This window comes from Mesocricetus auratus, unplaced genomic scaffold, assembly GCF_017639785.1.
Source record: "Mesocricetus auratus isolate SY011 unplaced genomic scaffold, BCM_Maur_2.0 Super-Scaffold_100028, whole genome shotgun sequence".
NCBI lineage: Eukaryota > Metazoa > Chordata > Mammalia > Rodentia > Cricetidae > Mesocricetus > Mesocricetus auratus.
The window spans coordinates 21,287,126-21,431,304 of NW_024429209.1; the positions used below are offsets into that span (position 1 = coordinate 21,287,126).

General features: G+C 43.4%; 1 long non-coding RNA gene across 1 annotated transcript; it reads left to right on the forward strand.

Annotated features, from left to right (window-relative positions):
* The first annotated feature begins 12,928 nt into the window (after positions 1-12,928).
* LOC110341727 lies at positions 12,929-111,997 on the forward strand. The gene is made up of 2 exons (XR_002383708.2): positions 12,929-13,690; positions 111,617-111,997. It is a non-coding gene; the product is annotated as an uncharacterized LOC110341727 (long non-coding RNA).
* Positions 111,998-144,179: the final 32,182 nt, after the last annotated feature.

A 144,179-nucleotide genomic window follows, 5' to 3' on the forward strand; every position in this document is an offset into this window, starting at 1 on the left:
AAGGAATACGTGTGAAGTCATTTTGAAAGTCCTTTCCCCCGTTAAAATCTCATGGGGAACTTTCATAAGGTCCATGTGTCCCAGTCAGTGCCACCATCTTTCCTAGATGGTTCATAGCATTCTGTTAGGCATAGGACTGTCCAGGTCACCTGTGTCCTCAGGTCAGGAACCCGGTGCCCTTGGGAGGATTTTCCCCTCTGGTGTGAACCTTCCCCTCTGGTGTGAACATTCCCCTCTGGTGTGACTCTTCCCCTCTGGTGTGACTCTTCCTCTCTGGTGTGAACCTTCCTCTCTGGTGTGAACCTCCCCCTCTTGTGTGAACATTCCCCTCTGGTGGGAACCTTCCCCTCTGGTGTGACTCTTCCCCTATGGTGTGACTCTTCCCCTCTGGTGTGAACCTTCCTCTCTGGTGTGAACCTTCCTCTCTGGTGTAAACATTCCCCTCTGGTGTGACTCTTCCCCTCTGGTGTGACTCTTCCCCTCTGGTGTGAACATTCCCCTCTGGTGTGAACCTTCCCCTCTGGTGTGAACCTTCCCCTCTGGTGTGAACCTTCCCCTCTGGTGTGAACCTTCCCCTCTGGTGTGAACCTTCCCCTCTGGTGTGACTCTTCCCCTCTGGTGGGAACCTTCCCCTCTGGTGTGAACCCTCCCCTCTGGTGGGAACCCTCCCCTCTGGTGTGACTCTTCCTCTCTGGTGTGACTCTTCCTCTCTGGTGTGAACATTCCCCTCTGGTGTGAACATTCCCCTCTGGTGTGAATCTTCCCTTCCCTTCTGTTCCATAACTGAACTCCAGTCTCTCTCAGGTCTGCAGGTCCTTTGCAGGGGATTGGGAGTGGATGGGTGGAGTCTGTGTGAGTCTCCAGACCCTCAATAGCCCCTCCCCCCACAAGACAGAGCTCTGCATGCCATGCTCAGAGTTAATCACATCTTCATGTCTCACGTTCTTCCACATTTCTTGCCACCCAGAGGGTTCCAGGGAAGGAAGATAGGGATAGTCAGAGCCTGGGCATAGGCAGCAAAGGTAATGCCTGTATCACTGCAGTGCTTGGAGCCTGTGAACAGCTCTCCCTGACTCTGTGCCTTGCTCTGGCCACCACCTGCTATGCACATGCCGTGTGCTCAGGCTGGATCTGCTCAGAAGAATACCGCCACCTAGACAAGCTGTGCTCCCCGGGGCGCTCCACAGTCCTGCTCAATAGTCCCTGACAACCTGCTGCATGGTAAGCTGAGTGGGCCACCCCAGTCCTTCCTTGTGCCACCCAAACTGATGCCACCAATGAACCTCAGACCTTTTACCCAGGAACCTCACTTGCTTCATGGGCCTATTATTATCTTTGCTTAATTGTGTTTTGTCTACAGAAAGGGTCTTGTAAATGGAGTTCTTAATTGGTCTATGTAATAAAAACCCAGAGTCAGATATAGAGGAAAATGCTGAGAGATCAGAGAGAAGGAGCAAGCCATGGCCACACCTTACCTCCTTAGTGACTCAGCAGACAAGAGAGCAAGTTCCTGTTTCTCCCTGCTTATATCCTGTTTCTGCCCAGCTACCTCACTTTCTGTCTGTCTGTACAGACCTCCAGACCTCTATGGTTAGCTAGTCACAAGCTCCATTCTCTGACCTTTAGACAGACTTTATTTGTATGAGTAAGATATTACCACATATCCCCCTTTTTTTTGTCTAAAATTAAAAAGAACAGTTATAACTAATATAAGAAAAACTATGTGCAATAAGTACAATAACTATACAATATATACACGGCAATAAGTACATTAACAATGTCTAGTGTCTAGTCTGTTAGTATAATTCTATTCTTTCTCGAAGAGTCCAAAGTCTTGTACCTAATTTACTTTCTATTCTAATTTGCATTATCAAATTATCTTTTGATGTCTCTCAAACTTATTGCAGTTAACGCTTCTTTGGTGAGTTTCTTTACTGAGTCTGGTAAACAAGGAGAACTATATCTATACTATCTAGCCTTCAACTCCCTCAGGGACCTGATAAGGGAATAATATTGACTGAGTAAACAGGAAGTGAGAGCAAATGACTTCAAAAATATGAGAGAAATGACAGAAACAGCTGGCTGCTGGGACTGCCACCCAAGGTTGCTCTGCAATGTTGGGCATCCATCTTCAGCCTATAGGCCTAGCATGTCTGACAGACATTTCTGTGAACTAGGGTAATCTGAAGGACTGGACCGCCTTGTCTTGGCAAGGTTTGCAGTCACTCTCTTTTGTGTCCTGTTTGTCCAATTTGGGCAGCATTCTGTCGGCAGTTGAGGCAAGGGCACTTTCTTGCCCAGTGGCTTACCTTTGTCACAGAGAAAGTAAACTCCACGTGGAGTTTTTTCTGATGCCCATCATCTCTTCTGACGTAGATTGGTGCTGTCAGGAGCAGACACGTCTCATAGTCATAAAAAAGAACCTATGTTATTAAAACATGTTAAATGCCATATTCTGTAGATCTCTGGAGTTTTTGAAGATGACCTGTCTTTCTAAAATATCAGTTTGACCTTGTAAACACACCTAAAGTGATTACAAGTTCGATTGTAACAGTTGACTAAGTTACTAAACTACATTCCCTTATTGTCCTATATTGTTGATAATAATAACTTTGAGGGACAAGAAATTTGTATTACATTGTTAATTGAGCTGTATAGGTACAATACCTTTAACAATATGAGGAATGTATGTACAGTATGCTTTAGCAAAATTAATCTCAAATTCGCATCAATATACAACATTTGTATACAATATACAGAAATCAATCCAATGTAAACTATTTACAGCTGGTAGTTGCTTCTCAAGAGTGGATTCAATAATCTGCCTTATCATATCTATATCCTCCCTTTATTCTTTTCAGAGTAAAATTCAATAATCACTCATTTTATCCTATCATATTTGGATTCTTCTTTTTTTTTTCAAAACAGAAACCTTGAATCTAATCCCCTTTGTTCAACTTTCTTCTTGATTGTAAGCAACAACATTTTGCAACCAATCCCCCTAAACAATGGAAATTATCCATAACCCAATGAGTGACCAAAAAGCACTAACCCCACCTCTTGTGAATGTGGGTGTCATGTTCTTAATGTTACTTCATGCTGTCTGGGGGTGACAACATCTTTAGGGGAACCTAAAAAGAAAATCTGGGTTAATTGTCAAGCTGTATCATTTGTTGTCCAGTCTCTGTGTAATAGGAAACGGCAGGGCTTGTCTCAAGTCCTGGCTAGAGTCGTCTGTGAGGCTGGATCATCTCAGCTGGTCACCTCGAAATTGTTATGAGCCGTTTGTAGTCCAAAGTTACTCTTTAGTTGGTGTTGTTCGGCATAACGGTGTTGTGCTAGTCCCGGTGAAATTGTTGTGGGGCCCCATGCTCCTTTTGAAGAGTTCAAAGGTCACTGTTAGACATGATCATGGTTCTCAATAGAAAACTGATAGAGACTCAAACCAGAAATCATGTACATGAAGGTAGACAAAAACCTTTTCCTAGAATTGGTTAGTGCTCTATACGACCATTAAACATCATGGCAAAAATTATGAGATTAGTAGCCATACAATAGTCCTAAATATTTGTTCATCTTCTGTTCCATAGCAGGGTCTCAAGATGCCCAGGCTTGACCCTGAATTCTTAGCCATCCTTCTGCCTCAGCCACCGGTGCTAGGATTACAGTTGCATGACTTTTAAATTTGCATGTGGGATAGTATGGTCAGCTTGGCAGGATCTAAAATCATCCAGGAACCAGGCTCCTGAGCGTGCCTGTGGGGGGCTGTCGCGATTGTGTTTATAGATGTGGGGAAGCCTGCCCACTGCGGGTGGGACGATCCCCTGGCTGGGATCCTGGATGTGTAAGTGTAGTAAGGGAGCTGGGAACCAGAGTGCGTTCGCTCTCCCGTCCTTGACCACGGAGGCATGTGACTGCTGCTTCCAGCTCCTCCTGCCACGGCCCCCACCCGCACCCCCTGGGAAGATGGAGTACACCTTCTAAAGTCCTTCCTCCCCGAGTCGCTTTTGTGAGAGTGTTTCATCTAAGACATCCTATGATCCATTTGAGGAGAAGCTTGTCTATCTGCCCAACGTCTCGTGGCACACAGTAGGTCTCTACACTCCTCACTTGATGCCTGCGGAGGCTCCCGGGTGGTGAGGCAAGGTCAGACAAGGCAGGCAAGGTCAGAGGAATTCATACAGGAAAGGAGCTCCAAGAATGCCCTCTGGTGGCCAAAAGGAAAATTGCACAGGATTTCAACTTCACCCAAAGCTGTCATAGGGAGAGCTGAGACAGGTCCCCAGGACTGTGGGATGGAGGCAGAGAAGAGCCTCCATTGCCGAAGGAGCCTCACGAGGCAGACCCTGTGTCTGTACGCTCTCACACATCACTCATCGTCTGAGCCTGACGCTCAATTTCTAGCATTTGTTTTAGGCTGAAGGTAATTAATTTATTCCTGGATATGGCAAGAAAAGACAAGTTTCTTAGGTATTTGTTTGGAGGCAAGGTCTCACCATGCAACCCTAATCCTCCCGATCAGCCTCTGGGATCACAGGGCTGAGCCACCATGCTTACCGGTTAACGCTCTGAGTACCAGGTGACCCGAGACCTGCTCATCACAGTGACGAGACGCAGTTTTCCTCGGAAAAGGCGACAGACAAGAGGCCAGGCATGTGCCCACCTGAGCTCCATCAGGACACAGAGTTCCTCTCTCCCATGGCACTATATCTTAGGGTTTCTGTTGCTGCGGAGAGACCCCGTGACCACAGCAACTCTCATAAGGAAAACATTTAATTGGGGGGCTCGCTTAGGTTCCGTCCACTATCAGTCATGGCGGGGAGCACGGCTGTGTGCAGGCAGACGTGGTGCTGGAGTAGTAGCTGAGCGTCCTACATCCTGCAGGCAACAGGAAGTCAACTGAGACACTGGGTGGTATCCTGAGCATAGGAAACCTCAAAGCCCTCCCCAAAAATGACGCACTTCCTCCAACAAGGCCATGCCCGCTCCAACAAAGCCCCACCTCCCAACAGTGCCGCTCCCTATGAGATTGTGGGGGCATCAATTACATTCAGACCACCACACACCACTTCCCCCCTTTTAGCCAAGTGTGGCGTTTGGTGTGGCCATCTGCGTCCACAGCAAAGCCTCTTAGGGAAAGACAGAAACCACCCACGAGAAGGAGGCGGCTTGCTTACCTCCCCTGCAGGATCCCTGGGGTGCCAGGCTCAGGCTGGCGAACCCCCACGTCTCTTCCCCAGGATGACATAATGTTGCTGCCCCATTGCACAGAGGTGGGCATGAGGTTCAGAAACTCTGCCCCCCACACCCACCCCTTCATGCATCAGAGGGGCCTCACCGTGGTCTCAACTTACCTTACCGGACTCTGGGCTACCCACTCCTCATAGCCTCATCAGAGTTGCCAGGCACCAAAGGCAAGATCTTACCCCTCTGTGAGCCCCCATGAGTCCCAGTCAATTGACTCTGTGAGCCATGGTCTTGAGGTGTCCCTGACCCCTCTGGTTCCTCTGATCCTTCCTCCCATCCTTTGCAGGACTCCCTGAGCTCTGCCTAACGTGTGGTTGTGAGATTCTGTGGGGCTCTGCATCTCCTCCCATCAGGTTCTGGATGAAGCCCCTCTGGTCCCTATGATGAGGATTCTTCTAGGCTCTGGTCCCAGGACGCTCTGCAGGCAGGGCAAACTGTGGGTCGAAGGTTTCGTGGCTGGCTCGGTGTCCCAGTCCGTCCACTTGAGGCCTTACAAGCTTACAGAAGATGACTGGTTCAGGCTGTGAGTCCGCGGTTACGAGGAGGTCTGTCTCTGTGGGAGTCCGCGGTTACGAGGAGGTCTCTGTGGGAGTCCGCGGTTACGAGGAGGTCTCTGTGGAGGAGTCGGGTGTAACTCTGACAGTCTGCCTTTATACGTTCGTTACTCAGCCTTTTCCCTTTGCAGCTCTTAACATTCGTTCTTTATTTTATATTCAGGGTTTTGATTTTTATGTGGCTAGGGGACTTTTCTGATCCAATCTATTTGGTGTTCTGTAAGCTTCTTGCACCTCTATAGGCATGTTCTTTAGGTTAGGAAGCTTTTCTTCTATGATTTTGTTAAATGTATTTTCCGAGTTTTTTGAGCTGGGATTCTTCTTCTTCTATTCCTATTATTCTTAGGTTTAGTCTTTTTCACAGTGTCCTAGATTTCCTGGATGTTTTATGTTAGATTTTTTTTTAATCTAACATTTTCGTTAACCAATGAATATCTTTCTTCTATCGTGTCTTCAACGGCTGTGGCCCGTAATTGTTCCTTTGGCTGGTACGGCCTGCATCTGGGTGTAAGCCCATCATCGTTGGGGCCAGGGACCATCACAGGGCTGGCGGTGAAGTGGGGGTAGGGCAGGTAAACAGTGGAATGGGTCTTTGGGAATCAAATCTATTTGCTGATGTGGCCTGCCCAATTCAATTTTTTTTTAAACCTGCCTTTAAGTCTGTATGCATGCAATGCCCTTGGAGGCCACAAGAGGGCATCAGGTTACCCGGAACTGGATTTACTGCTAGGAATAGAACCCGGGTCCATCTGGAAGAGCAGCCAGTGCTTTTAACCACTGAGCCGTCTCCTCAGCGCCTCATCCCTCATTTTAAAGATACTTCTTGAGACAGCGAGGAGATTCAGCAGGTGGAAGCCACGCAAACCTGGCAACCTGAGTTCTAACCCACATGTAAGTGTGGCAAGAGACTCTGACTGCCAAGACGGTCACACGTGAGCCGTGGCACGCCCTTTTCCGCCTGACGTCATGCACACACAATAATAACAAACGGCACTGGAAAGGCATTTCTAGAGCTGGTTATTGCGAGCACTTGTAATCCCAGCACTTGAGGTATGGAGACAGGGGGATTGGAAGTGCAGGGTCATCCCTGGCCACTTTGTGGGTTCAAGGTCTCGGCCTGGGATTCCTGAGTTTGGCTTAAAAAGCAGGTTGCCCGTATCCGTTTAGGAGCTCATCTGGACTCTAGCTCCCCCTGCAGTCTTTCTGCAGTACTACATGCTTTCTGATGCTTGTTCTTGTTAGTCCTAGATACCCCACAAAGACCGCTTTTGCAACATGCATTGTTTTGAATCTGCACCCCTTCGAGGATACTCTTGGAGCATCCTATTTCATCTTGCTCGTGTCTCACCTATGTAGCAGGCTTTCTTGGACTGCCAGCCTCCAAATCACGACACAGAGACTTATTATTAATTATGAATGCTTGGCCTTAGTTTAGGCTTGATTCATAGCTAGCCTTTTTTTTTTTAAAAACTTAAACCAACACATTTCTGTTCATCTACGTGCTGCCCCAAGGCTCGTTCATCTCATCTACATAGTATCCATCCTGCTTTCCTTTGTGCCTGTCTGTCTGGCCTCTTCCTGGCTGGGCCCTCAGCTGTCTGGCCAGTTCCCCTTTTTTTCTCTGCCCACCAGCTCCACCTGTCCCTCCTCTGCCTAACTACTGGCCATTCAGATTTTTATTAGACCAGCCAGGTGCCTTAGGCAGGCAAGGTGAGACAGCAACACATCTTTACATAGTTAAACAAATGCAGCACAGGCAAAAGCAGCACGCCTTTACATGGTCAAGCAATTGTTCTGCAGCACAAGAAAATACCACACATTTTTTTTCACACAGCTAAACAAATAGTGCATTCCACCACACACCTCTTTCTACATTCAAAACCCTCAGGCCAGCTTTCTGCTCTACGTCCCCAGTGGCTTAATGTCTCATTGGAAGCAGCTCTTTATGTTCTCCAGTGCCTGGTCTTTGACCTCTGAGGGGTCCAGGACTCTCTTGGCCCCACCTAGCGGAGCTGTCACTTCTCCTGGGAGCACACCCTCCCGCCACCACGTGCCCTTTGCCCAATCCTCCCACAGAGACACCGGCTCTTCCCCCACCCCACAGCCTCCCTTTGCAAATTTCACTGCTGGATTTGCTGGATTTGGTCATGGCTTCAGATGATTTTTGTTTTAATCTGTTCACATTTCACCTTCTAAAAGCTCCTCATTTGCCTACTATTCAGCTTCTGTTCTGGTTGAAAAGGATATATATATATATATATGTATATATATATATATATGTGTGTGTGTGTGTGTGTGTATGTGTGTATTGTATATATATTATGTATATATATAATATATATATATTTTCTTCCTGATTGTAGGTTCCTTAGTCAGTGCTCTATTGCTGTGAAGAGACATGATGCCCATGGAAATTCTTTTAAAAAAGGATTTATTTATTTATTTATCATGTATTCAGTGTTCTGCCTGCATGTATGTTATAGGACTTCCTGCCTGGTTCTGCAGCTGCCTTCCCCCAAATGATGCTATATTAGTTATAAACTGTTGGCCAATGACTAGGGCTTCTTACTGGCTGGCTCAATCTTAAGTATTAACCCATCTCTATTAATCTAAGTATTTACATATGGTCTTATCTTACCAGAGAAAGGTCCGGACCTGTTACTCCTCTGGTGTCCTACATGGTGACTGACTCTGCCTATGTTTCCCAGAATTCTCCTCATCTCTGAGCCCAGCCTATCTTTCTGCCACATTGGCCAAACAGTTTTTTATCCATCAACCAATAAGAAAAACATATATATACAGAAGGACATCCCCATCACCTCTTTTCTGTCTAAATAAAAAGAAAGGTTTTAACTTTAACATAGTGAAAATATATATAGCAAAACAGTTATCAAATAAGAACTATAGTTAACAATATTTAGTCCATTAATATTTGGCAAGACTTAAAGAAGACATTCTATCTATCCTATCTTTGTGAGTCTAAAGTTTTATATGTAGCTTATCTTTTATCACAACTAAGGAAAACTATAACCATGACTATCTGTCTTCAACTCCATTAAAGACCGCAGAAGGATAATATGTAAACTCTAGAGTTGACAGAGACTTCTCGCTACCTGGACAGTCACTCAAAGTTCCTCTGTAATGTTGGAGCATCCATCTTCAGCCCATAGGCCATAGTGTGTCTGGCAGACTTCTCAGTGAAGCAGGAAATTTGAAACTGTCGGCCTACATTGGCAGTTTGTCAGTCATTTTTCTCTGTGTCCCACAGAATGTCTGGCAGACTCTTCCATGAAGCAGGAACCCTGCAGGACTGTCCATCAAGTTCAGCAGTCACTTTCCTGTGGGTCCTGTATGTTCAGTTTATACATCATACAGTAAACAGTCCAGGCAAGACCAGTTTCTTGCCCAAATGGCTAGTCTTGCCATGTTGAAGGCAAACTCCACAACGAGTTTCTTCGATGCCCAGCTTCCTCTCTTGAAGCAATTGGTGTTTCCAGGAGCAGTTGTGTCTCACTGTCATGAAAAACCCTAATAAACCATTTTAAATGTGTTTGAAAGGTTTGAAGAATATCTATCCATTTCAAATATCTCTTTATATCTAGAAAACCTAACTAACCTAACTGTAAGTTTTGACTATTATAGGTGACTATCATCTTATTTAATTATATATTTTTAAAAGAGCTGTATAAACACAATGCCTAAAAGAGGAGAAATAAAAATTTAACCAAACCGACCTTAAATTTGTATCAATAAACCAAAATATCTTTTAGCAGTTGTTCCTTCCTTAGCAGTTGAACAATTCAAAGACAAAACAATAGCGTACAGTATCCAGACTCTGTGCATTTTCCATCTTTTTTTTCCTTTGGTTTTTCGAGACAGGGTTTCTCTGTATTGTTTTGGAGCTTGTCCTGGAACTCGCTCTGTAGACCAGGCTGGCCTCGAACTCACAGAGATCCGCCTGCCTCTGCCTCCCGCGTGCTGGGATTAAAGGCGTGAGCCACCACCGCCCTGCCACTCTACTTCTTTTTTAACCACTTATTTTTTTCCCCTCTCCCAAGCATATGTATATTTTCAAACACACTGTAAACCCTTTAGAGGTTTTTTCTTCATCTGAATCTATCTTTACTGTAAATCTTTATCTTTTTTTGGCCATGAGTCTTATATCTGCTATATAGCATTGCTGAAATTAGAAGGTGTTTTAGCCGCTGGCTTCCCAACATGGCAGCTGTAAGTTTACCACCAGCACCGGGAGCTGTGTTCACAGCCTCGGCTCTTAAACCTTTATGAGTAGAAGCTAAATCTGCCATGCAGTGTGCTGGCAATTTCTGGCGCCAGCTTCTCCTCATTTTGAGCCCTGTTGTTTTTGCCACTTATGTTGAGTCAGGAAACTTCCTTTAAAGGAGCAGTGTGGGAACACCAGACCTTGAGCACAGACCCACTTCCCCTTCTGCCTGGGAGTAGGCAGCTGTAAGACAATGTTTACTAAAAACAATACAATGCCTGGGGGCATTAAGTTCCTGGAAAAGGCCTGCCCGCAGAAAGCACCCTGAGCTCGACCTTGTCCAGAGACTAACCGCCTCTTCTGCCACGCCCAGATCAGTTTCTGGAGTCAGAGCAGAACCAGCGAGGGGTAGAGGAGAGAGCAGAAGCTTCTCTGGTGGGAGCTTTTCTTAGGAAGTTTTCTTGAACCTTTTTGGGGCCTGCTTAAAGTTTTCTTTACATCGTTGAACGAGTCTCTGTGTTGTCAATCCCCGACACCCTCCGCACGTTCTCGGACACAGGCCGCGCAGCAGACGCGACAGAGCAGCATGAGTCTCTGCTTGTTTCTAGCAAAACAGAGCCCACGTGAGAAAACGCAGCTACCAAGAAGCCTTGCTTGCCTCTGTTCTTTTGTTTTTATAATCCCTTTCTTAAGCTTTTGTCAAGTTCTGCGTGGAAATTCTCACCCTGTGTGTCGGTGCCATTTTGTTACGTGATTTCCCGCCTGGTTCCGCACATGTGTGCCCTGAACAACAGAAGAGGGTGCCAGATCTCATTACGGATGGCTGGGAGCCACCACGGGGCTGCTGGGAACTGAACTCAGGACCTCTGAAAGAACAGCCAGTGTTCTCAACCTCTGAGCCATGTCTCCAGCCCCGACCATGGAAATTCTTATAAAGGAAAGAAGCATTTATTTGGGCTTTCTTGCAGTTTCAGAGGTTTAGTCCATTAGCCTTATTGCAGAAAGTGTAGATGAAGGCGGACAGCCGTGGTGCTGGAGAAGGAGCTGAGAGTTCCACATCTGGGTCCGCAGACAGCAGGAAGAGAAAGCTGCTAAGCCTGGCTTGAAATTCCAAAGTCCACTCCCCCTCCCAAGCGACACAACTAGGCCAGATCTACTCCAGCAAGGCCCCACCTCCTAATCCCTCCCAAGTAGTGCCATTCCCCGATGACCACACATTTAAATATTTGAGCTTGTGAGGGCGCTTCATACTCAAACCTCACCGCACTGCACACCATAGCCCCCATAGACTTGTAACGCATCATAATGTAAAAATATACTCAGCCCATCTTCAGAAATCCCCGTCGTTTGTAGCAATCACAACACTGTTTAAAAGTCCAAAGTCTTTTCTGAGACTTAAAGACAGTCTCTTAACTGTAATCCCATGAAAAATCAAAAACCAGACCACAAACTTCTTACATACAATGGCACAGGATATACATCGCCATTCAAAAAGGCAGGAAGGGGAGCATAGTGAGGAAACACTGGACCAAAGCAAGAAGGAAAACCTGCTGGATAAACTTCAGCCCTGCATCTCCCTGATGCCAAAGTGATCTTCAGATCTCCAAATCCCTTCAGCTTTGTTGACTGCATGTTTCTCTCTCTTGGGCTGGTTCCACACACAGTCTGCAGGTTTCCTTGGCAGGTACCCCACAACTCTGGCTTCTCCAACATCTTGGGGGTCTCCAAGGCGATCTGGGCTTCATATTCACAGCTTCATGCAATGGCCTCTCTGGGCCTCCTGGAGGGACACCTATGTCACATGACTGGCCTGGGAGGTTTTTCCCTAGCCATGGAGGGAGATTGCATAACCCATTTCCTGCATCCTTGACTCTAAAGACAGAACCACATGGCCAGAGCTGCCAAGTTCTGAGCTCGCTAGGTCTGGGCCCTGACTCCTCATTCGATTATATCTTCATCAGCTTTCTGTTCTCAATGGTTTCCTCCACTGTTTAAGCTTTCTTTAATTCCTTTAACTTGTTAGAAGCTTAGCTGGGTGGGGCCTTGCCCTGAGGTCATCACTCCCTTTATTCCATTTAGGAGCAATGGTTTAAACGGTTTTTTCATGTCCTTGAGTGCTGGATTTAGCCGCATTACTCTCTACATTTTGCATTTTCCCTTTCATTATAGATCTGCATCAACAGCTTTATCAAAGCTGTTAATTTAAAACTCTTTAATCTGGCCTCAAGCAGACTTTTCAGACAAACAGCAGCTGCATTCTTTGCCAAAATATCACAAGAATGGTCTCTAGGCCACTTACTGATATTCTTTCCACCTGAAACTTCTTGATTCTGACCCCTGCAGTTCAAATCATCCTCACCACTGTCTTCCATGCTCCTTTTAGGATTGCCCATTAAATCTCACTTAAAGTGTCCAGTCGCTTTTCTAATCCAAAGTCCCAGTGTGTTCCGTTGTACTGGCTGGTTTTGTGTGTCAACTTGACACAAGCTAGAGCCATCAGAGCAGAAGGACAGCCGTCTGAGATGCAGCTGTAAGGCATTTTCTTAGTTAGTGATCAGTGCGGGAGGATTCAGCCTCTGGGCTGGTGGTCCTGAGTTCTGTAAGAAAGCAGGCTGAGCAAGCCATGGGAAGCAAGTCAGTGAGCAGCGCCCTCCATGGCCTCTGCATCAGCTCCTGCCTCCAGGTTCCTGCCCTGTTTGAGTTCCTGTCCTGACTTCTTCCAATGATGAACAGTGTAAGCCAAATTAATCCTTTCATCTCCAGCTTGGTTTTTGCTTATGGTATTTAGGCACAGCAGTAGAATCCCTAACTAAGACAAGTTGGTACCAGCGGAGTGGAGTATTGCTGTAACAGATCTGACCGAGTTTTTGGGAGGATTGTGGAAGTACTTGGAACTTTGGGCTAGAAGAGACATTGAATGTTAAGAGCTCCATGGGATGTTCTGTGGGAGCTTGGAAGATACGAACCTTGAGAGAAGGGCATGGAGACCTGGCTTGTGAAGTTTCAGAGGGAAGTTAAAGACTTTATCAGGGCCGTTTGTTCTTTTTGAATTAAGATCCCATGGTTCTGGTTAGCTGGGGCTGAAGAATCAGCCGTGATTAACAAGGTACCAGAACTACTAAAGTGAAACTTTGCTTTGCTGGGATACTTGATGCTGGTTGGCTGGAGCTAAGAAATTAGTGTTGATTAAGATGAGACCAGCCATCACTGAAGTGAAATCTTCTGGGAAGCATTTTCTGAGAGCACAGAGAAGCTACATTCCAGAGACAGCTGCACGTTGTACCTCGTGCGGGCAGCTGGACCTGGTAATGTGTGAGAGTCACCCAGGCGGTGCTGGTTTTGAAGGCGTGAAGGGGTCATGGGGAGCAGCTGAGGCTTGGCACTATGAGAGACTCTTGGTGAAGGTGCAGGCTTAGTGGCAGTTGAAGGTCCAGGATTGAAGGGGTCACACAGAAAAGTAGAGGTGTGGCATCACGAAGAGAGATGGGCTTGGTGAAAGCGCAGCCCAGTTGCAGCAGAAGACCGGAAGTGTTTTGGAGATGCCAGTGCCCTGGGATGACCACCAAGAGCAGCAGCAGTGGAGAGGAGCCAAGAGGACAAGCTGTGTGTGCTGCAGAGGGCAGAGATAGAGGAGTAACGCAAGCCTGTTGGAGGTGTTCTGAAGATCGTGAGTAGATCCATCCCAGTCATTGGATGGTTGGATTTAATTTAGCTTTGATTTGATTGTGACTATACTCTGAATTTTCCCCCATAGGTGGAACTTTCTATCCCACCCGCACCTCTCAAGTAAACACATAGAGACTTATATTAACTACAAATGCTCAGCCTGTAGCTCAGGCTTATTAAAACTAGCTTTTACAATTTAAATTAACTCACTTCTAGTAATCTATGTTTGCCACATGGCTCATACCTGTTTTCTAGCATGTCTGGTTCCCTCTGTGTCTCCTGGCAACTCCTCTGACTCCACCCTCTTTCCTACTATCTTTTGTTTGGTTGTCCCACCTATATTTCCTGCCTGGTTACCAGCCAATCAGCATTTTATTAAACCAATCTGCGTGGCAAGTCTTCACAGTGTATAAGGGGGCTATTCCACAGCTCCCCTCTTGAAGCAAGAAAGTGGCTTACTGGAGCCCATAATTGAGAAACTTTGAGTTTTAAAAGACTTTGGATTTTAAAGGAGATTTGCTAGTTTGAAGGAACTGAAATTTTAATGTGTTTGTATTTGTAAAGAGTGTAGTAGTGTTTTAAAGTTAATTATGTTTTCAGTGTGAGATCTTGGGGATGAATAAGAAAGGGAGGGTTATGGCTTAATAGTGATGTACTTGTGTGTCAAGTTGACAAAAGGTTGGCTGATTTTTGAGTGTTAACTTGACGCAAGCTAGAGTCACCAGAGAGGAAGGATCTACATTTGAAGAGATGCTTCCTTAAGATCTGGCCATAAAGCATTTTCTCCTTTAGTGATCAATGGGGAAGGCCCAGCTCATGGTGGGTGGTGCCATCCCTAGGCTAGTGATCCTGGGTTCTGGAATTGACATAGGCTGAGAAAACCACGGGGAGCAGGCCAGTGAGCAGCACCCCTCCATGGCCTCTGCATCAGCTCCTGCCTCCAGGTTCCAGCCCTGCTTGGGTTCCTGTTCCGACTTCTTCCAGTGATTGACTATGATGTAGAAATGTAAGCCAAATAAATCCTGTCCTCTCCAACTTTGCTTTTTGGTTATGGTGTTTAGGCATAGCAGTAAAAAACCCTATCTTAGTTAGGGTTTGCTGTTGATTTGAAGAGACACCATGACCATGGCAACTCTTAAAAGGAAGACATTTAATTGGGGTGGCTTGCTTACAGTTTCAGAGGGTCAGTCAACTATCATCATGACAGGGAGCATGGCAGCATGCAGGCAGATGTGGTGTTGGAGAATCTGAGACAGCTACATCTTGCATGCAACAGGATGTGAACTGACAGTCACCCCGAGGAAGCTTGAGCAAAAGAAACCTCAAAGTCCTCACTGGGACACGCTTCCTCCAACAAGGCCATGACTCCTAATGGCCATTTTCTTTCAAACTACCACATCCCAGTCCTTGGCTACCAAAGGCTTATAGCCATATCATAATGCAAAAACATATCCAATCGAACTCCAAATATCCCCATAGTCTATAACAGTCTCAAATTCATGTTTTTAAAGCCCTAAGTCTCTTCTAAGATACATGGAAACCTCTTAACTGTAATGCCCCTGTAAAGATCAAAATAAAAAAGCAGTCCACATACTTCCAACATAATAGCACAGGATATGCCTAACCATTCCAAAATGCAAGAAAGGGAGCCAAGAGAGAAAATACTGGACAAAAGGAAGACTGAAAACCAACTGTGCAGACTCTAAACTCTGCATCTCCGTGTCTGATGTTGAAACGCTCTTCAGATCTCCAACTCTGCTCAGCTTTGTTGACTGTAACACACTTCTTTCTCTTGGGCTGGCTCCACTCCCTGTTAGCAGCGTTCCGTGGCAGGAATCCCACAGCTCTGGCATCTCTAACATCTTAGATTCTCCAAGGCAATCCAGGCTCCATCTTCACAGCTTCACACGATGGCCTCTACTAGTAACCACAAAACAGAATCTATACTAGGCTGTTTTGAGATTTCTTCCGCCAATGAAATTAATCCAAAATTCTTCACTTTAGCCTCAGGCAGACTCTTCAGACAGTTCAAAAAAGTGGCTCTTTTCTTCATCAAAATATCAAAAGAAATATCTCTAGATAATATACTAAAACTCTTCTCCTCTGAAACCTCTTGAGTAAGCCCCCAACAGTTCAAATAACTTTTAGCACCATTGTCTTTAATGTCCTATTGGTTTGGGCCATTAAACACTGTTTAAAGCATTCTACTGCTTTCATGACCTAAAATACCAAAATTCAAATTCCTCCAAGCTGACACATGGTCAGGCCTAGCACAGGACTACCCTACTCCTGATATCAACTTCTGTCTTAGGGTTTTTATTGCTGTGAAAAGACACCATGACCACAGCAACTATTACAAAAAACCATTTAATTGGGGTGGCTTACTTACAGTTTCAGAGGTTCAGTCCAATATCATCATGGTGGGGAGCATGGTGGAATGCCGGCAGTTATGATGTTGGAGTAGCTGAGAGTCCTACATCTTGCAGGCAGCAGGATGTGAACTGATAGTCACCCTGAGGGAAACTTGAGCAAAGGAGACCTCAAAATACACACAAGGATACACTTTCTCCAACAAATCCACACCTTCTAACTGTGCCACTGCCTTTGAGGGACATTTTCTTTCGCCTTTGAGGGACATTTTCTTTCAAACCATCACAAACCCTAACTAAGACAGCCATTTGCCTCCAAACAAAAACACAGGCCTATCACGGTAATACCCCAGTCCCTGGTACAAACTTGTGTCTTAGTCAATGTCTACTGGTGAGAAGAGACACCATGACCTTGGAAACTCTTATAAAGGAAAGCATTTAATTGGGGCTTTCTTACAGTTTCTAATCCATTAGCCTCATGGTGGGAAGCATGAGGTGTGCAGGCAGACATGGTTCTGGAGAAGGAACTGAGAGTTCTACATCCAGATCTGCAGGCAGCAGGAAGAGAGAGAGTCACTTGGGCTTTTGGAACTCCAAAGCCTACCCCTAGTGACACACTTCCTCCAACAAGGCTAGCCCTACTCCAACAAGGCCATACCTTCTAATCCCTCTCAAGTAGTACCATTCTCTACTGATCATGTATTTAAATATATGAACCTATCAGGGTCACTCTTTTTCAAACCACTACAGTAGGCAAGATAACTTAGTGATCCCCACTCGATATTTCCAGAGCCTCCTGGTAATTCACCAGTTTCATCCATCTCCAAACACATTGCTTTGAATAAATGAAGCTGAGTCTGCATTGTATGGTTGCATCATGACTTGTAGACAGCTGTTGGCACAGGTTGTTATTGCAGGGGGTGCTGCACATAGTGTCCCCTATTCCTTAGCTTTCAGAGGCCCCCCCTGGGTACAATAGTGTATGGTGGTGTTATCAGGAGACAGACATCAAGGTCAGAGCAATGCCTTGGCACTTAAGTTCATTCCCGTGTTCCCCAGAGGGATTTCCTGGCTGACTGTGTTGGAGAACCTTCTGTCCCATGGGCTACGAGCTAGTAAAGCCTATTGGCTGGAATCCCTGACTATGATAGAACAGACCACATGGCCACAGGAGAGCAGGTGAAGCCCCACATGCCTGGGCTTGTGGGAAGTTGACAAAACCAGTCTTGGAGCTCCTAGAAGGCAAGGATTCTCTCTGCATCATGTGGTTCCTAATTATCCAGGCTCTGAGCTACTTCCTCCTGAACTAAGCTGGTGCCTGTGGTCTCTGATGAGTTCTAAGACCTGTGATGGTTCCCTGCCATGAGCCTGCAGCTTGTACCATGTAGAGATGATCGGTTAGGAGGGTCTCATTTGCACTGGCCCCATCTCTCCCAATAGCATAGAATTCTGGAAGGGCCCCTCTTACCCACAGCCAGAAGGAGGACCTGCCCTGCACAGGTGGATCTGAGTCTTGCTGCTCAATGAGTAGAGCTCCATTCAGAGGACACCTTCATGTAGCCAGAGACTGGCACACCCTGGATGTGTGACTCGTGTCACACGTGGATGGATGCATTAGTGTAGGGTATAGCTTTCCCTTTCCTCGCCAGTTGCCTGGGATCTGCCGCGTTGCAGTCCCCAAATAACACACAAGACACTGTGTTAATTATGAAGCTGTTGGCCGTTTGCTTGTTTCTTACTGGCTATCTCTGACTTAAGAATTTACCCCATAATTGTTGATCTAAGTATTTCTCTTACCGGAGAAAGGGGTCCGGACCTCTTACCACTATGCCAGCTACATCGTGGCTGATTCTGCCTCTCTTTCCCAGCATCCTCCTTGACTCCTAGTCCCCCCTATCTCGCTTCCCTATTGGCCAACAGTGCTTTATTGACATATACACAGGACTTCCCCATCACATTAGCATCTTTACATGATGCGTTCTCTCTGTGAGTGACCCTCACACGTAGACAGAAACTGGTCAGCAGCCCAAACAGCAGGGACAGAGTGTGGTAGGACCATTTTCAGAGTTCCTTGTATGTGTGGACCCCAATGTCAGAGAGGCTCTTGGACCTAGACAGTGGGAGAGTGCTCACAGTGCATTCTTTTTTTTTTTTTTTTTTGGTTTTTACGAGACAGGGTTTCTCTGTATTGTTTCGGAGGCTATCGGTCCAGCCCGGCCTCGAACTCACAGAGATCCACCTGCCTCTGCCTCCCGAGTGCTGGGATTAAAGGCGTGCAGCACCACCGCCCGGCCTGCTCACAGTGCATTCTGAAGGTGCGCAGATCCATTGGTCGCTGCTAGCGTATGCATCATTCTTGAAGAAGTACAGGGACCTTCTGGGAGAGTGAACAATGTGACCTGCTGGGATGAGGATCAACTCTTAGAGCGCAATGCTGAGGGTAGAGCTGGTAATGTCCTGTCGTCCCACAGCTCATGCTTTGTGTACCTGAGTCTCTGAGCACCAGTGGTCAGCCTCGCGCTGACCCTTGTCTCAGCCCAGCGCTTGGCCTATAACATGGCTCCTGAAATGGTCTCCGAGCTGCTGAATACTTCCCGAAGTCGTTTTGTGTGCTGTGTTAGTTTACATTTGTGCCTTCCTTTTCTGTCTCATACCTCCTGCTGAGAGGTGACTTTTCAGTTCCTCCCCGCTGACCCCTACCTCGGTGTTGACAGTTGCTCTCATGTGATGTCATATAAACCCCAAGGTCTTATCTGTGGCATCAGCCTCTAGGTGGAAGCCCAGAACCCAGAGTCTGTCCTCTGAAAGACCACAGGTCACACAGGGAGTCCCTTGCAGTCCAAGGCTGACTGCAGCCAAGTGAGTGGCATGCCCCCCCATATGATGCCAGCATCTTAAGACAAGACAGAATAACCAGGGATGTGTCCCCACTGTGCTCTAAGTGTTCTGCCAACAAGATCAAGTGGGCATAATATGTCCTATCCGCCGGAAATAATTTGTGCTTTTGCAGTTCAATAGAAAGAGGAAAATTCTGAGTATGTGGCTACTGCTCACCAAAGTCTGAGGTTCTTTCTCTCGCCGAAGCCGCCTGGAGGGTTCCAGATGCTCAGTCTCAACACAACCCCCAGAGTTGCTTATGGGCACATCATGCTTTACCCACACTGGACACACACTGAATCCTGCAGTCTATGGATTATCTAAAACACTTCATTTAGTAAAGAATGGACGATATGTTTTTTTTTTACCTAGTACATTCACACCGACAGAAACGCCGCGGTAAAAACTATTGTGACATTTCTTCCTAGTTCCTCACCGAGTTGCCGGCTTTTTACACATTGTCAGCGAAGGAGCTTCCCTGTGGGTTTGTGCAGGCGGGGCCTGAACTTGCAGACTCTACGGCAGTGAGAGGAAAAGTGAGAAAGCCCAATGGTGAGAGGGCGGCGGTGACACAGGCGTAGAAATGAGTGTCCACAGTCTCCCACATCAAGGGAGCCAGTTCTCAGTATGCCTGGATCTGCCGTCTTCCCCCAAAGGTTTCCACTCTGCATTGGATTAGGGAGCCCCATCACACGTATGTACATACAAACATACATGCGTGTATGCATACATTTCAAAACAGGGGAAATTATGGTGACCGTGTTAGCTACATTTCTAGAAGAATTCAGAGTCTGTTCCAGATGACATGCAAAATAGCATCACTAGAAATCCGGTGTGAAAAAGTCTTATTTCTCTACAAATATAGCTGGTAAATTATCCAAATCCTCCTCCTGTCGTCTGTGCGATTTTCCGCTGGCTGCCACCCAGTCTTAGCCCCCATCTTCACAAATGTGTCAGTATGTGCGAAAGGCTCAGCTACTCGCTGAGAAGGCGAGCAAGGAATGTCACAATATTTTTAACAGTGCATGTCTGTTGGTATGAATGTTTTAGATGAAATAAAAAAAACAAGTATTTTTGCTTGTAAGCCTAACCTTTAACAGCTGAGCCGTCTCTCCAGCCCTACTATAGACAGAAGATAAATGAACTGAGAAAGAAATCAGAGAAACATCACCCTTTACAATTGCCACAAACAATTAGGAGGGCCCTAAGAGAGACATACGAGGTCCCCCAGAGAAGGGGAAAAGGGACAAGAGCTACTGAGCAAATAGGGAGCACGGGGGAGGGGAGGTAGGAAAAAGAGAAGGGGAGAAGAGGAGGGGGAGGAGAACAGGAGGGATCAAAGACTGATTCAGGGGAAGAATGGAGGAGAGCAGGAAAAGAGACACCTTAAGAGAGGGAGTCACAATAGGTCTAAGGAGAAATCTGGCACTAGGGAAATGTCCAAAGATCCACAAGGATGACCCTAACTAAGAATCTAAGCAATAGTGCAGAGGCTATCTTAAATGCCCTTCCCTGATAATGAGATTGATGACTACCTTATATGCCATCCTAGAGCCTTCATTCAGTAGCAGATGGAAGCAGAAGCAGAGACCCACAGCTAAGCACTGAGCTGAACTCTGGAATCCTGTTGCAGAGAGGGAGTGATGAGCAAAGGGGTCAAGACCAGGCTGGAGAGACCCACAGAGGTCGGTGACATGAACAAGGGGGAGCTCATGGATCCCAAACTGATAGCTGGGGAACCAGCACAGGACTGTTCCAGACTCCTGAACGAGGATGTCAGTTTGGAGACCTTGGCAGTCTATGGGGTCTCTGGTAGTGGATCAGTATTTATCTCTAGTACACAGAATGGACTTTGGGAGCCCATTCCACATGGAGGGATACTCTCTCAGCCTAGATACACTGGGGAGGGCCTAGGCCCTGCTCCAAATGATATGACAGACTTTGAAGATCCCCATGGAAGGCCCCACTTTCCCTGGGGAGCAGAAAGGTGATGGGATAGGGAGTCAGTGGGGGGCAGAGGAGGAGGGGAGGGAGAGGGAATTGGGATTGACATGTAAAAGAAGCTTGTTTCTAATTTAAATTAAAAAAGAAAAAAAACCAAGTAAACCCAGTTTTCACAAAAGTCCACAAACTCTGGGATTCAGTGTGCTCCTGCTTGGCAGGACTGTGTCACTTACCTTTGAGTTACCGAGAGAGGCAACCTAAGTGGGTTCAGGGTTTTCAGTTCATCACAGCCAGGGAAGGCAGAGGAACTGTGTGCTGGGCACTGCCACACCTGCAACGGACCAGGAAGGAGAAAGGAATGCAGGGCCCAGGAGCAGATGTAAACTTTCGTAGCTCCACCCCATGGTGATGTACATCCACAATTAGGCTCCACCCCCAAAGGCTACAGACACACACACGCGCGCACACACACACACACACACACACACACACACGTGCACACACACCCCTTGTATCCACTCAGAAGCACTGGCAGTTAGCGACCAAGTATGACAGCAAGAGCCCACGGGAGGCAAATTCAGATGGAAAATGTAAGAAGGCTGGTAGGGTTCACTTTGAACTTGAAACTTTTCATTTCTCTCATTTGGGTGACAAAACATATGATGAGAATATGAAGGGAAGTTTCATCTTGGTTCCAGTTCAAGGGTTACAGTCCGCTGTGAGTGTCAGCAGCTGAAGTTTGAGTCTCTGCGGCCACCGTGGTTGCTTTGTAGTCTTTGGTAATGAATGTGACACGGGTCCCATAGATTTTTTTCCTCCTGTAAGAAGTGTGGCTGACCAGATCCCTTCTTGGACTGGGTCTGGCATGAAGGTATATTTGGTGGTGGCACAGTATCTGACTAGTGGTCTGTGGAAGCGACAGGCAGTTGGGACCTGTTGCGTGGACATGCTATAGAAAGGATAACGTGTGGAGGTCGTGACCTCCATGCCTAGGATGCTTGCGCCCAGGATTTGCATTTTGCTGAGCTCAGTGAGCTACATGGAACAGCCGGGAGACAGGCGTGGAGGTCGGTCACCTTCAAGTTGCCTGAACACTGGATATCAAGGAAGAGATGCACCTGGTGAGTGAGTGGCTCCTGTGGATAATAGAGCAGGTGCCACGGAGAGGGGCCCGGGGTGTGGAGTGAGTGTGATGTGTGCAGGGATAATTGTTTAGGTGAGGGAGATGTTCATCTGTGTATCTGTTTCTCTTATTGGCTGATGAATAAAACACTGGCCAATAGCCAGTAGAGGCAGGAAAATAGGCGGGGCTAGGAGGTGAGGACAATTCTGGGAAAGACAGGCAAAGAGAGACTGCAACAAGTTGCCATGTAGGCCACAAAGGAGTTAACAGGTCTAGGCATTCTCCAGTAAGTCAAGACCATGTGGAAATACATAGATTGATAGAAATGGGTTAATAATTTAGACAGAGCTAGCCAATAATATAAGAAGCCCTATCCATCAGCCAGTAGTTTTATAATTAATATAGCACCTTTGTGTGTTCATTTGGGCCTGAAGCAGCAGGACCTGGTGGGACAGAGAAAATGTCTGCTACATTTAAGGGCAGGGTTAAAGTGACGGTCTGCTTCTCTTTAGACTTTGAATACTTTTGTCCACTCTGTTCTTTTTTTATTTATCTTTTTAAAATTTTTAAATTAGGAACAAGCTTGCTTCACATGTCAATCTCAGCTCCCTCTCCCTCCCCTCCTCCCCCACCCCCATCAACTTCCCCAACCCCCCCACCCGATTCCCACTCCTCTCCCCATGGAGGGTGAGGCCCTCCTTGGTGAATCTCCAGAGTATCATTTCATCCAGGGCAGGGCCTAGGCCTTTCTCTATGTGTCCAGGCTGAGAGAGTATCACTTGATGTGGAATGGGTTCCCAAATTCATTCACATGCCAGGGATAAATACTGATCTAATACTCAAGGCCCCACAGATTGCCGAGGCCTCCTCACTGGCACCCAAATTTAGGGGGGTCTGGATCAGTCCCATGCTGACCGGTCAGCCATCAGTCTGGGGTCCAAGAGCTCCCCCTTGTTCCAGGTCATTGTCCACTCTATTCTTTCTCATGGGGTCTCTGAGAAAAGGACACAAATAACTCTCTAGGACAATTTTTTTGTTTTGTTTTTGGCTGTGGCTCAGTTCAAGGCTTTTTATTTGCCTTTGATTTTTCTGTTGTTTGACAGTGACATTCCAGGTGCTGCTGCCGTCCTGCCCGGTGTTCTCCAGAGTTTCTGTGATTCACTGTCTTGGCATCAGCTCAGGGAAGACATTCTCAGTGGTTATCGCAACAGAGCCTTCTTCTGCCTTTCAGCTTCTCCTCCTGGAATTCTCTTCATGAGTCAATCATATTTTTCAGCATTGTTCCATAGTTCTAGAATATTCCGTGTGATTTCTCCCTCAGTCTCAGTAAAATACTTAGTGTGGATAATTTCAAGGTGCTGCAACTTGCCTGGCTTAGGGATTGATCTAATTGGAGTCACAGGAATGAAGAAATGACAGACATAAAGAAAAGCTGGGTTGAGTGGGCCACACACTCTGATGAGACTCATTGGCTGCCTGGGGACCACCAAGTGAGAGGCAGGGTTATTTCAAACAGCTGACAAGGAGGGCATGGATTAGCAAACCTCTGCACAGGAGCAGTCTCAGGTTGCAGTCATGGGAAGGAGGAAGCTGTGGTTGACAGTTCCTGTATACACTGGATTAAACCAAATGTCAATCATTCATCAGCATTCACACTTGGACCAGAGGAAGATTTCCCCACGCCTCTGAGACTCACCCTGGTGCTTTGCCATTCCCTTGGGTCTGAGGCACTGGAGTCCCTGATGTGGCTGTGCTGATATTAATCATGCTTATGAATAAGATGTTATCTTTCCTTTCCTCTATTTCTTTTTCAGCTAAAATTATATCAATTGAGATAATACCAGTGGTTCAATGTTTAAATCGACATTATCTGCAGAATGAGACCCATTGGTTGGTTTAGAAAGAGACACATTGGATGGTATAGAGACTCACTGGATGGTGCAGACAGAAATTCACTGATGGTAGAGACAGAGACAGCATTGGCTGGTGCAGACAGGGACCCATTTGGTTTGTTTGTTTTGTTTTTCGAGACAGGGTTTCTCTGTGGCTTTGGAGGCTGTCCTGGAACTGGCTCTGTAGACCAGGCTGGCCTCAGACTCACAGCGATCCGCCTGCCTCTGCCTCCAGAGTGCTGGGATTAAAGGCGTGTGCCACCGACGCCTGACTAACAGGGACCCATTTGGATGATGCAGACAGACACATTGGTTGGTGCAGGAAGAGACATAATGGGTGGTGCAGACAGAGATCTATTCAATGTTACAGACAGAGACCCATTGGATGGTGCAGACTCTGACACATTGGATGGTGCTGCAAGACACCCAATGGATGGTGCAGAGAGAGACTGACAGGATGGTGGAGAACGTGACCCCTGGGGTGCTGCAGAAAGAGACGCATTGTTTGGTTCAGAAAGACACCCACTGAATGGTGCACAGAGAAACTCACTGGATGGGGCAGACAGAGACCCACTCGATTGTGAGATCAAGACACATTCGATGTTGCCTGTAGACACTAACTGGATGGGGCAGAAAGGGTCCCACTTGATGGTGCAGAAAGAAACACATTGAATGCTGAAGAAAAGATCAGATTGGATGGTGCAGAAAGAGTCCCACTGGATGGTGCCAATAGAAATCCATTGGATGGTATAGACAGAGACTCATTGGGTGGTTCAGGCAGAGGATTGGTGGACTGTGAAGAGACATACTGGGTGTTGCTAACAGGGACCCACTGGATTTTGCAGACAGAGCCACAGTATACATGCAGATAGAGACCCATTGGATTTTACATACAGAGACCAACCCGAAGGTGCAGAAAGAGCAGAAAGAGACACACTGGATGGTATAGACTGAGACTCACTGAATCTTGCAGATAAAGATCCACTGGATGGTGCAGAAAGAGATACAGTTGATTATACATAAACAGACCCATTGTTGATACAGACACAGATGCACAGTCAGATACCACTTGATGGTGCATAATGAGACACACTGATGGTGCAGAAAAGTCTACACACTGATGGTGTAGAAAGAGACTCTTTGGATGATGCAGATAGATACTGACTTGATGAAAGAGACTCATTGGATGGTACAAAGGGACGTATTGTATGGAACAGCACATGACATAAAGGATGGTGCAGACACAGACACATTGGGTAATGCAGAAAGAGACACATTGGATGGTACATATGGTGACACACAGGATGGTGCCACAGAAATTCACTAGATGATGCAGACAGACCTTCTGGATTATGCTGAATGGTTACCTAATAGATGGTTTAGAAATAGACCCATTGGCTAGAACTTCTAGTACTATATTGACTAGATGTGGAGAGAATGGACAGCCTTGTCTTGTTCCTGATTTTAGTGTATTTGCTTTGAGTTTCTCTGCATTTAATTTGGTTGACTTGCTGTAAATTGCTTTTATTAAGTTTAGGTGTGTTCCCAATTCTCTCCAAGACCTTTATCATGAAGGGGTGTTGATTTTGTCAAAGGCTTCTTCAGCATCTTATGAGATGACACTGTGGGTTTTTTCCTTCAGTTTGTTTATATGGTGGATTACAGTGACAGATTTACATATGTTTAACCAACCTTGCATCTCTTGGATGCATGCACTAGCCTAAAGCTGATTCCCTATGGTGGGATGCCATGCTCAGCCTTAATGTAGGGGTGGGAGCTTGGTTTTGCTACAACTTAATGGACCAGGCTTGTTGACTCCCCATGGGAGCCCTTACCTTGTGGGAGAATTAGATGGAAGACAGGCTGGTAGGGAGGCCTGGGAGGGAGGGGGAAGAAGGAGTAGGAGGGAGAACTGTAGTTGAATTTAAAAATGAAATAAATAAAACTTAAAAAAGAGACTCATTGGATGGTGCAGACAGAGACCCACTGGATGGCGCAGAGTGAGTCCCAAAGTCTGATGCTGGCAGATACCAATTTGATCATGAGTAAAGAGATGATGGGGGGTATCCTTCTCTGTATATGTTTCTCTTATTGGTTGATGAATAAAACACTGATTGGCCAGTAGCCAGGCAGGAAGTGCAGGTGGAGATACCAGACAAGGAGAATTCTGGGGAGAGGGAGACAGAGAGAAGTCGCCAGAGATGCCATGTACAAGGAAAATAGGATTCACAGCATTCTCTGATAAGACCATGTAGAAATACATAGATTAATAGTTATAGGTTAATAATTGAGAGAGAGCTAGCCAGTAAGAAGCCCGAGCCATTGACCAAACAGTTTATAATATAAGTCTCTGTGTGTTTTTTGGGGTTAATCGGCTGTGGGACCAGGTGGGACAGAACCTCCATATACAAAGAGACTCATTGGATGGTACAGAAGGAAACACATCAGATTGTTCATAAAGAGACCCACTGGATGGGGAGAAATAGACACACATGATGAGGCATAAAGAGACCCAGCTGTGGTAGACAGAGACTCACTAGCTAGAGAGAGAGAGAGAGAGAGAGAGAGAGAGAGAGAGAGAGAGAGAGAGAGAGAGAGAGAGAGAGAGACTCATTAGTTAATGCAGAGAGACTCAGTTGATGATGTAGACAGAGACCCATTGCATGGTGCAGTCTGTGACATACTGGAAGGTGCAGGAAGAAACCCAATGAATGTATCAGGCAGAGACTGACTAGATGATGCAGAAAGAGTCCATTTCACCAGGCTCAGGAGAGTGTTCCTTGGCAGAGACACCTGCCAAACCTATCTTTTCATGGACCTGGCTGAAGGTCATCAAAGAAAACTCTATCGTCAGTACTTTAGACAGCACTCATATCCTCCAGGATGTCTCTGCCCCAGAGGTTTCTCAGCACTGTAGAAACAATAGGGTGAATGGGCCAGTTTTTACTGACTCCCTATGGGAGCCCATACCATGTGGGAGGAGTAAATGGGGGATGGCCTGGGGGTAACGGAGAGGGGGCAGGAGGAAAGTTGGGAAGGAGAACTGTGGTTGGAATGTAAAGTGAAAATAAAAAATAAACTTCAAAAAGAGAGAAAGAGACCCATTAGATAGTTCAGAAGCAAACACATTGGATGGTTCCTAAAGAGACCCACTGGATGAGGCAAAAAGAGACATGCATGATGATGTGTAAAGAGACACAGTAATGGTGCAGACAGAGACACACTGGGTGGTGCAAGCAGAAACGGTTTGGCTGGTGCCAATAGAATCAGTGGATGACACACTGGGTAGTGCAGAGAAAGAATCATTGGAAGATACAGACAGAGTCACACTGGATGGTGCAGAAAGAGATCCACTAGATGGTGCAGGCAGAATTTATTGGGTGGTGCAGACAGACACACACTGGAAGGTGCAGAAATCAACCAATTGGATAGAGCAGACAGAGGAACATTGGAAGGTACAGAAAGCGACCTCCTGAGTGATGCAGATAGAAATTCACTATACAGTACAGAGAGAGATGCCTTGGATGGTGCAGAAAGAGATATATTGGATGGTGAACACAGAGTTCCATTGGATGGCGCAAACAGAGACCAACTAGATGGGGCAGACAGAGACACATTTGATGCTGCAGGTGGAGAACCATTGGATGGTCCAGAAAGTGACCCACTGGACGGTGCAGAATGATACACATTGGATGAAGAAGGAGACACATTGGATGGTGTAGAAGGAGACACATTAGATGGTATATAAAGAGACCCACTGCTTGGTCCAGACAAAGATCTATTGGGTGATTCCAACAGAAACCCATTGCATGGAGCTGTCCGAGGCTCATTGGATGCTGAAGACAGTGGACCACTGGATGTTGCAGATAGAGACACACTGTATTATGCTATCAGAGACATATTAGATGGTGCAAATGGAGACCCACTAGATTTTGTAGTCAGAGACACTTTGAATGGTGTTATCAATGACCCACTGGATAGAGCAGAAAGGGACACATTGGATGGTGAAGAAAGAGACACATTGGATGGTGAAGAAAGAGACATATTGGATGGTATATAAGGAGACCCACTGGAAAGTCCACACAAAGACCCACTGAATGGTGCTGACAGAAACCCATTGGATAGACTTGATAGAAACTCATTGTCTGATTCATGCAGAGACACAATGGATAGTTCAGAAAGCGATCCACTTGATGGTATAGACAGATATTCTTTGGATGGTGTAGACAGAGGCACATAGGATGATGCAGTAAGAAACCCACTCATTGGTTTAGATGGAAATTCACTGGATGCTGCAGGCAGGGACCCACTGGATGGTGTAGACAGGGAACCTCTTTATGGTGCAGACAGAGACCCACTAGGTTCTGCGGAAAGAGACACATAAGACAATGTAGAAAGAAATCCTCTAGATGTTGCAGGGTCTGATTGTGTAGGGGAGAAGACAATTTAGGAGACTTTTAAAAATTCATCTATTTAATTTAGAAACAATCTTATTTTACATATCGATCCCAGTTTTCTCTCCCTCCCATCCTCCCATGGTCCCCAGTGACCCCCATCCCTCTTCCATCCACTCCCCAGGGAGGGTGAGTCCTTCCTTGGGGGATCATCAAAGTCTGTCACATCCTTGGGGGGAAGGCATAGGCCCTCCCCTGTGTATCTGGGCCGAGAGAGTGTCCCTCCATGGGGGAATGGGCTCCCAAAGTCCATTTGTGCACTAGGGATAAATACTGGTTCCACTGTCAGAGGTCCCTATAGACTGCCCAGGCCTCCTAACTGGCATCCCCATTCAGAGGACTTGGTTTGATTCAATGCTGGTTCCCCAGCTTTACAACTGGGGTTCACGTGTTCTCACTTGATCAGGTCAGTTGTCTCTGTGGGTTTCTCCAGCATGGTCTTGACCCCTTTGATCATCACTCCTCTCTGCAACTGGATTCCAGGAGTATGGCTCAGTGCTTAGCTGTGGGGGTCTGCTTCTGTTTCCATCTGCTACAGGATGAAGGCTCTAGGATGGGGCATAAGGTACTCATCAATCTCATTATCGGGGAAGGGCATTTAAGGTAGCCTCTCCACTATTGCTTAGATTCTTAGTTGGAGTCAACCTTGTGGATCCCTGGACATTTCCCTAATGCCAGATTTCTCTTTAACCCTATCGTGGCTCCCTCTCTTAAGGTATCTCTTTTCTTGCTCTCCTCTATTCTTCTCCTGGATCAGTCTTACTGATCCTTCATGTTCTTCTCCCCCCTCCTCTTCTCCCTTTCTCTTTTCCCTACCTCTCCCGTCCCCTGTATGCCCAATTTTCTCAGTAGCTCTTGCCCCTTTCCCCTTCTCTGGAGGATCATGTACGTCTCTCTTAAGGTCCTCCTTGTTTCCTAGCTTTTCAGGAGGTGTGAATTGTAGGCTGGTAGTTCTTTGCTCTATGTCTAATACCCATATATGAGTGATTACATACCATGCTTGTCTTTCTATGACTGGGTTACCTTACTCAGAATGATTTCTTCTAGTTCCATCCACTTGCCTGTGATTTTCAAGATTTCATTGTTTTTCTCCCCACTGAGTAATACTCCATTGTGTAAATATACCAAATTTTCTCTATCCACTCTTCAGTTGAGGGGCATCTAGGTTGCTTCCAGGTTCTGGTTGTTATAAATAATGCTGCTATGAACATGGTTGAACAGATGTCCTTGTTGTATGAATGGGCATCCTTTGGGTATATGCCCAAGAGTGGAATTGCTGGATCTTGAGGTAGCCTGATTCCTATTTTCCTGAGAAACTGCCATACTGATTTCCAAAGTGGCTTCACAAGTGTTCACTCCCACCAGCAGCGGAGGAGTGTTCCTCTCTCCAGCATAAATTGTCATTGGTGTATTTGATTTTTGCCATTCTACCAGGTGTAAGATGTTATCTCAGAATTGGTTGTCCACTCTCTCTCTATCTCTTCGATATTGTATTTGAAGTTCTAGCTAGTGCAATATGACAATAAGAGGAAATCAAGGGGATACAAATTGGAAAGGAAGAATTCAAACTTTTTTTGTCTAAAAATTTAAAAAATGGTCATAACTATTATAAGAAAAACTATATGAAATAAGTACAGTAAGTATATAAATATATACAGGAAAACTACAGTAATAATGTCTAGTCCATTAGCATTTGACAAATTCAGAGTAAATACTCCAATATCTATTCTTTCTTTGGACTCCCAAAGTCTTGTACCTAATTTATTTTCTAATTTGCATTATTAAATTATCTTTTAATGTCTTTCAAACCTATCATAGTTAGCACATCTTTAGTAAGTTTCTTTACTGTCTCTGGGAAACAAGGAAAACTATATCTATGCTATCTAGTCTTCAACTCCCAAAGAGACCCAAGAAAGAAATAATATTGACTAAGCCAGAAATTTGAGCAAATGACTTACAAAAAATGTGAGAAGTAACAGTTTATAATGAATATAAGTCTCTGTGTTATTTGGGACTAAAGTGGCTGTGGGACCAGGTGGGGCAAAAACCCTGACCACAGCTCCAGTTATTGGTGTTTCCATTACAATTTGAGGGATGATCCACTTAGTTCTTTTTATAAGTTGAATTCTCTTGCTTTTGGAATAATTGTTATTGATCTCTCCCAATAATTACTACAAGATTTTTGCCAGGGTCCACTTTCTACCCACAATTTGTGAGTTTCGTCCTTAGTAAAAGGTGCTACAATTTCTGCTGGATCAATTCCTGCTAACTGACAAGTCTCAATTTTTCTTTTAGAATCAGCTCACAGATCTTTTCCACATAAGTTTTTAATTTCTTATTTGGTTTATGTGCTAAAAAGATCCATTCTAAGATAATATCTTCCTTCTGCATTAAAATTCCTGTAGCGGAATACTTAGAAGGCAGTACATTCTAGAGTGTACTCAAGCTTCAGGCCCACATGATCCACGTGTGAAATCTGTAATTTTTCTTCCACCAATGCCAATCCTTCCTCAGCTTCAGTTGTTAGTTCCCTGTGTCTATTTAAGTCCTGTCACCACCTAAAGTTTTATTTAAGTGAATTGGTTGAACAGATTTTAGTTCAGTAGTGTGCAGTAGATGGGAAATGTCTCCTAGCAATCTCAGAAAGTCATTAAGAGTCTGCAATCAATCTCTCCTAATTTGTACCTTTTGGGTTCTAATTTTTTGTAAACCTATTTTATAGCCTAAATACTTAATAGAATCTCCCCTTTGTATTTTTCAGAAGCAATTTTTAATCCCCAGCAAGGCAAATTTTTCTTTACTTTTTCAAATATTCTTTCTAAATTATCTACGTTTGATTCAGAAAATAAAATGCCATCCATGTAATGACAAATTATAGATTGAGGAAATTGTTTGCGTATTGTTTCCAATGACTGCCATACAAAATATTGGCACAGGGTGGGGCTATTTACCATTTCCTGTGGGAGAACAGTCCCCTGATATCTTTTAGCAAGTTGAGAATTTTTTTTCGTTTTTTAAAAATTTTAAATAGCTTGTTTTACATGTCAATCCCAATTCCCTCTCCCTCCCCTCCTCCCGCACCCCCCATCCCCCCATCCTCCCACCCTATTGCCAATTTCTTCCGCATAGGGGATATCTAGAGTCTATCATTTCATTCAGGGTAGGGACCAGGCACTTCCCTAAGAGTCCAGGCAGAGAGAGCAACCCTCTTTGTGTTATGGACACACAATGTCTGTTAGTATTCAAGGGATAAACACTGATCCACTGCTCAGGACCCCATAGGTAAAACAAGTTTGTTCCAATTTAAATTTGGAACAAACTTGTTTTACATGTCAATCCCAGTTCCCTCTCCCTCCTCTCCTCCACTGCCCCCCCACAAGCCCTCTATCCCATCGCCTTTCTGCTCCCCAGGGAGGGTGAGGCCATCCATGGGGTATCTTCAAAGCCTGTCATATCATTTGGAGCAGGGCCTCCCCTGTGTGTCTAGGCTGGGAGAGCATCACCATATGTGGAATGAGCTCCCAAATTCCATTCATATACTAGAGATGAATACTGATCCACTGCCAGAGGCTCCATAGACTGCCCAGGCCTCCCAATTGACACTCATGTTCAGGGAGTCTGGGTTGGTCAATGCTGGTTTCCCCAGCTATGAGTCTGGAGTCCATGAGGTTCCCCTTGTTCAGGTCTGTCGGTCTCTCCAGCCTGGTCTTGACCCATTTGCTCATCACTTCTCCCTTTCTGCAACTGGACTCTAGGAGTTCAGGTTAACGCCCAGCTGTGGGTATCTACTTCTGCTTCCATCAGCTACTGGATGAAGGCTCTAAGATGGCTTTTAAGGTAGTCATCAATCTCATTATAGGGGAAGGGCATTTAAGGTAGCCTCGTCACTATTGCTTAGATTGTTAGTAGGGGTCATCTTTGTAGATCTCTGGACATTGCCCTGGTGCCAGATTTCTCTCTAAACCTATAATGGCTCCCTCTATAATGGTATCTCTTTTCTTGCTCTCCTCCATTCTTCCCCCCAATTCAATCTTCCTGCTCCCTAATGTCCCCCTCCTCTTCTCCCCTTCTCTTTCTCCTAACTCCCTCTCCCATCCCCCCATGTTCACAATCTGCTCAGGAGATCTTGTCCCTTTCCACCTCTCTGGGGGACCATGTTTTTCTCTCTTGGGTCCTCCCTGTTTCCCAGCCTCTCTGGCCTTGTGAATTACAGGCTGGTACTCCTATGCTCTATGTATAAAATCCATATGTGAGTGAGTACATACCATGTTTGTCTTTTTGTGACTGGGTTACCTCACTCAGGATGGTTTCTAGTTCCATCCATTTGCCTTCAGATTTCAAGATTCCATTGTTTTTTTTTACGCTAAGTAGTACTCCATTGTGTAAATGTACCACATTTTCTTTATCCATTCTTTGATTGAGGGACATCTAGTTTGCCTCCAGGTTCTGATTGTTACAAATAATGTTGCTATGAACATGGTTGAACAGAGATGTCCTTGGTGTATGAACGTGCATCTTTTGAGTATATGCCTAAGAGTGGAATTGCTGGATCTTGTGGTAGACTGATTCTCGTTTTCCTGAGGAACCACTATACTGATTTCCAAAGTGGCTGTACAAGTTTGTACCCCCACCAGCAGAGGAGGAGTGTTTTCTCTTTCTCTACATCCTCTCCAGCATAAGCTGTCATTGGTGTTTTTAATTTTAGTCATTCTAACAGGAGTGAGATGATATCTCAGAGTTGTTTTGATTTGTATTTCCCTGATGTCTAAGGATGCTGAACACTTTTTCTTAAGTGTCTTTCAGCCATTTCAGATTCCTCTGTTGATAATTCTCTATTTAGTTCTTTACCCCACTTATAAATTGGATTATTTGTGTTTTGGTGACTAGTTCCTTGAGTTCTTTGTGTACTTTGGAAATCAGGTCTCTGGCAGATGTGGGTGGGTTGGTGAATATCTTTTCCCATTTTGTGGGCTGCCCTTTTGTCTTGTTGACTGTGTTCTTTGCCTTACAGAAGTGTCTCAGTTTCAGAAGGTCCAATTTATTAATGGTTGATTTCAGTGTCTGTGCTTTTAAGGAAGCAATCTCCAGTACCAATTTGTTCAAGGGTACCTCTAACTTTCTCTTCAGTGTGGAAGGATTTAGGTTGAGTTCTTTGATCCACTTGGACTTAAGTTTTGTGCATGGCGATAGATATGGATCTATCTGCAATCTTCTAAATACCAGCATCCAGGTATGTCAGCATCATTTGTTGAAGATGCTTTATTTTTTCCATTGTATAATATTAACTTTGTCAAAAATCAGGTGTTTGTAGGTGAGTGTGTTAATATCAGGAATTTCATTGTCCTATTTTTGTGCTAGTACCAACCTGTTTTCAGAACTACAGCTCTATAATAGAGCTTGAAGTCAGGGATGGTGATGCCTCCAGAAGTTTGTTTAATGTACAGGGATATTTTAGTGATCCTGGGTCTTTTGTTTTTCCATATAAAGTTGAGTGTTGTTCTTTCAAGGCCTGTGAAGAATTCTGCTGGTATTTTGATGGGGATTGCTTTGAATCTATAGATTGCTTTTGGCAAGATTGACATTTTACTATGTTGGTCCTACCTATCCAAGAGCATGGGAGATTTTTCCATTTTCTGGTATCTTCTTTAATTTCTTTCTTAAAAGACTCAAAGTTCCTGCTTTACAGGTCTCTCACTTGTTTGGTTAGCATTACTCCAAGAAAAAGGGTGATGTTTCTCTCATTTCTTTCTCATCCCCTGTATTGTCTCTATATAGCAGGGCTACAGATATTTTTGAGTTAATCTTGTATCCCACCACTTTGCTGAAGATGTTTATCAGCTGTAGGAGTTCCCTGGTAGAATTTTTAGGGGTCACTTATATAAACTATCATACCGTCTTCAAATAGTGAAAGTTTGACTTCTTCCTTTCCAGTTTGTGTCTCCTTGATCTCCTTTTGTTGTCTTATCACTTTAGCAAAACTTCAAGTACCATGTTGAATAGATATGGAGAGAGTGGAAAGCCTTGTCTTGTTCCTGATTTTAGAGGAATCTCCTTAAGTTTCTTTCCATTTAGTTTGATGTTGGCTGTTGGCTTGCTGTATACTGCTTTTATTATGTTCAGGTATGTTCCTCTTATCCCTGATCTCTCCAAGACCTTTATCCTGAAGTGGTATTATACTTTGTCAAAAGCATTTTCAGCATCTAGTGAGATGATCATGTGGTTTTTCTTTTGTAGTTTGTTTATATGGAGGGTTACATTGATTGATTTTCGTATGTTGAACCATTCCTGCATCCTTGGAATGAAGGCTTCTTGATCATGGTGGATGATTTCTCTTCTTATGTGTTCTTGGATTTGATTGGCCAGTATTTTTATATATGTTTTTATTTAAATTAGAAACGTAAATGTTTAACATGTCAGTCCCATCTCCCTCTCCCACCCCTCCTCCTTTGTCCCTCTATCAGTCCCTCAGACCCCCACCCAATCCCCACATCATTTCCCAGGGAGGGTGAGGCCCTCCTTGGGGGGGGGGAATCTCTAAAGTCTGTCATTTCATCCAGGGCAGGACCTAGGTCCTTCCTCATGTGTCCAGGCCGAGAGAGCATCCCTCTATTTGGAATGGGCTCCCAAAGCTCATTCATAAACCATGGTAAACACTGATCTACTACCCAAGGCCCCGGTGATTTCTGTGGCCTCCTCCCTGGCACTACATTCATGGAGTCTGAATCAGTCCCCTGTTGGACTCTCAGCCATCAGTCTGGGATTCAAGAGCTCCCCCTTATCCGGTCACCTGTCTTCGTGGGTTTCATCATCATGGTCTTGACCCCTTTGCTCATCACTCCTCCATCTCTGTCACTGGGTTCCAGGAGTTCAGTTCAGTGTTTAGCTGTGGGTATCTGTCTCTGCTTCCATCAGTCCCTGGATGAAGGTTCTAGGATGGCATATAGGGTAGTCATCAACCTATCATCAAGGAGGGGCTATTAGTGTAATCTCTCCACTATTGTTTAGTTTGCCAGTTGGTGTTATTCTTGTAGATCTCTGGCGATCTCACTAGTGTCAGCTCTCTCCTCAAGCCTATAAGGACTCCATCTATTGTGGTATCTCTCATCATTCCCTCCTCTATTCTTACCTCGACTCAACCTTCCTGCTCCCCCATGCCTTCTTATCCCCTCCCTTTTTCTTGGTTCCCTCTCCCCTCCCCCGATGTTCCCAATCTGCTCAGGAGATCTTGCCTCATTCCACTTCTCTGGGGTATCATGCATCTCTCTTGGGAACCTCCTTGTTTCCCAGACTCACTGGCACTGGGATTGTAGGCTGACACTCCCCTGATCCATATCTAAAATCCATATATGAGTGAGTACATACCATGTTTGTCTTTTTGTGTCTGGGTTACCTCACTCAGGATGGTTTCCTGTAGTGCCATCCATTTGCCTGCAAATTTCAAGATCCCATTGTTTTTCTCCACTGAGTAGTACTCCATTGTGTAAATGTACCACATTTTTTCTATCCACTCTTCAGTTGTGGGGCATCTAGGTTGCTTCCAGGATCTAGCTATTACATATAAGGCTGCTATGAACATAGTAGAACAGATATACTTGTTGTGTGAATGGGCATCTTTTGGGTATATGCCTAAGAGTGGAATTACTGGGTCTTGTGGTAGACTCAGACCCATTTTCCCGAGGAATCTCCATACTGATTTCCATAGTGGCTGTACGAGTTGGCACGCCCACCAGCAGTGGAGGAGTGTTCCTCTTTCTCCACATCCTCTCCAGCACAAACTGTCATTGGTGTTTTGATTTTTGCCATTCTGAAATGAGTAAGATGATATCTCAGAGTTGTTTTGATTTGCATTTCCCTAATGGCTAGTGACGTTGAGCACTTTCTCAAGTGTCTCTCAGCCATTTTATACTCCTCAATTGAGAATTCTCTATTTAGTTCAGACCCCCACTTTTTAATTGGATCCTTTGGTGTTTTGGAAACTTGCTTCTTGAGTTCTTTGTAAATTTTGGAGATCAGTCCTCTGTCAGATGTGGGGTTAGTGAATATCTTTTCCAAATCTGTGGGGTGGATTGGCCAATATTTTATTGAGTATTTTTGCATCAATGTTCATAAGGGATATTGGTCTGTAGTTCTCTTTCTTATTTGTGTCTTTGTTTGGCCTCATAAAGAGTTTGGCAATGAGCCTTCTGCTTCTATTGTGTGGAACAATTTGAGGAGTATTGCATGGAATACTTTGAGAAGAATTGGTATAAGCTGGCCTTTGAAATTCTGGTAGAACTCTGCACGGAGGCCATCTGGCCCTGGGCTTTTTATGGTTGGGATACTTTTGATGACTACTTCTATTTCATTTGTGGTTATAGGTCTATTTAAATTGCTTGTCTGTTCTGATTTAATTTTGGTAAGTGATATCTATCCAGAAAATTGTCCATTTCCTTTAAATTTTTGAATTTTGTGGAGTACAGGTTTTCAAAGTGTGACCTGATGATTCTCTGGATTTCCTCTATGTCTGTTGTTATGACCCCCTTTTCACTTCTTATTTTGTTAACTTTCATGTTCTCTCTCTGCCTTTTGGTTAGTTTTGATAAAGGTTTGTATATCATGTTGATTTTCTTAATGAATCAACTCTTTGTTACACTGATTCCTTGTATTGTTTTCTTTGTTTCTACTTTATTGATTTCAGCCCTTAATTTGATTGTTTCCCAGCATCTACTCCTCCAGGGTGAGTTTGCTTCTTTTTATTCTAGAGCTTTCAGTTGTATTGTTAATTCCCTAGTGTGACTATTATCCAGTTTCTTCATGTGGGCACTTAGTGCTATGAACTTTCCTCTTAACACTGCTTTCAAAATGTCCCATAAGTTTGGGTATGCTGTGTCTTCATTCTCATTGAATTTTAGGAAGTCTTTAATTTCTTTATTTCTTCCTTGACCCAGGAATGGCGCAATTGTGCATTGTTCAATTTCCATGAATTTGGTGGCCTAATAAGATACAGGGGGTATTCCAATTTTTTTTGTATCTGTTGAGGTTTGCTATGTTGCCATGTGATTGATTTTAAAGAAGGTTCCAAAAAAAATAAAAACAAAAAACAAACAAACAAAAAAAGAAGGTTCCATGTGGCACTGAGAAGAAGGTATATTCTTTTGTGTTTGGATGGAATGTTCTATAGATGTCTGTTAAACCCAATTGGGTCATAATTTCTGTTAGTTCCTTTGTTATGTTTCTGTCTGGTGGTTCTGTCTAGTGGTGAGAGTGGGGTGTTGAAGTCTCCTACTATAATTGTGTGAGGTTTTATGTGTGATTTGAGCTTTAGTAATTTTTTTTATGAACGTGGGTGCCTTTGTATTTGGGGCATAGATGTTCAGAATTGAGACTTCATCCTGATCGATTTTTCCTGTGATGAATATGAAATGACCTTCTTCATCTCTTTTGACTGATTTTAGTTTGAAGTCTAATTTGTTAGATATTAGGACAGATACACCAGCTTGTTTCTTGGGATCATTTGATTGGAAAATCTTTTCCCAACCCTTTACTCAGAGGTAATGTCTGTCTTTGAAGTTGAGGTGTGTTTCTTTTATGCAACAGCAGGATGAATTCTGTTTTCATATCCATTCTGTTAGCCTGTGTTTTTTTTAAATAGGTGAGTTAAGACCATAACTATTGAAGGAAATTAAGGACCATTGAGTGTTAATTCTTGTTTGTTTTGGATTTGTTGTTCTTGGTGGTATTGTGTGTGGATTTACCCTGCATTTTCTTTTGGCTTTTGGTAAGGTGGGATTATCTATTGCTTATGATTTTGTGATGTAGTTAACTTCTCCTAGTGTATCTTCAATGCCCAAGATTATCTCTTCCATCTCTCTTATTCTGTTGGTTATGCTTGCATCTGTAGTTCCTGATTATTTACCCAGCTTTTCTAATCTCAGCATTCCCTTAGACTGTGTTTTTTTATTATCTCTATTTCACCTTTCAAACTTTGCACTGTTTGAATTGTTTCTTGCAATTTTTGGTTTTTCTTTTCCTTCTCTTGAATTTTTTGTTTGTTTTTTCTTCCATTACTTTAAAGGATTTTTTTTTCATTTCCTCTATTAGAGTCTCTATAATCTTCATGAAGTTATTTTTAAGGTTGTTCTCTTTACCTTCATCTGTGTTGAAATGTTCAGTTCTTGCTGGTGTGCAGTCCCTAGACTCTGGTGGTGTCATATTTGTTTTTCTGTTGTTGAATGTGTTCTTATATTGTCATCTTCCCATCCCTTCTTCCAGTCAGCGCATGTTGGGTCTCTTCCTCTCCTGATGGGTAAGGGCTCAAGGTTCTCTTCCAGTGGATTCAAGCAGATCCAATATTCAGATGGGTGCAGGTGGGTCTGAGACAGTCCCTCTCCGGGTGAGAGGAGGTCAGACTAGCACAGCTATGTCAGCAGTCTCTGTATGGCTTGATCCATCTGAGGCAAGTCAACCTCTCCCCTGAGTTGTGTTGAGACTGTCCCCTGAGTGGGGGTGAGACCATCCCAGGGATGTCAACAGAGTCTGTCTTGCTTGCTCTGCTGGGGCAAGTTGGCCTGCCTGCAGTCCCCAGGCCATGAGATCCCAAAGAGTAGAAGCAGAAGTCGGGCCTGAGACAGGGGCCCAAGCTCACCTTTCCCCTGAGTGCAAAAATTATTGTAAGTAGGCACTGGAAAGGAAAACTATTCCCTCTTTTTTTCTTGTAAATATTTATTAAAGGAACAGTCTTTTAAAAGTCAATAACTATAATATGCCATTCTTTAAGTAATAAAGAAGGCAAGGCCATTTCAGGTTGTAGAGAGCCCATTGATTGAATTACTTCATTAATGGCTCTCGTGTCTGTAAGCATTCCCTATTTTCCAGATTTATTTTTAATAACAAATACAGGAGTCTTCCAAGGGCTTGTAGATTCTTCTATATGTCCAGCATTTACCTGTTCCTGAATTGGATATTCTAGATTCTTTAGATACTCTGAAATCATAGGCCATTGCCCCACCCAGACAGGTTTGTCAGTTAACCATTTAAGCATAGGGCTTTTGTTCCCTCTATGAGGCAGCCACTTGCTTTATTCTGTTTTTGTACAGCCTGGAAAGTCAGTGTCTGTTTTATATAGTGGCTTATAACAATTTTTTTCCATAAACATGAGCCAGTTTATGGCTTATTTTTGATCCTGGAGAATAGTTAATCTGGGTATTCCATTTCTGCAACTGATCACAGCTCCATAGATTTACCACTATGTCAGCCACATATGGCCTCAGCCTTCCTCTTTGTCCTTCTGGCCCTATATATTCACCACATCTCGTTCTTTGTTTTACCTGAGATAGGGTTCCAATCCTTACGAATTCATCATCAACCATCTGAAGAGGCCTGCTTAGATGCCAAGATCCTAGAGTGATAATGCTGACATCTTCACCTATGTCCACTAATCTTTCTAGTACTTTATAGAAGTACAAATAAATAATGCTTGGATTCTGTGCCCTTAAAGATCAGATCAACCCCAATGAATAAATTTATCCTGCATACAGCCAATGTTTGGAAGAAGTCTGCCAAAACATACAGTTTCTGTTTTCTCCATGAATTTTTTATTTATCCTCCAAAGCTATTCTATCATACAGAGCAGTATGATTTTTTTTTTACAATAGATTGTGGATTTCCTAATTGTTCTGGGGAGGATTGTCCTCTACAGTGATTGGCAATGACTGGGCCAATTTCAGTTTCCTGATGGTAAAGGGTTATCTCTTTTGTCTCTTGTTGATTGATGTTCATTGGTCCAGTGTTGTCATTTGTCACATCTTCTACACAATCCAGAAGGTTCGTGCCTTCTTTTTCAGTTATTTCCAGATGAAGCATTATTTCTAGGAATGCCTTGTCTATAGTTTCTTCTTAGATGGCCTCTACTACCATAATTAAGACATTTGGCATTTTGATGTCTCCTCATACCTTTGAAGACTGCTCCTCCTAGCCAAGCCTCAGTGTTACAGTCAAAAGACCCAAAACTGGCTGTGTGCAGGATCCATTCATTCGTTGGTGCTGATCTGATCATTAAGGGCCCAAGCACCTTTTTGCATGCTAAACTAGAATTTTCAAACATGAGTTCTCATCTAAGATCTGCTACCCCTATTTGTACAACTTTAGTCAATCTTTGCAAAACGTCACTGAAGGGTTATTTCCGGTCTTGCATAACCTTAGCATATGTCTCAATTCTTTTCCCTGGTTCTCAAATCTTATCCCAAGAATTCAAGGCTGCTGTATGACACAGAAACAGGATATATTTATTGTATGTAGTGTGAGTATCAGCATCAGCACAACAGCCCTTACCAAGAATTTGATCTTGGGAAGACTTGTAACCTTCTGCCTTGATGTTCAAGGGCCTTGGCCTCTTTCTTCCTATATGATGTCTACTGCAGCTGTGAACCAAGTTCTAGAAGTGCTGAGACTAACTGAAGCCAGTGACTTGGAGTTACTCTATTTCTTGTAGCCCATGCGTTTCCTAACTGCTTCACATATGGTAAATGCATGACATAAGAAACTACTGCTTCCTTGATGTCTTTTAAATCTTTCATGTGTATTATCTTCCATTTGGATTCTTATATCCTTCTGGATGTTCAATATTTGCTAGCTTTTGAGGAATAGTAACAGAATAGACCATAGCATGTAATAGCGATATAGCCTTTGGTAAGTCCTCTCTGACTCTGAAAGGTACTGGTGATGTAAACCTTTTATATTCTCTTTAGTTTGAACCTTAATTCCTGGTGTATCAGTTTGAAGAAGATCTTCTATGGCCTGTAATCAATGCATCATTGTTTTTTGAAGCATTTGAGCTTCTTGAAATGTGATAACTTCCAACAATTTCATTCCATCAGTCAGTTTCTTGTTCTCATCATTTTCATCTGATTATTTGTATGGCATGCAGATTGCCTTCCAAAAACAATGTCCTATCTGTAAGCTTGCCATTACTCTTAGATATGGGAAGCATTTTTTTTCTGTTAAGTGTTCATCACCATGCTCCATTTGGGGAATTCTGTTTATCAAATTATGATTGTCATTTTCAAGTGTATGAATCCTTTTTACTAAGATCTCAATACCTGTTTGCAAAGTCTGTATCATTTTTGTAAGTTCCTCATGCTTAGCTCTATTATCAAACCATTTCTTTTAAGGGGATGATATGGATTACCAAGCTAATAGCAATCATGGCTAAGAGTGTATATATCCCAGGTTGGTATGGTAATGTACTTCTTTTAATATTAAAAGCAAAAAGATTTTTTAATTTCTGGATGGTAATATTATCTGCCGTTGTTGTAGCAGTAGTTAACAAAATGTTTTTAAAAAATCATCAATAATTTGTTAATAGTTTACAATGAAAAAATATCAGCAATTTACCTCAAATTAAATCCTCGGAAGGTCGTTCGTGCCTCTTAGGGTCTTAACTTTAAGTTGCAATGACAATGTTTGGCTAGTGGGCCTAGTAGGTGTACCACCAAAGCAAGTCCAAGGACACTGACGTGCCTGTCTGACTTATCCCAGTGTTTCTCAACCTCTGAATTCTAAGCAAATGCTTAAACAAAACCAAACCTAACAGATCTTTGTTAAAGAGAAAGGGACAAAAGGAGCAACCTGTGTGCACTTATTGCCAATTGCTGATTAGGATGTGGTGGGCTGAAACTATGCATGGTGGGCTTGAACTATGTGCAGCAGGCTGGAGCCATGTGCTGGTTGGGTGTGCTGTCTCTGGTAAGTGTCAGGTCTGGGAATGTGTCACACAGTCTAAATAAAAGCTGGGTCAAAGCCCTTAAGTCAAAGAAGGTTTTAGAGATAGTGTAAGCCACTGGGACCAGGTAGAGGGGAGGAGCGGTGAGTCAGGCATGGACCACTTGATTGAGTGTGTCCTCAGCATCTGGTGGCTTTCTCGGGGCTGCCCTGGGGGGGCACACGGGGTGATTTGACCCTGTTCTGCTGTTAGTATTATGGCCATGTGGGTACCAAAATGTAACCGGGGTTCTTAATTGGTCTAAGTAATAAAAACCCAGAATCAGATATAGAGGAAAATATTATGAGAAATCAGAGAGAGGAAGGAGCAAGTCACAGACATACCTTATACCTCCTTAACACATCAGGAGACAAGAGAGCAAGCTCCTGTTTCTGCCTGCTCATATCCTGTCTCCACACAGTCATCTCACTTCCTGTTTCTGCCCAGACATTTCACTTCCTCTCTGTCTGTACAGACCTCCAGACCTCCGTGGTTGGCTAGTGGCAAGCTCCATTCTCTGACCTTTAGACAGGCTTTATTTGTACAAGCGAGATACCAGCACAGTGAAGGGGGCCTGGGGAATGTTGGGGTGAAGGGATGAGCATGGAGGGATTGAGGGGAGGGCAAGTAAGGAACGAGAGTGATGAGTTTTCAATGAAAGAAGTTTGTAGAGATGGAACCCAAGACATTGGGAGAGATTGGAGTCCTAGGGTCAATCCCAAAGTTGATTTGTTAGATTCATAGATGAGCAGAGAGGTCACAGCAATAGCAGCAGACATAGAGGCCAACTATGAACAGTATTGTCTAGGGTCTTAGAAAGTTAGGTGACAGTATAGCCATGGTCGGTTCTGGAAAGCATCCTAAGACACTGAGGGCATAACCTTATCTTCCAGGAGGATAAAGATGGAAATGTCTGGGAGGGAGGCAGAGAGCTGGGGCTGAAAGGAGGGTGTTATTCTCTTTTTAAAGAATTGTTTACTAATGGGGAGAGGCTTCCGGGGGTCCCAGATACTGCTTGGTAGAGTGGATATACTAAGAGTGAGTGTGTAGGCATGCATGAGTGGAGGAAACTGGCTATTCCCCAAAAGGAAGGCAGTTCAGATTTTGTTGAGGGCAGAGATAGCAGCAGAGATGGACAAGGCATTCTGAAGTAGGGCATGAGGAAGAATCATGACTTGGGGCAGGGGGAGAGTTGGGCTTTAGAAGGTGAGAGCTGGTAACTTCTGGAACTGACTGGCTATCAGAGAGGGCAGGATTGCAAAGGAGGTCATCTACATACTGAAGCAGGCAGGAGAAGGGAAAAGGCAGGGCTAGGTCTGAAATGAATGTTTAGTCAAAAGAAGGTGGGTGGGTTCCATCTCTGAATCACTGGGGGGCAGGACTGTCTGTCCAGGCCAGTTGTAGAGACTGTTGAGTATCAGAATTCATCATTATGAAGGCAAGAAAGGTCTTGGGAATGAACATCCAGGAGTACTGAAAAGAAAGTGTTTTTAAGATTTAGGAGTAAAAAGCGTGTGGTGCTGTTAGGGACAATGGGGAAGATATCCTAAGGGTTAGAGACTTAACCCAGTCTAAATGAGCAACAGTTAGTGGGGTGAAGGTTCTGGACTAGGTGGGAGGTTCTGTTAGTGGTTTTTTGTTTGTTTGTTTGGTTTTTGTCTGTTAGTAAGGGAGTGTTATAGGGTGAGGAGGTGGGGCATAGGACTTATGGGCTTGAACCCTAGGCAGAGGCTGGCTAAGGACCAGGAGTATTGGGGTTTTCAGATGTAGGCAGGCAGGTTATTTGAGTTTAGTAGAGAGGGGTTCGTGCTGTGCAGCAACAGAAGGAGAGGTGGTGTCCCGTGCAAGGGGGTGGACTAAAGAAGCGTGTGGAAGATAAGAGGGGGTGGGGGGACTTGGGAGAGTGAAGGAGTCTACAATGGGAGCCAGGGGAAGGAAGAGGAGGGGCACTGGGAGCTATTGTCAAGGAAAAACTAAAATTCATTTCAGCTCTGGAGAAGACATCCTTTCCTCGTAAGGGAACAGGACATGAGGAAATAAGGAGAAAAATCCTTGAAAGGAGCAAGCTAAGGGAGGAATCTGGAGGGGTCTGGAGGACTGGTTGTATATTCTGACTATGGGCGAGGGTGAGTGGAAGCCCTATAGAGAGAAGGAAAGAAATCTGAAATAATTTTTATATCTCTTAAATTGCTTTTTTATTCATTTTTAAAAAGATTTATTTATTTACCATATATATAGTGTTCTGCTTGCATGTATTCCTGCAGGCCAGAATAGGGTACCATATCTCATTACAGATGATTGTGAGCCACCATGTGGATGCTGGGAATCGAACTCAGGACCTCTGGAAGAGCAGCGAGTGCTCTTAACCTCTGAGCCATCTCTCCAGACCCCCTTAAATTGCTTTTAAAGCCCATAAATGATTTATTTACACCTTCACGACTTAAACTTTCACATCTTCAGACCCTAACACATTTTTTTGAACTGTTGTAACTTGTATCATTTATTTCCCTTGACCTACATAGTTTGTCTGTTCTCATGACCTTTAGAAACTTTAAATCTTTGTGGTGAAAAGTCTGTCAGCACAGCAAAATGTGCATATGAAATGCGCTGATCAGACAGCTGGGTGTTTGCTGTTGTTAAACCCACAGTTGGTTATTGATGTCTTAGAGACCTGTGAAGGATTCATTAGAGTAGGAAGTATAATGTAAATAGTTCCTGCATCAATTAAGATGACAGAGACTGCCTGGCTACCTGGGCATTTGGGGCAGAGGCCCCAGGACAGTACCAGTATTCGGCTACCAGGTTTGGATGACCCAGCTGACTCTCCTGTGGAGTAGAAACATGGGGGAGGGCAGCCTACCTTGTCTAGGAAGAGCAGGATAGTCAGCTTCCTAGTGTCCTGCTTGTCACCACTCTGGGTGGGGTCTCGGCAGCAGTTGAGGTAAAGGGCAGTTTTCCACCCAGTGCCTGACCTTGCCACATTTAAAGCAAACTTCTCTGCCCATCCATCATCTTTGGAGAATATTAATGGTGCTTTTCTGTATCACAAAAAGCTTTTTTTAACTAAATTTTTATTGAAATTAAAAACAATCTTATTTTACATACCAAACCCGTTCCCTCTCCCTCCCATCCTCCCATGCCTCCCAACTCAATGTGATTCCTCTAAAATTAGGAACAAGACAGGGTTGTCCACTCTCTCCATATCTCTTCAATATTGTACTTAAAGTTCTAGCTGGAACAGTAAGACTACAAAAGGAGATCAAGGGGATACACATTGGAAAGGAAGAATTCAAACTTTCACTATGTGCAGATGATATAATAGTTTACAGAAGTTACCCGAAAAAATTCTAACAGGGAACTCCTACAGCTGGTAAATACCTTCAGCAAAGTGGCAGGATACAAGACTAACTCAAAACAAATCAGTAGCCCTCGTATATATAGATGATAAATGGACTGAGAAAGAAATCAGAGAAACATCACCCTTCATAATAGCCACAAACAACATAAATTATCTAACCAAACAAGTAAAAGACCTGTATGACAAGAACTTTGTGTCTTTAAAGAAAGAAATTAAAGAGGATATCAGAAAATGGAAAGATATCCAAGAGCATGGGAGAGGTAAGATCAACATAATAAAAATGACAATCTTGCCAAAAGCAATCTATAGATTCAATGCAATCCCCATAAAAATCCCACCAGAATTCTTCACAGACCTTGAAAGAACAATACTCAACTTTATATGAAAAAACAAAAAAAAATCCAGGATAGCCAAAACAACCCTGTGCAATAAAGGAACTTCCAGAGGCGTCACCACCCCTGACTTCAAGCTCTACTACAGAGCTATAGTAATGAAATCAGCTTGATATTGGCACAAAAACAGACAGGCAGACCAATGGAATCGAGTTAAAGACCCTGATATTAATCCACACATCTATGAACACCTGATTTTTGACAAAACGCTCCTTTGATTAAACGTTTTAAATGCCATACTAAGTAAATCTCTGAAGAATTTGAGAACCATTGTCTATTAAGTGTGACTAGACTAGACAAGCTTGACTAATAGTTACTTGTTTCAAAGGCTTAAGTTTGAAAACACACACACACACACACACACACGTGTGTGTGTGTGTGTGTGTGTGTGTGGCTAAAACTGAAGCTTACTTATGTAATCATGACTATAACTATAGTTATGAACATATTAAAGAATGTGATTATTTATGAGGTAGCTGAAATTAACCTGTGTGTTTTAATTACCTTTGGCAGTTTATGCTGTGGCAATGTCAGGACAAGAAAAGATTAACGTGGGAAAGACAAGGGCCTTGGTGGAGGGAGGTGTTGTCACAAGGTCATAGATTGGGCTGTAGCTAATTTGGTTACCAACAGTGAAGAATTTGACTTTAGGAAGGCTTGGGGGAGAAGCGCTGGACTGAAATGAGGGGGCTCTTGGAGTGCGGAGTGAGGGAGGGGCTACTGGACCAGGTAGCTGGAGCAAGGAAGGGGCAGAGGAGGCGGGGGAGGAGGTTTGTGGGTAGCCCTATGTGGGGGACCTGAGGATGATGGAGAACTTCCGGGGGAGAAGGGAGTGACTGGTTGCTAGGGAGTGCTGGGAGGCAGATGTGCATGAGTACAGACGAGGTCAGACTGGCTGGAAGGAAGGGGCAGGGACTCATCACAGCACTGAAGCTTGGGCATGCGGGGCATGACCTGCCAAGCCGTGAGCTTGGGGCAGGATCTGCAGCACCATGGGCTTGATTGAGTGGAGGAACTCAAGGAGCGGGGGTGAGAGCCAAGGACATAGAAGCTGTACTGTCTGGCCTTGGTGAAATCCAGGTGGACGGAAGAATGGGGATGGTGGTCGATTTAGGAGATTTTTGAGACGGCAGCTGTTAGAGAAGAGGGGGCTGGCTGCACGGGCAGTGCAGCAGCTGGTGAGCACAGACAGCCTGGCAGTCAGTGTCCCTACAGTGCACGGGGGTTTAAACAGGACATTAAATGGCTCAAAAGCTTACTATGGAGTTTGCAAAAGCTCAGAGAGTGTAGGAGTCACACAGAGGACTTGGAGCAGACGAGAGAGCAAGCAGAGATAAAAGGAGTCTCCATTGTCCTGTGCACTCACAAAAGGAGTAAAGATCCCGAACAATGTTAGGATCCTGAGAGCTGCAGGGAGGCAGGGGTGTCATTTACAACTGGTTATGTGGAGGATATGGAGGCCAAGCCTGTGTAACATAGCGGATGAGCTCAGGAGATGTCTGAGTGTTGTAGCTGTCATTCCAAAGGTGAGTCAGTCAGAATGGAAGAGGTGGAAACTGTCACTCTTGGTGCTAGTGAGCCAAAGGTATATACCTGGCATCCCTGTGTATGTCGAGAGGCTAAGAAACAGTCTCTGGGAGGGAGGGGGTTGTCACCCGGGCTCTGTTACCAAGAGAGGGACCCCAGTGCATCCTAGGAGAAATCCAGGACCTGGTAGCAGGAATTTTTTTTCTGAGGAGGGGAAGGGCGCTGGATTCCTGAAGTGGGACCACCACGGCTGAAAAGGGGAAGCCCCCTATGGAATCCGACTGGACAGAATGTGTGTGATGGGACAGAATGCACGTAAATAGCAGACAGTCTGTGGGAGTCCACCATGACCAGTGAAGGTCGTGGTGGGGCGCTGCAGGGTCTTAACCCAAGCATGGAAGGCTGATCTGGGTCGGAGGAAAGGTAAGTGCTCTACTCGCCCATTTCCCAGACTCCCAGGATCCCAGAAACAATTAGATGCAGCAGGGAGTCTAATCAAGCAGGAACTCCTTTATTGTCCCACAGCAAGCATCTTTGAAAGGAAAAAAAAATGCGGAGCGGGGTGGGGTGTGGGGGGGAGACAGCCAGTCCATGGTTTTAAAGGTCAGCTTATCATGCGCTTAGGTGCCCTAGGCTTTAGCTAGTGAACACAAGCTGTTCATGCAGTGGGCTCATCTGGTTCGACCTGGGCAGCCAATCGTCTTTTTAGCAAACAGCTCAGGACTCGCCCATCTGACTTCCCCTCGGCGCCATCTTTGAGTGGCTCGTGTGCCCTACAGGGTGCAGTCTCTCCAGGCTCACGGGGCAGAGCACGGACACTGGACACTCGGTGGCTGTCACTGGATAATCTGGGGACTTTTTAGGACAGCAGGATCGGGGAGAGCTACCAAACAGCCACTGCTGGATGAGGGACTCGGGCTCCAGGAGGGACTGGATTGTGTGAAAAAGGGTTGGCCTCTGCACCAATGAAGGAGACCCAGCCTGCCACAGTGGGGGCTTCCTCTCAGACCCCAGGTTAGGCACAAACGACATCCGAACACCTAATTTCACAGAGAGAGCCTTTATTAAGTGGGGGGGAAAAGTTTAAGTACCCGCTTTATGACTCAGGCAGGAAACAGCAGTCAATGACCTTGTAGGTATCATTTTAAGAGGAAAAGCGGGGAGGTCTGTGTTAGAATAGGCTGGGATGCCGTGGTAAAGGAGATAGGGGACAAAGGAAAGGGAGACAGACATGGCAGATAGGAAAAATGGTGGTTTATAATGGTAAAGGGGAAAACTCCATGTTAGGATGCAGTGTTTAATTTTAATTGGGCATGTTAGGCGAACCAAAGGGGACTTTCGATTGCTGGATTGTGGGAGTCAGCTTCAGGAGGAGGAGGTGGCCAAATAAGGCAATAGACCTGGGTGGTTAGCTTCAGGAATGTAACCTAATATTTTTTTAGCGAGGCAGAGGGGATGGAGAGAAGGAAATGGCCTGCCAGGGCCACAAGCTCGAGTGCACTGGTGTCCCTTCAGAGGTGTTTCTAGCCCAGTTGCAAATATTGTCCCCTTTGAAGTTCTCGAGTGGGTCCACAGTCTACACCAGTCTCAGCAATGCCGGCTTCCAAGCTCTTCCCAGGATGCTAAGCTCTATCTACAGAATTCAATCACTCTTCTGGTCCGAAGTTACCGAGTCCTCCATAACCCTTCAAAAACAACACAGGCACGTTCTTCAGAGCAATACCCCACTTGCGCCCACTTCCAGGCTCTTTGATGTGGTCAAAAGTCAGAAGGGGCTTGTGAAAGAAAGCATTGATCTGAACTTACTGTTCCCGAGGTGGTGGTGGAGGCACCGTAGCAGGTGGCTGGGCAGAAAGATGAGGGAACCAAGTAAACAATCGAGACTCTGGGTGGTGGGATGGGACAGTTTTTATTCAAACCACCATAGTTTTTTATGGTTATCCCCTTTATATAAAGAATAATACAGTACCCTACTGCAGTTAATATTTTCACAATTACCAGGAAACTTAGGACTGAAGTCATCAGCCCTTTCTATTACTGAAAGCACACTTCCAGTTAGCCTATAAGTGGACCATCAGTCCTGAATTTTTGTTAATTCGTTGTCCCATCGGGTGATACATATTACTAGGAATAAAGGGCAGCAGCTCCCACTAAGCACGAACACCCACTTCTCTGTTAACGCTGTATCAAGTGAGGCCCCGTTCTCCAAAGGCTTGCTGGAGGTAGCATCCAGCTGGCTAGACAAGATCATCCCAGACATAATTGACACATCTTTGCTGATTATAATAGTTATTACACTGTTAGCCACTAGAAGAATATATGATGTTTGAATTCTACAACAATTTGGTGTCTAGCCTTAAATGTTTTGGAATGCCCCCCTGGGGATCCTAAGTCAGTGTAGACATCAAAAATCCTAGGTATGTATGACTTTTAGCTCTAGGATGAACTTCACCCAAAGGAAGCAAACTGAAGGCCAGTGTAATGTGTATGGCCAGATGAGCCAGCTCTCAGGATCCATAGCAACTGGGCAGTAGGCTTGAGCAGCTAAGTAAAGGCTCCCCTGTTCACAGCATCTCCATGTATCAGAATGGGGACCACTGAGTGCAGAGTAATTGCTACCTTCCCTTTGATACCTAAGCCATTGGGTCATGAGTACAGGTTCCAAGATCCCCGTTGGGTGACAGAATCCATCTCCTGCAGTGTGAGATATGGGGAGTAGTTCATTCACCCTCCCGGGAAAGGAGGAGGCTCCTGTGGGTCAGGTTGCACGGCTAGGGGACAGGTATGACAGACGCTAGGAAGTCTTGTTTCCCCATGTGTCTTTATCCTGAAACAAAGACTACATAGACTTTGCTCTGGCAGAGTCCGTGTCCCATCTGAGAGGAGAGGCTAAGACTTGAGTCTGGGAGTTTCCTTCCCTGCAAGCACAGCAGCCATTCTTGCTGAGCTCCCATCTCATAAATCTGGACCACTCCACTCCAGTGTTCAATTCTTTGCACCCACTTTCCTCTTCTAAGGCCTGTCTATCCTTTCTTTCCCGGATTTGTTTTTTCTTTATTCTCATGCTGCTAACTTTGCAGATGCTGAAGTTCCCAGCACAGGTAACCAGACAGCAGCCACACTCACTGCTAAGCTAATAGGAAGGCGACATGGACCAATTTATTGGGCATTTCTCATCTGCCTTGAAAATGGTTCTCTGTACAGTAGTGATTACTGAACACACCTGTGGTGACATTTTGTTTGTGCTCTAATAAAGCTTCCCTGAAGATCGGAGGGCAGAGCTAGCCACTAGCTACCATAGAGGTCTGGAGGTCTGTACAGACAGACAGGAAGTGATATGGCTGGGCTGAGAGAGGAGTGTAAGGCAGGAGGAGACAAGAGCTTGGTCTCTTTTTGTCTGGGAAGTTGAGGAGGTAAGGTGTGGCTGCAACTTGCTCCTTTGTCTCTCTGATCTCAGCATTTACCCCTATATCTGACTCCAGGCTTTTATTATTGAGACCTATTGGAAACTGTGCAACGTTTAGAGCCCAATTTTAAAGCATGAATTCGTGAAGGAGCCACTTGCCCAAGCTGGATCATACCGTGCTCCCACCAGAGTCACCACTCAGCTGGCTAGTAGGTTCTTCCCTCTTTTCACCCTAAGCGTCTAAGTGAGTGTCGCAGCCTCTCTGCAACATATTCCATGGGCTCTAAACTCCAGAGGCACCTGTGATCCAAGCGTACCATCAGACTCACCTGCCCTAGACTGGTTGGTTCTGCTTTTAGTCAACTCCCACCACACATGCTTCTCCTGCACAGTCCCGCATGTGTCTTGCAGACAGCCAGCCAGATCCCTCTCCCCCATGAGCTGTGGGCTTTCCCAAGACCCTATCTCCTCAGGGTTCCATGCTTAGCTCATGGCTACATGCTATCAGCTGCAGCCGTCCTCAGCCGGTCTGTGCACCGCCTCTGTTCTCTGATCAGACAAGCTATGCAACCTTGAGCTTAAAGGGGGGAATTACTTCAATAAAAGAGAGTCAGAATTCTCCCTTATTAAAAAGTGAAGCTAAACTTATGCAATGGAAAAAATAAAGCATCTTCAACAAATGGTGCTGGCATAACTGGATGTCAATATGTAGAAGAATGCAAATAGGTCCCTATGCACAAAATATAAGTCCAAATGGATCGAAGACATCAATATAATTTCCAGCCACACTGAACTTCTTAGTAAAGGAAGTGGGAGGTACCCTTGAACACATTGGGGCAGGAGACAACTTCCTGAGTATAACATGAGTAGTGCAGACACTGAGATTGACAACTAATAAATGGGACCTCCTGAAGCTGAGAAGCTTCTGTAAGGCCCAGGACACAGTCAACAAGACAAAATGGCAGGATGGGAAAAGATCTTCACCAACCCAACATCTGACTGAGGGATGATCTCCAAAATATACAAAGAACTCTAGAAACTAGACATCAAAATACCAAATAATCCGATTAAAAATGGGGTATAGGATCTAAGCAGAGAATTCTCAACACAGGAATCTTAAATGACTGAAAGGCACTTAAAGAAATGCTCAACATCCTTAGTCATCAGAGAAATACAAATCAAAACAACTCTGAGATACCATCTTACACCTGTCAGAATGACCAAGACCAAAAACTCTGATGGCAGCTTGTGCTGGAGAGGATGTGGAGTAAGTGGAACACTTCTCCATTGCTGGTGGGAGTGCAAACTGGTGCAGTGCTCTGGAAATCAGTATGGTCGCTTCTCAGAAAATTGGGAATCAATCTACCTCAAGATCGAGCAATACCTTTCTTGGGTATAAACCCAAAGGATGCACACTCATACCATAAGGACAATTGCTCATTTATGTTTATAGCAGCATTATTTGTAATAGCCATAACCTGGAAACAACCTAGATTCCCCTCAACTGAAGAATGGATAAAGAAAATGTGGAATATTTACACAATGGAGTAGTACTTAGTGATTAAAAAAAATGACATCCTGAAATTTGCAGGCAAATGGATGAGACTAGAAAAAAAAGTTCTGAGTGAAGTAACCCGGACCCAGAAAGACAAACACAATATGTATTCACTCATAAGTGTATATTAGACATAAAGCAAAAATAGTTAGCCACAACCCCCAACCCTCTAAAAGCCAGGAAGCAAGGACGACCCTGAAAGGTTCTTTATACAACCAAACACCACTACCTGCAGGAAGCAACCCAAAAGGTACCCAAAGGTATGGAATCTGGCAGATAGATGTGTTTCATTTTGTAGAATTTGGAAAATTAACATATGTACACCACACCATAGATTCCTATTAAGGATTTCAATGGGCAACTGCTTTGAGTTATGCAAAGACTGATTCAGTAATCACACATTTGCTAGAAGTTATGGCCATCATGGGGATACCTGTACAAATTAATGACTGAAAATGCTCCAGCATATGTCTCTAGTAGAATGAAACAGATTTTTGCTGACTACAATGTAAAGAATATTATAGGTATACCACATAATCCTACAAGGTAAACAGTTATAGAAGATCAAATAGTGGGCTGGAGGGATAGCTCAGCCATTAAAGGCTAGGCTCACAACCAAAAATATAAGAAGATCAAATCAAACTCTAAAGGATATGCTAAATAAACAGAAAAGGGTATAAAGACCCCCAGAAATAGATTGCATACTGTTTTATTAACTTTGAATTTTCTAAATACTAATGAGAAAGGAATGACAGCTACAGAGAGATACTGGATAATAGAAAAAACTACGGAATTCAATCAACCTGTACACTTAAAGATGTGCTGACCTCAGAATGGAAACCAGGATATGTGTTATGTTAGGGAAGGGGTTTTGCATTTGGTTCCATAGGAGAAGAAAAGCTATAGATACCATCATAATTGATAAATATTAAATTTGAACAAGAGACACCTCTTGATTTGAAGAGGTGCTAGTTAATCAAGCAGCATGACCATTCAATCAAAATTAACTTTAATCAAAATTGACTAATAAATGCTTCTCATTTGATTAGATATAACTTGTCAAAAAGGAAATTCCCCAAAGTTAGGGTTGGGGAATGGCTTTGTTTTTGTCTTTTCAGGAGAATGAAGGCTATAGCTATTGAATCTGAAGACCACTGAACAAATGAGGCATCTAAAGAAAAAGGACAAATCATACAGAAAAAAATGCCCCCCAAAAGAATAAATTGGCTTGCTGGGCAGTGGTGGCGCACACCTTTAATCCCAGCACTCGGGAGGCAGAGGCAGGTGGATCTCTGTGAGTTCGAGACCAAGCCTAGTCTACTGAATGAGTTCCAGGACAGGCTCCAAAACAATACGCAGAAACCCTGTCTCAAAAAACCAAAAAAAAAAACAAGAATAAATTGGCTTATCAGTATGCCACATTTTCAACAGGATAAAATTTCATAGATCTCCCCAAATGTTTGTTTCTGCTGTTCTCTACAGACATATAATTCAAATGTTCTTTTTGTCTTCCCTGTTCAATTAAAAATTAAAGATGGCACTGGAGTTGGAGGGTGGCTCTCTCCTTCTTTAAACCCAAGCGTGCTTGTTAAACTCAAATCCAAAATCTCTGTCTCATGTCAGAAGAGCCACCTGACATGATTCTTTTATTGCCACTAACATCATAATCTTTTGGTTTCATTTAGACTCTTTAAAGCTTTTCTAGAGATATAAATATTATCTCAAATTTATAAGATCACCATACATTTTTTTAAACACTTGTCGTGATATTAATGGTCATATAGAGCACTAATTCTAGAAAAAGGCTTCATTTAGCTTTCTGTAGATGATTTCAGGTTTGAGTTTCTATCCGTTTCCTGCAGTGAACCATGACCACCTAACAATGACCTTAGAAGTCTCCAAAAGGAGGACGGGGCCCCCACAATAACAGTTCCTCCAGGACTATGACAACGCCACCAAGCTGACAGAAACTGCTCAGGACAATTTCGAGGTGGCTAGCTGAGGCCCAACCTTATGTACCTCTCTAGCTAGGACTGGAAACAAACACTGAACTTTCCCATGGAAAAGAGACTGGACAACAAATGATAAAGCTACCTACCTCTCCCAGGACTTGACAATTAACCCCAACTTTTTCTTTTCAGGTTCTTATAAAGATACCATCACCCCCAGACAGCAGGAAGTAAATCTAAAAATACAACACCAGCATCCCCGAGGTGGGTTGGATGGTTTTGGTTGCTCAAGGGGTGATGGATATTTGTCATCATTTAGAGTGTTTGGTTACAAGTTGTAATTAGTAACGGTCAGGAGAAAAGCTGAACAAAGGAGATTAGATTCATGTTTCTTGTTTTGAAAATAAAAAAATGAAGAAATAGCTATGACAGGATAAGGGGAGATTATTCAGTCTTCTTTTAAACCAAAAAGAAACTAATAGTCTTAAATATTTTACATTGATATGGATTTTTATATATTGATTTAAATTTTATATTATTTTTTGTTAGAACATACTATGTACACATTTCTAATCTTTAATCTTGTTTAATGTATTGTATGTATACAGCTCATTTAACAGTGTAATGCAAAATTTTAGTCCTTGAAAATTATTATTACAAACTATTTAGGATAATAAAGAAATATAGTTTAGTAGTTAATCATCTATTACAATCAAACTTATAGTCATACTATATATGTTTTCAGGGTGAAACAGAGAAATATTTTAGATAGACAGGTCGTCTTCAATCATTTCAGAGATCTACAGAATATAGCATTTACGATGTTTTAATAACATATGATTCTTTTTCTATGACAATGAGACATGTCTGCTCCTGGCAACACTAATCTATGTCTGAGAAGATGATGGGTATCAAAGAAACTTCACTGTGGCAAAAGTAAGCCACTGGGCAAGAAAGTGCTCTTGCCTCAACTGCTGACAGTATGCTGTCCAAATTGGACAAGCAGGACACAAAGAAAGTGACTGTCAAACACATTGCTGACACAAGGTGAGACAGTCCTTCAAAAATTGTGTTTTCATAGGAAAGTTTGTCGAATATTCTAGGCCTATAGGTGAGAGTTAGATGCCCCAACATTACAGAGGAACTTCAAGTGACTGTCCAGGCAGTCAACTGTTTGTATCACTTCTCACATTTTCTGGAATTCACATTGTTTGTAATTCATGCTTACTCAGGCAGTATTATATGCTTCTCAGGCATCTAAGGGAGCTGAAGACTAGACAGTTATAGTTTCCCTTTTGTTACCAGTCTCAGAAAAGATACTCGTTAAAGATGTGTAAAATGTATAAGGTTGAGAGACATTAAAAGATAATTTTGATAATGAAAATTAGAATATAAAGTTATAGATATGGCATATTTTTCCTGAATTTGTCAGTTGCTGATAGACTCGACAACGGTGATGCTTTTATTGCCTGTATATATTGTATATAGTTATGGCACTTAATTGTATACAGTTTTTCTTGTATTACTTATAACATCTTTATTTAGATAATAACAAATTAAAGCTTGCCTGGAGATCAGAGTGCAGAGCTAGCCACTAGTTGGCCAGAGAGGCCAGGCATTGGTGCACACCTTTAATCCCAGGCAGAGGCAGGCACAGGGGATTGATCCAGTCTGAAAGAGAAACAGCTAGATGGTAGTGACTCACACCTTTAATCTCACTACTTGGGAGTCACAAGTCTTTAATCCCAGAACTAGGAATGTGGAGACGGGAGTGATATAGCTGGGTAGAGAGAGGATCTAAGTTTGAAAGAGACAAATCCCCTTCCGATTGTTATCAACATGTCATGTTCCTTCCAGTTCTCATCAAATGGGTTCTTCCATTGGACCAAATGGGGGGTGGGTGTGGTGGGTGATTCCAGTGATGGACAATGGGTAGTAGGTGTGGTGGGTGATTCCAGTGATGGACAATGGGTAGTAGGTGTGGTGGGTGATTCCAGTGATGGACAATGGGTAGGTGTGGTGGTTGGCTCTGGTGATGGACCATCGTCCTGGGTAACATAAACATTTAACACGTTGAATGTGAATAGCGCTATATTTGATTGAATGTTTGCTGGTAGGGAGACCTGTATTTGTTTGACAAACTGTGATTTGAATGCCTGATATTTTCTTTCAAAGATGGTTTGGCCCTGAGAATTGTGAAGGATGCCAGTGTGGCAAGCTATTTTCCAAGTCTTGCAATTGTTTTTAATTGGTGGCTCTTAAAGGCTTGTCCACTATTGTTTTTGATCTGAAGGGGAACCCCCATGACACAGCAAAAGTGAAGGCCGTGTGATTAATTCGTTTCTTTGAGTTTTTGCTAGTTTCATTTCACTGTAGCCCAGGTGACATGGGAGTAGGTGTCAATAGTGATGAATTCAAATTTCTACCTGTTGAATGACTGAATTGATGGTGGCATCAGTATGGCGTAGGGCATTGGCTTCCAGCTCTCTGGGATTGGTGCCCAATTGTTGTATAGCAGGAGGGTGGATTAGAGAGGCATAAGAGGAACAAGTTTTGTGAATACTTTTAAGGCGTTTTATGGTGGTGTTGGGGAATTTAAGTTGTAGTCCTCTTAAGTTGTTATGGGTCAGCTTCTGGAATTCTTTGGCAGTGAGAGATAACATAGTGAAGGGTGCAGTTGTGGCAATTTTATTGATTAAAGCATTGCCATCAGACAGGGGACCAAGGAGGGATGAGTGCAGTTGGATATAGGTGATAAAAATGGGGCATGTTCTTTAAAGACTCAAAGTTTTTGTGATACAGGTCTTTCACTTGTTTGGTTAGCGTTACCCCATTGTATTTTATGTTGTTTGTGGCTATTGTAAAGGGTGATGTTTCTCTGATTTCTTTATCAGCCCTTTTATTGTCTGTATATTGTAGGGCTACTGATTTTGAGTTGCTCTTGTAGCCTGCCACTTTGCTGAAGATATTTATCGGCTGGTAGAATTTTTTTGGGTCACCTATGTAAACTATCATATCATCTGCAAATAGTGAAAGTTTGACCTCTTCCTTTCCAATTTGAATCCCCTTGATCTACTTTTGTTGTCGTATTTCTCTGGCTAGAACTTCAAGTACAGTATTGAAGAGGCATTGAGAGAGTTGACAGCCTTGTCTTGTTCCTGATTTTAGAGGAATTGCTTTGAGTTTCTCTCCATTTAGTTTGATGTTGGCTGTTGGTTTGCTGTATATAGCTTTTTATTATGTTTAGGTATGTTCCTGTTATCCCTGACCTCTCCAAGACCTTTATCATGAAGTGATGTTGGATTTTGTCAAAGGCTTTTTCAGCATCCAGTGAGATGATCATGTGACTTTGTTTCTCAACTTGTTTATATGGTGAATTACATTGATGGATTTTCGTATGTTGAACCATCCCTGCATCACTGGGTTGAAGCCTACTTGATCATGGTGGATGATTTTTCTGCTGTGTTCTTGGATCCAATTTACCAGCATTTTATTGAGTATTTTCGCATCAATGTTCATGAGTGAAATTGGTCTGAAGTTCTCTTTCTTAGTTGTGTCTTTGTGTGGCTTGGGTATCAAGGTTATTGAAGCCTCATAAAAAGAGTTTGGCAAAGACCCTTCTGCTTCTATTGCATGGAATACTTTGAGGAGAATTGATATAAGCTGATCTTTGAATTTCTGGTAGAATTCTGCACTGAGGCCATCAGGACCTGGGAAATTAAAGAGGATACCAGGAAATGGAGAGATCACCCATGCTCTTGGATAGGCAGTATCAACATAGTAAAAATAGCAATCTTGCCAAAAGTAATCTACAGATTCAATGCAATTCCCATTGAAATCCCAGCACAAGTCTTCCGAACTTGAAAGAACAATTCTCAACTTTATATGGAAAGACAAAAGGCCCAGGATAGCCAAAACAACCCTGATCAACAAAGCAACTTTTGGAGGCATCACCATCCCTGACTTCAAGCTCTATTATAGAGCTATAGTCCTGAAAACAGCTTGGTACTGGCACAAAAATAGATAGGTAGACCAATGGAATTGAATTGAAAACCCTGATATTAACCCACACACATATGAACACTTGGTTTTTGACAAAGAAGCTAAAATTATACTATGGAAAAAAGAAAGCATCTTCAACAATGGTGTTGGCATAACTGGATACTGGCATGTAGAAGAATGTGGATAGATCCATCTCTATCACCACGCACAAAACTTAAGTCCAAATGGATCAAAGACCTCAACATAAATCCAGTCACACTGAACCTCTTAGAAGAGAAAGTGGGAGGTACCCTTGGTACAGGAGACTGCTTCCTGTACCAGAAGCACAAACGGAGATAGACAATTAATAAATGGGACCTGCTGAAACTGAGAAACTTCTGCAAGGCAAAGGACACAGTCAACAAGACAAAAGTTAGGCCACAGAATGGGAAAAGATATTCATTAACCCCACATCTGACAGAGGGCTGATCTCCAAAATCTACAAAGAACTCAAGATACAAGTCTCCAAAGCACCAAAAGATCCAATTAAAAAGTGGGCTACACCCCCCTGAATGGGGGTGTCAGTGAGGAGGCCTAGGCAATCTATGGGGCCTTTGGTAGTTGACCAGTATTTATTCCTGGCATACAAATGGATATTGGGTGCCCATCCCACAATGAGAGATGCACTCTCACTCTGGACTCTTGGGGGAGGTTCTAGGCCCTGTCCTGGATGAAATGACAGACTATGGACACCCCCATGGAAGAACTCACCCTCCCTGGGGAAAGGAGGGGGTATTGGGTGGGTGGTAGGAGGGGGTGGGAGGAGGGGAGGGAAAGGGAGAGGGATGTGAGATTGACATGTGAAGAAACCTTGTTTCTAATTTGAATTTAAATTTAAAAATAAATTTTTTAATATTAAAAAAAGTGGGCTACAGAACTAAATAGAGAATTCTCAACAGAGGAGACTAAAATGGCTGAGAGACACTTAAGAAAGTGCTCAACATCCCTAGAAATCAGGGAAATGCAAATCAAAACAACTTTGAGATACCATCTTACTCCTGTCAGAATGGCTAAAATAAAAACCACCAATGACAGTTTGTTCTGGAGAGGATGTGGAGAAAGGGGAACACTCCTCCACTGCTGGTGGGAGTGCCAACTCATATAGCCACTTTGGAAATCAGTATGGAGATTCCTCAGGAAAATGGGAATCAGTCTACCACAAGATCCAGCAATTCCATGCTTAGGCATATATCCAAATGAGGCAAATTCATACAACAAGGGCATCTGCTCCACTATGTTCATAGCAGCATTATTAGTAATAGCCAGAACCTAGAAACAACCTAGAGGTCCCTCAACTGAAGAGTGGATAGAGAAAATGTGGTACATTTACACAATGAGTACTACTCAGTGGAAAAAAACAATGGAATCTTGAAATTCGCAGATAAATGGATGGCACTAGAAGAACCCATCCTGAGTGAGGTAACCCAGTCACAAAAAGACAAACATGGTGTGTACTCACTCATATATGGATTTTATATGTGAATCAGGGGAGTGCCAGCCTACAATCCCACTGCCAGAGAGTCCAGGAAACAGGAAGGACCCTAAGATATGCATGGTTCCCTAGAAAAGGTGGAATGATGCAAGATCTCCTGAGCAGATTGAGAGCATAGGAGAGAGGGGAGAGGGGAGAGGGAGTCAAGGGGAAAAAAGAGGAGGGGGAGGAGGACATTGGGGAGGAGCAGGAAGGTCGAGTTCAGGGAAGAATAGAAGAGAGCAGGATGAGAGATACCATAATAGAGGGAGTCATTCTACGTTTGAGGGGAGATCTGGCACTAGTGAGATCTCCAGAGATCTACAAGGATGACACCAACTGGCAAACTAAGCAGTAGTGGAGAGACTACTTTAAATTCCCCTCCCTGATAATGATTTTGATGACTATCTTATATACCATCCTAGAACCTCCATCCAGTGCCTGATGGAAGCAGAGGCAGACACCCACAGCTAAACACTGAACTGAACTCCTGGAACCCAGAGACAGAGATGGAGGAGTGATGAGCAAAGGGGTCAAGACTGCACTGGTGAAACCCACAGAGACAGCTGACCTGAGCAAGGGGGGAGGTCTTGGACCCCAGACTGATGGCTGAGAGACCAGCATGGGACTGATCCAGACCCCCTGAATGTGGGCATCAGTGATGAGACCTAGCAATTTATAGGGCTTTGGGTAGTAGATCAGTATTTATCCCTGGCACACAAATGGACTCTGGGTGCCCATCCCACAATGAGGAATGCTCTCTCAATCTGGACACTTGGAAGAGGTTCTGGGCCCTCCCTGGAACGAAATGACAGACTCTAGAGATCCTCCATGGAGGGCCTTACCCTCCCTGGGTATTGGAGTGGGGATTGGTTGGGGGGCTGGGGGGCTGAAGGGGGGAGGGCGTGGAGGGAAGGGAGAGGGAGCTGGGACTAACATGGGAAGCAAGCTCATTTCTAATTTTAACATATAATAAGAAGTGTTTCAAAAATGGGGCATATTCTTGTTGGGAATATATTTGAAATTTTTATTAGTAGTGGGGAGACTGACATAAGTTTGGGCTAGCCCAGGGAGCAGATTGACTGCATAGATGCTGTCTGACTATAGAACAAATGGTTTTTTTGAGGTATGTTAGAATCAGGAAGGTGGCAGAGAATTCATTGAATTGAGGGGATTTATCTGGGAGGAAGAAAAGATGGGACTCGATGTCATTATCTCCTTGATATATTACGTATGCAGACCCTGTCACTCCCCCCCCCCATATGTGAAAACTATGGGGGTCCGTGGGGTAGGGGACCAAGGGAATAAGTGGAGAAGGAGCCGCCTGAAGAGTGGTATGGTTGCCAGAGATTTATCCTTGGGGCAGTGGCTACCTGTTTGTCCTGGAAAGCCAATGAGACTGTCAGCAAAGGAAGCATAGTTTCTTAGGAGCCATTGGATATGTGTGGGAGGGGGAAGGGTAGAGTAATCATATCAAGTTCTTTTCCTGTGGTTTGCAAATTTGCTTTCTCTTCCATTAATGATCTGGGAGCTCCCTCTACTGGTGCATGGAGCTATTCCTACAATCCTGTGAGACTGGTATAGGGCTCCCACTACCATGGGCGAGGAATTAATGTAAAGACATGGATTGGCTGCTGTGGATCCCACATGCCAGGGAAGCACTTTAAATATAATTGTTAATAGAACAAAGGGCCTCTTTAGATGCTGGTGTCGGGGAGGGAGGGGGTGAGAATGTTTTTTTTTTTTTGTCGCCTTTAAGTAGATCAAATAGAGGCTGCAATTGGTTGGTCAGTATGGGGAGCGAAGTCCTTGGCCAGTTAACATTACCTAGGAAGCTTTGAAGGATATTTAAAGTTAGAGGGTTGGGTTAGTCAGTAACAGGGTTAAGCTGGCCAGACTGAGGTCATGGTAATTTCTGTCTGACTGTGATGGGGAAGACAAATTGGATCTTATCTTCTGTTATCCTAAAGCCTTTTTCTTTCAGGGCCCTTGTGGCTTGCTGTTTAAGATGCTCTAAGGTTAGTTTTTGATCCTGTTGTTTGTCCTGTCACATTAAAAGGTCAGCCGTGTAATGATATACACCGAGACCGGATTTAATAAGGGTTTTTTTTTACTGTGTTGGCTACAGCTTCCTGAATAATAGGGAGGGGCTGCTAGTCATGCCTTGAGGAAGCACCCTCCACTCACGTCCATCTGAGTTGTTGACCTTAGGTATTGAAAAGGTGAAGCGCTTGCAATCTTGTTCATGGAGTGTATTGAAAAGGAAGCGATCTTTAAAAGTCTAAAATGAATATCAGGGTATTTACTGGTATGGTAGAGGCAAAGGGGAAGTTGCACTGAGGGGAGCCCCAAATTTTCTTGGTCTTATCCGTTGCTCCCAGATCCTGGAGGAGCCTCCAAGTCCTGGTCTTCTTTTTATTTCAAAAGTCCGGGGGCCTTTCAGGGGCTTCTAGAGGGACAGATGTGTCCTGTTTCCAGTTGATGTTTAACTAGTTGCTGTAAAATAGCTAATCTCTCCCTGTTTAAAAGCCATTGTTACCCCCAGACAGGATATTCTATGATTCACTCCAGGCAGGGTGTGAGGTATTCAGCACTGGCTCTTAGGATTAGGGGTTCTTTTGATCTCATTTTGTCAATCTTTTATTTGGAAGTGTTCTCCTTCTTCTCTATAGAAAGGACCACATTTAAGTCTTCTAAGACATCTCTTCCTAGTAAGTTAGTTGCCATATCTGCCACTAGGCATCTAATGATCCCATGTGCTCCATCTGGGTCCTCCCATATATAAAAGTCTTGGGTTATGAATGTCTAGGAGAGACCACCTACACCCATTATTTGGAGTCTGGGTAGGAGGGTCCAATGTAGGAAGACCTTGGCTTGTCCTAGGATAGTTTTGTATATCAAACATTTGGAACTTTTATTGTTAATTTTGCTTGGATGTTTTGGATGAGATTTTTCAAGTATGTTAGTGATCCAAGGGACTTGTGGGCTTTTCCCTCTTAATGGTGGGGGTGAGGGCTGCCTCTTGTGGAGTTTAAAGGCGGTAGTGTGTGTTACGAGCATTCTTTCCTGCCAGCGTGGTCCCAGAGCTGCTTCAACCCTAAATGAACACGCAGATACTATATTAGTTAGCTGGTGACTATGGCTTCTTACTGGCTAGCTCTGTCTTAATTATTAACCCATAACTACTAATCTATGTATTTTCACGTGGTCTTGGCATACCGGGAATGCCGGACTTGCAACTCCTTCACCTACTGCATTGTGACTCTTCAGCATCTCCATAGAGAAGAGAGCGATTTCCCGTTTGTCTGGCTAGCTATGGCACTTCCAGCCTGTCTGTACGGACCTCCAGACCTCTATGGTCAGCTAGGGGCAGTTTCTGTCCAGGTATGTCACTTCCTGGGGTCACATGACGACTCCTCTCTGCCCACCCTTCCCAGAATCCTCCTTGTCTCCTAGTTCTACCTATCATCCTGTCTGGTCAATCAGTGTTTTATTCATCAACCAGAAAGACAAACACATACACAGAGGAGCGTTCCCCATCGGTAGTGTGTTGCCTTCTCTGTCAGTTTTGGATTTGCAGTCCGTCTTCCAGTGAAAGCCTTCCCTGTAGTGGATTCAGAAGGTTTTTCTGGGGAGGGGAGCTAAGAGACAGTTGAATTGTTTGTTGGCCACGCTCCTTTCCAGTGTCCTGTCTCTCCACACTTAAAACATTTCTGATTGGGCCATGTTGTGACTGCAAAGCCTCAGGCAAGCGAGGAGGAGGCCTGATATGCGACAGCTCCGATGTCCTGAGTAGCCATGTTCTTTTTCAGGCCATGACAAGGCTGTCTGTTCTCCAGGGTCAAGATCATTTAGGAACATTGCTTTGGCTGTGGGGTCTATTATTTTTCTGCCAAGACTGCCTTGTACTCTCAGTGTGAAATCTGGGACAGTTTTGGTTGGTATCTGTTTTAAAAAGGTCAGTGAAGGGGCCAGGTTCTGTAGATAGGGGAGTCAAATACTCCCAGGTTTGGCACACGCGTAGGTGACCTGTTCACAGTGGCTGGCAGGGAGTGGGGCCTGTTGCATTCCTGTGGAAACATTACCCTGGCTGATTTTTCTTCTCTCTCTCTCTCTCTCTCTCTCTCTCTCTCTCTCTCTCTCTCTCTCTCTCTCTCTCTCTCTCTCTCTCTCTCACACACACACCTCCCTAATCACGTGGTGATCACATGATTTTTTAAAAAGAATTTTATTTATTGCTCCATTGTCTCTCTTCTATAAAACTACTGGTGATTTTACTCCTTAAAAGGGGCCCAGGAGGTGGATTCCGGGCTGCTCTCTTTAACCTGACTTAGGAGGCGGTTGCTGGCCAGCTCTGTGGGTGCACCCCAATGACAATCAAGCTTGCTTTTCAAACTGTGATAGTGGTCTTATTTTGCCATTGGGATTGACAGGGCATGTTTGCTCTTCCTGGAACAGGCAGGCAGTACGGAACCATTTGTAGTAAAGGTTACAGGCAGAAACGGAGGTTGAATTATAAACAGGGATGAACCTAGTTTGTCTTTACTCTGAGATGGTTTTTAAGCCTAAGATGGAGGCGGGCTGGTTCTTCATCCTCTTCATACAGAAACAACAATGGTGATTTCTTTCTTAGGACAACCATCTTTAGTCTGTGTGATTTACATGTAGAGTCGGGTACTGATAACCCTACTTAGTCCGTGTGACTCTACACATGGAGTCCGGGACCCAGTGGAGGTCTCTTTTGCAGCTCTTGTGGGAAGGAGCTTTGAGTCCACAGCACTCAAGGCTTCTTAACTCTGGGCTCCAGAGAAAGGGCTGTAAGGCGTCTGGCCTGACTTTTTCTAGGCTGTGGAGCTTGCCTCTTAGAGTGGTGAGCCCTCATCTTAGTGAGGCAGACCTCTCGTGAAATAGTGACCCGAGGGTGCAGGAGACCTGGACAGGCCTGGGGTACTCTAATGAAAGAGTTCAAACGTGGTGCTCCAAGGGGACACGGAGGCAGACTTGTGGGTAACGAGTTTACGGTGTTACCCATGCCCCCACGCAGACATACAGACTTCAGGCCCCAGCACCAGAGACAGACAGGAGGATGGGGGTGGTAAAAAGGAATCCAGGTGGACTTTTGGAGGATAGGAATTTCACGGCATCTCAGAGTCAGGCTCTCTGGGAGACGCTAAACTCACTTCCCTAGGTGAGAATCCTGCCAAGCGGAAGTATGTTTGCCAGAGTCACGTCTCACAAGGGTCTTTGAGGGTAGAAGGGCTGCTGCATTCATCTGCCCAGGCAGCAGTCTAGTCTGCATTCAGTCAACTAGGACTGTCTGGAAAGGGCAACGGGAGCATTACAGATGGTCAGGCCGCTATCAGGATGTTCCCAGGTTACCGGCCTCTTGTCCAAAGAATACACAGTGGCAAAGTTCTGAGCCCCAAACATGCGGGAGCTATGTGGAGGTAGAACTTGGAAGTCCTTTTTCCACTCCTTTCTCTGTCAGGGGACTTTGAGTCTTAAGGAGCACACAGGACAGTTTTTGTAGCTTTGTGCTTTTTAGCTTGCAGTTTTGGAGCGGACAATGTCTCCCTCTAATGGCTGCTGCAAAGACTGCAGTTAAGATTCCACAAGTGTCCTCTAGAGGGCACCGGGTGCCCTGTGCCCAAGAAACCTATTGCTTAACCTTTCAAAATCCCTACATAGACCCAGGTTCCAGGTAGTCTTCGCCGATTATTCACCTCAGGTTCGTAGCTGTCATCGGATGCTATCTTTAAAAATAAAATCAGAACTTGATTTTTCTAGTGGTCAATGCGGACATACATTCAAGGTTGGACCCAAACTTCATGTAAAACCCCGTAATGGTCATTGACTCAGCCACAGACTGAAGTCTGTGTTTCTCACCCGAGGCTGTACAAGGACCAGGTGGGGATGAGTCCCCATTTCATGGCAGGCCTTTGCTTTGTTGCTTATTTCTCACTCCGCCACTCTGTCCTGTGACCCACGATTTTTGGGGAGCTGGGTGTGTCTCCCACCCTGCACCAAGGGATGATTCTGAACACTGAGCAAGGGCTCTCTTGCCTTCAGTAAGGCGGTTCAACCTGCATGGAAGGGGCTAGTCCCCATTGTCGCACACGTTCTAATTGGCCTTAATAATAATAATAATAATAATAATAATAATAATAATAAAAACTAGGAGTCAGATATGGAGGTAAAAGCTGAAAGATCAGAGAGACAAAGGAGTGAGTCACAGTCAACTCCTACGTAGCCAACTCCTCAGCCTGGAAAGGGCTGAGCTCCTGTCTCTGCCCGGTCTTATCACGCCCTGTCTGCACAGACCTCCAGGCCTCCCTCCATGGCTAATTAGCGGCCGGGTCCACCCTCTGATCTCCAGGCAAGCTTTATGTGTTAGAGCACAAACAAAACATCACCATGCCCCGTCTCATTTCCAGAGGTCAAGGAGGTCCTTGGATATGCCTCTGGAGGCGTACATCGTGTGTAGCCTGCCCAGCTGTTGGGGGAACACAGTCTCTGTTGGAGGATACCTATTAAAAACCATGTGCTGCCACGGCCCGCCCTTCAGGGACTCAGCTCTGACAGACGAGTCATCACCCACTGCTGCCCAGTGCAGCCCATTTCCGCTGTAGCCACGCGTTGCGTGTTTTCTCTCTGTGGCATGAGTACCCTTTTAAAAAGTCCCCCCCCACCCCGCAATCACAGTCTCTCTTGTTATCTCACTCTGTCAGACTGCATCCCTCTGTCTGTCTCTTATGTCCCCAATCTGAGATTGCTTCCCCCTACTCCAACAAATCTCTTGCCCGAGATCTGCTGCATGTGTGGTCTCTTTGTGGCATTCCTTGGCCCCAATCCACCGAAGTACTCTGCCAATAAAACCTAACATCAGTGTCGATGACTTGGTGGGCTCTGCCAGGGACTGTGCACTCCCCCACCCACTGGTCCATCTGAGGGTCCGCCAGGACCCTTCCTGCCTGATGCATCTGAAACCCTTCTGGCTCACCAGTGTTTGGCCCTTCATCTGTCAGTGACAATTGGTGAGCGATCCCTCTTAGTTGGCTTAAGTGCTCCCCTGAGTCTCTGGTTCTCTTGGAGGTGGAGGTACCCACCTCTGACCATTTCCCTTGGACAAAACTTCGATTTCGAGCACAGTGTCTGCCTTCTGGATTCATTTGAAAGTCCTGGTACCAGGCGCACCGTGTCTCCTCCAGCTTTTAGCCCTGGGGGGGGGGGGTGACAATCCACTGAACAGCTTGTGTCTTCCCTTGTTCGGTCCCCCAGTCATTGGAATGCCTTGAACCTCCTTTACCTCACCTATGGCGTGGTGGTTTGAATGTAATTGGCCCTCATTACCTCACAGGGAGCGGCAGTATTAGGAGGAGTGGACAAGGCCTTGTTGGAGAAAGTGTGTCACTGTGGGTGAGGGCTTTGAGGTTTCCCATGCTCAGGGTACTACTGCCCAGTGTGTCAGTTCACTTCCTGTTGCCTGCTTCTTCAGCACCTCAACAGCCTGCACGCTGCCATGCTCCCCACCACCATGATGATATTGGACGGAACCTCTGAAGCTGGAGCTGAGCCACCCCAATTAAATGTTTCCTCTGAGTTGCCATGGTCATATGAAGACGTACGGTAACTGTGTTATCCATACGCTCTGGCTCCACATTGAGATGGCTCTAGGAAAACCTCTAACACCCTCTACCTAGCCCCTGACTTAAGGACCTCTAAAATTATCTGCCTTTGCTGTCGAATCTGGTCTCAGTATCCCTTAGATAATCAACCCAAATATGGCTAACCAAGGGATTGAGGGAATGTAAAAGAATTCCCCATTCCCTATTTCGTTTTTCCTCCTCTCCAAGCCCTGTTTGTCTTTGTCTGGTCCCCCCCCAAACACTCACTTTGTTAAATGTCTTGTGTTTAAGACACACGTGATGGAGCTGTAGGATTGTTGAAAAGTGGGATCCAGAGCCAGATGTAGGGGGGCGTGGCAAAGGAGCAGCCCAGCTGCAGTGCACACACACCCAGCTCACACCCATTCTCCCCTGCAGCGCTGGCTCAGAGCCAAGCTGCTGGTCCAACTCTCATAAGGTACGTAGGGAGCATTTGTAAGTTTGATTTCAGATTACAGAGCCTGATTCTTCGACTGCTGCTGCCTTTAGCCCACGATGCCCTCCATGCGACTCTGCAGCCTGCAGCACCCATGTGGACATCTCCCTCCTCGCCTGGCTAACTCTGGCTCCAGCCTGCAGTCCCTCAGCTTCAGCTCTCCCTTCCTCTTGAAGCTTACAGGACCCCCCCCAACCCCCCACAGTTCTCCTCTTTGTGGCTCCCTCCCTCTCTTCCTCCATAGCCTCAGATTTTATTACTACAGCATGGCCTCACTAAGATCAGTGGTCAAAAAGTTGCCGAATTTGACTTCCAAATTCTCCCAAATCTTTAACGGCTGCTACTCCCCAAATGTTTATATCTAAACTTGCTCCGCTCTACAGTTTCAATGCTCTTATCTCTTTTTAAAAATCTTTTAGCTCTGTGATCTTGAAATGATCTAGTCTTTAAAAAAACTTTTATGAACTCTTATCTGAGGATTTGTAAATTCATTGGGATGGTTTAAAAAATCTGTAGCAAGATTTTGATTCAAATTTATAACAAAAGGGTTACAATTAAAAATCTGTACACAGGTGTGTGTGTGTGATTCAACTCTTGTTTAGGATATGTGTGTGAGTGTGATTGTGTAACTTGAATGCAACTTTCAGTGAAATTATATGTGTGGAAAACAGATGTTCTAAAAATAGCAACCGGGGGCTGGAGAGACATCTCAGAGGTTAAGAGCATTGGCTGCTCTTCCAGAGGTCCTGCGTTCAATTCCTAGCACCCACATGGTGGCTCACAGCCGTCTATAATTCATTCTGGTGCCCTTTTCTGGCCTGCATTGCAGGTATACGTACAGGCAGAACACTGTGTACATAATAAATAAGTAAATCTTAAAAAAACCTGTCATCAATAAAACAATAAGTAAAAATGAAAATAGCAACCAAGTGTCTCTTTTCCATCTTGGCTGCTGCTCTTTAAGATGAAAGCAACCACACCACGTAGCCATCTTTACTAGGGTTAAAGAGTGTACGCCATGTGACGTTACCATCTTAAGATAGCCACAGGCATAAAGCAACGATTGTAAAACTTCTTAGTCCTAATGAGCTCTCTGGTCATCATATTTCCTTTTGTAATCAGGAAGCAACAAGTCTCAAATATTTGGGATTGGTATGGATGTTTGTATGATGATAAAAATTTATAGTCATATTTGCTGTAACATACTATATTATGTGGTCTAACTGAATACACTGTACATGACAATAAATTTTTTAGGGTTATATAGGTCTATTCAGATGAACAAAAGCTCATTTTGAGATGTATGTATAGCTACTTATGTCTTTGCTAACTGTTTAACATAAGCTGCTAAAAATTTTAGACAAATAGCAGGATCTGTTTGATATTTGATAATCAAGATTTAGAAATGCCCAAGGTATGCTCAGGGTCACAGTGATATTTGTCTAGCTTCTTTGTTTAAATCAAGATTTATAAGTTCCTAAGGGCTACTCAGGTTAGCAGCAGTATTTGTCTAGCTTCTTTGTCTTTAAACAAGATTTATAAATTCCTAATGTCTACTCAGGTTCACAGTAATATTTGTCTAGCTCATATTGGCACACTCAAAAAGGATCAGGAAATTTTCCAGTCTCTCTATGGACTGTATCTATGATTAAAAGTTTTATTTTGATACTAAAAGAGCTTCAGTTAAAAAAACAGGAATGGAATGAATGCAAAGTCCTAGTCTTATAAATGATACTAACCTATTGTTCAATGTTAAGGATAATTAAGACATGAAGTTAATTCTTAGTCACCTTATACATGATAAAAATTCTTTAATGCGTTCGGAACTATACTTGTAGTCATGCTAAGTACTAATATCATTAATTAAGGAATAAGACTTATTTAGCCTCTTGTATATGCTTTCAAAGTTAAGCCTAAAACAAGTAACTAGAAAGAAGCAAAGTTTGTCTAGTTTAGATATTCTTAATAGATAATGGTCCTCAAACTCCTCAGAGATCTGCTGAGTGTGGCGTTTAAAGTGTTTATTTAAAAGGGTTTACCTGACAGGGAGCAAGGCCAGCCCTAATCTCCTCCCAAAAAAGATGATGGAGTACAGAACTCCACCTGGAGCTTGCTTTAAGTGTGGCAAAACTGGACACTGGATGGAAATCTCTGCCCTTCCTGTTGGATGGCTGCTAGGATGCTGGGAAGTTGATTGTCCAGCTTTGCACAGATTGGGTAGGTCTGTTGTGGTGATCTGAAAGAAAATGGCCCACATATGGAGTGGTGCTATTAGCAGGTATGGCTTTGTTGGAGAAAGTGTGTCACTGTGGGGATGGGGTCTGGGGGTGTCCTGTGTTCAAGCCATGTCCAGTGTTGCAAGTGTTTCCCGCTGCCTGCAGATCAAGACACAGAACTCTCAGCTACCTCTCCAGCACCCTGTCTGCCTGCTTGCCATCATGTCTTTCCATGATAAGAATGGACTAAACCCCTGAAACTGTAAGCCAGCCACAATGAAATGTCTACCATTGTAAGACTTGAAAAAAATGAAAGACCCAGAGACTGATACTGGGGTTCAGACTTCAAACTGAAGATCAGAGAAGGCAAAGCAGCCAAGCCACTACCTCTTACCTCTACCAAGATGAAATGCCAGTCCTGTCTCCATGAATCCTCAGAGGCAAAAGCTCTGAGACAGTTTTTGTCTCCTCCTCCTTTTTTTTTTCTTTCTCTGCTCTCTTGTCACTACCTTCCTAATGCTGGGCTTAAAGGCGTGTGAACCCAGGTGCTGAGATCAGCTTCGTGTGAGCTGTTTCTTTAGGACTGGATCAATTTTATGTAGTCAGTGTGGCCTTGAACTAACAGAGACCCGTCTACCTCCTAACCCTGAGTCCTGGGATTAAAGGTGTGGCCGCCATCACCTAGCTTCTCTGGCTGACTAGTGTGGCTTCTTTGCTCTTTTGATCTCCAGTGGCTTTAATAAATCATAAACAATGTATCATCACAATTCCCCTTTTTGTTTGTCTAACACAAGAAGAAAAAGCTACAACTAACACAAGAAAAACTTTATACAAGTACAATAAGTATATACAATGTACACAGGCAACAAGTTCATTAACAATGTCTAGTCCATTTGCATTTGACAGATTATGAGAAAATATTTAGTCCATTTGCATTTGACAAACTCAGAGAAAATATCTAGTTCATTTGCATTTTAACAAATTCAGAGAAAATACTTCATTATTTATCCTGTCTTGGTGAATCCAGTGTCTTGTATCCAATTTACTTTCTGTTCTAATTTGCATTGTCAAATTATCTTTTAATGTCCCTCAACATGTTACACTTTGCATATCTTTAGTGAATTTCTTTTCTGAGTCTGGTAAACAATGAAAACTATAAATGTAAGTCTTCAACTCCCTCAGAGACCTGAGAAGGAAATAACATTACCTGAGTAAACAGGAAGTACAAGCGGGTGACTTTCCAAAAAATATGAGAAGCGACAGGCACTGCTGACTGACTGCCTGGGCAACCACCCAAGCTTCTTCTGTAACACTGAGTCATCCATCTTAGGCCTAGAATATCTGACAGACCATTCTGTGAAATAGAATTTCCCAAGGGCTCTCCTGCCTTGTTTGGGCAAGGTTTTTTAGTCACTCTCTTTTGTGTCCTCCTTGTCCAGTTTGTTTGGGCAGCATACTGTCATCAGTGGAGGCAAGGGTACTTTCTTTCCCAAAGGCTTACTTTTGCCACAAAGAGAGTAAACTCTGTGTGTAGTTTCTTCATCTTCTCTGAAGCAGATTTGTGCTGCCAGGAACAGACATGACTCATTGTCATAAAAAGTACCTATGTAGCCGGGCGTTGGTGGTTCATGCCTTTAATCCCAGCACTTGGGAGGCAGAGGTAGGTGGATCTCTGTGAGTTTGAGACCAGCCTGGTCTACAAGACCTAGTTCCAGGATAGCCTCCAAAGCCACAGAGAAACCCTGTCTCGAAAAAAAATGCCTATGCGATTAGAACATTTCAGATGCCATATTCTGTAGATCTCTGAAGTGTTTGAAGATGACCCATCTTTCTAAAACATATTTCTGTTTGAGGTTGAAAACATACCTACTGTGATTACAAGTTCCATTGTAATAGGTGACTGATGATTAACCAATATATCTTTATTATCTTATATAGTTGGTAATAATAACTTTCAAGGACTAGAAATTTGACTGCATTGTTAAATGAACTATATAGGTGCAATGACTTGACCAAAATTAGAAATATATGTACAGTATGTTTTAACAAAATCAATCTCAAATTTGCATCAATATACAATATTTGCATACAATATATAGAAGTACAATCTAACGTAAAATATTTAAAACTGGAAGTTGCTTTTTAAAAGTAAATCCAACAGTCTACCCTTTCATCCTATCATATCTATATCTTCCCTTTTTTCTTCTCAGAGTAGATTCAGTAATCTACCCTTTTCTCATATACATATTCCCCCCCTTTTTTTAACATTTACCAATAACAATATGTAACCAATCCCATAAGTAATGGCAAATATCCACAGCCTAATGAATTACCACAAAACACCTTATCCCACCTCTTGGGAATGTGAGCATCATGTTATTAAAGTTATTTCCTACTGTCTGGGGGGTGATGGCATCTTTAGGAGATCCTGAAAAGAAACAAATTGGGTTAACTGGTCCATTTCTGCATAATGGGAAGGTGCAGGACTTGTGTCAAGCCCTGGATAGAGTAGCCTGTGAGGCTGGATCATCTCAGCTGGTCACCTTGGAATTGTTATGAGCAGTTTGTAGTCCAAAGTGTCAATCTTTAGTTGATACTGTTCAGCTTAATGGTGTTATCATAGTCCTGTTGAAATTGTTGTAGAGTTTCTTCTTCTTCTTCTTCTTCTTCTTCTTCTTCTTCTTCTTCTTCTTCTTCTTCTTCTTCTTCTTCTTCCTCTTCCTCTTCCTCTTCCTCTTCCTCTTCCTCTCCTCCTCCTCCTCCTCCTCCTCCTTTTCCTCCTCCTCTATTTGTTTAGTTTTATTTTTCGAGACATGTTTTCTCTGATTTAATAGTCCTGGCTGTCCTGAAACTCACTTGTAGATCAGACTTGCCCCAAACTAACTTGATATCCACCTGCCTCTGCTTCTCAAGTGTGTGTGTGTGGGGGGGGGAGGCTGATTAAAGGCATGTCTCATCACACAGCTGTTATTCCATCCTCTTTTGGGAGACATCAGAGATGGCATTAGGTCAGATATGTCTCAGTAATTTTTTTCCAGGTAGTTCTCCCTTCTTCTTTGGATGCCTATTTCTTCAAAGGTCTTTTAATTCCTTAAGATGTATGTTTTTATTTTTCTGATAAGACAAAAAAACAAAACCCTTCTCCAACTCTAACTTTCGGGAGGCTCCTAATCTAATCTTTATCAATTTTGATTTATGATTTCTCCTGAAAATTTTGGTTTAGCTTCTAAAGCTCTTCTATCACATAGAACAATATGTTTGTTTTTCAATAGGCATTAGGTTATTTAATTGTTTTGGGACGGAATTTCATCCATGGTGGCAGGAATCAAATGAACTGGTTTTGGCTTTTGAGAGACCCCTCAAGGCATGTCCTGAAGGTAGAGGATTACCTTGATAGTCTCTTCTTGATTTATATTCATTAATCCAGTGTCTGCTTTTGCCACACCTGCATAATCCAGAAAGGAGGGCATTCTATTTGACTTATATTTATAAAAAGATTTGCTTATAGAAACACCCTGTTTACAATCCCTTTTAAAGTAACCTTGTTTGGCACAATTAAGACATTTGACATTGTGATTTTTTTTCTTTAAACCTCTTGAAATCTCCCCTCCTTTCCATGTATCATCATCATGGCCATGAGCTTTAATATTAATTGCGTCTCTGGTCTAATCCTCCAGAGGAACTGACCTTGATTTTGAAGACCTAGTTATCGGTTTGCACTGGGCATTAGCGTTTTCAAAAGCCATAGTTTCAATTATTATTTTTCTGGCTTCTGAATCTGATACCATTCTATTGACTGCTGATGACAGGCTTTCTAAGAAATCAGTGAAGGCTTCTTTGGGGCCCTGTATAACTTTGTAAATGATTCAACTTTCTTTCCTGCTTCTCCAATTCTGTCCCAAACATTCAAAGTTGTTGCATGGCATAAACCTAAGAGGTGTCATCATATTGGTATTGCCTTTCTAAAGTAGCATAATCTCCGTCTCCAAGAATTTGATCTTGGGAGATATCCATACCTCTTGTTTTAGATTTTTGTTCAATATTCTTAGCCTCTTTTCTGAACCAGGAAATCCATTGTAATTGTGGTCCAGGCTCTAGGACAGTTTTAAACAAATCTATCCAGTCTACTGGGATAATTCCATTATACACAGACCACATATTTATCATCTGCTTCACAAATGGTGAATGGAGCCCATATGAGGCTACAGCTTCCTTGCATTTCTCTAAATATAACACTGTCATGGGCTCCCAAGTAGCTCTTACAAAATCTCCTTCATTTGGTAATTCCTTTAAGGTTATTAGATATATTAAAGGTGGCTCTCATAAGACCTTAGCATGTTCCTTTTTAACCTGAAAATACAATGCTGAATCTGGTTCTACATATAATTCCTCAGTCTATGTTTGACTATCTCGGTAAAGTTTTGAAAATTTTTCTAAGCCCTGCATCTTAGCCCTCATATAAAATAAATTTTTCAGAGATAAACCAAGAATTATCAAACTGACAACAAAATTATCATAATGATAGTTAACAGTATGCCAATTCAAGTTGATTATCCCTTCATTTAATTGTTTCATTTTTAAACCATCCATTATGTTATCATACAGAGAGCTAATTCTCTCCATTTTAATAGTGTTTTCCATTTTTTTCAGTGTGGGGAAAGTGCTTTTATTTTTAACTAATTCCTTCCTTTAAGAATTCTCAATTGACTTACCAAATCTGCTGACAAGGTCAGTGAACTGTGAGGTGTAGCACGTTTGATCAGAGAACTAGCTTGTGGCCATGAGCTGAGAGTTTCAGCCCGAGGAGAGGAGCTCTAGGAAAAGCCTGAAAGCCTCCCGAGTTTGGGTGGCAGCTGAAGACTGTTTAGAAAAGCTACAATGGAAAAATCCCACACTTGGTCAAACATTTGAGGAAAAAACAAAAGAAAACCTAGCTGGTCGGTCAGGTACTCAGGCAAGAAGAATGCAGGTGGGAGTCCTGCCTGCAGCTCAGACTTGGACCTGAGTTGGTGGCTTCAAAGTGGCTTTTCCATGAGTTCATACTTTAACCTTGGGTTCCAATAGTAGCACGAGAAATAATAGACCCAGAGACTGGTATCGGGGCTCAAGCTTCAAACTGAAGACCAGAGAAGCAAAGCAGCCAAGCCACTAGCTCTTACCTCCACCAAGCTGAAATGGCGACCCTATCCCCACAAATCCTCAGAGGCAAAAGCTTTGAGTTCCTGTCTCTTCCTTTTATTCCTTTCCCAGCCCAGCCATGTCCTCCTGTCTCCACCTCCTGGGATTGAAGGCCTGTGATCCCAGGTGCTGAGATCACCTTTGTGGGAGCTGTTTCTTTTAGGACTAGATCAATTTTTTAAATATATTTTATTTGTTTTATTTTTAATTTAAATTAGAAACAAGGTTGCTTCACATGTCAATTCCAGGTCCCTCTCCCTTTCCCTCCTATCCTCCCATGCCCTCCCACCAACCTCCCCAATATCCCCTCATTTCCCCAGGGAGGGTGAGGCCCTCCATGGGGGTGTCCATAGTCTGTCATTTCATCCAGGGCAGGGCCTAGACCCTCCCCCAAGAGTCCAGGCTGAGAGTGCATCTCACATTGTTGGATGGGAGTCCAAAGTCCATTTGTATACCCAGGATAAATACTGATCTACTACCCAAGGCTCAATAGATTTCCTAGGCCTCCTCACTGACACTGACATCCACATTCAGGGGTCTTGATCAGTCCCATGCTTGATTCCCAGGCATCAGTCTGGGATTCAAGAGCTAACCCTTGTCGGCTCAGCTGTTTCTGGGGACTAAACCAGCCCAGTCTTAACCCCTTTGGTCATCAGTCCTCTCTCTCTGTCACTGGATTTCTTGAGTTCAGCTCAGTGCTTGGCCGTGGGAGTCTGCCTCTGCTTCCATCAGCCACTGAATGAAGGTTCTGTTTCCCAGATTCTCAGGCCATAGGATTGTAGGCTGGCACTCCCAGATCTATGTCTAAAAAGGACTGGATCAATTTCATGTAGTCAGTGTGGCCTTGAACTAATAGAGACCAGTCTCCTGGGATTAAAGGTGTGCACCACTACCACCTAGCATCCATGGCTAACTAGTGTGGCTTCTTTGCTATTTTGATCTCCAGTGGCTTTAAAAATCATAAACAATGCATCATCACAAAGAGTTGCTGTAGCCATGGTGTCTCTTCACAGCATAGAAACCTTAACTAATACAATGGTCCCCCAAGTTCCTATTCCACAGGAAAGTCTTGGATCTTCCAGACCTGGCTGCTAAAGGTGGTGCCCTAGAAGCTCTATGCCAAATGCCCATGGAGAAATGTAGGGTAATTGTACAGGTAGCCATTAAGTCTCTGACATTTTTAATAGAGTCAGAAGGTTCTTGTTTCTGTACTTCCTGTTCGCTCGGGAGAAATTTATCCTTCTCAGATCTCTGATGGTATTGATGGCTAGGCTAGTGATAGCTTTGCCAATTTTAGCAACAGCAAACAAGGCTTCAGCTACATCCTAAGTTCTCTTCATACATGAAAAATCAGACCACAGGCTTCACTTTCCTCAAGCTACAACTAGGTCTACACACAGTCTACCTTGTTACCAGACTCAGAAAAGAGATAAACTCACAAAACTGATTGCAAAGTAACTTTTTTACTATTCCTTTATTTAAGGAACTTGCTGTATAATGACTGCTCTTAGCAAACAATCACTTATGTCTTTTTTTTTTTTGGTTTTACGAGACAGGGTTTCTCTATTGTTTTGGAGGCTGTCGGTCCAGCCTGGCCTCGAACTCACAGAGATCCACCTACCTCTGCCTCCCTAGTGCTGGGATTAAAGGCATGTGCCACCACCGCCTGGCTCAATCACTTATGTCTTATGATGAAAAAATTGGATAGAACAAAGGTATAACGTAGTTGGTTGTTTATGCTCTTTACTCTTTGAGGGAACTGCTATCCAGTTCCCAAATAAACACACAGAGGCTTACTAGTACTTATGAATGCCTGGTCTTAGCTGGGCTTGTTTCTATCCAGCTTTTCTTATCTTAAATTATCCCATATATGTTTTGCCTCTGGGCTTTTACCTTTCTCTATTTCTATATACCCTTCTTTATTTCTTCCTCTGTGGCTTGCTGGATAGCTGGGTGACTGGCCTCTGGAGTCCTCCTCTCCTTCTCCTTCTCCTGTTCCTCAATCTTTCTCTCCAGATTTCTCCTCCTATTTATTCTCTCTACTTGTCCTTTCTCCTGCCTTGCTATTGGCCATTCATCTCTTTATTAGACCAATTGGGTGTTTTAGATAAGCAAAGTAACACAGCTTCACAGAGTTAAGCAAGTGCAGCATAAAAGAATACAGCATGTCTTTGTTTCATTAAACACGTATTCCACAACATAAACAAAGACAACACATCTTAGATTAATATTCTGCAACAGTTTAAAGTTCATGTAAGGTCTGTGGATTCAAAAAGTTAAGTGATAAGAAAGGGACTTAAGGTATATAATAGAATGAAAAATGCTCCAGATTCCTTTCCTTGCTATGCTATTGTTCATATGAAGACTTAGAAAGTTCATGGTTTTAACATTAGTCATTTGAGCACTGATAAGCTATTAATCTAGCTCTGGTAAGTGCTGACTACTGCTATCATCATCACAAGCTTGAGATTTTAAATTTCTTTTGGTTGTCTTCTAAGCACAGACTTAAAAGTGCTTCTCATTGTACTAAAACCATCTGTCAAACCTATATACATCCAGTCTTCTGGATAGAGGGAAGAGGCCTAGCTCTTATGGTCTGTATTCATACTGAAAATCAAGACCAATAAAGCTTTCCACCCTCTGCTCCACTGAAGGTTTCTGTCTTTCCTGAGCTTGCCTTAAATAGTGTTCATGCTTCTAACCCAAATCATGTCCCAGGCTTCTATTATGACATAACGGTGCAACTCTACTGTAATGAGAGCACTCACATTCCATCCTTGATGCTCTCTCAGGGCCCAGGCTAGGGACTAGACAGCAGGCAGGTAGGGTTTTTCTAAAAGGAGTCTGAGGTTGAGAGGGAAATAAACCAGCTCACACAGGCATTCTTCTTATGTCTCTTTACTCTCCAAAGATGGAGGCTTCCCAATAAAGTTCTCTTTCAAAAGCCCTCTTTAAGATTTCTCTCTAAAAGCTCTGCCCTCAAAAACTCTCTTAAGGTTTTCTTAAGATCTAAAAGTTCCTTCTAAAAATTCTCTCGAGGTTCTGATAAAAAGTTTCCAAAAGTTCCTGCTTCTAAAAGTTCTCCTGAGGTCTTATCCCACATGGCTTCTAGGTTTTATACCCACAGGTACATTTAACAACTGTTTTGACAATAGGGCATGCATATCTCTCAGAGCCAGGAAGGAGGGTAGGATCTTGAAAAGGTTCTCCCCCAGACGTGACTTGTAAAATGTCCTGGCAAACTTAAGTCTCATGGGACGGGACTTACAAGTCCTGCTGTTACCTCATTAAAGGGGACTTCTCAGTGCTATATCAAAGGGACAAACTAAGGCTATGTAGTGTGAGATCTGGAGGTTGCAGCTCTTACCACTGGCATATGGGTAAGAAGAAATTCCTTTCTCTAGAGCCTATTTGAGAATACAAAGCAACCAGTATATATTGTATATACAGCCAGGTTCATAGCAACAAATATTCTTCAGTTGATACCTAGAATAATAATTGCTACTTCTGTAATAAATTATAAAGGCTCACAGCACTACTGTCTTTTTATAACATGGATTTCAGTAGAGATTACTGAGTATGGTAATGCTCACATATCTAAAAGTACTCTTTTGAAACTTAAAATTCTTGTAAGCTTCGGAGAACTGGCTTGAATCCACCTCTCGTGGTCAATCGACAGTTTGTTTAATAAAATACTCCTGTCAATCAACAGTTTGTTTCCCCACCTCCTGCCTGTTCCTGAGGGTGGGATCGCTTCCATTCTCCCCTGGTTTTAGAACTGCCCTCTCCCAACTACCAGGACCATGCACCTAAAAGTTTCAAATGTATACCCAAGAAAATAATTTCCTCCTAGATTCTTAACTTTATCTTGTGCTCTAACACCGAGTCTGTTCCAGCAACCTGTCAGGTCCAAGTGTTCCCTCAAAATCTGCATCCCAGACAGCCACAAAGCAGCTAGCCCCAGGTAGTCCAGCCCCACAAATTGCTCCAACTAAGCCTGCACTTTCACACAGAAACTGGTCTCACAGAAACTGGACAGTGAGTGAAACAGTCTGCTCTTCCTGGACTTGGCCATCCTCCCAGATCTCTTGGGTCCCCAAAGATGTCAATGTCCCCAGATAGCAGGAGGGAGTCTTAGGATCACAGCATCCCTAGTCCTGCCTCACTGTCACCACCTTCTTCCTTCTTGGGACTATCGGCTCCCAAATGATGACACAGAGACTTTTTATTAATTACAAAAGCTTGACCTTAGCTTTGGCTTGTTCATAGCTAGCTCTTGTAACTTAACTTAACCTATTTATATTGATCTACATTCTGCTACTTGGCTCGCTACCTTTCCTCCATAATGTATGTCTGTCTTCCTCCATGTCTTGCTGGTGAAATCTGCCTCTCTTCTTCCTCAGAGTTCCTATCTCTGCCCAGAAGTTCTACCTAACCTCTCCTGCCTAGGTATTAGTTATTCAGCTCTTTATTAAACCAATCAGGTACCTTAGGCAGGCAAGGTAAAACAGCAATCCATCTTTACACAGTTTGGTAAAATTTCTTACAACATTGTCCCCTTTTCATCTAAATGAGAAGCAAAGCTTTTAACTCTAACATAGGAAAACTATATACAATAAGAACAATTATCAGGTAAGAGTTACAACTATAGAAATGACAAAAACAGCTGGCTACCTGGACAGTCGCCCAAGATTCCTCTGCAATGCCAGGGCATTTATCTGCAGCCTACAGCCCTATAATATCTGGCAGACTTTTCTGTGAAGGACTAGCCTACCTTATCTTTTCAAAGTTTTGAAGTCATTTCCTTCATATCTTGCTTGTCAACTTTGGAGAGCATACTGCCAGCAGTTGAGGCTTGCACAATGGCTAACTTTTCCACAAATGAAAGCCAACTCTATGTGGAGGTTCTTCAATGAGCATAATCTTCTCTGAAGTAGACTGGTACTGCCAGGAGCATATGTATCTCAGTGTCATGGAAAAATCTTATATTTTTAAAATATCTTAAGTGCCATATTTTGTAGATATCTTAAGTGTTCAAAGACCATCTATCTAAAATATTATCTCTAATTGACCTTGAAAACATACCTAACATGACTATAGGTTTGATTGTTATAGTTAACTAACTACTAACCTGCATTTCTTAATTATCCTAAATAGTTTATAATAATAACTTTCAAGGACTAGACTCATATTTTTAGATGAGCTGTATAGGTACAGCACCTTACAGTATACTGTAACAAAAATAACTTTAAATTTGTATTAATATACAAAAATACCTTAAACCAGAGTAGAAACATAGGAGGTATGTGATAACAAAAATAACCTTAGATTTGTATCAGTATGCAAAAATCTATACTGATATAAAATATTTGAGATTAATAGTTCTTTACTTTATACCTACCCTCTGTGCTATCATTTCTATATTACCCCACTTTTTAAACATCCTTTCAGAAAAGGATCCCTGAATCTGACTTCCTTTCCTTAGTTTCCTTCCTGAGCATAACCAATAAAAACTTGCAACCAACCCGCTTAAATGATGGTGTCCATAATCCACCAAACCACCAAAAACCACCCATCCCACCTCTTGGGAATGTGGGCATCATGTTCTCAAAATCATTTCCTGTTGTCTAGGGTTGATGGCATCATTAGGGAACCCCGAGGAAATTAAGATAATGATCATGTCCTGGAGGAGCTAGCTGTTCTATTTTTTGCTCAGTCTCTGTGTGGTGGGAAAGCATGGAGCTTATCTGAAGTCCTGGCTGGAGCAGTCTTGTGAGGCTGGACCATCTCAGCCAGTAGCTTTGAAGTTGTTCTGGATGCAGATGCTTAGAGAAAGCTGCAACAGAGATATTCCAAGAGGCTGGATTCACCTGGGCTGCTTGTCTTAGTCTTCATTGCTGTCTGGTCCTTTTGTTCTGAAAACCTACAAACCTTTAAAGGTAGCCTACATTTCTGCCTTAACACAGGTAAGGAATGTGTGGTGTGCACAAATCTGCTAAAGGTGATTCTCTGCTCTTTGTCTGAAGTAAAGTGCATCTGTCCACTTTGTAAGTCCATTTGGACTGCATAACCAAACTGTAATATAAATCTCCATCCGTGGAATATGAAAGGATGGTATGTAATAGTAAGTCACGAGGACTCAGTAGCCCAAAAGATTTATCACATCTCATCTGGTCTCAAAACTGCTTCCATGTTGAAGGATGAGCTTATAGTTTTTCTTGGTTTCTTCCTTCATATCTGTATACAGGATTTTCAGGTCTCCCCTGGTCATATCTGATCTTTATTCATTTTGAAGGAATCCACAGCCTTTTGTTTCCCGTGGAAATGAAGGCATAGCCTCTCCCCCGATGCAGCCCATTTCCTGACTTCCGCTTCGAAGTTAAGACATCCTTAAAACATACAGGACTGGTTTAGTTTAGTAGTTTTTCCCACAACACAGCACCTCAGCAGCAGCTTCCAGTTTATGCTCATTAGCATTTAAAGATTCAAAGTCAGCAAAGCAGCACACAGCATCCAGACGTCTTGTGTTACAATGTTTCTCTTCCTACGAGACTTAACTCTTTTTATGTTACCTTGTGTTCTTTAAAGTCTTTATTGTGTTGTTCTAAAACTAGTTTTGACTGCCTGTGCCCACTTCTTTCCTTCCTTCAGTGCCCAATGATGTTGTCAAGCCTTCTGTACCTGTTCACGTTTTCTCAGCCTGGATCTGACCTCCCCTGCTCCCTGCATTTGCAGCATTTTTCTGACCACGTGAAGCAATCCTTAAACCGCCAGTCTAGCCACCTCAGGTCTCCACTAAGCGCACGGTGCTGACCGGATGAGATGTGATAAATCCTCCCCACTCCCTGGATTCTGTGAGCGCCAAGCCTCATGCCTGAGTCTCATGTCCACTGGAGCCCATTTTCCTGCCCCAGCTCTGGGAAGTTGCTGGGTTCCTACAGTGGCAGGGATTTTTATCAGGTGCCAAGTAGCAAGTAGCACACAGACTTCTCATGTGCCCCACTGAGCAGCGTGGCCTCTTAAAGGAGCCACGCTTCTGTACGCTGCAAGAACTAGGACTACTGGAGAGACCACAGTCGCCTGGAGAGACCACAGTCGCCGGGAAGCCATGTCCGACTCTGTGTTTGGAACTTTTTCAGGCCCTATGTGGATGTACGTGACCCACGTTGGGCACCAGATACTGCTGGTTTTTCTTTTGGGGACTGCCTGATCCCAAAGAACGACACAGAAACGTTTTATTAGTTACAAAAGATTGGCTTTAGCTTAGGTTTGTTCACAGCTAGCTCTTATAGTTTAAATCAGCCCATTCATACTAATCTACATTCTGCTATTTGGCTTATTACCTTCCTCCATAATGTATGTCTGTCTCCCTGAGTGCCTTGCTGGAGAAATCTTGACTGTCTTCTCCCCAGACATTCTATCTTTGACCAGAAGTCCTGCGTAACTTCTCCTGTATAGCTATTGGCCATTCATCTCTTTGTTAAACCAGTCAGGTGCCTTAGGCAGGCAAGGTAAAACAGCAACACATTTTTTTACAGTTTGATAAAATATACGCAGACAATCATCCCTTCCTGTTTGCTCACCTTTTACAATAAACACAAGGGAATGCGGTGGTCTGAAAGAAAACGGCCCCCAAAGGGAGTGGCACTATTAGGGGGTGTGGCCTTGTTGGAGTAGGCGTGGTCTTATTGGAGGAAATGTGCCACTTAGGAAGGAGGGTTGGAAGACTCACATATGCTCAAGCCACACCCTGTCTCAGACCGCTTCCTCTCGCCTGTGAGTCAAGATGTAAGAACTCTCGGCTCCTTCTCTAGCACTGTGTCTGACTTCATGCCACCATGTCGTAACGTGATGATAACGGAAATGTAAGCCACCCGAATTGAAAGTTTTTCTTTCGTAAGAGTTGCTGTGGTCGGGGCTGGAGAGATGGCTCAGAGGTTAAGAGCACTGACTGCTCTTCCAGAGGTCATGAGCTCAATTCCCAGCAACCACATGGTGGCTCACAACCATCTGTAATGAGATCTGGTGCCCTCTTCTGATGTGTACATGGAGGCAAGGTGTTGTATTCTTAATAAATAAATAAATATTAAAAAAAAGAGTTGCTGTGGTCATGGTGTCTCTTCACATCAATAGAAACCCTAAGGCAGAAGTTGGTAGCCGGGACTGGGGTATTGCTGTGAAAGGCCTGAACATGCTTCTGTTTAGAGGAATTTGAGAGTTGGGAGTTCAGGTTAAGAAAGCAATGGAATGTGTTAAGCACTGCCTATGGGACCATACCAGTAGGAACATGGAAGGCACTGCTGCTAAGAGCACTTTGAACTGTGGCAGGCTGGCTCAAAGTCTCAGAGGAGAATTTTACTATGTGGCCTAGAGAGTGGTCTTGTGATATTTGGTGAAGAATATGGTTGCTTTCTTCCCTTGTCCAAAAAAATTTGCCTTAGGCTAAAGTGAAGAGCTTTGGATGAATTTGCCTTAGCAGAGGAAATCTCAAAACGAACTAGCATGGACTCTGTTGTGTGGTAGCAGTGGTAACTGTAATGGCAATATATAATGAAAAGGACCAAGCTGAGCAGGAAAAAATATTTGAGGGGAAAAGTAGCACCAGAAAGTGGAATGGAGCTAAGTTGTGTATTCAAGGAGATAAATAGATTAGGAAATGGAATAAAGTGATTGGTGACCTCAGGGCAAGACCCCCCTCCCACACATACACAAGCTAAGTTTCCAACCTGTGAAAAGGAATTAAAGAAAAAACTTAGAGTTGGGTCTGATGGTGTAAGCCTTTAATTCCAGTACTCTAGAGTCAGAGGCATCTCTGAGTTTGAGACTAGCCTGGCCTACAAAGTAGATTCCAGAACAACCAAGCTTAGGTAGTAAAGGAAATCACCAAAAACAGAAATCTGGTGAAGATATAATTGACATATCGATGAGTTCAAGGCCAGCTTGACCTACAGACCCAGCTAAGGAAAGTCAAGGCCAAGCTCAGTCAGTGACGGAGACCATGGAAAGCAGAAAGTTGGTGAAGAGGAAGATGTGCCTGAATGAGGGGGCCATGTTCCAAACCTAGTAAGCAGCAGAACGTGGCAGTTTTCAGACACGTGGTTCTGGAGTTATGGAGACAAGAAAGGAGTCGTGGAATTTGCCTCTGTGACTAAGGGAAGTCGATGAGGCCAGGCGTGTCTGGGATGACCCTGAACACTGCCCTTGAGAGGCCATTGCGTGAAGCTTCAAAGTTAATGCCTGGGTTACCTTTGAGATCCCGAGATGCTGGGGATTCCAGGGCTATGGGATACCTGACGAGGACAGCTGCTAACAGGGAGGGGAACCAGCCCAAGAGAAAGAAGTGTGCTGCAGTCAGTGCTGAAAGGAGTTGGAGACCTGAAGAGCGTTTGACATTAGACATGGAGATGCAGTTTGGGGTTTGCCCAGCTGGCTTTCAGTCTTGCTTTGGTCCAGTATTTCCTCACTCTGCCCCCTTCCCTACATTTTGCAATGGTAATGTATATCCTGTGCCATTATATGTTGGAAGTATGTGATCTGCTTTGTGATTTTGATTTTACATAGGATTACAGTTAAGAGATTGCATGAATCTTACAAGAGACTTTGAGTGCTCGAATTTTAAATAAGTTTGAGACTGTTGTATGAGACTATGGGGACGTTTGAGGTTGACTGAATGTAGTTTCGCATTACCATATGGCTACCAGCCTTTGGGAGGGAGTTAGGTAGTGGAATGTGATCATTTGAAAGAAAATGCCCTCCAAAGGGAGTGGGCTATTAGGAGGTTGCCTTTTTGGAGTAGGTATGGTCTTGTTAGAGAAAGTGTGTTACTATGGGTGCAGGATTTGAGGTCTCATATATACTCAAGCCACACCCAATGTCCCAGACCACTTCGTGTTGCCTGTGAGTCAAGATGTAAGAACTCTCAGCTCCTTCTCCAGCACCGTGTCTGCCTATATGCCACCATGTCACACCATGATGATAATGGACTATATCTCTGAAAATGTAAGCCATCCCAATTAAATGTTTTCCTTTATAAAAGTTGCCATGGTCATGGTATCTTCATAGCAATAGAAACTCTAGCTAATGACAGAGGAATGTTAGAAATCAGGTCCTCCCTGGCCCACCCTTCAGGGACTCTGTGCCATCAGAAATGCCATCATCAGCTGCTGCTGCCATGGGCAACTCATTTTCACTGCAGCAATGAGTTGTGTATTTTCCCTATGTGGCTTCAGTGCCCTTTAAATCCCACTACCACCATGGAATTTCTTAGTCTCTTGTTCTCTCTCTCTCTCTCTCTCTCTCTCTCTCTCTCTCTCTCTCTCTCTCTCTCATGTTCCCAACACCAAGATTGCTTTTTATCCCCCCATAAATCTCTTGCATGCAATCTGTTGCATGGTATGTCTCTTTGTATAACTAAAAAAGACCCAGAGACAGATATTGGGGTTCAAACTTCAAGCTGAAGGACAGCAAAACAAAGTAGCAGCCCACTAGCTCTTACCACTACCCCAGGCTGAATGAGCTGATCCTGCTGCCTCTCCCCAGAAAGGCTAGAGAATCCTGAGACTTCTATGTCTTCTACCTTCAAGGTGGCTGGAGAATGAATCCTCCTGAGACCCCATTCCTTTTTTAAATACCTCTCATGAGTCTTGGAATTAAAGGTGTGAGCCTTAATTCTCTTTTAGACTGATTCACTGTAATATATCCCTGGGTAGCCTTGAACTCACAGAGATCCATCTACCTCTTAATCCTGAGTCCTAGGATTAGTACCACCACCTCCTATGACTTTATGACTGACCTTGCTTTCTGAATCCTCAGGCAAGCTTTAATATGTCATAAATTTATGGGAATGTCTTCTGTACATATGTTTCTTTTATCGGTTAATGAATAAAGCACTGTTTAGCTAGTGGCTAGGCAGAAAGGATAGGTGGGGCTACCAGATGAGGAGAATTCTGGGAAGTGTAGGCAGAAAGGAGTTGTCATGTGAGCCCAGGAAGAGAGGGTGAAAGTCAGGAATTCTCTGGTGAGATAAGACCATGTAGAAGTACATACATTAGTAGTTATGACTTAATAATTAAGACAGAGCTACCCAATAAGAAGCACAGACCAATGGCCAACAGTTTCATAATTAACAAAGCGTCTGTGTGTTCATTTGGGGCAAGGCAGAGCCGGAACTGGGTCGGAAATCCCGTAACAACAAATCTTTGTGACATTCCTTAACTCTGATCTGCCTAGGTACTCTGCCACTAAATACTAACCATACCCCTATATGGTGATTTGAATAGGTTTGACCCCCATAGACTCATGTGTGAATGCTTGGCCCATGCAGAAGGACACTATTAGCAGACATGGCCTTGTTGGAGAAGACACGGGCTTGTTGGTGGAAGTGTGCCACTGTGGAGATAGACTTTGAGGTCTCACATATGCTCAAGCCATGCTCATTGTGGTACACAGTCTGTTTCTGCTGTGTGCAGATCAAGATGTAGGACTCTCAGCTCCTTCTCCAGCACCGTGTCTGCCTGCACACCACTATGTCCCACCGTGATGACAATGGACTAAACCTCTGAAACTGTAAGCCAGCCTAAATGAAATGTTTTCCTTTATAAGAGTTGCCGTGGTCATGGTGTCTTTTCACAGCCATAGAAACCCTAAGGTTCCCTGTTACTAGGGAAAACAAAGCTTGCATTTGGGTCCTTGGTCTCATTAATAAAGTACCTAAAAATAGATTCAGACTGAAGCTTGAGGACAATTCTATTCAAGTTTTGCGGGGGTGGGGGGTTGGGGGCATCACAGAGAAAAGACCATACCCTTTAGGAAACAGGAAGTCCAGAGTGTCAAGGAAAACCTGCTTCTACTTTGGCTGGCATCTGAAAAGGAAACTCGGGAAAATGTGCTGAAAGTGTTTGTGATGAAAGACTAACTTGGCAATCAGGGCCAACGAATGCTATAAAAAAATCACCATGCAATGAGCCTCATACAAGAGATTTACTGGGGTGGGGGACAATGTCACAAAAGGCTTTCTCTTAGCGGGATGGGGATGGCAGCAGGCCAAGCTGTAATGGCGGGCTTTATGGAGGTATGGACAGCGTGCATAGAGAAACTATGTGAAGGTGTAAACGTGCCACCTTGACCATTAGTGATGATGGATTGAAGGCAGTCTAGCGGGTGGGGTAGCACCTGGTTCTGGAATGTGGGCGGTTCTTAGATGACTCACACATACTTTGTGTGAGTCCCAGGGTCTGATGAGTTCCAGGCTCTTGCGTCCCGGGATATGTGGTTAGAAACAGTGTAAGAATGAGAAAGTCCACCCAAGAATGGGAACGAGCCAGTGAGTTGGGGAAAAGTCACCAAGGACATCTGGCCATCCTGTATGGAGCCCCAGCAGGCAGGACCTTTGCAGAGTGCAGACTTCTCCAGCTTGCAGGGGTCAGGTTTTCACACGTGCTCTGTTAAACGAAGCTTGGATGTGGAAGAGCTTCCAGTCTTCCTCTGTCAACTGTTCTCTTTGTATTAATCTCAAAGTCCAGTTCATCTGTGGCCACATACCCATGCCCTTCCTGGCCACAGTGGAGTGGTCACATACAGTCCCCTTGGTGGGCCCGGTGACCTTCATCGGTGCAATTCATCTATCTCCAGAGCAGTGAGCTGTGTCTCCCAGACAGGGACAGACAGGAAGACTGTTCGGGGTGTGTGTGTGTGTGTGTGTGTGTGTGTGTGTGTGTGTGTGTGTGTGTGTGTAGATGATACATCCTTATACTTTTCTTATGGATGAAATGTGTAAACAGCAACAATAACAAAAACCAGATTCGCCTATGAGGCGATGTCCTTCTGCATGCTGTGAATACATGTTTCTCTTGTGGAGACCCTGCCCTGCAGGCCACGGCTCGGATTGTCCCATCTGTGGCTTTCAACTGTCAAGTCCAAATTCTGGCAGTGAGACAAAAGCCAGCGTTCCTCTGCAACTTACGGAGCGGCTGCCCTCTGCCGAAGACCCTTTCCTCATCGCTGGCAGAAGGGACAAATGGCTGTTTGTGGCGTCTACTAGCATACGGAAGCGCGTGCTGGCCTCCAGGCTCCCTCAGTATCACAAAACCAGTTTGCATTTCAGAGTCCCTGCTGTCATTCTGGTGTCCTCAGTGCTTTCTGGGGACTTAAGAATTTGTTTCCTAGAGAATGAAGTTTCTCCAGTCTAACCTAGAAGGAAGTAGTTGAGGCTCCACCTTGTGGCCACCTCGAGTTACAACCAAACAGTCCCCTGAAACAGCAGATGAACCAGACATCTGGGTTCGAGGCAGGATTTGTGGTCTTTAAGTTCCTTAAAAGAACACGGTTGGTTTCTTGAAGTCTGCTCCCATTGGGCGCTGTATGGTAAACTACTTGATGGCAGTAAAGTCAGGTTTGGGAAGAACAAGACTGTTCTTAGAAAGGTGTTTTCTATGTCATGGCAGCATCCTAGTGGGAGCTGGTGTGAGACCTTCCTCGCTCAGGAAACTGAGGTGTAACTAAGCAACCCCGGTTTTCGTGGTGATCGTTGGCGTCCTGGTGAGGCTGAAGGCCAGCACCCAGAATGCGGATTAAGGTTATTACTTCTGGGAAGCTTACCGGCTCGTGTTTGAGGCCAGGTTTGGCCTTGGCTTTGCTGCTGCTGTCTACCCACCAGTGGCTGAGCAGCCCAGGCCCTGGTTCAGTGATGCTTCCCCTGTGCTCATCCATCGGCGGCCACTGGAGTGTGAGTACGTGTCCGTGTGCAGTGTTGAGGTGTGGGTGTCCTTTCTTTGTCCTTTCGAGATGGTTGGCTGCCTTTTATGAACTAGGTCTTACCGCACACCCCAAATAAGTCACCGTGCTGTGGCTCCAGCAGTCTGAAGGCTCATCAGTGGCATTGGGTGGTGGGGACCAAAGGATGCACACACAGGCCGTGTGGAGAGGAGGCTTCTTTTGCACCCTCAGCCCCACCCTCTCCCACATGTCAGTCTTGTAGTCTGGTGCTCACCTCAGTCTTGCCTGCTGTCCCCAGAGTTGGGACGTTCTTTAGTGCTCCTCGCAGGACCAAGGCTGGGGTACAGTAGTCTTTGGAGTTGGTTACTGGCTGTACGAGGGAGAGGACTTCTCTAGTAAAGAGATGGATTCGGAGCTGATGTACCTTTTGTGGTCACAGAGACGGTCTCATGAGAAAGGTGACTTTGTACTCAGTCTCAGCAAGACGGAGGGTAGCTTGCACCTGAGGCTTGACCTTTCGCTGTGTCCTTGTAGCCTGTGTAGCTGGTGTGAAGCACCTGCCTTGAGTGGTGGAGAATGGGGACACAGTATTAGAATGTCAGTAATTACACCGCTTTCCATGGCAGAAAAAGGTGACGGCAAAATTCAAAGATGGAAGAGAAGAGACTGGGTAGGCACAGTAGCCGTGGTTACTTCACCCAGCACCTCAGGAGAGTGTCCAGGCCTGAGAGACGCCGTGGAAGCTGCACGGAAGGGACATCCTCTCAGCCAGAGGGTGTGTTGTAGGGAAAGTGAATGCTCAGAGCACAGGCTTCAGCTTCAACTGCGTAACCCAGCTTGTTTTTACATCAGAAGTTTTAGTGGCATGCTCACAGCCACTTGTTACCATCTGCAATTTCTGAGGTGGGTGCGGGGAGCACAGCAGGACGCTGCCGCCTTCCCAGGAGGCAGAGCCATTTCTGTGTCTGGATGGGATCATTTCTGGAAAATTACATTTTCTCCTAAAGGCAAAATGCTTGTAGGTTTTGCCTCTGACTTTGTACTTACTTTTGAAGTTGCACTGGTTCACCTGCCAGTGTTTACGGAATCCTGTATATGGGATGCTTTTTCTATAATAAAATATTTCTTTTTGAAAAAAGCCAGAGCCAGCCCAGGCATGGCGGAACATACCTTTAATCTCAGCACAAAAGAGGCAGAAGTAGACATATCTTTGTGGGTTTGAGGCCAGTCTGCTCTACTCATAATAAGTGAGTTTCAGGTCAACCACAGCTACATCAGAGGGTCCTGTCTCAAAAACAAAACAAAACAAAAAAAGAAAAAGAAAAAGCAAAGAAAAGTTACTGGTTGAAAACAGCTTTTGGTTTATGAAAACAGCTTTTGGTTTATACCGGATGTATGATTTCCAACGTGTAAATCAAAACATAAATTAGAAATGCACATGTGTAGATTTCTGTGAGATATATTATCTGACCCCGTTTGGGTGCCAGTGGGAGGTGGCACAGGTGTTTCAGACACGTCTCATGCTGCCAAACAGGCCTCTGTCCCAGCAAGTCTGCTTCCAGGTGTTTGCTGAAAATACACACACGCACGCATGCACGCACCCACACATAGAAATGCATGTGTTTTGTTTACCATAATTCATAATTGCCCCAATCAGAATCAACTTAAATCCCCAGCAATTAGCAAGTGGGTAAGGCTGCTCCATGGCAACTATAAACAGAATATGCCAACATCCAACAGAGATGGACCTGGAGTATCACACACATACGCACACACACAGACACACACACACACACACAAACAAACTAGTAGGGGCCTTGTGTAGCTCAGGCTGGTCTCAAAGTTAATATGTTGCCAGGGATGGCCTTGAATTTCTTTGTGTGTATGTGTGTACACACATGGACCTGTACTTATGTTCACACGCATGTGGAGGTCAAGCTTGGGTACCTTTCTTCAGTCGCATCCTGCCCTCTGAGCCTGTCGAAACTGTCTTGCTGACAGGCCTGAGGGTCCTTTTGTCTCCAGCATGCACAATCACTCTCTTGTGAGTGCTCGGGATCTGAGCTCAGGTTCTCATGGTTGTCACCGCAGGACAAGGACTTTACCTACTGAGCCATTCCCCCATGCCAAAATACCATGTTATATAGACAGTACTTAATCTCTGGGGAGACTCCAACAAAAAGCATAATTTAAACTCTCACTACCTAAACAAAGTTTATCTCTTTATTTCTCAGTAACATTGTAGTTCCGACTCAATTAAAAATCAAAGCTGGCCTTGGGGTTGGAACGTGGCTCTCTCCTTCTCTAAATCCAAGAGCGTTGTTGAAAGAAAAATTCAGAATTTCTGTCTCATATCAGAAGAGGCACCTAGTGTGTGTGGACGGGAGAAAACCAAACATTTAGGGACTCTTGTCAAAACTCTGTTATCTTCCCAAAATCTATTTCTCCCCATACTTGTTTTCATCTCTTTGGAATCTTGATCTGGATGAGTATTTATCAAAAATTGGAACTTTCCATTTTGATATTGGTAATGTTCAGGTTTTCCATAGTGCGCAGCACATCTTCCTAACAGCAGTCTCTGAAGCCTCCAGAAACAAGATGGAGCCGCACAACAATTCCACCTGGATCATAAACGATGCCATTGAGCCGATCAATGCCATTCAGCTGTCGGATTTGGACTACAAACTGCTCAAGACAATTCCAAATTGGCTAGCTCAGGCGGCCACATGTGGGTCACACGTGCGGGTGACACAGATGCATGCAGTGGCCGTGTCATCTTCAGAGGTGAGCACTTCATGGTGCTCACCAATACCCTCTGCCCCTCACATTCTCCCCACCTCCTCTTTTGTCACGTTCGCCGAGCCTTGGGGGTGGGCGTTGTGGATAAAGATGCCCCATTCAGAGCTGGGTCCCCACTGTCACTTATTCTTAGAACTTTGACCAGTTATGAGCTTCTACAACTACTTCTTTAGCCAAGGTTAAGAGAAGCTGAAGTGATGGGGGGAGTGTCCTTGTGTGTATCTGTTTTTCTTGTTGGTTGACGAATAAAACACTGTTTGGCCAATAGAGGCAGGAAGATAGCTGGGGCTAGGAGAAGAGGAGAATTCTGGGTAAGGTAGGCAGGGAGAGACCTTGAAGGGATGCCATGGAGGGGCTGGGAGGATGGGGTGCACCAGACGTTCTCTGGTAAGATAAGGCCATGTAGAAATGCATGGGTTAGTAGTTATGGGTTAATAATTAAGACAGAGCTAGCCGGTAAGAAGCCACAGCCATCGGCCAACAATTTAATAATAACATAAATCTCTGTGTGTTAATCTGGGGCACCTGACGGCATAAAGAAAAACCACCTGCAACATTGAGGTCAGTGGGTATAAGCCTATTTAGAAGGCAGTTTGGCAGCATGACCACTTAGAAATTAAGTAATAGTAGGTTCCACCCTATGTGATCCCAACCATGGACTGGATCAGGCTTACAGTGCCAGGCTTGAACTCCCTCCCGTGGACAGGTCTCCAAGTCAAGCAGAAAGAGATTGGTTACACCCAAAGCATTGCACCAGTGGGCACACTTTGCCTGGCAGGATGCCTGCAGTATCCAAGGACCAGTGCTAGGTAAGACGGCCAGTGTCTTTTCTCCTCCAGCAACATGTAGGCCACCCTCTGGCGATATAAAACTAGCCTTCTGCTTTCCTGGTTAGTCTGAGGTTGATTTCTCTGCACCCTGTGGTCAAACAGTGTAGTGTCTTTGGGATTTTAGCATGTGGTTATGACAGGGAACCAAGAACGGTGGCAATAAATAGTCCCCGTTGTTCTGGAGTCCTCTGTGGACTCCTGGACAAATAATTTTATAGGGAGATGCCCCATGCCTGACACTTTGAGTGGGATAGATGAGCCCCATGCCAGACTCTGTGAGGGGGGGTAGATGATCCCCATGCCAGACTCTGTGAGGGGGTAGATGATCCCCATGCCAGACTCTGAGGGGGGTAGATGAGCCCCATGCTTGACGCTGTGAGGGGGTAGATGAGCCCCATGCCTCTTACTGTGATTTTCATTTCCTAATTTATGTCTTCCAGGAGCAGAATTCCCTGCCCCCATGCACAGCGAACTCCTTTTTAAAGACTTGTGTTTTGAAATTGACTTAGTAACTGCTGGGTTTCCATGAGGCCTTTCCATGTTTTGGTTAAGTGTTCCCCCTCTTCCTCTCCCTCGTTCTTATGCCCTCGCTTACACCTTTAACTGTGGCATCCCCATCTCTCTTCACGCGTGTTCTTCCATCCTTCATGTTGCCGTGGGACTGCGAGGCATGTTTTCACAGAGCTTTCCTATGCATCCCTTTTTTTTTTTTTAGTTCAACCCTCTTACCTACCTTTCGATTCCCCCATCCCCCTCCTCATGCCTGACTGAGCCTTTCTTTTCTTCTGATTTAAAATTGTATTATTACTTTATGTGTATGAATGCTTAGCCTGCATGAATGTGCACCACATCCATGCCTTTTTCCCTCAGAGGCCAGAAGAGGGCATCGAATCCTCCAGGACTCGAGTTACGGACAGGCGTGAGCCTCTGTATGGGTGCCGGGATTGAACCCAGGTCCTCTACCAAAGCAAACGTTCAGCCATCTCCCTGTCCCCACAAATTCCGTTTTTAATTGGCTTTTCTTTTTCCTAATGCTTAGACTTTTCGCTTTAGTTTTATGTATACTGTAGACACTGATCCTCTTTGAGATGAACATGGGCAGAGAGTTCTCTCTCATTCTGCGGGACAGTACTCTACTCACTTGACAGACTATTGTGTAGAAGCTTTTAGTTTCATGGGGTCCCATTTGTCAGTTGCTGGTCTAGTTTCCCACATCACCAGAGTGCTGTTTGGAAACTCCTTATATGATCCTCTAAGTTGAAGCATACCCTTGACGTTTCTACCAGCTGTCTCAGAGTCCTTGATCCATTTGGGGTTAAATTTTGTACAGGATGAGAGAGAAGGATCTATCTTCACTTGCCAGAATATTGATATCTAGGTTTTGGGGTGTGTGTGTGTGTGTGTGTGTGTGTGTGTATGTGTGTACATGCATGCATGTTTGTTTGTGTGTTTCTTTGCTGTCAAAGGTCATCTGGATTTGTGGAGTTATTATCTGGATCCTCTATTCTATTCCATCAATCTGTCTCTGGTTTTGGTCAGTAAATGCTCATTTTTATTGCCGTTACTCTGAAATGTATTCTTTCTGTTTGGTATTGCTTTGGCTACATTGGTCTCTTATGTCTCCATATTCATTTTTGATTGGGTTTCTTTTATCTATGAAGAATGGCCCTGGGATTCTGACTGCAATTTCAGGGGATCTGTGGGTAGGTTTCAGTAGGGGGCCATGTTTGGATCTGTGGGTAGGTTTCAGTAGGAAGCCATGTTTAAATGACTGATTATTCTGATCTGTGCACACAGGAGGTCTTTTTGAGTTCAGCATCATCCTCAATGTATTTCCTCAGTGTGGAGGTCTTTGGTTTCCTCAGTTAGGCTTATTGGCAGCTATTTTATTTATTTACTTATTTATTTCCATTTATTTATTTTTGTGTTCAGCTATTAAGAATGGGGCTGTTTCCCTGATTTCTTTCACAGTATGTTTTCCATCGGTTTGTAGGAAAGCTGCGCATTTTTGTGTGTTAATTTGGTGCCCTGCCACTTTGCTAAAGAGTTTATCAGCTCTGAGATTTTTTTTGTCAGTTATGTAAAGATCTTATCATCTACAGAATGCTTTTTTTCTCTTACTCCTTTTCCTTCTCATTTCTTCATCTTGCCTTCTCGCGCTCTAAGACCTGGCATACTAAATGAGGAAGTGTAAAGTGTGGACACCCTGCCTTGTTCCTGACCCTTTCTCCAGTCAGTAAAATGTTGACTATAGGTTGTCACAGGTAGCTTCTATTATGTCAGGCTATGCTGCCTCCATTTCATGCTCTCTCCATGATCTTTATCCTGAAGAGATGTTGGATTTCATTAAAGGTTTTCTCTGTCTATTGAGATGATCATGTGGCTTCTGTCTTTTAGTTCATTTATGGGATGAATTACCTTTATTGGTTTATGTATGTTGGACCATTCTTGCATCCATGGAATAAAACCAGTTTGGTTGCACTGGGGCCCAAAGCTATCCACACATGAGACTCTTGAGGAGATACTGCGCACCTAAACCGTAACACTGACACATAGGCATCAGGCAGAAGGTTAGAAAATCAGTGGCCAAAAACAATGGCTTGAAAATATCTGAAACCTGATCCTGGTCCGAAGGGCACTAACACACTAACGGGACAGATTGTAACTTGGGGCATCATCCAGCTTGATGGTTGACATCCTCAAGTTGATAAGATCCACACTCGCCCAGGAGAGGAGCCTCCAGGCGTGCCTGGGAAAGTGGAAAACCCTCCCTAAGTGTAGGTGCCCTTCCATAGGCTGACTTCCTGTTGGGCATGCGCAAGAAAGGAAACAGTGGGCTGAGTCCTCGCCTTCATCGCTGTCTGCTTCCCGACTGTGGGTGCAGTGTCAGCTGCCTCAGGCTCCGGCTGCCATGCTCTCCCCACTGCGATACGAGGATCCCATTGAACTGCAAGCCAGAATAAATCCTCCCTCCCTTGTGTCAGCCACGAGGGATACGCCGAACTTTGTTGGCTCACTGCAACCTATGGACCCATTAATGCCCCATTAAGAGTTCCATTAGTCCTAGGTTGACCAAGTAGGGTTAAAAACCCCTGCCCCACATGTGGAAGAACCCTGTAATTCAGGAGTCCACAGCCAGCCCCCGACCCCAAGGAAGAAAGCCCCAGAGTGTAGAAACCCTCCTGGCAGTACACTTTTGCCTTGTTCGAGTTTTTCTAACAAACTTGTTTTGGGGCTCATCTCCTCTGTGTTCATCATTGAAACTTATAATCTCCAAGACCTTTGTGTTGGTTAATTTTCTTTCTCTGTGATGGGACACTATGACCAGAACTTACAGAAGGAGAGTGTGCTTTTTTTTTTTTTTTTTCTTTTTTCCTCTTTGGGGTTTGACACTCAGTTCTCAAATAAATACATGGAGACTTATTATTAGTTATAAATGCTCAGCCTTAGCTTGGTTTGTTTCTACCCAGCTTTTTCTAAGTTAAATTATCCTGTTTCTCTTTATGTTTTGTCTTTGGGCTTTTTACCTTTCTTTATTGTTTATTATTATTATTTTTTTATTTAGGTTAGAAACAATCTTGTTTCACACGTCAACCCCAGTTCCCTCTCCCTCCCCCCCTCCTTCCTCACCCTCCCCACCAGGTCTCCCAGTCCCCCACCCAATCTCCACTCCAATCACCAAGGAGGGTGAGGCACTCCATGGTGGACCTCCAGTAACTGTCATTTCAACTAGGGCAGGGTCTAGGCCCTCCCCCAAGAGTCCCAGCTGAGAGAGCATCCCATATTGTGATCTGGGCACTCAAAGTCTATTTGTACACCAGCGATAAATATTACCCAAGGCCCCATAGATTCCATAAGCCTCCTCAGTGACACCCACATTTAGGGGGTCTGGGTCAGTCCCATGCTTTCCACACAGCCATCAACTGGGAGTCCAAGAGCTCCCCCTTGTTCAGGTCAGCTGTCTCTGTGGGTTAAACCAGCCCAGTCTTAACTCCTTTACCCATCAGTTCTCTTTCTGACACTGGATTCCAGGAGTTCAGTTCAGTGTTTAGCTGTGGGTATCTGCCTCTGGATTCATCAGTCATTGGATGAAGGTTTTGTTTCCCAGACTCTCTGTCAGTGGGATTGTATGCCGGCACTCCCCTGATTCATGTTTAAAATCCATGAGTAAGTACATACCATGTTTCTCTTTTTGTGACTGACTGGGTTACCTCACTCACTATGGTTTCTTCCAGTGCTATCCATTTGCCTGCAAATTTCAAGATTCCATTGTTTTTTCCTGCTGAGTAGTACTCCATTGTGTAAATGTCCTACATTTTCTCTATCCACTCTTCGGTTGAGGGGCATCTGGGTTGCTTCCAGGTTCTGGCTATTACAAATAATGCTGCTATGAATGTAGTGGAACAGATGTCCTTGTTGTATGAATGGGCATCTTTTGGGTATACGTCTAAGAGTGGAATTGCTGCGTCTTGTGGTAGACTGATTCCCATTATCCTGAGGAATCTCCATACTGATTTCCAAAGTGGCTGTACAAGTCGGCACTTCCACCAGCAGTGGAGGAGTGTTCCCCTCTCCCCACATCCTCTCCAGCATAAACTGTCATTAGTGTTTTTTATTTTAGCTATTCTGACAGTAGTGGGATGGTGTCTCAGAGTTGTTTTGATTTGCATTTCCAGGATGGCTAGGAATGGTGAGCACTTTCTTAAGTGTCTCTCAGCCATTTTAGTCTTCTCTAATGAGAATTCTCTATTTAGTTCTGTACCCTCCTATTTAACTAGATCCTTTGGTTTTTGGAGACTTGCTTCTTGAATTCTTTGTAAATTTTGGAGATCAGTCCTCTGTCAGATATGGCGTTAGTGAATATCTTTTCCCAATCTGTGGGGTGCCTTTTTGTCTTGCTGACACTGTCCTTTGCCTTACAGAAGCTTCTCAGTTTCAGAAGGTCCCATTTATTAATTGTCAATCTTAGTGTCTGTGTTACTGGAGTTATGTTAAGGAAGCTGTCTCCTTTACCAATTTGTTCAAGGGTGCCTCCCACTTTCTCTTCTAACAGGTTTATTGTGGCTGGATTTATGTTGAGGTCTTTGATACATTTAGACTTAAGTTTTGTGCATGGCAATAGACATGGATCTATCCGCATTCTTCTACATGCCAGTATCCAGTTATGCCAGCACCATTTGTTAAAGATGCTTTCTTTTTTCCATTGTATATTTTTAGCTTCTTTGTTGAAAATCAGATGTTCATACATGTATGGATTAATATCAGGGTGTTCAATTCAATTCCATTGGTCTATTTTTGTGCCAATACTATAATAGAGCTTGAAGTCAGGGATGGTGATGCCTCCAGATATTGCTTTGTTGAATAAGGTTTTTTGGCTATCCTGAGTCTTTTGTTTTTCCATACAAAGTTGATTATTGTTCTTTCAAGGTCTGTGAAGAATTGTGTTGGGATTTTAATGGGGATTGCGTTAAATCTGTATGTTGCTTTTGGTTAGATTGCCATTTTTACAACATTGATCCTACCTACCCAAGAGCATGGGAGATCTTTCCATTTTCTGGTGTCTTCTTTAATTTATTTCTTTAAAGATTCAAATTTCTTGTCATACAGGTCTTTCACTTGTTTGGTTAGAGTTACCTCAAGGTATTTTATGTTGTTTGTGACTATTGTCAAGGGCAATGTTTCTCTGATTTCTTTCTCAGCCCTCTTATCATCTGTATATAGTAGGGCTACTGATTTTCTTGAGTTGACCTTATATCCTGCCACTTTGATGAAGGTATTTATCAGCTGTAGGAGTTCCCTGGTAGAGTTTTTTGGGTCACTTGTGTAAACTATCATATCATCTGCAAATAGTGAAAGTTTGACCTCTTCCTTTCTAATTTGTATCCCCTTGATCTCCTTTTGATATCTTATTGCTCTGGTTAGAACTTCAAGTACAATATTGAAGAGGTATGGAGAGAGCGGACAGCCTTGTCTTGTTCCTGATCTTAGAGGAATCCCGTTGAGTTTCTGTCCATTTAGTTTGATGTTGGCTCTTGGTTTGCTGTATATAGCTTTTATTATGTTGAGGTAAGTTCTTGTTTCCCCTGATCTTTCTAAGACCTTTATTATAAAGGGGTGTTGGATTTTGTCAAAGGCTTTTTCAGCATCCAGAGAGATGATCATGTGATTTTTGTTTCTCAGTTTATTTATATGGTGGATTACATTGATGGGTTTTCGTATGTTGAACAAACCCTTCATGCCTGGGATGAAGCCTACTGGATCATGGTGGATGAGTTTTCTGATGTGTGCTTGGATCCCATTTGCCAGGATTTTATTGAGTATTTTTGTATCACTGTTCATGAAGGATATTGGTTTGAAGTTCTCTTTCTTAATTGTGTCTTTGTGTGGCTTGGGTATCAATGTTATCTAAGCCTTGTAGAAAGAGTTTGGCAAAGATCCTTTTGCTTCTATTGCATGGAATACTTTGAAAAGAATTTGTATAACCTGTTCTTTGAATTTCTGGTAGAATTCTGCACTGAGGCCATCTGGACCTGGGCTTTTTGTTGTTTTTGTTGTTGTTGTTGTTGGGAGACTTTTGATGACTGCTTCTATTTCCTTAGAGGTTATAGGTCTATTTAAAATGCTTACCTGTTCTTGATTTAATTTTAGCAAGTAAAAACTATGCAGAAAACTGTCTACTTCCTTTAGATTTTCAAATTTTGTGGAGTACAGTTTTTCAAAGTATCACCTGATGATTCTCTGGATTTCCTCAGTGTCCATTGTTATATCCACCTTTTCATTTCTGATTTTGTTAATTTGCATGCTCACACTCTGTCGTTTGGTAAGTTTGGATAAAGGTTTGTCTATGTTGTTGATTTTCTCAAAGAACCAACTCTTCTTTGCATTGATTCTTTGTATTGTTTTCCTAGTCTCTGCTTTATTGATTTCAGCCCTCAATTTGATTATTTCCTGGCGTCTACTCCTCCTGGGTGAATTTGCTTCTTTGTGTTCTAGAACTTTCCAGTGTGCTGTTAATTCTCAGGTGTAACTATCCTCCAGTTTCTTCATGTGGCCACTTAGTGCTATGAACTTCCCTCATAGCACTGCTTTCAAAGTGTCCCATAGGTTTGCATATGTTGTGTCATCATTCTCATTGAATTCTAGGAAGCCTTTAATTTCTTTTTTTATTTTTTCATTGACCCAGGAATGGTGCAATTGTGCATTATTCAACTTCCATGATTTTGTAGGGTTTCTGCTATTTGTGTTGTTGTTGAATTCTAACTTTAATGCATAGTGGTCTGATAAGGTGCATGGAGTTATTCCAATATTTTGTACCTGTTGAGATTTGATATGTTGCCAAACATGTGGTCAATTTTTGAAAAGGTTCCATGTGGTGCTGAGAAGAAGGTATATTCTTTTTTATTTGGGTGGAATATTCTATAGATGTCTGTTAATCCCAGTTGGGTCATAACTTCTATTAGTTCCTTTGTTTCTTTGTTAAATTTCTGTCTGGTATTCCTGTCTAGAGGTGAGAGTGGGGTGTTGAAGTCTCCCACTATAAGTGTGTGGGGCTTTATATGTGATTTGAGTTTTAGTAATGTTTCTTTTATGAATTGGGTACCTTTGTTTTTTTTTTTTGGCATAGACGTTCAAAATTGAGACTTCATCTTGGTGTATTTCTCCTGTGATGAGTATGAAGTGCCCTCCTTCATCTCTTTTGATTGATTTTATTTTGAAATCTAATTTTTTAGATATTAGATTGCTACCCCCGCTTGTTTCTTGGGTCCATTTGATTGGAAAATCTTTTCCCAACCCTTAACTCTGAGATAATGTCTGTCTTTGAGGCTGAGGTATGTTTATTGTATGCAGCATAAGGATGGGTTCTGTCTTTGAGTCCATTCTGTTAGCTTGTGTCTTTTTATGGGTGAGTTAAGACCATTAATATTGAGGAATATTAATGACCATTGATTGCTCATTCTTGTTTGTTTTGTAATAGTTGTTGTTGGTGGAATTATATGTGGATTTCTAACTCTTTTCTTTTGGCTGTTGGTAAGGTTGGATTCTCTATTGACTATGTTTTTCTGGTTGTAGTTAACTCCCTTGGGTTGGGTTTTCCTTCCAGAACTTTCGGTAGAGTGGGGTTAGTGGATATGTATTGTTTAAATCTGGTTTTCTCATGGAATACCTTATTTTCTATATTGATTTAAAGATTTGCTGGGTATAGCAGTCTGGGCTGGCATCTATGGTCTCTTAGTGTTGGTAAAATAGATACCCAGGACCTTCTGGCTTTCAGAGTTTCCATGGAGAAGCCAGGTGTGGTTCTGATAGGTTTGCCTTTGTATGTTACTTGACCTTTTTCCTTAGCTGCTCTTAATATTCTTTTCTCATTCTGTATGTTCAGGGTTTTTACTATTATGTGGTGAGGGGATTTCCTTTTGTGGTCACTCTATTTGGTGTTCTGTAGGCTTCTTGTACTTTCATTGGCATGTCTTTCTTTAAGTTGGGAAAGTTTTCTTTTAGGATTTTGTTAAATATGTTTTCTGCCCCCTTTGAGGTGGATTTCTTTACCTTCTTCTATACCTATTATTCTTAGGTTTGGTCTTTTCACGGTGTCCCATATTTCCTGGATATTTTGTGTTAGGGATTTGTTGGACTTAAGATTTTCTTTGGTCAATGAATCTATTTTCCGTAGCGTATCTTCAACACCTGAGATTCTGTCCTCCATCTCTTGTATTCTGTTGGTTATGCTTGTATCTGTAGTACTGACAGTTTGCCCAGCTTTTCTATTTCCAGAATTCCTTCAGATTATGGTTTTTTTATTGTCTCTATTTCAGCTTTCAACCCTTGTACTTTTTGAATTGTTTCTTGTAATTTTTGCTTTGTCTTTTCCTCTCTTTCTTGCATTTGTTGAACTTTTTGGTTTGTCTTTTCTTCCATTTCTTGCATTTTTTTGCATTTTTGGATTGTTTTTTCCTCCATTTCTTGTAGTTCTTGTATTTTTGGTTTTCTTTTTCTTCCATGTCTTTAAGGGATTTTCTCATATCTTCTTTGAGGGCCTCTATCATTTTCATGAAGTTGCATTTTATGTCTTTCTCATCTGCTTCTTCTGTAATGGACTGTTTAGGTCTTGCGGGTGTAGATTCTCTAGTTTCCGGTGGTGTCATATTGTTTTTTCTGTTGGTGGGTGTGTTTTTGTATTGTCTCCTTCCCATCATTTCTTTCTGTGGGTGCAGATGGAGTCTCTTCCTCCCCTGGTGGGTATGTGACCCCTTTCCAGTGGGTGGGAGCAGGTCCAATATCCTGGTGGCTTTCCTCTTGTGTGGATGGAGGCCATCCTAGTATCGGGACCTTAGCAAACTCTGGGTAGGCTGGACCCTTGCCTCCCCTGTCCTGCGGGTGGAGACTGGGACTTGGAAGCTGGCAGTCTCTGGGCGGGCTGAATCCTGTCGGTGTGGGATTTGGATCTGCTGTGTGCAGTCCTCAGGTCTCCGGTGGTTCTGCTCAGGCCAGGGTAAGTGAGGCTTGCCCATGGGTGGAGACTGGACTACCTTTCTTTATTGTACATGTCTTTTTTTCCCTGGCATTCCCCCTCTCCTCCTTTCCTCTCTTCGTGCTCTCTTCCCTAGATTTCTGCTCCCATTTATTCTCTCTGCCTGCCAACCCCACCCATTTCTCCCTCCTGCCTTGCTATTGACCATTCAGCTCTTTATTAGACCAGTCAGGTGTTTTAGGCAGGCAAGGTAACACAGCTTCATAGAGTTAAACAAACACATCACATCTTTGTATCATTGAGCAAATATCCCACAGTATAAACGAATGTTAACACATCTTAAAATAATATTCCATGGCAGGAGGCTTTATTGTGACCTGCGGTTCAGAGGGACAGAGTCTGTCACGGAAAGGAGGAAGCTCAGCAGACACAGGAAGTTGAGAGCTCACATCTTGAACCAAAGGAGTGAAGTAAAGAGAACAAACCAGGAGCACTGAGCTGTACGAAAAACTGCCATGCAGCCTACCGAAGCCACAGTCATCTCCCTGCCCAAGCCAGCCCGTATGAGCACGCCTGGCAGGCATCTCCTCCCTGAGTCAACCCAAGGCCTGCCGCTACGCTCAGAGACTGCTGGTGCAGAGACACCTGACCTGAGATGCCAATGAGGAATGGATAACCAAAGTCAGGGGCCTGAGCCAATGTGTCCTTGGGAGGGGGGGTGTACAGGGGGTACACAAGGCGCCTGATTTGCACAACAAACAAGTCAGCTTTTGCTGCCCAGCTGACTCCCAGCATCTGTGTCATTGACTCTGTACCTTCTCCCCCCCCTTCAGGGTGTCTGTGCAGGGTTTCCCACAACCCTGAGCCATCAAGCTCTCAGGCCCTGCTGTAGTGATGTTCTGCCTCCAGCAAGGCTGCACCTCTTAAACTCCCAAACAGTAGCACAGCTAGGGGCCAAGAGTTCGAATGCCCAAGGCTGTGGGGGAAATTTCTTATACTACGGGCCCCGATCCATAGGCAGCTTAGAGGCCCCATGGGACCAAGGACGGATGCTCAACTGTGCAAGCAACTCAGGGAGAGGGAGGATGACAAAGAAACAGCTGAGAAGGTGAGAGAAGAAGAGAAAGACCGTCTGGTTTCTTCCTTACATTTACTGCTGCCTGACAGCCAAGAGTCTCTGACATGCCCAACGACGCCAACGTCACCTGGAGAGATAATGTGTTTCCAAGACATCCAGGGCAAGGGTGTACAGAACAACACAGAGGCCATGTTTAATTGGGGCCAGACCCTGAGCTTCCTGTCTTGCCCTTAAATCTAAACAAGGTCCCTCATAAAACCACACCACAATTTCACCTACAGAAGGAATCAGTAAGTAAGCCAGGTCATGTGTTTACCCAAGTCCCCCAGGGGTGTGAGTGACTCCTCTGGGCACTGCGACAGCACTGGACTGTGTTCTCTCCATGGCCATTGACATCAAGGCCCGGGCCAGCCCTCGAAGCAGAAATGAAGTAACAGTGAGTCACTGGGGCTTGTCTCTGATTAGGAACTGAGACTCCACTTCATAGGCCTTCCTCCTGTCCTTCCTCTCCCCAGCAGGGTCATGACCTTGCCACTTTGACCTCTAAGCTTGAGAGAGGCTCCAGCTGCCCTGGGCAATCACCGGCGATGCCTCCTCTGATGTGTGGTCTCTCCTACCCCATTTATACCTGGAGTTTGTGAGGGAGGGCAGCAAATGCCTGTAGCGAGATTGAGACAGAATCATGGTGTCATTTCTAGGGGAGATGACAAAGATGAGAGACCATGAGATGATGGTGTGATCTTGGCCCAGATTCAGGAAGGGTGGACTCCTGCTATACAGCACCAAGTTAGATTTGAAGCTCAAATAATTAGATTTTTGTTTCTATTGTAAATGTGTCTTAAATGCTGCATGGGACACACTTATGCCGAGCAGTTGTGTATCAATCGAATGTCTGAGATTCATGCCTGCCCAGATCCCCTGTCTTTTCTGGTGCCCTCATCTGGTCAGGCCCTGTCCACTCTGTGGGGCAGGCAGGAGCCAGGCTCTCAGAACCTGAGAGGTGCCAGCGTGTGCTCAGAGGCCAGAAGTAGCCGGACATCAGAGCACAGTCATGGGTAGATATTTTTTTAATAACATGTTACACCGAAATGAAGTTTAGACAAAGAAATCCTCAAAAGAGTTTTGAGTCTGTCTAGATACAGTGAGTCTCTGCAGCAATACCAGAGGTGGCCACAAGAGGGAACCCAGCAACCTTCTGATGCACAGTTTCCCTAAGGGAAATGGCAAGCTAACACTGCCGGGTTTTTTTGTTTGTTTGTTTGTTTGTTGTTTGTCCCTGTCCCCCTTCCTTCCAGTACTCTGATGTCCATGTCACTTTTCAACTTGGACAGATGTATCCCTGAAGTCTGTCCACTTAGCCACACCCCAAGATGTTCCCAACACAGAAGTGCGTTCCTAGCTCCATGGCTGTGAGAAACAGACTTGGGGAAATTGTCATTAGGCCCACAGGGTTGCAGCAAGTGACTGGGGAGAGGGGCCTTTGTTGTGTTAGGATTCCTGGAGAGTTGTGAAGATACCTATTCATCCCGGACAGGGAATGATGGGAGAGTGACTCCCATCTGAGTTTAGATTGGTGCATTGGGAACTTTTCTTGTTGCTGTGGCAAAATACTTGACAGACTATTTTAGAAATATTAAAAAGAAAGGGTTCGTCTTGGCTCACTGTTTGAGTTCAGCCCATTAGGTGGGGAGTGGAAGGCGGGGGTGGGGGGGTGGGGGGAGGCAGGGTAGGACTGCCGCTTTGTATCTGGGAAGCAGAGGGGGGTAAGTGTGGGTCTTTCGCTCTCTTTCTGTTCCCCCACCTTTTTAAAGCTGGGTACCCTAGCCACAAGCTCAGCGTGGCTCCCTGAGTTTCTGTGGAAACTCCCAAACACCCAGGGCTGTGTCTCCAAAGTGATGTCAAGAGCAGTCAAGTTGGAGGCATCTTTACTGGGGTCTCAGGATCATAGGCGGCTTAGGCAGCTACATTAGTAAAAAAAGCCTACGGCAGCATCGTGACGGATCGGGAAAGCTGAATCTGTGAGCTCTCTGTACAGCTAGCAGGCAACCCCACCAGAGAGTCTCCTCTCCCTCAGCAATCAATTCTTGCTTATAAACTGAGGTAGGTTTCGGTTTGGAGGGAACAGCAGCACACCAGCAAGCACTGTTCTAAGCTAAAGAAGACTTAGCAGAAAGGGGTCCTGCTGTCTCCTGGCTGGCACATGGAGGTCGCCTGACACGGGTGGAGACTGAGCGAGGCTGGCCACCGAGCCCTAGACCAACAAGGAGACTTTGTTTTGGAGCTAGCATTCAGGCCTGTGCAAGAGGGAAATGTCCCACACCCCTGACAGCACCTTCTTAAAGCCAGCAGACATAGCGGTGCTTCTGAGAAGGAATCCCAACCTTGAGGTCAAGAACAGGGCACAGGGAACTGTGGAAGGTTGGCAGGGCACACTGCCCAGACCAGCAACCATACGTCTGTCAGTTATTTCATTTATGTGTGCTATGTCTTCAGGGGGAACCCATAGCTCAGAGAGGAGAAGAACTCGCCCTAAGAGGCACAGCTGAGATTTGAACCAGGCACCCTCTTAAGGCCTCCAGTGCTGTGGAGGTGGTGGCTCCTGTGTGACCTGGCTCACTGTAACCCCCAGCCTTTGCAGACATCCACGTCCACAGTCACCAACAGCCTGAGTCCTAGTGACAGAGGACCCACCCACAGTGTTAACAGAGGTAAGCTCTATGGTAGAGGCAAGATTGCATTGTGGGAAGCAAGCCAATCCCAGTTGCACACAGGCAGCAATCCGGGAGGACACAATAAAAGTCCCCGGGTGAGGCCTCCAGAAATATTTCCAGGATGACAGCCGGGAACATGACCCCGGGGACACCGAAACCTCTGCTTCAAGCATCAAATGCAGACTCGGGGCGTTATCAGCTTCTGAAGCCCATGCTGGGTCCTGAGGAAAGGACTTGGCTGTTCTTGTCATTCCTGAAACAGGAGCCACCAGACACTGTGGGGACAATGCTGTCCCCGGCAACAGCTCCAGGTGGCAGGACGTGTCGGGGAGACCAAGGGAGACCGGAGGAAGTGGTCAAGGCTATGACAGTCCACTCACTGCGGGGTTCCAACTTGATCTGAGAGCGAAGGCTGGGCCTGGAAGGATCGTGTCCAGCATGGAGAGCGGAGTGTGCACCCCTGAAGCGTCCTGTCAGCGTTTTGTGCATAGCCCATCTAGCACCCTATATAATTTTACCTTTGATAAAATATTCTCAAACAAGGAAACAAAAGCAAAAGTTTGTCTCTTAGCCTCATTCCCATTGGGATGATAAAATTGCCCCAGCAAGCAAGACTCCAACATTCCAATGCAATTGAAGCAGAAGAGAATGACCTTAGAAACAACTTCATGAAAATGACAGAGGCCCTAAAAGAGGATATAGGAAAATTCCTCAAAGAAATGGACGAAAAAGCAAACCAAAAAATGCAAGAAATGGAAGAAAAAACAAACCAAAAATGCAAGAAATGGAAGAAAGAACAAACCAAAAAATTCATAAAATGCAACAAATGTACAAAAAGATAAACCGAAAATTGCAAGAAACAATTCAAACCATGCAAGGGTTGAAAACTGAAATAGAGACAATAAAAAAAACACAATCTGAAGAAAGGCTGGAAATAGAAAAGCTGGGCAAACAGTCAGGTACTACCGATACAAGCATTACCAACAGAATACAAGAGATGGAGGAGAGAATCTCAGGTGTTGAAGATATACTAGAAGAAATGGGTTCATCAACCAAAGAAAATCTTAAGTCCAACAAATCCTTAACAAAAAACATCCAGGAAATATGGGACACCATGAAAAGCCCAAAACTAAGAATAATAGGTATAGAAGAAGGTGGAGAAAACCACCTCAAAGGGGCAGAAAGCATATTTAACAAAACCATAGAAGAAAACTTTCCCAACCTAAAGAAAGACATGCCAATGAAGTTACAAGAAGCTTACAGAACACCAAATAGAGTGGATCACAAAAAAGTCCCCTTGCCACATAAAAAATCAAGACCTCAAATATACAGAATAAATAAAGAATATTAAGAGCAGCTAAGGAAAAAAGGCCAAGTAACATAAAAGCAAACCTATCAGAATTACACCTGACTTCTCCATGGAAACTCTGAAAGCCAGAAGGTTCTTGATAGATATTCTACCAAAACTAAGAGACCATGGATGGCAGCCCAGACTACTAGACCTGGCAAAGCTCTCAATCACTATAGATGGAGAAAACAAGATATTCCATGACAAAACTAGATTCAAGCAAAATGTATCCACTTACCCAGCAATATAGAAAGTTCTGCAAGGAAAACTCCAACCCAAGGAAGTTAACTACAACCAGAAAAACATAGGCATTAGATAATCCCACTTTACCAACAGCCAAAAGAAAAAAAGGGGTGGAATTCCACACATAATTCCACCAACAACAACCATTCCAAATCAAAGAAGAATGAGCAATCAATGGCCATTAATATCCCTCAACATTAATGGCCTTAACTCACCCATAAAAAGACACAGACTAACAGAATGGATTCAAAGACAGAACCCATCCTTCTTCTGCATACAAGAAACACACCTCAGCCTCAAAGACAGACATTGCCTGAGAGTTAAAGGTTGGGAAAAGATTTTTCAATCAAATGGACCCAAGAAACAAGCAAGGGTAGCAATCCTAATATCTAACAAATTAAACTTTAAAATAAAATCAATCAAAAGAGATGAAGGAGGCCATTACATACTCATCACAGGTGAAATCCCCCAAGATGAAGTTTCTGTCTTGAACATCTATGCCCGAAATACAAAGGAATCCACGTTTGTAAAAGAAACATTACTAAAACTTAAATCACATATAAAGCCCCACACACTTATAGTGGGAGATTTCAACACCCCACTCTCACCACTATACAGGAATACCAGACAGAAACTCAACAAAGAAGCAAAGGGTCTAATAGAAGTAATGACCCAACTGGGATTAACAGACATCTATAGAACATTTCATCCACATAAAAAAGAATATACTTTCTTCTCACCACCACATGGAACCTTCTCAAATATCGACCATATACTTAGCAACATATCAAACCTCAGCAGCTACAAACAAATTGGAATAACTCCATGCATCTTATCAAACTACCGTGCATTAAAATTAGAACTCAACAACAACACAAATTGCAGAAACCCTACAAACTCATGGAAATTGAATAATGCACAACTGCACCATTCCTGGGTCAAAGAAGAAATAAAAAAGAAATTAAAGACTTCCTAGAATTCAATGAGAATGAAGACACAACATACCCAAACTTATAGGACACTTTGAAAGCAGGTCTACGAGGGAAGTTCATAGCGCTAAGTGCCCACATGAAGAAACTGGAGAATAGTTATACTACAGAATTAACAGCAGAGCTGAAAGCTCTAGAACACAAAGAAGCAAACTCCCCCAGGAGAAGTAGATGCCAGGAAATAATCAAATTAAGGACTGAAATCAATAAAGTAGAAACTAGGAAAACAATACAAAGTATCAATGCAACGAAGAGTTGGTTCTTTGAGAAAATTAACAAGATAGACAAACCTTTGTCCAAATGTACCAAACTGCAGAGTGGGAACATGCAAATTAACAAAATCAGAAATGAAAAGGGGGACATAACAACGGACTCTGAGGAAATCCAGAGAATCATCAGGTCATACTTTGAAAACCTGTACTCCACAAAACTCGAAAATTTAAAGGAAATGGACGACTTCCTGGATAGCTATCACTTGCCAAAATTAAATCAAGAACAGATAAGCAATTTAAATAGACCTATAACCCCTATGGAAATAGAAGCAGTCATCAAAAGTCTCCCAACCAAAAAAAGCCCAGGTCCAGATGGCCTCAGTGCAGAATTCTACCAGAAATTCAAAGAACAGCTTATACCAATTCTTCTCAAAGTATTCTATGCAATAGAAGCAGAAGGGTCTTTGCCAAACTCTTTCTACGAGGCTTCGATAACCTTGATCCCCAAGCCACAGAAAAACACAACTAAGAAAGAGAACTTCAGACCAATATCCCTCATGAACATTGATGCAAAAATACTCAATAAAATGCTGGCGAATCGGATCCAAGAACACATCAAAACAATCATTCAACACGATCAAGTAGGTTTCGTCCCAGGGATGCAGGGATAGTTCAACATACGAAAATCCATCAACGTAATCCACCATATAAACAAGCTGAAAAACAAAAATCACATGATCATCTCATGAGATGCTGAAAAAGCATTTGACAAAATCCAACACCCCTTCATGATAAAGGTCTTGGAGAGATCTGGGATAACAGGAACATACCTAAACATAATAAAAGCTATATACAGCAAACCAACAGCCAACATCAAACTAAATGTAGAGAAACTCAACGCAATTCCTCTAAAATCAGGAACAAGACAAGGCTGTCCACTCTCTCCATTCCTTTTCAATATTGTACTTGAAGTTCTAGCCAGAGCCATACGGCAACAAAAGCAGATTGATATGATAGTTTACATAAATGACCCAAAGAACTCTACCAGGGAACTCTTAGAGCTGATTAACACCTTCAGCAAAGTGGCAGGCTACAAGATCAACTCAAGAAAATCAGTAGCCCTACTATATACAGACGATAAAAGGGTTGGGAGAGAAATCAGAGAAACATCACCCTTTACAATTTCCACAAACAACATAAAATACCTTGGGGTAATGCTAACTAAACAAGTGAAAGACCTGTATCGCAGGAACATTGAATCTTTAAAGAAAGAAATTAAAGAAGCCCTCAGAAAATGGAAAGAACTTCCATGCTCTTGGATAGGTAGAATCAATGTAGTAAAAATGGCAATCCTGCCAGAAGCAATCTACAGATTCAGTGCAATACCCATTAAAATACCAGTACAATTCTTCACAGACCTTGAAAGAACAATTCTCAACTTTACATGGAAAAACAAAAGACCCAGGATAGCCAAACCAACCATGATCAACAAAGCAACATCCGGAGGCATCACCATCTCTGACTCTATTATAGAGTTATAATGCTGAAAACAGCTTGGCATTGGCACAAAAAAGGCAGGTAGAACTATGTAATTGAATTGAAAATCCTGGTATTAAACCACACACACGTATGTACATTTGGTTTTTGACAAAGAAGCTAAAATATACAATGGAAAAAAGAAAGCATCTTCAATAAATTGTGCTGGCATAACTGGATGTTGACATGTAGGAGACTGCAGATAGATCCATGTCTATCGCCATGCACAAAATTTAAATTCAATTGGATCAAAGACCTCAACATAAATCCAGTCACACTGAACCTCTTAGAGGAGAAATTAGGTGGTATCCTTGAATGAGTTGGTACTGGAGACTGCTTCCTGAACACAAGTACATACACTGAAATTAACAATTAATAAATGGGACCTCCTGAAACTGAGAAGCTTCTACAAGGTAAAGGACACAGTCAACAAGACAAAAAGGCAGTTGACAAAATGGGAAAAGTTATGCACTAACCCCACATCTGACAGAGGGCTGATTTCTAAAATATACAAAGAACTCAAGAAGCAAGTCTCCAAAACACCAAAGGATCCAATTAAAAAGTGGGCTACAGAACTAAATAGAGAATTTTCAATAGAGGAGTCTAAAATGGCTGAGAGGCACTTGAGAAAGTGCTCAACATCCTTAGCCATTCAGGAAATGCAAATCAAAACAACTCTGAGATACCATCTCACTCCTGTCAGAATGGCTAAAATCAAAAACACCAACGACAATTTATGCTGGAGAGGATGTGGTGAAAGGGGAACACTCCTCCACTGCTGGTGGGAGTGCCAATTTGTACAGCCACTTTGGAAATCAGTATGGAGGTTCCTCAGAAAAATGGGAATAAACCTAACACAAGACCCATTCATACAACAAGGATGTCTGTTCCACTATTTTATAGCAGCATTATTTGTAATAGCCGGAACCTGGAAGCAACCTAGATGCCCTTCAACAGAAGAGTGGATAGAGAAAATGTGGTACATTACACAATGGAGCGGAACTCAAGAAATCCAGCGACAGAGAGGGAGGACTGATGACCAAAGGCATTAAGACTGGGCTCGTTTAACCCCCAGAAACAGCTGACCTGACAAGGATTACCTCTTGAAAACCAGACTGATGCTTGGGAATCCAGCATGGGACTGATCAAGACTCCCTGAATGTGGGTGTCAGTGAGGAGGCCTAGGTAATCTCTTGAGCCTTGGGTAGTAGATCAGTATTTATCCCGGTTATATAAAGCAATGCAGGGGAGGCAAGGTGATCTTAGCTCTCAGTTCCAGGCTATAGTCTGTAGGGAGAGATCTTACTCAATGAAGAAGAATGACAGGTTATCCACCACGTAAGATCCCATGAGTTGCATGGAGACCTCACAAAGGAAAGGTGACGAGTGTTTTGTTCTTGTCTTAACAGGAAAACCCATCTCCAAAGAGCAAAAGGACACTGAATATTCGGATGCCTAAAGAAGAGAGGATAACTATCCAAAAAGAACCATCAAGCAAAGGAGAATCTGACATGTGGAAAACTCTTGAATTATTTCTATATGAAACCTGTTTCTCTTTACTTTCAAGCACTCTTTTAGTCCCAACTCACTCAAACCAATCCTGGATTTGGAGCTGGATTTGGCTCTCCTCCTCTCCTCCAAGCATGTTGTTAAAATAAAACTCAGAGTTTCTGTATTATATCAAGAAGCCAATTGATACAAGACAGAAGAAAACAAAATCTAGGGACTGTCGTTTGTCTAAACTCGGTTCTTTCCCCGAAAGCCTAATATACGTCACATTTATTATTTTCCTTATTGTTGCTTTTCCTGGTGTGCATAAATTTCTGTGTTCATATTAATGTCTAAGTCCTCCACAGCGAACAAAGAATTTCCTAACAGCAGTCTTTGAACTCTCTGGAAAGAAAACGGGGCCCCACTTCACTGATCCTATTTGATCCAACTTGATGCCTTTGAACTGATACCCTAAAACCAGTTTAGGACTATTTTGCTCCAGACAACTCCAGACTAGCTAGCTGAGATGGTGCACCTTCTTATTACACTCTGACCAGAGCCTCAGATAGAACTTCAGTCAAGCATCTCCCCCAAAGAGACACACAAGAAATTCACAAGAGGCCTCTACTGACGACAGTGGGCCTTGTGAAAACTGGATAGTTTTGCTTTTTGTTTCCTGTAATTTAGTCACAGGTGATTCTCTAATTTGGGGCATCCCATTTCAGCATCTCCCACCAAAGAGAGACTAAGAACAAATGCTACGCCTAGTCCACTCGAGACCTTTGTTACTCTAAAGATTTTCTTCCTACAGGATCCCATGAGAGTATCATCATCCCATTTCAGCAGGAAGTAACTCTTAGCATACAACACCCCCTTTCCTTACTGTTGACATTAAGGGATAATTTACAGCTGCTTAGGGTTGGGTAGGGAAGGAGGTGTGTAGACTCTGGTGTCTCTTTCAGATAAGCTTAGGGTATGGATGGGAAAGGTACGGTTAGGATGGGATACAGATAGAATAACATACTATCTTGTGATTTACCTCTGTGATTAGTAGCTATAGACAAATTACACTGTTATAGATTCTTGTACGTTGTAACCTATTTATAATCAGGTTGTATTCCTTTCTTGTATAATTTGTATATTCCATTTTGTCATACTGTGTAAGGTCTTCTTTCCATTTATGATATTTTGTATACAAATATCCTTATCATAATTTATGTATATATGCTTTTACATATGTTTAAGATATTTTATATATTGACATAATTTAGTATATTTCTATCATGTTGCACTATATAATTCTACCTCTGATTAAGACACTACAACTCTATCTCTATAGAGTCACACACACACACACACACACATATATATGTATATATATATATATATAGTTATATTGCTATAGTCTTGGTCCTTGTTAAATTATTTTAGGAAGCTTAAGCCATTGTACAACTAGGTTCCTGAGAGTTACAGATATTTTCACTCACATTCTTATTTCTACGAGATTAGTCAGATATAGATTTTGACCTTCAAACACTTCATAGACCTGCAGAATATGGCATTTAAATGTTTAATATTAGTTCTATTGACATGAGACACAATTGCTCCTGACAGCACCAAGCTTCCCGAGAAAATGTTGGGCACTGATGTCACTCCTTCTGGAGTTCATTCTCTCCTTGGCTAATGGCCTTTTAGACAGAGAACTGCCCCCCCTTGGACTGCTGACTTTGGACATGCTGTCCTAGTGTGCTTGCAGGATATAGTTTAGAAGACTGCTGAACCCTGCCAAGTAAGACAGCCTATCTGCCTCCATGCTTCTGTGTTGGTCAGTCTGATACTCCAGGCCTTAGACAAAGCTGCTGTGAGACTGTGGGTGACTGTCCAGGCAGCCTGCTGTTTCTGTCTTCACTGCACCTTTGGAAGATGCTCACCCGAGCATCCTGCCTACCCAAGAATTGCTATCCTCCTTCTCAGGTCTTAGATGAGGTTGAAGATTAGACTGTCACAATTATTGCTCTCTCTTCCTAGATAGAAATAATAGGTACAAGACTTAAACTGTCCATCTTAGAACAGCCCTATAGTAGTCTATGTTATGCCTTTACCCCAGGACTGGATATGTAGTTCTTGACATTTACTCCTGTTGTTTTACTGGCTTTAGATATTGAGGGAGCGCGTTTGTCCTTCTCCTTTTCCTAGAGCACACTTGAATTTTGCCATCTTTGTAGAAAGTCTGAATCTTTTCTTTAGACTAAAAGGAGAGTTGCAGGGAGAAATCTTACTAGGTGCCTGAGGCTCTGGTGCACACGTGGGGTGTGGGATAAAGACCTGGGGAGAGGCAGATATCTCTCTCTCTGTCTCTCTCTGTCTCTCTGTCTCTCTGTCTCTCTGTCTCTCTGTCTCTCTGTCTCTGTCTCTCTCTCTCTCTTGGTTCTGGTCTGGTCTGTTCTAGTCTTGGAAAGCAGCGGAAACTGTCGGAGCACTGACCTTGGGTTGTTGGTTTCTCATGCAAGTGATTCTCTCATCAATAAAATTAACTTACTTCATCCCAATCCCATATACCATAATTTGTCCAGCTACAATAGTCCATTGTTGCATGGATGCCACAGTGTCAGGAGATGGACACACAGGAAGTCACACCCTATCCACAGTCAAGAGCAGAGAGAAATGCATGCATGTTTGCCGGTGCTCAGCTCACTTTCTTCATTCTCTACAACCAGGGTTTCCTGTCTAGGGAATGGCACCACCCATAGTGGGGGGGGGATCACCCTAGTTAACATAGTTATGACAGTCTTCCACAGGATAACCTGATTCAGACTGGGTCTATGGAGACTCTCTTCTCAGTTGATAGCTTCATCCTTATGGTGGCTATGCCAGACAAAAGGAACCAAGTGGTGCAAAATGTGGAGAAGTTGGAACCCTTGAGCATGGTTGTAGGGAGTATAAAAGGATCCAATGTTTTTCTATATAGACAGTAAGGTGACTCCCTCAAGGCAACTAGCAACAGAATTAGCATGTAAGCCTGCAGTTCTGCTTGCAAAAGAATTTAAGAAAGCCAATGTCACACAGGTATCCCACAGCCATATTCTCAAGAGTTGGAAGTAGAAGCAGTCAAAGCATTCGCAGAGAGATGAAGGACTAAGCCCTGTGCTCTTCACAGAACACAGAGTATCAGACATGACACATGCCACAAGAGAGAGGAGCTCTGGGGTCTGTCTTAGTTACTTTTCTATTACTGTGACAGGAAACTTCTAGAGCAAAGAGTTTATTGGATTTCAGAGGGCTGGGGTCCATGGCTATCATGGCAGGGAATATGTCACCAGGCAGACAGGCATTGGGCTGAGTCAGTAGTGGAGGGGTAACATCTTGACCCACACAGATGAGACAGAAACAATGCTGGGCTTTCGAAGCATTTTGAAATCATGGGATAAGAAGCAGAGCATAGAGACCAACTTCCCACTGCTTCCTGCCCTAGGCCCCACCTAAGCCTGTGCCCATCACCATATAGGTGCAGTTCACTCCAAGACCTGCTGCCTGTAATGAGACAGGCAATTGTGTCTCACCTGACATCCCAAATCTCCATCCTGACTGAGCCAAGGAGGCCACTCAGACAAAAAGTGTTTGAGCCCCATGTGCTCCCTCAGATCATCTGCTCAAGAGGAGGGCTGATCCCTCATTTTGGTTCCTCCCATTGACAAAACACCTTTGCAATCACATCTACTCTCTGTTCAGCCATTGCTTTCCAAAACACATCTCTGTATCCAGGTTTAGTCTGCACGGAGCCCAGAGCCTAAAGGTATGAGACCCAAGAAAAACGTTGATACCCTATGCTTATTAACAGTGCACACAGGAATGCTCACGGGAATAATTTTTGGATGAGATGATCTGAAATTAAATGAAAATGCCTAATTGAAGAAGAGTGTGGGCCACAACTTGCCTACCAATAAAAGAGGTAAAAGCAGTGGGTTTGCATGAGAGAACGGCCAGAATGCTGGCCTATAGACTTGATGGCTGTATGAGATCTCTGCACACAGTATAGACAGAGACTGGAAGAGCTGTGGGGTAGAGTGTCATATTGTTTTTTTTCTCTTCCTTTTTTAATTTAAGTTAGAAACAAGTTTGTTTCACATGTCAATCTCAGCTCCCACCCCCTCCCTCCTCCCCATCTCTTCCCACCAGGTCCCCCCAGTCTCCCACCCAATCTCCACTCCAATCCCCAGGGAGAGTGAGGTCCTAAGTGGGGGATCTCCAGAGTCTGGCATGTCATCCCAGGGTAGGGTCTAGACCCTCTTTCAAGAGTTCAGACTGAGAGAGCATCCCTCATTGTGGGATGGGCACTCAAAGTCTATTTGTACGCCAGGGATAAATACTACCCAAGGCCCCATAGATTACCTAGGCTTCCTTACTGACACCCACATTCAGGGGTTCTGGGTCAGTCCCATGCTTTCCACACAGCCATCAATATGGGGTCCAAGAGCTCCCACTTGTTCAGGTCAGCTGTCTCTGTGGGTTAAACCAGCCCACTCTTAACTACTTTTCCCATCAGTTCTCCCTTTCTGACACTGGATTCCAGGAGTTCAGTGTTTATCTCTGGGTATCTGCCTCTGCATTCATCAGTCACTGGATGAAGGTTCTGTTTCCCAGACTCTCTGGAAATGGGATTGTATACTGGCACTCCCCTGATTCATGTTTAAAATCCATGAGTGAGTACATACCATGTTTCTCCTTTTGTGACTGAGTTACCTCAATCAGGATGGTTTCTTCTAGTGCCATCCATTTGCCTGAAAATTTCAAGATTCCATTGGTTTTTTCCCACTGAATAATACTCCATTGTGTAAATGTACTACATTTTCTCTATCCACTCTGCAGCTGAGGGGCATCTAGGTTGCTTCCAGGTTCTGGCTATTACAAATAATGCTGCTATGGACATAGTGGAACAGACACCCTTGTTGTATGAATGTGCATCTTTTGGGTATATGTCTAAGAGTGGAATTGCTGGGTCTTGTGGTAGACTGATTCCCATTTTACTGAGGAATCTCCATACTGATTTCCACAGTGGCTGTACAAGTCGGTACTCCCACCAGCAGTGAAGGAGTCTTCCCCTCTCTCCACATCCTCTCCAGCATAAACTGTCATTGTAGTTTTTGATTTTAGCCATTCTGACAGGAGTAAGTATCTCAGAGTTTTTTTTATTTGCATTTCCTGGATGTCTAGGGATGTTGAGCACTTTCTCAAGTGTCTCTCAGCCATTTTAGACTCCTCTACTGAGAATTCTCTATTTATTTCTGTACCCCACTTTTTAATTCGATCCCTTGGTGTTTTGGAGACTTGCTTCTTGAGTTCTTTGTAAATTTTGGAGATCAACCCTCTGTCAGATGTGGGATTAGTGAATATTTTTTCCCATTCTGTGGGCTGCCTTTTGTCTTGCTGACTGTGTCTTTTGCCTTACAGAAGCTTCTCAGTTTCAGGAGGTCCCATTTATTAATTGTCAATCTTAGTGTCTGTGCTACTGGAGTTATGTTAGGGAAGTAGTCTCCCATACCAATTTGTTCAAGGGTACATCTCACTTTCTCTTCTAAGAAGTTCAATGTGGCTGGATTATGTTGAGATCTTTGGTCCATTTGGACTTAAGTTTTGTGCATGATGGATATGGATCTATCTGCAGTCTTCTACATGCCAGTATCCAGTTATGCCAGAACCATTTGTTGAAGATGCTTTCTTTTTTCCATTGTATAATTTTAGCTTCTTTGTCAAAGATCAGGTTTTCATACGTGTGTGGGTTAATGTTGGGGTCTTCAATTCGATTCCATTTGTCTACCTGTCTATTTTTGTGTCAATACCAAGCTGTTTTTAGAACAATAACTCTGTAATACAGCTTGAAGTCAGGGATGGTGATACCTCAGGATGTTGCCTTGTTGAACAGGGGTGTTTTGGCTATCCTAGGTCCTTTGTTTTTCCATATAAAGTTGAGAATTGCTCTTTCAAGGTCTGTGAAGAATTGTGCTGTGATTTTAAGGGGGATTGCATTAAATCTGTATATTGCTTTCAGTAGATCTCTCCATTTTCTGGTGTCTTCTTTAATTTCTTTCTTTAAGAACAGAAAGTTCTTGTTATACAGGTCTTTCACTTGTTTGGTTAGTGTCACATCAAGGTATTTTATGTTGTTTGTGACTATTGTAAAGGGCAATGTTTCTCTGATTTCTTTCTCAGTCCTTTTATCATCTGTATATAGTAGGGCTACTGATTTTCTTGAGTTGACCTTGTATCCTGCCACTTTGCTGAAGGTATTTATCAGCTGCAGGAGTTCCCTGGTAGAGTTTTTTGGGTCACTTGTGTAAACTATCATATCATCTGCAAATAGTGAAAGTTTGACCTCTTCCTTTCCAATTTGTATCCCCTTGATCTCCTTTTATTGTCTTATTGCTCTGGTTAGAACTTCAAGTACAATATTGAAGAGGTATGGAGAGAGCGGACAGCCTTGTCTTGTTCCTAATCTTAGAGGAATCCCATTGTGTTTCTATCCATTTAGTTTGATGTTGGCTGTTGGTTTGCTGTATATAGCTTTTATTATGTTAAGGTAAGTTCATTTTATCCCTGATCTCTCCAAAATCTTTATCATAAGGGGTGTTGGATTTTTGTCAAAGGCTGTTTCAGCCATCTAGTGAGATAATCATGTGGTTTTTGTTTCTCAGCTTGTTCATATGGTTGATTACATTGATGGATTTTCATATGTTGAACCATCCCTGCATCCCTGGGATGAAGCCTACTTGATCATGGTAGATGAATTTTCTGATGTGTTCTTGGATCTGATTTGCCAGTATTTTATTGAGTATTTTTGTATCAGTGTTCATGAGGCATATTGGTCTGAAGTTCTCTTAGTTGTGTCTTTGTCAAGGTTATTGAATCCTCATAGAAAGGGTTTGGTAAAGACCCTTCTGCTATTGCATAGAATACTTTGAGAAGAATTGGTATAAGCTGTTATTTGAATTTCTAGTAGAATTCTGTGCTGAGGCCATGTGGCCCTGGGATTTTTTTGGTTGGGAAGACTATTGATGACTGTTTCTATTTCCTTAGGGGTTATAGGTCTATTTAAATTGCTTATCTGTTCTAGATTTACTTTTGGCAAGTGACACCTATCCAGAAAATTATCCATTTCCTTTATATTTTCAAATTTTGTGGAGTACAGGTTTTCAAAGTATGACCTGATGATTCTCTGGATTTCCTCAGTGTCCGTTATTATGTCCCTCTTTTCATTTCTGATTTTGTTAAGTTGCATGTTCACACTCTTCCGTTTAGTAAGTTTGGATAAAGGTTTGTCTATCTTGTTGATTTTCTCAAAGAACCTACTCTTTGTTACATTGATTTCTTGTATTGTTTTCCTAGTTTCTACTTTATTGATTTCAGCCCTCAATTTGATTATTTCCTGGTGTCTGCTCCTCCTGGATGAGTTTGCTTCTTTGTGTTCTAGAGCTTTCAGTTGTGCTGTTAATTCTCTAGTGTAACTATTCTCCAGTTTAATTATGTGGGCACTTAGTGCTATGAACTTCCCTCTTAGCACTGTTTTCAAAGTGTCCCATAGGTTTCGGTTGTTGTGTCTTCATTCTCATTGAATTCTAGGAAGTCTTTAATTTCTTTTTTATTTCTTCTTTGACCTAGGAATGGTGCAATTGTGCATTATTAAATTTCCATCACTCCTGACTTTTATATGTTTTAATTTGGATGCCATCCTACGTGGACTACTGAAGGATGCCGTGTCCCTCCCTGTTCGTTGTTCTGGCCCTGCATCCTTTGTCTGGTGTTTCCATGCTCTATGTGGTGTCCATCTGTTAGGAACTTGGGACCTATCTTGTTTTTTTGGTTCGACTGTCACAAATGGCCATACTTGTGATCACATGACCCCTGTTTCACTAAGAGCAGTAGTTATTTTGATTTTTGGTTAGTTATGTTATTTATCTCTTGCTGGGCCTAATTTATAAATTTAACCTTATTATAGGTACAACTAAAAACATTATCAATACAGGCTCTCAGACAGTGTGTCCATTACAAAACTTTGACTCCTCTTGTGTTACTGAGATCTCATGGTAAAATCATGGGCTCCAGTAACCCCAACAAGCTAGGCTTGGCCATCTATATCACCAGCATGATTAAAGAAAACAGTTATGATGGGAGGCAAAGGAAAGAGATTTTTTCAGTGTGGCCACAGTGGGAAGGAGGGCAGATGACCAAGTTCAATGACTCCCAAGTTGTCGCACCTGCTGTGCAGCCTACATCAGAGAATGTAGTGAGGTGGTCAGGATAGATGACACAGAGACCAATTGGTTGCTTTAAAAAAACTTTATGCTTGCCAAGTCAGCTTAGGAGAACCTCCCAAAGAAAAAACGCTTCCCTTTTTAAGGACGGCTGCCATCCATCTACATACAATTCTTCCCAGACTTCTCCCCAATTCTCGGGCCCCAGAATTGGGGAGAAACTGCAGGGAGCAGGAAGGAACATCTAGCCATAGGGGGGATCAAAGTCATGGTGTTTCAGTGAGCAAGCCCTTATCTGAGCCCTATCAAGAGCTTTATAGCACTGAATTGTTTTCAGTAAACATTATCTCACAGCTGCCTGCTCCCAGGCCGAAGGGGAAGTGGGTTTCTGCTCAAGGTCTGGTGTCCCCACACCAAGTCAACAGTCTAAAGAGACCCAGAACTCTAGAGGGGCTGGGGTGATAAATGGAAGAAAAGCTGCATTGGATCATGCATTGGATACATGGTTGCATGGTTCGAAATCAGTTTCCAGATTTGAGCCAGTTTGCAGACCCAGAACCCCTTGAATGAAGGGGTGGTCAGGTTCCCCTGAGGAATGACCCTGATAAGATACCCGAAGTATTATAGTTAGCCTTTCTCCAGTTCTTCCCAAAGTGTCCTTCTTACAGACTTTTACCAGTGTAACTGTACACTGGGGAAGGAAACAGACTTTCCAGTGTCTGTTTGATGCTGGTTCTGAATCGACTCAGATTCTGGGAGATCCCAAGAAACATTGTGGCCTCCAGTTAAAGTAGGGGCTTATGGAGGCCAGGGGATTAATGGAGTTTTGTTTGATGTTTGACCCACAGTGGATCCGATAGCTTCCTGAACTCATCCTGTAGTTATTTCCCCAGTTCCAGAATGAATAATTGGGATAGATATACTTAAAAGCTGACAGAGTTCTTACACTGGTTACCTGACCTATGGAGTGAGGGTTGTTATGCTTAGAAATGCTAAATGGAAGCCAGAGTTGCCTCTGTCAAGAAAATAGAGAATCAAAAATAGTATTGCATCCCTGGAGGAACTGAAAAGATTATGCCACCATCGAGGACTTGAAAGATTCAGGGTTGTGTGATGGCTTCCCACCACATCTTCTTCTAACTCTGCTATTTGTCCAGCGGAGAAGACAGATGGACCATGGAGAATGACTGTTGATCCTTGAAACGTCAATCAAGTAGTGACTCCAATTGCAGCTGATGTACCAGATGTGATGTCCTTACCTGAGCAGATTAACACATCTCCTGGGTCATGGTATGCAGCTATTGGTTTATCTTTTTCTTGGTACCTGTCTGCAAGGGCAACAGGAAGCAACTTACTTTCAGTTGGTATACTTAAGCAGTGAACCTTTACAGTTTTGCCTCAAGGATATATTAACTCACCTGCTCTGTGTCATAACTTAGTCAGAAGGGACCTTGATCATCTGTTTCTCCCAGAAAATATCACGCTGGTGCACCATATTGATGACATTATGCTGATTGAAACAAGTAAGCAGGAGGGAGCAATTACTTTAAATTCACAGGTAGCACATATCAGAGGAAGGGAAATAAATACAACCAAATTTCGAGGGTCTTCTACCTCAGTGAAATTCTTAGACGTCTAGTGGTGTGGGGCACGCAGGAATATTCCTTCTAAGTGAAGGCTAAGTTACTGCATCTGACACCCTCCCATCACCAAGAAGAAAGCACAAAGCTTAGTTGTCTATATGGATTCTGGAGACAGCACATTACTCACTTGGGAATGTTACTCCAGCCCGTATACCAAGTGACTCAGAAAGCTGCTAGCTTTGTGTGGGGTTGGAACAGGAGAAGGCTCCTCAATAGGCACAGGATGCTGTTCAGGCTGCTCTCCCACTTGGACCACATGATCCGGCAGATCCAATGATACTTCAGATAGCAGTGACAGATAGGGATGCTGTTAGGAGCCTTTGGCAGGACCCTCTAGGTTAAGCACAGAAGAGATCTTTGGGATCTACAGACAACTACTTTTTCCTGGTGAAAGACAGCTGCTGTTGGGCCTTAGTAGAAACTGAATGTTTGACAATGGGCCACCAAGTTACCATGTGACATGAACTTCCCACCTAAGGCTGGGTATTATCCAACCCACCAAGTTTAAAGTAGGGTATACATGGCAGCAATCTATTAGGAAATGGAAGTGATATGTAGGTGTGATAGGGCCCAAGCAGGTCCTGAAGACTCAAGCATGTTTCATGAAGAAGGTGCCCAAATGCATATGGTTTCTACGCCTGCCACCATGCTTTCTGCCGCCAAGCATTTACCTACAGCCTCATGGGGTGTTCCTTATGATTGGTTGACTGAGGAGGGGGAGACCAGGGCGGGATTTACTGAAGGTTCTGTGCATCACACAGGCACCACCCAGAAGTGGACAGCTGCAGCATTACAACCCCACTCTGGGACCACCCTGAAAGATACTGGTGAAAGGACATCTTCACAGTGGGCAGGACTCTGGGCAGTACACATGGTCATACAGTTTGTTTGGAAGAAGAAACATCCAGATGAGTGACTTGTCCACTGATTCATGGCTGTAGCCAATGGATTGGCTGAATGATCAGGGACTTAGAAAGAGCATGATTGGAAAATTGGTGAGAAAGACATCTGGGTAAGAAGTATGTGGATAGATCTCTCCAAATGGGCTAAAGATGTGAAGATACTGTGTCCTATGTAAATGCTCACCAAAAGAGACTTCGGGCGAGGTGTAATTCAATAATCTAGTAGATAGGATGACCCATTCTGTGGACAGTCAGCCTCTTAACCAGCCATTTCTGTCATTGCCCAATGGACCCATGAACAAAGTGGCCATAGTGGCAGAGACTGGAGTTTATGCATTGGCTCAATAACACAGACTTCTGTTGTTTTTATATTAATCTCAATCTTAAGATTTTATCAATAGACTTGAGAGTCAGAGGGGCATCCAGCTGGTTTTCCTTCTGAGCTGGAATCTCAGAAAGAGAGCTCCTCTTCTGCCACCCTCAAACAAACAAGAACTTCCAGACTCAATGCCCCTCCCTACTACTTCCTGTGTATTTCTCTATGACTACTTCCTGCCAACTAGTTGCTGAATCTGCCTCTTGACCCAAGGTTTATTTTATTTAATTAATACAGCCTTGGGGTTCACAGTGTGGTCAAATATCCCACATTTCCCCCATTTTGTCTAAAAAGAAATAAAGGTTTTAATTCTAACACAATAAAAACTATAATCAATAAGAAAAAAATATCCAGGTAAGAATTACATTCACAATGTCCAGTCCATTTGCATTTGTCAGCTTCGGAGAAAGCACTCTATTGTCTATCCTACCTTGCTGAGTCCGAAGTTTTATACCTAAATTAGTTTCGATTACTACTTGTATTACCAGCCTAAAAATATCCTTTAGATCATCAAACATTTTCTCAGATAAACAACTTAAGCTTTTATGTCTCTCAACCTTTATAAACTTTACATCTCTCTTGTGAGTTTCTTTTTTGAATTTGGTAACAAAGAAGACTATAAAACAATAACTGTCTAGTCTTCAACCCCATCAGAAACTTGAGAAAGATAAAATATTTCCTGAATAAACAAGAAGTGCAAACAAACTACTTTCAAAAACTATAGAAATGGCAGAGACCAGTGTCTGTCTGGACAGTCACCCACAGTTCCTCTGCAATGTTGGAGCATTCATCTTCAGCCTACAGGCCCAAAATATCTGACAGACTGCTGTGAAGTGGGAATTTAGAAGGACTAGCCTATCTTGTCTCAGCAAAATCCAGCAATTGTCTTTCTTTGAGTCTGGTTGGTCCAATTTGGACAGCATACTGTTGTCAGTGGAGGCAAGGGCAGTTTCTCATCCACTGGCCAGCTTTGCCACATTGGAAGCAAACTCCATATGGAGGTTCTTCAATGCCCATCATCTTCTTTGAAGTAGATTGGTGTTGGTGGGGGCAGACATGTCTCATTGTCAGGAAAAGCCTTATGTTATTAAGAAATCTTAAATGCCATGTTCTGTAGATTTCTGAAGTGTTTGAAGACCACCTATCTACCTGAAATATATCTCAATTTAACCTTGAAACCATATCTAGCATGACTACAAGTTTGGTTCTTAGAGATGACTAACTACTAACCTGCATTTCTTTATTATCTTAGACAGTTTGTAATAATAGCTTTCAAGGACTAGAACTTGACATTATATTTTAAAATGAGCTGCATAGGTACATACCTTAAACAAGAGTAGAAACATGTATATATGTATACATTACATTGTATATACTGTAACAAAAAATAACCTTGAATTTGTATCAATATATGAAATCCATACCAAGGTAAAATATTTGATAGTAGTTTTTCCGTTTAAAAGTAGATTCCATAATCTACCCTTTTATCTTATCATTCCTACATCCCCCTTTCTTTGTTTTCATACCCCATCTCCTCTTTTATTCAACACTAGATAAGAAAAAATAAGGATAGAAGAAAGAAAAAAATCTTGTAATCTAATCTCCCTTTGTTTAGATACCTTCCTGACAATGTCCAGTAACAATTTGCATCCAACTGCCCTCAGTGATGACAAACATCCACAACCCAGGAAACAACCACAAGAAACCACCCACTCCACCTCTCAGGAATGTGGGTGTCGTGTTCTTTAAATGACTTCACGTTCCCTGAGGCTCCAGGTTCCCCCAGCTCAGCTCCAGACTCCTGCAGCTGGACCTGGGAGTGGACACCTGTAGCACGGCTCCAGGCTACACCTTCACTGGTTACTCCATGCACTGGGTGACCTTCACTGGTTACTCTATGCACTGGGTGACCTTCACTGGTTACTCCATGCACTGGGCAACGCAGAGGCCTGGACAGGGCCTGGACTGGGTAGTGTGGATTTACTCTGGAAATGGTGGTACTAGCTACAGTCAGAAGTTCCAGGGCAAGGCCACACTGACGCAGACAAATCCTCCAGCACAGCCTACGTGAAGCCCGACAGCCTGACAGCTGAGGACTCTGCCGTCTATTACTGTGCAAGAGACACACAGTGTTGCAACCACACCCTGAGGGTGTCAGGAACCCTGGAGGGGCAGGAAGCTTCCCCTTAACTGAGAAGACAGAGAAGATCAGCCTGGAGTCTCACTCAGAAATAATCATTCCGCACATCCCTTTGTCACTTGGCAGTCCTATGGGGTTCTGCCAACTTTCCAAAAGGACTGCTGGGAATAGAGTGATGTTGATTCAGGGTGCTCTTAGAGGCCAACATACCTTGATCAGCTGTTTAACAGTGACCTCCTCTACTGACGCGATTCTGCCTTAATAAAACTACAACAACAACAACAAAATTATTTCGTGTTGTCCTAGGTTGACGGCATCTCTAGGAGATCACGAGAAAATTGTGATTAATGGCCAAGCCATGGGAGAGCTAGCTGTGTCATTTATTTTCCAGTCTTGGTGTGATGGGGAAGTGCAGGGCTTATCTGAAGTCTTGGCTGGAGTAGTCTGTGATGCTGGACCATCTTAGCTAGCTGCTTTGACGTTGTCCTGAGCAGTTTGTAGCCCAAAGCTGATCTTTGGGTGGTTATTTGTTAACTTGATGGCATTACCCCAATTCATTGCAGGGCCTTCAACTTCTTGGAGACTTCAAAGATCATAGCTAGGAATGGCCATGGTTCACTGCAGAAAACTTAAACAATTAAATCGCCATATTCATGAGATCTCCAAAAGGTTAGAAGACCACAATTTATTAAGTACATCCTGGGTATACATACTTAGTTCCTAGTTACCTGCTTCAGACTCAAACTCAAAACTATGTGCAGGAAGCTAGAGGAAGCTCATTTGTAGCATGAATCTAATTGATCTTACTAACAAAGACCCCAAATTAGATGTAGGGGTGAATGCTGAAAGATCATAGAATCCAAGCAGCCAGTCACTAGTTCTTACCTCTACTGAATCCTCAGACCAAAGTGGTGATCCTGTCTCCAGCAATCCTCAGACTGAATGCTCTGAGTTCCTGTCACCTCCTGCCTTATATCCCTCTCTTTCCCCAGCCATATCACTCCTGACTCCGACTCCTTAGTGCTGGGATTAAAGGCGTGAGGCTCCCAAATACCGGGATTAAAGGTGTGAGCCACCACCACCTGGCTCTATTTCTCTTTGAGACTGGATCAATCTCATGCAGCCCAAAGTGACCTTGAATTCACAGATATTCATCTGCCTCTGCCACCTGAGTGCTGGGATTGAAGGTGTGTGCCTCCACTGCCTGGACACTATGGCTAACTAGCGTGGCTAGCTCTGCACTCTGGTCCTTATGCAAGCTTCATTTGTTAGAACACAAACAACATCACCACACTTATTTCTAGAATTAATATTCTGCATGGTTACTCAGATGGTGACAGAACATTTATATATACATAATAAGCTTATAGATTTTGAGAAAACATTTATACCTCAAGGAACATTTTTAAAACAAGACCAAAGGATTATGAGATTAGTGTTAATAAAACAGTCTGTTATTTTTTTTTGTTCTGTCTTAACCAGGTGGCTCTTCTGACATGAGACAGAGATTTTGGATTTTTCCTTAACAAGCATGTGTGTGTTTAGAGAATGAGAGAGCTGTGCTCCAACTCCAAAGCTAGCTTTAATTTTTAATTGAATTGGGACCTCAAAAAGACGCGTTGCCTTTTATGTCTGAGGAGAGCAGCAGAAACAAGCATTTGGGAAGATTTATGAAATTCTACCCTGTTGGAGATGGGCTATACTATTAGGCCAATTTATTCTTTTCTTGGACATGTTCTCCTGATAATTCCTCCTTCTTCAGATATCTCACTTGTCTGGTTGTCTCCTGATTCCTTAGTTGGATGCTTTGTTTTCTCCTAGATCCCCAAAACAAAACCCTGAACTAACCATAACTTTGGGGAGAGTGTCCTTTTTTGGCAGGTTATATCTTTGTTAAGGCAATTTTTTTCTGTTAACAGAAAAAGTATTATCTTTTAATAAAGTTTTTTGAAATATTGAAACTAACTAATCTTGGTATGTGTGGATAAATATACTTATAGTCCTCATATATTAAAGGTTATAGTATATCTATTTATAGATCCTAAAGGATATTCATCTTAAATTTTAGCCTGCCTTACTAGTAGCTCTGTAGAAGGATTTATAATAGTCTGAAAATATGGTATGTGACTTTTCTAGTATGCAAATATACAAATTAAGAGCTATATCTGGATTTAGTCAATGAGTGGTGGTATTTAAGGTATTTGCCTCCACCAACCTGTTCACTTGTAACTTTAGAACTTAGAAAATAAATAACTTACAGAATTCATCTATCTTTATTGGGATTAAATGAATACACTATCACTGCCCTGTTCAAGTATTTTATCTCAGCTCAAAGTCATTCTAATACTTAGTTTAAAACTCAAGTTTGAACTGTAGTAACTCTTTTTACTTACTTAAAAAGTTTTATTTCTTAACTCTTTTTTTAATGCCAAACAACAAAAAATATCCCTTTTATTAATAAAGAAAAGTCAAAAGATCTTGTCCAAGATGTCATGGGCCACATGACAATCTATAGTCTAACATTCCCCCATGGAATTAAGACACGTTGTTTAAGAGAGACATTTTTTTTCTTTCAAGCCAGTACAGCAATTATGCCTTTGGTAAATTATCTGTGGTGATGTTTTGTTTATGATCTAACAAGTAAAGCTTGCCTGAAGAACCGAGTGCAAAGCCAGCCACGCGAGTTAGCCATAGAGGCCAGGCAGTAGTGGTAAACACTTCGATCCTTGCACTCAGAAGACAGAGGCAGGTGGATCTCTGTGAGTTCAAGGCCACCCTGGACTACATGAGAGTGAATCATTCTAAAAGAGAAACAGAGCTCACACCTTTGATATCTGCATTTGGGATGGCATGCCTTTAAGCTTTTAATCCCATTACTAGGGAGATGGAGACAGGAGTGATATGGCTGGGCAGACAGAGGAATATAAGGCAGGAGGAGACATAATCACATTGCAATCTGAGGTTTGGTGGAGACAGATGCAATCTGATTCAATGCGAGGATTCATGGAGACAGAATCACCCTTTCAGTGTGATAGAGTTAAAAGCTAGTGGCTGGATGCTCTGCTTTTCTGATCTTCAGCTTGAACCACAATATCTGTCTCTGGGTTGTTTTTTGTAATACAAACTATGATTCTTGCCATAATTATCATCCAAAAACATTATTATTTTATTTTTATTTTTCAAACATGATCAAATGAAGGACACTTGCTAGTCTTTAATAGCTAGGTTGGACTGAATGATCAAGCTGGTTGATGAATTATTGCCTCTCCCTTTTCAGGAGTTCTCTCTGATTAAGTCTAATCTTTATCAATCTTGATGGTATCCATAGCTTTTCTTCTCTTGTGGAAACAAAAGCAAAGCCTCTTCCCCAAATTAACACATATTCTAGTTTCCATTCTGAGGTCAACATGTTTTTAAAATACAAGGCTGATTTACTTCAGCAGTTTCTTTCTACCATCCAATGTCTCCCCACAGTCATTGTTCCTTTTTCATTAGCATTTAAAACATTTAATGTAAATAAAGCACTGTGTAATCTATGACTGGGGAACTTTATTACCCCTTTCTGTTCATTTAACATATCTTCTAGAGTGTGGTTAGATCTTTCTATGACTGCTTATCCTGTAGGATTGTGTGGTATACCTGAAATACGTTTTATGTTATAATATGCAAAAAACTGTTTCATTTTACTAGAGATATATGCTCTAGCAATGTTAGTCTTAATTTGCACAGGTATCACCATAGTGACCATAACTTCTAATAAATGTGTAATTACAAAATTAGCCTTTTTAGGGCTTAGAGAAGTTTCCCATTGAATTCCTGAATATGTTATCCATGGTATGGTGCACACATCTTAACTTTCCATATTCTACAAAATGGCACACATCCACTTGACAAGTTTAATGTCTGTGAGTATATTTTGGGTTATTTCCTGCAGGTAATGGAGTTTGGCTATATAAAAAACAAGTAGAACATTTACTTATAATTTCCTTGGCTTGTTTCCAAGTGATAGAAATTTTTTTCAAACCTTTGCTATTAACATGGTGTTTTTATGAAATTTGGAGGCTTCTAGAACATTTCCTATTAGTAACTGATAATTTCATCATTACCTTGTGATAAAGAGCCTGGTAAACATGTATGGGATCTGACATGTGTTATATACAATGGATGACATCTATTTCTGATTACTTGTTGTACTTGAGTAAATATCAAAGTTAATTTTGAATCATACACAATAAGTTCAGTGGTCTCAATATGTAAAACAATTCTTTCTGAATATTAAGAATCAGTAACCATATTAAGAGGTTCTGGAAAATCTACTAATATCATAAATCTGATGTTTGAACTGAATCATAAGGTCTTTGAGCCAATTTACTTATTTTCCTGACTTATAGCCTTCCTTTCCTTATTTATTTGCATCAGTATAGAATATAGGTGCTCCAGAAATTGGTGTTTCTGTTACTATATGAGGGAGAATCCAATTATTTCTTTTTATAAACTGAAGTCTTCTTTTTTTAAGTAATCATATGTTTATTTAAACTTTTTGTTTGTTTGTTTTTAATGTTTTTTACTTAAACTAGAAACAAACTTGCTTCACATGTCAATCCCAGCTCCCTCTCCCTCCCCTACTTGCCTGCCCCCCAGCTCTCCCAACCCCCACCTAACCCTCACTCCATTCCCCAGAGAGGGTGAGGCCCTCCATGGGGGATCTCCAGAGTCTGTCAGTTCGTTCCAGGGAGGGCCTAGGCCCTTTCCCAAGTGTTCAGGCTGAGAGAGCATCCTTTATTGTGGGATGGGCACCCAAAGTCCATTTGTGTGCCAGGGATAAACACTCATCTACTATTCAAATCCCCATAGATTGCCTAGGTCTCCTCACTGACACCACATTCAGGGGGTCTGGATCAGTCTCATGCTGGCCTCTCAGCCATCAGTCTGGGGTCCAAGATTTCCTCCTTGCTCAGGTCAACTGTTTCTCTGGGTTTCACCAGCCCAGTCTTGACCCCTTTGCTCTTCACTCCTCCCTCTCTGTCACTGGGTTCCAGGAATTCAGTTCAGTGTTTAGCTGTGGGTATCTGCCTCTGCTTCTATCTGTCACTGGATGGAGGTTCTAGGATGGCATATAAGGTAGTCATCAAAGTCATTATCAGGGAGGGGCATTAAAATTAGCCTCTCCACTATTGCTTAGTTTACCTTGTAGATATCTGGAAATCTCAATAGTGCCTGATCTCTCCTCAAACTTAAAATGACTCCATCTATTATGGTATCTCTCATCCTGCTCTCCTCTATTCTTCACCTGACTCAAACTTCCTCCTCCCCCATGTCCTCCTCTCCCCTCCTCTTCTCCCCCTCTCTTTTTCCTGGTGCCCTCTCCCCTCCCTACCATGCTAACAATCTGCTCAGGAGATCTTACCTCATTCCCCTTCTCTGGGGTACCATGTATATCTCTCTTAGGGACCTTCCTGTTTCCCAGACTCTCTGGCTGGGGATTATAGGCTGTCACTCCCCTGATCCATGTCTAAAATCCATACATGAGTGAGTACATACCATGTTTGTCTTTTTGTGACTGGGTTACCTCACTCAGGATAGTTTCTTCTAGTGCCATCCATTTGCCTGCAAGTTTCAAGATTCCATTATGTTTTTTCCACTGAATAGTATTCCATTGTGTAAATGTACCACATTTTCTCTATCAATTCTTCAGTTGCTTCCAGGTACTGGCTATTACAAATAATGCTGCTATGGACATAGTGGAAAAGATGTCCTTGTTGTATGAATGTGCATCGTTTGGGTGAATGCCTAAGAGTGGAATTGCTGGGTCTTGTGGTAGACTGATTCTCATTTTCCTGAGGAATCTCCATACTGATTTCCAAAGTGGCTGTACAAGTTGGCACTCCCACCAGCAGTGGAGGAATCTTCCCCTCTCTCCACATCTTCTTCAGCATAAATTGTCATTGGTGTTTTTTATTTTAGCCATTGTGACAGGAGTAAGATGGTATCTCAAAACTGTTTTCACTTTTATTTCCTGATGGCTAGGGATGTTGAGCACTTTCTTAAGTGTTTCTCAGCCATTTGGACTCCTCTATTGAGAATTCTCTATTTAGTTCTGTATCCCATATTTTAATTGGATCCTTTGGTGTTTTGGAGACTTGCTTCTTGAGTTCTTTGTATATTTTAGAAATCAGCCCTCTGTCAGATGTGATATTAGTGAATAACTTTTCCCATTCTGTCAGCTGCCTTTTTGTCTTGTTGACTGTATCCTTTACCTTGCAGAAGCTTCTCAGTTTCAGGAGGTCCCATTTATTAATTGTTGATCTCAATGTATGTACCACTGGTGTTATGTTTGTGAAGCAGTCTCCTGTACCAATTTGTTCAAGGATACCACCTATTTTCTCCTCTAAGAGGTTCAGTGTGACTGGATTTATGTTGAGGTTTTTTTTTATCCAAATGGACTTAAGTTTTGTGCATGGCAATAGACATGGATCTATCTGCAGTCTCCTACATGTCAACATCCAGTTGTGCCAGCACAATTTATTGAAGATGCTTTCTTTTTTCCATTGTATATTTTTAGCTTCTTTGTCAAAAACCAAGAATACATATGAGTGTGTGGGTTAATACCAAGGTTTTCAATTCGATTACATAGTTCTACCTGTCTATTTTTGTGCCAGTACCAAGCTGGTTTCAGGATTATAGCTCTATAATACAACTTGAAGTCAGGGATGGTGATGCCTCTGGATATTACTTTGTTGATCAGGGTTGTTTTGGCTATCTTGGGTCTTTTGTTTTTCCATATAAAGTTGAGAATTGTTCTTTCAAGGTCTGTGAGTGTCCCGCGCTACCGTCTCGCCAGCAAGAACGACGCAGGACACTCGGATCCTTCTGCAGTAAAGCTTTAATACATCTTGAGAGATAGATGATCAGCTTCTGAGAGGGAGACCCCAAGCTAAGAAACCCAGCCCCTTATATATAAGCCTAGGTGCTCCGAGTGAGATGTGTAGAGCCGGGATTGGTGGTTTGCTCATCACCCCAGATGACGCCACGGGAGAGGCACAGCTTAAACGGTGAACTCCAACTGACAGCGGATGTCAGCGCCATTTTCTAATGGCGATAGCGATAGCGAGGGCGGCTCCTCACATCTCCCCCTATTCATTTATTTTTGAAGCCATAGGACACCCACAACTTTGGAGTGGAGATAGAGGTCAAATCCCCATGTGCAAATTTGGAACATGTACAAAGCTCCTCTCCAGGGTCTTATCCCCAGAGGGAGCCCTGACCAGTCCCGATGTCGTTTTTCTGGGGGAAGGAGATCATGACATAGAACCTTCATGCAAGATGACTTATCTCCCAGGAGAAAGTCGTTATACCGCAGACCTCTCCTGTGCAGTGCTTAGCCTTGCAACTCCTTGGGCTGCTGAAGCCTACCCACTCTATCCCGTGCAATGAGACTAGCCTCATGGGGTGCAAGAGCCGGGAGGCCAGTGACCTATTGCTTTAACATGGTTAACCAAATGTCAGGGGGAGGCTCCGTGTTCTAAGGCAGCAAGTGCTTGTGCCACCATCACTTTGTCTCTTTTGTTTGGGCTCTGAGCTTACACACCATCCAAAGCATCAACACTATTCCAGAGCAGAGAACTAGGCTAAATGATCCCACCCCCACCCATTCCTTAAAATAAGAAAATGCAGATGAAATCCAGGAGGAGAGGCCTTCCATCAGAGAAAGATCCAGACGCGTCAAATTCACTTGCAGGATCGCCACTCTCAACTCACGGAGTGTCTGCTCAAACTCAAAAGTCCAATTCTGTAATAAATGTTGAGACAGAGCTTTTGACAGGTTAGCTGCTCTTGTAAAATTCTCATATTGTACTGAAGTGACACAAAGGCCAGGCAACTTTTGTTCACATCCCAATTGGGCCATCTGCCACAATATATCCAATTGTTCCTGAACCAAATTAATCTGTTGGTTTACCAACATCAGGCCTCCTTGTATCTGAGAATTGGCAGTGGCCTGTTTATCTAGGGCCATGGTCACAGTGGCCGATAGTTCATTAATGGTTTGAGTTGTCTGCACAGTGGCGGAAAGTGCAAGGGCCGAGGTGGTAACCGAAGCAGTAACCGCGGCGGCGGCTATCAGGCCCACAATAATAGCAGAGATCCCAAAAATCTTGCTTTTCCCTAAACAAACTCAAACTACTTGGCACCTCAACAGGAACTGGAACAAATCGAGGCATGCGCATTACCAAAGCAAAAGGGTGCTTAATAGCATCCCAGCATAATGCATAAAAACAATTCTAAGCAGAGCAATTTATTTCTTTCTGATTCTTACCTAAGGTATCATTACTCACAACCCAAATAAAGGGCAGCCAAACACAAATTGGAGCAGCTGAATAATTAGTTCTCTTAAAAGGGGTATACTTAACATTGGAGGAGGACCAATCAGATGATCCATAGCTCTGTCCCTCACTCAGACTGTTGCCTAATGCCCCTTTCCAATCAAAAGTAATCTGTCCCTTCTCACTATATCCTCCAGCAATCATTTCCATAGGAGAAAGATCAGTACAGCTTCCATTAATTCAAAAGGATTAGCATTAGATCTTTCTGGATCCATATGAATAAAATTATCCTTTAATGAAGAAATCACAGTAAAGCACAAGCTTCCTACCAATGACAAGGTTCTCTCATCCTGAAAACTCTGTATCTGAGGATCTAAAGGCAAAAAGGCAAGCCCCAACTCTCTATGAGTTGTGAAAAATCTAGGGAACTCCTGGGCATTATGCATCACTGGCATCGGTAGGGGGAAGGTAGACATGATGGCCCACTGTAACTCTCCCATCATACTAGGAACCATCATCCCGAGTAGGAGAGTCTTCATCACCCATTTGGCCTCCATCCTTCTTATTCTGGAGTTGTGAAGGAGCTCTTCGAGTGAGTCTTTCAGGGATCCACAGGGGGTTTTCTTCTTCCTGTGGAAAAACACACACAGCTCCCCTGGATCTTATAAGAATAGGATCCGGGCCTTTCCAGAGATCAGTCAAGACATCTTTCCATTTTACCATTTCTTTTGGCCTATCAGGCTCTAAACTGTGGTGATCGGCCGCAGTGTGGCCTTGGGCATCAGAGTTCAAGAAATTAAGGGTAAAAAGTGCCATGGACACAGCAACTCTTGGTACCGAGGGTAGAACATCCTCAATACTCCCCTTTTGTTTAATCAGATATGATTTGAGTGTACGATGGGCACGTTCCACAATGCCCTGTCCTTGAGGGTTATAAGGTAGGCCAGTTAGATGGGTAACATCCATTTGCCGACAAAACTGTCGGAATTTTTGAGAGGTATATGCTGGTCCATTGTCTGTTTTTAAAATTCTGGGTTTTCCCCAAGCACTCCAGGCCTCAAGGCAATGTTGAATCACATATGAGGCCTTTTCCCCTGTTAGGGCGTGGCGAACATTACGCCAGAACAGGTGTCAACAGAAACATGAACATATTGAAGCCTTCCAAAAGAGGGAATATGAGTAACATCCATCTGCCACATCTGCAATGGTCTAATGCCACATGGGTTTATTCCCACGTGGGGAGCAGGTAAGAATTCGCAGCAATTCTGGCATTGAGTAACAATTTCCCTAGCCTCTTTCCTGGATAGAGCAAAACGACGGCGCAAGGTCTCAGCCGTCACATGAAAGCGCTGATGGAACTCTTTTGCTGCTTGTGCGTGGGTAGACAAGGCAGTGGCCACCAGCTTTGTAGCCTTGTCCGCTAAGTCATTCCCTAAGGACATGGGACCTGGGAGTCCAGAATGTGCTCGGACATGGGTAATGAAAACAGGAAATCTCCTATTTAACAAGGCAGCTTGTATCTTCTGAAAGATGTTAGCAACTCTGCTGGAGGATCTTATTATTCCAGCTATCTCAAGGAGATTAACTGCATTAACCACATAAGAGGAATCTGATACAATATTGAGGGGTCCTGGAAAAGCCTCAAGAACCTCCAGTACTATCAGACATTCTACAACTTGAGGTGAAGTTTCATTATATTGTTTAGATATAACCCTATCCTTGACCACATAAGCTCCCATACCAGTTTTTGATCCATCAGTGTACACCACAGTCCCATCTGGGAGTGGGTCTTTAGCTTTCACTTGTGGAAACACTATAGCCTGGTTTAGGGCAAACTGTAAAATTGGATGCTTTGGAAAATGATTATCAATTTGTCCTGAAAAGGAAGTAACTAAAACTGCCCAATCACTAGATGTGGCTGCCAAGGTCTGAACTTGTGCAGCAGTATAAGGCACAATCAAGGAATCAGGATCCCTGCCAAAATGTGTAACAGCTGCTTTTATTCCACGAAGCGCGAGCTGTGCAACAGCATCAGGGTACCAGTCAATAATCTTAGCAGGGGAAGCATTTGGATGAATCCAAAGTAATGGTCCATGTTGCCACAGGACTGCAGTTGGCAATTGAGCTGTCTTAAAAACACACAGATTAAAAGGTAGTGACTCCTCAATACATTGTAATTGTGCTTCCTGTAAGGCCTCTTCCACCATCTGTAAGGCTCGGTGGGCGGCAGGGGTAAATTTTCTGGGTGAGGAGATATGAGGCTCACCCTCCAGGAGATCGAAGAGGGGTTTTAGATCAGCAGATGGAATTTTTAAAAAGGGCCTCAACCAATTTATATCTCCCAGAAGTTTCTGAAAATCATTTAATGTTTGTAAGTGGTCTTTGCAAATTTCTATTTTCTGAGGAACTATATTTTTGGGAGTAATCATTGAGCCCAAAAAGAGGCCTGTATCTGCAATTTGAGCCTTTTCTGAGGCAATCTCTAATCCCCACTGTTTTAATTCAGCCACCAGCATGGGAAAAGCCTTTTGTAAAACATCTAACTCTTTGTGACAAATAAGAATATCGTCCATATAATGGATCATGATTAAAGATGTAAATTGCTTCCTAATTGGCTCCAAAGCCTCCTGCACATACAGCTGACATATTGTTGGGCTATTGGCCATGCCTTGCGGCAGTACCTTCCACTGAAATCTCTTGTCTGGTTCCATATGATTAAGAGAAGGGATAGTGAAGGCAAACCTTGGTCTATCCTGTGGGTAAAGTGGAATAGAGAAGAAACAATCCTTAATATCTATAATAATAAGCTTCCAATCTTGAGGAAGTGCAGAAAGCAAAGGAAGCCCTCTTTGAACAGGGCCAAAAAGATGCATCTGATTGTTAATGGCCCGCAGGTCGTGGAGTAATCTCCACTTCCCAGATTTCTTCTTAATAACAAAAATTGGTGTATTCCATGGGGAGGTAGAAGGCTCTAGATGCCCCAGCCGTTCCTGTTCTTGCACTAATCTTGTGACAGCCTCTAATTTTTCAGAGGATAGAGGCCATTGAGAGACCCATAACGGCTCCTCTGTTTTCCACGGTATGGGTCGTGAAGCCTCAACGGCCCCTAAATAAAACCCAGTCCTTTTCTACCCCGATTTCCATGTTGCGTAATGGGTTTTATTCTGCCTTGTTCTTGCCTACCCAAGCCTCTACCCTTTGTATACCCCATCTTTGCCATAATGGCTGATGCCTGGGGGAGTATTCATTAGTTAGGGTCATGCCCATGGCTTGTAACACATCCCGTCCCCATAAATTTACAGGGAGTGGCAACACATAGGGGGTAAAACATCCCTGTTTGCCCTCAGCGTTCCGCCAGGTTAAGGCTGAGGCACTGATGGCAGGAGAGGACTGGTATCCAAGACCTTGTAGAGAATGAGATGAAACAACAGTGGGCCAAGACTTCGGCCACCAATGGAGTGAAATAATGCTTTTGTCTGCTCCCGTATCCATTATCCCTTCAAATTCTTTTCCATTAATTAACAATTTTATTGTAGGTCTCTCATTTAGGGGTATAGCCAGATAGGCTGAATCACTTCCAGAAGATCCCATAGCCCTTTTTTGTAAAGTGTAGGTTTCTCCATCCCCGAAGGAGGGCAGCAACTCCAGTTGTGCAATTCTATCTCCCTGCTTTATAGAAAATACGCCCCGAGGGCTAGAACAGAGAACTTGAATCTCCTCTTTATGATACGGGTCAACAATCCCAGGATATATAATGAGTCCCTGTAAAGTTAAGGAGCCACGGCCCAGAATAAGCCCAATGGTGGCAGGGGGCAAAGGTCCAGGGGAATGGACTGGGACCGGTTGAACATTCATTTGGGGCATGAGTAAGAAGTCGGAGGTGGCACGCAAGTCCATTCCGGGGGTTCCTCGGAAGCCTCTACTTCCTCTTGATTGCTTTTCTGAAATCGGTTCCCATATTTCTGAGGGCCCTGGGACCATGGGCCCCATGACCCATTTTTTGATTGGGGTACCTTGGTTGCTTCAATAGGGGGCAGAAGCCTCCCTTTTATATCCCGGACTGACCTGCATTCACTAGCCCTATGATAACCTTTACCACAACGACGGCAAAGCTCCAGTTCTCTTGTTCTTTCAGGGGCTTGACAATCTTTCTTAAGGTGCCCCATTTTCCCACAATTAAAACAAGCTTTTCGACTAGATAAATCTCTACGCCTGTGCGTTTGTAAAATGGTGGCAGCTAGTCCTGCATTGGTTAGGGGTCCCCCCCAGCTCCCTGCACACTCTGAGCCAATCTTGTAAACCTTTGCTTTTGCGAGGGGCGATAGCCGCTTGACATTCCTGGGTTGCTTGTTCATAGACAAGTTGCTCAATCAGGGGCATAGCTTGTTCTGAATCACCAAAGATGCGACCGGCGGCCTTGGTCATTCTGGCCACAAAGTCTGAAAATGGATCTTGGGGTCCTTGGACAATCTTTGTAAGGTGTCCACTGGATTCTCCCCTTTTTTGTGAGGGCCTTCCATGCTTTAATAGCGGCGGCCGACACCTGACCATAGACGCCCCAGATGTAGTTGGTTTGATTAAGGGCATGTTGACCCTGACCTGTCAGCATTTCAAATGTCCACTGCCTCTGATTCTCATCTTCAGCTGTGGCATTAACTCTAGCTTGTGCCTGGGCTGCATCATACCAGAGAGCCTTCCATTCCATGTATTGTCCCATGTTGGGAAGCACTGCTTTCACTGTTGTCTGCCAGTCAGTGGGAGTCATGGCAAAATTAGCAAGCCTTTCCACCTGTATTGTGGTAAAGTTAGCATTGACCCCATAATTATGAACGGATTCGGCCAATTCTTTGATTTGATTGTAATCTACGGGGGTATGTACTCTTCTGCCTTCCGCATTCTCGAATACTGGAAAAGCCATTTGTATTTTTCTCCGTTCCTCTAAAGGTAAAAAGGAGTCAGTACCAGTATTCAGCCGAAGCTCATACTGCGGAGGCGCTGAGGGGCGTGAGCCCGCCGGATTTATAGGCGGGGGCCTCACATTCATTTTTGTTTTCAGCAGCCGGTGTCTATCAGGGTGATATCTTTCTTCCTCATACCGTGCCACCTCCTCCTCTAGACCACCTTCTTCGCTAGAATCCAGAGTGTCAGAATCAGAATTATCTAGCTCCAAGGCTTCTAGCTCTACTGTAGGGTATAGGCTAGATTCTGGCTTTTTCTTTTTCTTAGATTTGTTAGGGGGTGAATGATCACTCCCTTCTCTCTCTCCCCCTTTCTTAACTTCTTGGGGAGGGCCTTTTTTCTTAGACATGTCTTTCCTTTTGCGAGCTCCCATTCTCTCACTCCATTCAGTTTCTGACATGCTATCCTGAACTTCCTCTAAGGTTCCCTGACTTTCTACTATAGCAGGGTGACAGGCCTCATCCTCCAAGCGGTTTTTAACTAGCTTCCAAATGGCTTTGGTACCTAAGCGGAGATCTCCTTCTGCATGCTTCCTGTCTAGTTCTTCACCTAGCTTGTTCCATGAGGCCACAGTGAGGGACCCGGAACAAGCATACCATGGTGCCACTCTATCTACCTCCTTCACGAAATTTTGAAGTGTTCGTGGTGCAATTTTGAGATCTCTTTGTTTTAGCACAGTCTGTAGGGCAGTAACCACTGACTGTGACGACCCCATCGCGCTGGCGGCTTATCTAAAAAAACGGCGCTGGACTCCTTTACCAGACTGACAGCACCGTTCTGTCAGCACCAGCCACGATGAAGAAGAAGGACAAACAGGACTAGCACCAAAGCCTCCACTGACCCGTCCCACGGTGATGACAAACTAAGGCCAAAGTCGAGAAAAGGGGTGTTCAGGATCAAGCATACCTCTCTGAACTTACGTCCCTGCAGTTCTGAATCCGCCCCGTCTTCCGAGGGGTCTCCCGCGGCGCCGGCGATGTTGAAGAGTTCCCGGGTTTCGGCACCAGATGTCCCGCGCTACCGTCTCGCCAGCAAGAACAACGCAGGACACTCGGATCCTTCTGCAGTAAAGCTTTAATACATCTTGAGAGATAGATGATCAGTTTCTGAGAGGGAGACCCCAAGCTAAGAAACCCAGCCCCTTATATATATAAGCCTAGGTGCTCCGAGTGAGATGTGTAGAGCCAGGATTGGTGGTTTGCTCATCACCCCAGATGACGCCACGGGAGAGGCACAGCTTAAACGGTGAACTCCAACTGACAGCGGATGTCAGCGCCATTTTCTAATGGCGATAGTGATAGCGAGGGCGGCTCCTCACATGTGAGGAATTTGATGTGGATTGCATTGAATCTGTAGATGGCTTTTTGGCAAGATTGACATTTTTATTATGTTGATCCTACCTATCCAAGAGCCTGGGACATCTTTCCATTTTCTGGTGTCTTCTTTAATTTCTTTCTTTAAAGACTCAAATTTCTTGCTATACACTTGTTTGGTTAGTGTTACCCCAAGGTATTCTATGTTGTTTGTGGCAATTGTAAAGGGTGATGTTTCTCTGATTTCTTTCTCAGCCTTTTTATTGTCTGTCTATAGTAGGGCTGCTACTAATTTTCTTGAGTTGATCTTGTATCCCCTTTGCTGAAGGTATTTATCAGCTGTAGGAGTTCCATGATAGAGTTTTTTTGGGGGGTCACTTATGTAATCATCTGCCAATAGTGAAAGTTTGACTTCTTCCTTTCTAATTTGTATCCCCTTGATCTCCTTTTGTTGTCTCTGGTTAGAACTTCAAGTAAAATATTGAAGAGGTATGGAGAGAGTGGACAGCCTTGTCTTGTTCCTGATCTTAGAGGAATCACAATGAGTTTCTGTCCATTTAGTCTGATGTTGGCTGTTGGTTTGCTGTGTACAGCTTTTATTATATTTAGGTATGTTCCTGTTATCTCGAATCTCTCCAACATCTTTATCATGAAGGGGTGTTGGATTTTGTCAAAGGCTTTTTTAGCATCTAGTGAGATGATCATGTGGTTTTTCTTTTGCAGTTTGTTTATATAGTGGATTACACTGATGGATTTTCATATGTTAAGCCATCCCTGCATCCATGGGATGAAGCCTACTTGATCATGTTGTATGATTTTTCTGATGTGTTCTTGGATCTGATTTGCCAGTATTTTATTGAGTATTTTTACACAAATGTTCCTGAGGGATAGTGGTCTAAGGTTCTCTTTCTTAGTTGTATCTTTGTGTGTTTTGTGTATCAAGGTTATTGAAGCCTCATAAAAAGAGTTTGACAAAGACCCTTCTGCTTCTATTGCATGGAATACTTTGAGGAGAATTGGTATAAGCTGGCTGTTCTTTGAATTTCTAGTAGAATTCTGCACTGAGGCCATCTGGACCTGGGCTTTTTTGGTTGGGAGACTTTTGATGACTTTCTATTTCCTTAGGGTTGATAGGTCTATTTAAATTGCTTATCTGTTCCTGATTTAATTTTGGCAAGTGATATCTATCCAGAAAATTGTCCATTTCCTTTAGATTTTCAAATTTTGTGGAGTACAGGTTTTTAAAGTATGACCTGATGATTCTCTGTATTTCCTCAGTGTCCATTTTTATGTCCCCCTTTTCATTTCTTATTTTGTTAATTTGCATGTTCACACTCTGCCATTTGGTAAGTTTGGATAAAGGTTTGACTATCTTGTTGATTTTCTCAAAGAATCAACTCTTGGTTACTTTGATTCTTTGTATTGTTTTCGTAGTCTCTACTTGTATTTCCAAAGTGGCTGTACAAGTTGGCATTCCCACCAGCAATGGAGGAGCATTCCCCTATTTACCACATCCTCTCCAACATAAATTGTCGTTGGTGTTTTTTATTTTAGCCATTCTGACAGGAGTGAGATGGTATCTCAGAGTTGTTTTGATTTGCATATCCCTGATGGCTAAGGATGTTGAGTACTTTCTCAAGTGCCTCTCAGCCATTTTAGACTCCTCAATTGAGAATTCTCTATTTAGTTCAGACCCCCACTTTTTAATTGTATCCTTTGGTGTTTTGGAGATTTTCTTCTTGAGTTATTTGTAAATTTTGGAAATCAGGCCTCTGTCAGATGTGGGGTTAGTGAATATTTTTCCCATTCTGTGGGCTGCCTTTTTGTTTTGCTGACTGTGTCCTTTGCCTTACAGAAGCTTCTCAGTTTCAGGAGGTCTCATTTATTGTTGATCTCACTGTCTGTGCTACTAGTGTTATGTTCAGGAAGCTGTCTCCTGTACCAATTCGTTCAAGGGTAACACCCACTTTCTCTTCTAAGAGGTTCAGTGTGGCTGGATTTATGGTCTTTGATCCATTTGGACTTAAGTTTTGTGCATGGCAATAAACATGGATCAATACGCATTCTTCTACATGCCAGCCTCCAGTTATGCCCGCATCATTTGTTGAAGATGCTATTTTCCATTGTATACTTTTAGCTTCTTTGTCAAAGATCAGATGTTCATACATGTGTGGGTTAATATCAGGGTTTTCAATTCGATTCCATTGGCCTACCTGTCTATTTTTTGTGCCAATACCAAGCTGTTCTCAGTAGTATAGCTCTATAATAGAGCTTGAAGTCAGGGATGGTGATGCCTCCAGATGTTGCCTTGTTGATCAGGGTTGTTTTGGCTATCCTGGATCTTTTGTTTTTCTATTTCAATGCCATTCATTTATATTTTAGCTTTGATCTCTCATCATTAAAGTGGTTTGCCAAAATGCTTGTTTTCTCATCTCTCCTTAATGTTTTGTATTATCTACTGAAAATATTGATTACATCCAGAGTAGTGTTATTTGTAACAACAGGTATTAAGTCTTAATGGCTCTTTGGATGATTTTCTCCAATGCCGACAGGGAGTAATTGAACTGAATTTGATATTGGGGACTGTGGGAGACCCCCTAAGGCATTTCTCAATGGCAAAGGTTTACCTTACCTGTCCCTTTTTGATCTTCATTCATCAGTCCAATGCCAGTCTTTGCCATACCTTCTGCACACTCCTGAAGGTTGGGGTTTTCTGTTTGGATTATCTCTAGAAAAAAAATAGTTTAGGAATGTATTGCCAACAATCCCTTTTCAGATGACCCCGCTTTCCACAATTAAAAGATATGACATTTTGAGTTTTTCCTTTTTTCTTTTTAAAGCGATACTATTTGAAAAACCTAACCTATTTCCTGCTCCTTCCTGTCTTACTCCCTGCCACCTTCTCCCCACTACACCACCCATCCACTCCTCAGAGAGGGTGAGAAATTTCATGGGGAGTCAACAAAGTCTATTACATCACTTCAGGGAGGACCAAGGCATTCCCAACTATATCTAGAATGAGTAACTTATCTTTCCATAGGAAATAAGCTCCAAAAAGCCAGTTCATGGACTAGGGATAAATACTGGTTCCACTGCTAGTAACCCCACCAACTACCCAAGTCACCCACTATCACCCACATTTGGAGGGCATAGTTCAGTCTTAAGCAGGTTACCCAGCTGTCTGTCTGGAGACAGTGAGCTCCCACTTGCTCAGGTTATGTGTTTCCATGGGTTACCTCATCATGGTCTTGACCCCTTGCTCATGTTATCCCTCCTCCCTCTCTGTGACTGCACTCCAGAAGTTTAGTTTGGCCCAGTGCTTAGCTGTGGATCTCTGCATCTGCCTCCATCAGTTATTGGATGAAGGTCCTAAGGTGACAAATAAAATAGCCATCAATCTGATTACAGGGCAGGTGCCCTCTCAACTATTACTTAGATTTTTAGTTGCAGTCATCCTTGTGAATTCCTGGGAATTTCCCTAGTTCCAGGTGTCTCTCTAAACCCACAATGGCTCCCTGTATCAAGGTTGTCTTTCCTTCCTCTTCCTGTCTTTCCTTCCTCCACCATGACCTTACTGATCTCTCATGGTCTCCTCCTCCTCCTCCTCTCCTCCCCTCCCCTCCCCATTCCCCTATTACCCTCCACCTCCCAATATAACCCCAACTTATTCAGGAGATCTTTACTTCTTGGGGGAATCCATGTATGTCTCACTTAGGGTCCTCTTTGTTTCCTGGCTTCTCTGGGGTTGTGGTCTGTAGTCTGGATATCTTTTGCTTTATGTCTAATATCCACTTGTGTGATTGTTTTTCTGTGTTTGGGTTATCTCACTCAGGATGTTTTTTTTTTCCTAGTTCCATTCATTTGCCTGCAAATTTCAAGATGTCATTGCTTTTTACCACTGAGTAGTACTCCATTGTGTAAATATACCACATTATCTTTATTCATCCTTTGGTTAAGGGGCATCAAGGTTGTTTCCAGGTTCTGGCTATTACAAATAGTTCTGCTATGAGCATAGTTGATCAAATGTCCTTGTGGTATCAGTATGCATGCTTTGGGTATATGCCCAAGAGTGGTATTGATGGGACTTGAGGTAGATTGAGTTCTAATTTTCTGAGAAACTGCCATGCTGATTTCCAAAATTCCTGTACAACTTTGCACTCCCACCAGAAATGAAGGAGTGTTCCCTTTACTTCGTATCCTTTCGAGTCTAAGTTTTCATTACTGTTTTTGATCTTAGCCATTCTGATAGGTATAACATGACATCTCAGAGCCATTTTGATTTGAATTTCCCTGATGGCTAAATCTTGAACAATTCCTTAAGTGCCCTTCTGCTATTTGATGTAACTTTGTTAAGAATTCTCTGTTTAGATCTGCAGTTCATTTTTAACTGGATTATTTGGCATTTTGATGCCTAGTTTCTTGAGATCTTTGTATATTTTGGAGATCAGCCTTCTGTCAGATGTGGGTGTTGGTGAAGATTTTTTCCCATTCTGTAGGCTGCCAGTTTTTTTTCTGTGTCCTGGGCCTTACAGAAGCTTCTCAGTTTCAGGAAGTTCCAATTATGAATTATCACTCTCAGTG